Below are 137,681 nucleotides of genomic sequence, written 5' to 3' on the forward strand. Positions count from 1 at the left end.
AAAGGGAGCAGATGGTGACCTAGGCAGGCTGCTTGCCGTCAGCTGCGTGGAGGCCTGGGGCCGGATCATGCTTTGATGCGGGGCTGCTCCGTGCATTTCTGGTCTCCACCCCCTAGATGGCCAGTGCATCCCCAGGCAAGGACAACTGTGGCAGGTGGATAGGAAGGTGCTAGATATATCGATAGATAGATCACGCGTGAAGGGATGGATGGATGGACGCATAGACACACAGATGGTTGTATAGGTACATAGATAGATATATACATAGATATATACATAGATACATACATAGATACATACATACATAGATACACACATACATAGATACAAAGATGCATACATAGATACATGCATACATAGATACATACATAGATACACACATACATAGATACATAGATAGACAGATACATACATGGATACATACATAGATAGATACATACATACATACATGCATAGATACATACATACATAGATAGATACATAGATAGACAGATACATACATAGATACATGCATGGATACATACATAGATACATAGATAGATAGATACATAGACACATAGATACATAGACACATAGATACATACATAGATACATAGATACATACATAGATAGATACATACATACATAGATACATAGATACATACATACATACATAGATACATAGATAGACAGGTACATACATAGATACATGCATGGATACATACATAGATACATAGATACATAGACACATAGATACATAGACACATAGATAGATACATAGATACATAGACACATAGATACATAGATAGATACATACATAGATACATGCATACATAGATACATACATAGACACATAGATACATAGATAGATAGATAGATACATACATAGATACATACATACATACATAGATAGATACATAGACACATAGATACATAGATACATAGACACATAGACACATAGACACATAGATAGATACATAGATAGATACATACATACATAGACACATAGAAGGAAAGAGAGAGAAAGAGGAAGAGAACCGTCTCTCCTGCTAAGCCAGCGTTGCTCACCCTCAGCCCTACGAACCTCTGGGGCTGGAAGCCTCTCGGATGAGGGGCGTCCTGTGCTCTGTCGGGCGGTGAGCAGCCTCCCGGGTCTGCCCCCCCCTCCCAGCGATGACAACCAAGACAGCTGCAGACATTGCCAAGGGTCCCTGGGGTGGTGGGGGGGGACAGTCATTGCCCGCCCCCCCCGTCGAAAGACCGTGAGCACCCCTCAGCCTGGTTACATGGCGTGAGCCGCCCCTCCTTGGATGAGCGCCCAGAGCTCTGAGGAATGCGGGGACGTCTTGTCGTTCTGGGGAACACCCGACTGTACCGGTCAGGAATCAGCCAACGTTGGCTGTGCTAAGTTCAGTCCGCTACCCCGGCCTTGGCTCTTCCCCCAGCCCACAGGGTGTCCGTGTGGGGCTCCATGCCGACACGGAAGCAGGCACACCCTCTGGGCCTGAGGGAGCTCAGGAGGTGGGGGAAGGGCCACGAGCCCACCCGCACGTCCTGGCGGGGGCCACCCACGCTCCGTCCCGCCGTGAGGAGGCGGGGGGACGCGGCGGGGCCCGTCGAACATGTTCCCCCCGACTGGTCCACCATCACTGCCCACATGTGTGACCGTAGCCGCGTTTGACCTACAGACTTAACCCCAATTTCCTCTTCTCTCAAATAAGAAAAAGGGGACTCTCCCTCCCCTCGTCGCAAACACGCTAAGACACGGGCTGTGGGAAGTACCGGGCGACATCAGTACGTGAGGTGTCCTCCCATAACGGACAAGACATGGGCAGCGGCCACAGCAGGGGCCAGAGCGGCACAGCTGGATGGCTGGGGACCTTCTCCCAGCTCCGGACGGGGTGCCCTCCCTCCTCCGTGCCTCAGCGTAGCAGCCTGTGCAGCAGGCATGTCATTGCGCCGGGACCTCACGCGTCCCGGCAGCTCCCTGCCTTCACCCGCGGGACACACAGAAAATGAGGAAACATGGATTCCTGGCCCGAGGGTGATTTTCCCCCCTTCAGATGTGGGGGGGCCCCCACGCAGCTCACAGGAGAACTGGGAGCTTATTTCCTTCCGGGCGCGGAGTGGAACTGAAAGAGGCGTCGAGGGGGACCTGCCGTGGCCTCTAGGATCTGCCCAGCACCCCATCCAGGATAACTGCCCCCCGTCTCCTCTCTCTAGACCCCCTGGCCATGCTGAGAGGCAAGGGGTGGGTTTCACGCAAGGAGGGGCCTCCAGTAGCCTCGCGGTCCTGGGATGGGAGCTCGTGGCCCAAACGGCCTGGGAGTCAGACATGGAGCGACCTGGTCCCTCCAATCCTGCCCGGGACTGAGCTCTCCCTCTCTTCCCCCGACCTTGCCCGGCTCCTGGGACTCCGCGTCTCCGCATCTCCACCGCCAGATGGCCTTGGCTGTCACGCCACACCCCAGCCAGAGCCCACGGCCCCACGGCCCGCCGGATGCTTCCTAGGGAGCTGATTCTGCCGTGGATGGAGGATCTCGTCAGTGAAGACCCAGGGGCCTGGTTGGAGGCTCATGGAGGTTTCCCACGTGCAGCAGGAGGAGTCAGGAACGACATCGGGATGTCACCTGTCCGACAGTCTGTGTCTTAGGGACGGGTCCTGCAAAGAAGCCAGCTGCTGGGTCACTGCGTGTGACCTTGGCCGAGTCCCAGGACCCCCAGCCAGCCGGGGAAGCATCTGCCGGGGGGCGTTCTGCGAGGGCCTTTCAAGAGGAGATGAGCACTGGGGCGAGTGGACCCCACCCTCCCAGCGACCGGAAGCTTGAATAGAACAAAAGGTGGGGTGAGGGGCGACGGGGTCGTCAGCCTGAAGGTCTTGGAATGGAGACCCCTGTCTCCTTCTGCCACCAGCGCTCCAAGGTCAACACACAGCAGACAGCAAGTCATGGGACTTCCCAGCCTTACCATCACGGGATCCAATGCCTTGTAATACATCTGGCATGAATCTATAGCTTCTGTGTGCTTTGGAGAATGCTAAAAATACAAGGACCCAGGGGGCTGGCCGACAGACAGACAGACAGATGGATACATGCATACATACACACATACAAACATGGGCGAGCAGAGATTTATTTGAAGCGACGCTCTCCCATGATGGCGTCAGCTGGGAAGTCGCCATTCTGCAGGGCAGGCCTGCCGACGGGAGACCCAGAGAGCGGCTGGAGTTGGAGTTCAAGTCCAAAGGCCTTCTGGGGATGGAGTTCCCACTCCCTCGGGAAACTCAGGCTGTTTTCTCTGAAGCCCGTCCGTGGATGGACTAGATGTCCACGTGATGGAGGACGACCTGTTTTACTCAAATCCACCACGGGAATGTTAATTCCACGTAACATAATACCTTCACGGCAGCATCTGGAATGCTGTGTGACCCCAGATGTGTATCCTGCGGCTGACCAAGGTGACACGTACCCGTCACCATCCCAGTTCGGTGGCCGTTCTCCTGGCTGAGCCCTGGTCCGAGAGCCTTGCTCAGGGCTGACCCTGACACTCTCTTGCCCGACTCCTGGTGGCCGCCCACCCTCTGAATCTCTTCTGTGTCCTCCACGAGGCTCCCCCAATCTGAGGTCCCCCTCGGTTCCTGGGACCAGCCCCTTGCTCCTCAGAGCGGCCCGTGGCTCTCCATTCAGGGGCCCACTCAACCTTAGTCTATGTCTAGGGGGGCACACAGGGCCCCCCTGTGCCCCAAAAACAGGCAAGTGCTCAAGAAATGGAAATGTTGAGGATCACTGGGATGTGGCCAGGCTTCTGGCCACCGTCACCACAGCGCCGATGGAGCTGGGTTCTCTCCAGGTTCCTAAGGGATTGGGGAGCTCAGGTGCTCCCCAAACTCACCCAACGGGCCTCTTCCTTTGCTGCGTCGGTGAGCTTATCTCTTCTCCCGCCTGAGCGATAATTCAGCTGGCCCCTCTCAGTGGCGGTCAAGGCAGGACCGCATGTGATTGTTCGGGACCGGTCTTCTTGTACAAGCCTCTGGGGGACGTTATCTTGTCTTCTTTTCTAGTTTTATTGAGATAGACTTGACCTGTAACGTTGGAGTCCCACATGGGCAGCATAAAGACATCCTATCGGCATTCATGGACGGGAACGCGTTTCTCGGAAAGGAAAGAAGATGCTTTGCTGGACACCCGTCTGCGTGGTTTTCCGTGGCCACGTTTAGAGCTAGGAAACCGTGAAAGCAAATACCCCCCGGACGGAGTTTTAGGAATCCCACAGTAAAACAAAGACGGATAACCACATTCCTCGCAAACTCTCTGTCCTTTTTTATTTCATTTTTTCTGTCTGAAGCTAACTGAACTTTGTGGTCAAAGGCCAGCGGAGACCTTGACCTCCGTCTGTGAAGATCTGCGCCAGGAGAGAGCCCGCCGGCGGTCCCATTTCCGCCACGGTGGACGCCAGGGAACGGAGCATGCCAAGCCGCGCATCTACGTGGCCACGGAGACCTCAAGGCCTCCAGGAAGGCCTGCGGTGGGCTGCTTCTCACGCGGTTCACATTCACGGAAAGATAAACATCTCCTTCATTGTAATCGCACGCACGCCCGTCACCCAGGAAACCCCGCCCTTCCCCACGACAGGCCCCCGGGGGCATGAGATTTTGTGTCTGCAGAAGCCCACGGCTGTGGTCCCCATTAAAGAAGAGAGCGACGTCACAGCCAGACGCCTCGTGAGGGACCATCACGGGATAACTCATGATGACTGATGTATGCAGGGGGATTTGTTACCCGCTCCACCGTGTGTTGACAAAATCCGGGCATTCAGGCCCTGATGCCCGAGACCCCAGAATGTGCCCTTATTGGGAAACAGGGTCACTAGCTCAAATGAGGTCCCCGGGGTGCGTCCCAGCTCCCACGGGACGGCGGTCCCTATAAGAAGAGGAGTTGGGGACACACACACACAGAGGGACGACCGTGTCAGGACACAGGGGTTGGGGCTGGGGACGGCTGTCTGTCCACACGCCCAGGAGAAAGGCCTCCAGAGGAGCCAGTCCTGCCCACCCCTGGGTCTCAGACTCCAGCCCCCAGGACGGGGAGAGAATGCATTTCTATGGGTTACTCTGTAAGAAAATACATTGCAGTCGGAGGTCCTTTCCGTTTCTGCCCAGTGTGAAGACGGATGCCTGCGGTTTCTGTTTGATTTTGGTTTTGGTTTTGCTCCCCGTCAGCCATTTCTCAATGACAGTGTCCTGTCTCCGTAGACAGACGGGCCCCAGAGGGACCGGAGACGCCCTCTGTCCACAACAAGTCCCACTTGCTTCTGTCATTAAACGTGGCTTGCAATTGAGACGCGGCTCTCCAAGGCCACGTTCAGCCAGCACTTTCTCTGGGACAAATGAGCACAAACGTCTCTGTCCGGTGAGCTGTTGAAGCTGGGGACCCCCCGGGACAGAGGCCACAGGGAAGATGTGCACCGAGTCCTCACCCTCAGGTGCCCCAAGACTTCCTTTTTGAGGCTCAGGCCCCTACAGGCGTGATGACTCTCTGCACAGTCACCAAACAGAACCGCATCTGCCGCAAGCCTCACCCATCCACAAGGTGCGCCCATTCAGCTCTCACTTCCTGACTTAGCAACGGGGAGAGGAGTAAAGACTCTTCTACAGCCAGACGCTTCCAAACAGCCCAAGGGCTGAAGAAGGGATGCCGAGGAAAACAGAGAAAAGGTTTACATGAAGGAAAAACAAAATGCACAAAAATGTACGGTCCCTCCCGAGGTGGCAGAACCTGTCACCGTGCACTTTTGAGCCCCTAAAAGTCAGGGCAAATCCGTTGGGAACTGGTTGTGCACTGTGCCCCTCCCCTGGGAGGTCCCCTCCGCCTCCTGGCTCAAAGGTTTGGGACAGAGGGAGTCTGCCCCCCAACGGGGCCATGAAGGGCAGCAAAGACCACTTGGGGGTCTCCGTCCACGCTTGGGGTTACACCCCTCCCCGTTCAGACCCCTACCTCCCCAAAGCCTCCTGTTTTCATAGTGACCCACGTGGAAAAGTCCCTCATTTATCCCCCGTCCAAGTCAGGACAAGAACAAACCTGTTTTCCGATCAACGGTTCAGATCAAGTCCCGTAAACGCTCCGATGTGGGGTGAACAGGAGAAAAGCAGGCCCTCCTCCGGGGTAAACCTTACGCCCCAGCGTCCCCAACCCACAGGAGTACCCACCTCCTGAATATTCAACCCGGGCTCCCCAAACCGGGATGGCCCCCCGTCTCCTCCCTGGGGACACCTGTGCCGATGGCTGGGGGCCGCGTACCGGGGGCGTGAGCTGGACCCACGCACCCGTTTCTTAAAGAAACTCCTAAGAAAACCTCGCTCGGGACGGGGCATCCAATAAACAGTATCGAAGGAGATCACGAATTTTCGCCGCTCAGACCAACCTTGACTCCCCAGGACCGATGGAAGCTGAAGAAGCAGGGGACCCCGAGCGTGTGCAGGAAGGGAAGTGAAACAGGGGTCCACGTGTGAAGGCACACCCCTATTTTTATTCTCCCCAACCGGTGAGGTTTCAAACCATCCAAACAAAAGTTTCAGACGGAAGGGCCCCCGGACGCTAGGACCCGAAGCCGAGACCCAGAGGGCAGATAACAGTGCGGGTTCTAGGGGACAAACAGACAATGAGAACCCGCCCCCCCATCTTTAAAGACAGTTGGCTCGCGGCTTATGGAAACCGGGACAGGCTCTCTGGGACCCACCTGGTCAAGGGTGGACCTAAAGCCTTCCAAAGGGTCGTGGCAGTTTTAAATAGTGATGTGCATGATGATAAATTGTTTGCGCCTCTTAAAACAGGGGTCCCAGGGCAGACCCCAGGGAGGGTCCTTCCCGCCTCTCCCAGATCCGGGGGCTCCAGGCGTCCCTGGGTGGGGGGCCACGTCCCTCCCGTCTCTGCCTCCATCCCCGCATGGCTTCCCCTCTGGGTCTGCGTCTCCTCTGCTGTCTCTTCTAAGGTCACCATCCCTGGACGTAGGGTCCCCCCTAATCCAGGACGGCTTCTTCTCAGATCCTTCACGAATCCCATCTGCAAAGACGCTGTTTCCAGGTCTTGCTCCCAGGTTCTGAGCATCTGGGCGTGGATGTACGCATTTGGGGGGCCACCGTGCAGCCCCGCACGCCATGGGAATCCATGGCAGGGTCCTCGGGGTTCAGGCTGGGCGTGTGGCGTTGTTCTGCAGGGTCGGCCGGGGGGAGAGAGGGCTGACCCTCCACGGGGCGCAGGCTGGGGCCGGGGGACACGTGTGGCCATCGGCACGGGGCCCCGCTGGAGGGCAAGTGTGGGGGAGGCAGTCAGGGTCCCCTGAGGACGCAGAGAAAGAGGAACTGCCCCCCCACACGCGGGGCTTGTCATTGTCACCAACACCAAGTTCATGTCCCAGTGGGGGGAGGGGCAGGAAGACAAAGAGAAGCGTCCGGCCATTTATTTTCTCAGTCCCTTGCACTCCCTGGTGCGGTTGCAACCGCCGCCGGCCTGGAAATGACTTTACAACGTTACGTCCCAGCGCGAAAATGAAAGCGCACCCCAAACCCAGAAGGCACCGGGAGGTCCGAAAGCTCCCTCCCAGCAGCCTGCAAATGTCTCCCACGCCTGGCAGTGCAGACACGTGCCACCACGCCAGCGGAGGGCAGGACCCTCGGCCCCCCCGCGGAGTTTTAGGACGGTCTCCCCCGCCCGTCACGCTGGGTCCGGCACAGCCCCTGTGACAGCTGAAAGGTCAGGGTTGAAAATCCCCGTGAGCCCCAGGACAGAGCAGCCTGCAGCCCAGCCTGGCTGGAGACCAGGATCACTTCCTCCCACGTCACCCAGAGGCATGACCGGCTGGTCCTGCTGCCGGGAAAAGTCCCTTCTCCTGGGAAGCCCCTGCTCCCTGCCGCCCCCCCCAAAACCTGTCCTTCTGAGAGCCCCTGAATGCAGGATGAGCCCACCTGCCCAGGTGTGTAGAGCTGATGTCACAAGAAAACCAGACACAGAACCAAGGGGGTCCTCACGTCACAGGGGCTGTGGGTACGTGGGGAGGGAGGGATCTGTGATGGGGAGTCAGAGGACCACGGGGAGCGGGCAGACCTCAGACCCACAAGCCACCTTCTGCTGCTAACCCAGCACAACCAAGCCACAGCTTCCTATGAGCCTGGTCAGATCTGAAAACTCGGGGTGCTCTTGAACTTAATCTGGCTGCCGCAGCATTGGGGTTCTCTCCCTTGTGCTTTTAGGAGCACGGGGAGCCTTGTGGTCACACGGGGCCACACGGACTGCCCAGCATGGTCCCCCGCCTCTCAGGCTGCCCCCGGTCAGAAAAACCTCCCACATCTGCGCACCCGGCGCCGGTTACCTCCGTGCATAGCAAGATGTTTGATGTATCTGTTTGTCAGATGATTCAAACCTGAGCTACTCTACGATCTGGGGAACCCGGTTCCCGGTACAGACTGACGGAGACACACCCTGTTTTCTCACAAAGGGCCAAGAGCTTCCTTTCATCCGGTTTTGCTTGGTTTTATTTTACGTCAGCAGGAACGACTTATCCTGAGATCTGCCTGCTTAGCGACGTGGACGGGCTCCATCTGGTTTTCCGAAGGCACCAGGCCGTGCCTTCGCTGACCAGGATGTTGCCACCGACCCGCGCTGAGACTCTGTGTCCGCGAAACCCCGAGTCCCCTCGCCCCTCCCCCGCCTCTGGCGCCCACACGTTGACTCTCTGTCTCTATGAATCTGACTCTAGGGACCTCACAGGAGGGCGATCCCACAGTTTTTATACTTTTCTGTCTGGTTTCGCTCATGGAGCATCCTGTGTTCAAAGCCCTTCCGCACGGTAGCCTGACTCTGAGCCTCGCTCCTGTTCAGGGCTGCGTAATATTCCACGGCCTGGATGAAACCCCATTTTATTTATCCGTTTGTCATATGATTAAAAGTGGAGCTACTGTATGAGCCGGGGAGCCCCGTTCCTGGTACAGACCCCAAATAATGGAAATGGGGACCCGGGAGAGCCGTCTGCACCCCCGGTTCACGGCAGCGCATGCCCGCCAAGGAGGAACCATGTAGAGATTCTGAGCGGCTGGAGGGAGGCCCAGCTGGGTTTCGTGCCCCTGCTGCCACCCGCGGCTGCGTGCAGAGACGCAACCCGGTTTCTGCCGCTACGGACTTTAGGGCAAGCAGACAGGCCGCGCGCGAGCCACCAGCCACGAGCGACCGCACCTGGCTGCCTCTGGGTCCACCTGCCTGTCCGCACGCAGGGTCACGGCCATACCCAGGCATCGGGCACCTGCCAGGAACCCAGCGCGGCCCCCCTTCTGGAAACAGAGCCATGAGCCGCCGCCAGGCGACCACACTTTAATGCCCGGGACCTGGGAGGGTGTGGCCTTAGCGGGCAAAGGCGTGTGGGGGTGGCTCGCGACCTTCCAGCGCCCCTGGAGAGGCCCCGTGACCTGGGTGTCCACGTATGAAATGGCCAAAGCAATAAGGATCTTTGTTCATTTATTGGAGCCCAACGGATGCCCGTGGCCGGGAAGCCAAACCTCTACGGAGTGAGAAAATGCTCCGGAAATTGGCAGTTTTGCTCCTTATTTTATCCCCTGCCATCAAAACAGGAGGCGGAAGGGGGTTCCCTAAAATCCACGGGTGATGGATTAGGGGGGCGGGACCAAGGAAAGTGGGGGAGCTCTGCGATTGGATAAGAAGTGAGATGACAGGCAGCTGCTCCTCTCACACAGGGGGCCCACATTTCACACGGAAACAATAACCACGAGGGTTTGTGGTCTCCCCCCGGTGCCGCGCCTGAGCTTGGAGGGGTCCGGGAAAAGGGAATTGGACCCTCCCCAGGTGTCTTATCCCAGATGCAGAAACGCCACAGAGTTCCATTAAGGCCAAGACGGGCCTGGGTCGGGCAGATGCCAGCCCAGCACAGGGCCGCCCGCCAGGAGCGGCTTTTGGTGACAAAGTTTCTAAGGTCAGAGCATCTGCGTGGCCCCTGGAGGTGTCTGGGTGTGTCAGGCCGCCACGCAGCAGCCCCTGAGCTGGTCAGCTTTTGTATGTGGCCTCTTTCTGTCCACAACGGCTATCCAGCTGGGGCACCCCATGCAATATCGGGGTCCTTCAAGGACGAAGAGAGAGGCAGGACCCAGAGAACCAGACAGAAGGAGCCGGCAGCTGGGTCTGCTGGCACACTGGCCAAGGCGTGCAGAAGCCGGCGAGAGGCAGGGACCCACCAAAGCCCCACCCCTACCCCGGGGAAGCGCCCGCCCATGCTGGACGCGTGCCAGGCAGCACCCCTGTGTCTACTGAGCTCCACAGAATCCGTGGATGCGGCCTGGAGTCCCAGCTGCTGCTCCCAGCTCGGGGCCCCCACGGAAACCAGCACCCTGGCCTCCCTCCCAGCTGGATTTCCCCTGTGTTGGGCAACAGAAATGTCACACTTTAAAAACAAGGCACGGCCCCACGGACGGCCAGTGTGTGAAAACATCTCTCTCCCTCCATGAGGCTTGAGTTTCCGTGACTTGGCTCCTAAAACCCTCCTGGGAAGCCCAGCCGGCGTGGCTGAACAGGTTGGAGTGTTGACAGGTTGCAGGTTCAATTCCCGGTCAGGGCACCTGCCTGGGCTGCAGGTTCGATTCCCAGTCAGGGCACCTGCCTGGGCTGCAGGTTCGATTCCCGGTCAGGGCACCTGCCTGGGCTGCAGGTTCGATTCCCGGTCAGGGCACCTGCTTGGGGCAACCGATGGAGGACCCCCTCCCTTTCCCTCTCGCAAATGAGAATAAAATCGATCTGTTAAAAACAAAATCATGATCAGGTCCGAGGAAGCCCGTCCCCGGGAAGCGAGGGAGTCCAAGGGCCGGCGCAGCCCCACCTGCCGTGCGCACCGCCCTGCAGAACCCAGCATTTCTGGGGTCCTGCGGATGAGGACTCCCACCCAGGAAGTTCAGCCGGTAACAGAGAAACATCTTAGCAGATACATAATAGTTTTCAGCTCCTTCTTTGAGAACAATTCTAAAGAGCAAGCATTTCAAGACTTAATAGGAACAGAGATTTTAAAAAATAACTGAAAAAGAATGACCGAATATCAAATATAGTCCTAGAGACCCCTGATTCCATGCATTATACGGTGTCATGCTAAACTAACCCTCAGGAAATGAACCCTGTGTATATTGAGGTGAAACTTATTTTTTTAACAATATGTTTTTTAAAATGCACTGTAAAGATATATGCAAATTCCCCTCCGGCTGCCCCGAGGGGCCCACGTGAAAAAGAGGAACCTCTTCATCCACGGTGCCTCTGGGTTTCGTAACCTTTGCGCATTTAATTAAATCTGCCGATGACAGGTTGCCGTTACAAGCAGCCCACTGGGTCCCTGGAGGGTTGGGGACTGTGTCACCTACCTGTCCGGTCGGGGGACAGACGGCGTGGTCCTCCGGGGAGCGAACACTGCCCTGCGCCTTGGCCGAGTCCCATCTGCAGCTTTCTCTGAAGGGGTTCCCTCCTCTGCCCCAGAGTGAGGGTCCCCCCTACCCGGATCGGACCCGCTCCAGGGGCCCCACGGGGCCGCCTCGCCCAGGACCTCGGCCGTAAGTCCCGGGACCGGAGGGGGGCAGGTTGGACAGAGTCCCCCCAGGAGGCAGGGCAGGGCTACCCCAGACCGGGGATACGTCTCGATTGCAAAGATGAAGTTTAATTAGGGGGGAGGCGGGGGGTGGAGCTCAGTTAGGTCTGCTCAGTTCGGCTCATGATCAGACTGTGTTGCTTTAAGCCAGGCGCCCCAAATTCCTGCAAAGTGTTTGTGGGGTACGCAGAGAAGACAGGGTCTGCACGGGGTGCCGGCGAGGGCTGAGGACGCTGTCGAAAGCCCCAATTCTTGCCCATTTCCCGACATTGGACCCGCCGAGAGCCCACGTTCAGGAATTTGCCCAAGATCCATACGCAGAGCGGAGCAGGGCTGGGGGCCCCTTGCACGCAGCTCTGAGGTGTGGGCCGTCTGGGGCCTCTGCTGCAGTCCGCCCCCTCTGGGACCGTGTCTGTCGCCCCGGGTCCCTGGCAGCTCCTCGTGGGGGTGTCATTACGCTTTTGCTGGCAAGCAGAGCCACGTTGAGTCATGCCAGCCTGGGTCGATGTGGGCGCTGCCAACGTGGATAATGAGGACTCTCGTGACAGCTTCAGGCACGGCTTGATCCAGCAGCTGCAGGGGTCGCCAGCCCCTGCTCTCTCTCTGTCCCTTGTCTGCTGGTCTAGCCGGTGTTGCTCTGTCTCCTGTAACTTCACTTGCTCTACCTGTAGGGAAAGAGGGTCCCCGGCAGCCCTCACCCCTCATTTTTGCAGAAAAAGGGAAACCCCCTGAGTCACACCTCCTCAAGGTTCTGTTTGGCTCCGCCAGGGTCCGATGAGCATCCCTTGGACCAATTGCTGTGGATGTGGAGAAGGAGCTCCGTGATTGGCAGGCTTGGGCCACTGCCCCTCCTGTGTGATTGACAGTCCTCTGGGCCACACAGCTCGGAGGGGGCGGACCCAGGGGAGGGATGAGTGCTAAACGCCACGTTCCGCTGCCGCAGGTGGGGGGCTGGGGGGCAGTTTGGGGGCCCGGCCAGGGGCGCAGTAAGGGGGCCGGATCCAAACGCACAGGCTCCCTCCTTCTGCTCGGCGTCTGAGCGCTCATTCAGTCATTCACTCACTCACTCGTCCACTCATTCATTCACTCATTCGTTCATTCATTCACTCATTCAGCCACTCATTCATTCATTCATGCGTGCATTCACTCATTCATATATTCCCTCGTTCCCTCATTCATGCATCCATTCATTCTCTCACTCATTCATTCACTCACTCGTTCATTCATTCACTCATTCGGCCACTCATTCATTCATGCATGCATGCACTCACTCATTCATCTATTTCCTCATTCCCTCATTCATGCATGCATTCATTCTCTCACTCAATCATTCACTCCCTCGTTCATTCATTCACTCATTCAGCCACTCATTCATGCATGCATGCATGCACTCACTCATTCATATATTCCCTCATTCCCTCATTCATGCATCCATTCATTCATTCACTCATTCACCCCCTCACTCATTCATTCATCCACTCACTTTTCACCTGTGGTGATCGTCTGGGGTATCATTCATTTATTCCTTCATGTATTCCTTCATGTACCCATTCAGTCGTTCCCTCCCTCTACACTGACCGGACACGTCTGGCATGTCCCCCATGCGTCTGCTCTGCATTTACAGAGAACATCCCGTGTGTCCAGCTCCAAACGCGGGACCGCGGTGTGCGTGACCCCTCGTGGCTAGAGCCGAGCGTCCTCAGCGGCGATCCATGAGCGGTGCTGCACGCATGTGCACGCAGGCTCGTCCAGGGCCGGCTGAGTGCTGCCTTGGCAGGAAGGGGCAGGCGGGAGGGCGCGCAGGCATCCCCCAGCAGGGCACAGACGCAGAGGGCTGAGGGCTTCATTGTGCAGGAGAACAGCAGACGTCAGGTGGGCTCACCTCTCTGATCAAGACGCATGGCGCGCAGGGAAGACAGCTCCCCTCTTTAGGGAAAAGCAACGTCTCACTAGGCAGGGCGGCCACAGAAATCCCCGCCGGGAGGGACAGGGCCCGTGGGGCGCAGAGCGGCCCCCGGCTCAGCGAGCAGGTAGGAGACAAGAAGGCGTGCGGGGCTCTGCGGGGACTGACTGCCATGGGGGGTGTGGGCTGCGGCATTTTCTACTCCTGGTCCAAACACGTGGGCCTCTCACTCACCGCGCACCTTGCTGCGGCCCCGCGTGCCTCAGTTTCCCCACTTGTAAGGCATGTCTTACGAGGACGCTTCTAGGCGATCAGCGTTTGCAGACGTTGACCATGACGGCTAAGGACTTGGGGACAACATGGCCCGAGGCCTCCATGTCCGGTCCGGGTCTTCCCGCCAGGAAGGCAGGGGCCTGTGGCCTTGGACATGGGAACAATAACAGTCCCCTGGCGACCTTGACTCGGTCCACACTGGCTTCCGGGATGACAGCCTGATGCAATCTGTGGGGACAGTGGGTGGGGACGGCAGATCCACCCCTTCCTCTTGACCTGCCTGAGATTATAAGGAGCGGCACTTGACCACAGACCAGAAGCATGGGCAGCTAAGGACCCAAGCGATGAGGTCGCCGGAGCCCAGGGGCGGCAGCGTCACGACGGAAGCCAGGGAGCCGGCAGCTCACGGGAGAGAGGGCCCTCGAGGACACGGAGAAGGAAAGCAGACACACGTTTGGGCTTTTTCTTGCCCTTCAAGGCATTTTTTAAGTTGAGATATAATTCCCACAACCTACAGGAAACCCTCATGAAGGGTGCTCTTCGGGGGCATTTAGACATTTGAAATGTTGTGCAACAGAGATCTCTATCTGGTTCCAGAACATTTTAATGTCCCCCCAAGGAGCCCTGCCCTTCTTAAGTAATCTCCAACCCACTTTGTCAGTGGATTTGCCTCTTCTGGACGTTGCACAAAAATAGAATCACATGCTGTGTTCAGGGTCCATCCACGTTGTAGTCTGAGTCAGAGCCTCGCTCTTGTTCAGGGCTGCGTAGTATTCCACGACATGACTGGAATTTTGTGGGGATTAATGGACATTTGGGGTGCTCCCACTATTGGGAGATTGTGAACACTGCTGCTCTGAACTTCCATGGACATGTTTCTGTGTGGACGTACGCTTTCGTTTCTTTTGGGCTGTACCTAGGAGCAGAATTTCTGGGTCGTGTAAGAACTCGGTTGAATTGTGGAATTTCCAAGATGGTTTTTATGGGGCAATTTGCAAAGAGTGAAGCGTTGAAGGGGACAGGGATGATTCTGGTCCTTGCTCAGAGAGTGCCCAAAAGGTTCCCCCGTCCCCTGTAGCCACGACTTCATACCTGGACTGGTGGAGCCTGCCCTAGGCCTAACCTGGCTCATAGCCCAACGCCCAGACTTTTATTAAAGAGATAAGCAAGGTATTAAGAACTCACTCCTGTGAGGGACCACACCAAATGTGTTGATAATCTCCTTGAAGTCTTCCAACAGGCTTTTGGATTACCAGCATCCCTGTTTGGGGTTACAAGGATGTCCCCCCAAATTTATGTTCACCTAGAACCTCAGAATGAGATCTTATTTGTACATAGGGTCTTTGAAGAGATAACAAAGTTAAATATCTGGAGATGAGACCGTCCTAGATCAGGAGGGCCCTCTTCTATTCAATGACAGTGTCCTTAGAGGAGACAGAAGAGGGGACCCAGACCCAGAGGAGAAGCCCAGATGGAAAAGTCTAGAGAGAAGATAAGATTACACAGGTAGCTAAAACAGGTGATGGACAGATGACAGAATAGGTAATTATAGGGATCGATAATAGAGAGGGATATAGATAATAGATATGTTGATAGATGACTCATAGATAACTATCAAGTACTAGAGAGAGAGAAAACATCTATATAGAGACAGGTAATAGCTATTTGGATAGATGAGAATAAGACACAGGTATATAGGTATAGAGATATAAACAGAAATATTGATAGGTAATAGGTAGATGATAGATGGGTAGACCATCGATAATCCATAGATAAATGAATGGAAAAGTTAAGCACATTTGCCCCCAAAGTTTCTTCTCCGATGGTCTCATTTCAATGCACCATTTGTCATCCTATTAAGAAAGACCTCGCTGTCTCCTTGTGCGCTGACGCTTCCCGCCTAAGGACTGAGGTGACCCCTTGATTTGGGGTTTGTGGACGTCAGAACTGTGAGAGAATACTGTGTTCCAGCAGCCCTAGAAAACAAACAGAATCCCCGCCTTTCAAGGTGGGGGCTGGGCTCGCAGAGGGGGAGTTCTGCCCGAGGCCTCCCAGCTCGCGTGGACAGAGCTGAAACTTGGACCCCTGAGGCCAGGCTGGCCACCCCCGCGCCCCCCTCCCCGCGTCCGTGCACACTCGGGGGCCACCCGTGGGTTTTCCACATCCCTGCCCCCCCCCGGGGTGATGCCCTCTGTGTTCAGTCCGTTCACAGGATGGAAACAGTAAACATCCTCGTTCACGTGACTCTTAACGGCTGATGGGGAGAAGGCTGGGTACCGTTCACAGGGGGCACCTTTCTTAGGTGGGCTGATGAACTGGACCCTGACATGCTCTCATCGGCGAGGAAACGGTTGGGGCCCACGGGCTTAACTTTTCCATTTATCGGTCCGGGCTCTTGGTCTATCCCCTGTCCATCTGTCTGTCCACCTGTCTGTGTGTGTATCCATCCATCACACTTCTGACTATATCTATCATCTATCTATAATTACTTATCTATCTATCCATCTATGTATCATGTATCAGGTATTTATCTATCTGCCTATGTACCTACATATTTCTCTTTCTCTCTCCCACATGTGCACACACACACACACACACACACACACACACACCTCAATCTGTAGCAAATCTGTGCAACTTAGGAGCACAGTTGGTGTTCTGTCTGGGTCCTGGGAACACGTGCTTGAATCTCACAGAACGGGGTCCTTGCCAAGTCCTGTTTCCCCCTCCCCGGGCGTGGGGGCAGCCCCCACCATGGCTGGGGTTGGCTTTGTTTTTGCAAAGAGTAGCCTCACATTGATTGATGCATCCACGTCGAGCGGCTTCCTGCCCCGCCCGCGGAGGCTGGTTTTGCAGCTGCAGGTCGGATGCTAGCGCCGGGAGCAGCCTGCGTGCAGGGCGTGCCCCCCCAAACACGGGAAACGGCCACTGCGCTGCAGCCAGCCGGCAGGGCGCCTTGCGCTTTGCAGAGTCCGGGCCCTGGCTGTCAGGAAGCCCTTGGCCCGTGCCCTGCACGGCACAGACAGGCAGAAGCAAGAACGGGGAGCGGGGTTCCGATCTCGCAGGAGGCACCGATGAACCCCCACGTGCGCGGTCCCAGACAGCAGCAGGCAGAGCCGCTGTCACCAGCCCTGGGCTCGGGTTGCGCAATCCGGAGGAAAATCACCGAGGAGGCAGATAACGTGCGCCTGTGCTCAGCGCGGAGCGGGGTCTCGCCCTTTGATCTGAGGGTTCCGGGGAGCAGGCAGGCGGGCCCACCCCCCGTTCCCCGGGCTCCTCGCTCCCCACCTGCCGGCTCGCCGCTGCTCTGCCTTTATTTTCCAACGCGTAGGACGCAGCGTTCGCTCGGGGACGAGGCAGTTCCAGGGGCCTCACTTCCGCAGAGATAGGAAACGGAGCGCGAGAGGCGTGGGCGGGTCCGGAGCGTTACGGGGCTGTTCACCCCGCCCCCGCCCCCCGCCAGCATTCAGGGGTCCCGAGATGTTCGAGGCCAATCCTGCTGATGCGTGTCGGGCGGTATTGCATTGTGGGGAATCACCCATTTCCCCCCAAACAAGGGCGCATCTGCTGTCCGTCCACCTGCCTTCTCGGGTGTGACATCTCCTCCGGTCCATGGGCTCATCTCTAAGGCTGGGTTTTCTGAACGCTGAGTTTGAAGAGCTGTCTGCATAGGGAGGGGTCTTTCAGAGCTATTTCCCCCCCACTCTGTGGCTTGTCCCGCCTTCTCTTGACCATGCCATTCCCAGGGCGCTGTGGATGAAGTCAAGAGTGTCCGTTCTTTCCTTCCCGGCTCCTGTCTTTGGGGCTGCAGCTAAGACGTCCCCGCCAACCTCACGGCACCGGAGCGCGCGTCCTGCGTTCTCTTGCTCGGAGGCGCTTCGTGGTTTCGCGTTGGACATGATTCAGGGCTGTGGTCCCTCTCGGGTTGGTTTTTATGAAGGGAGGAGGGCCCAAGTGTGAATTCGTTTTACTTTCTACCTGGCACGTGGGCGTCCAGTGTTCCCGGGACCCCCTGTTGAAGACCATGGCTCTGCTCCATGGGGTTCCTCGTGCTTCTTGGTCAAAGATGAGGTGCCTGTTTTTCTGGGGTCTCTGTCTGGGCGCTCTGTTCCGCACCATTGATCTGTTTGTCTGCTGTTTGTTGGTTCGTTTGCACCAATGCCTCCCCGTCTGGATGCCTGTGGCTTCATAGACACTGTTGAAGTCAGGTAGCCTCAGTCCTGAGCCTTTGTTCTCAGCTGTTCTGGGTCTTTCTTTCTCTGTTCTAATCCTCCCTCAGGATATGTTTATTAATTTTAGAGACAGAGGAAAGGGGAGAGAGAGAGAGAGAGAGAGAGAGAGAGAGATTCACTGGTTGTCTCCTGTACGCACCCTGACCAGGGATCACACCCACAGCCTTTAGGGGCAGGGACAATGGGCCAGCCCCCTGAGATACCCAGCCGGCACCATTCTGGGTCTTCTGGGTCCCTGTGAGCTCTACAGTTAATGGGTTGATAGCCACATCTTGTAAGGACATGTTGGGGGGGAGGTGTCCCCTCTGCACCCCACCCAAGCCTTAGCACCGTTGGGGGACACAGGACAGCCCCAGCTCAGGGACATTCAGGCTCTTGTTGGGCAAGCGTGGGCATCTCGAGTCCTGTTGCTTTCTGAGGGTCTGTGACTTGACGTTGGGTTTCCCTGGGTCCCGTCATGCATTTGCTATGGGTACACGGAGGCTCGGGAGGAGCAGGTGCGAGGACGGTCCCTGTGTGGGATGCAGGAACCAGGACAATGCGGCTGAGGTGGGAGCCACACGGTGACGATTGGAAACTAAACACCGCGAGGGCACTCAGGGAACGGGGGGCACATACTTACAGGGTGGAGAAGGTGTTGCTAGGAAAGGTGGAAGGTGCAGGAGATGGGGCCAAGACAGTGTGACACTGGGGGACCGAATCACCCCCAGTGGGCAATCACTAAGGTAGATACATAGAGAGGTAGGTAGGTAGGTAGGTGATACGTGGGTGGACAAATGGATGGATGGTTGGATGGATGGTGGATGGATGGATGGACGAATGAATGCATGATGGGTGGATGGGTGGATGGACGGATGGATGGTTGGATGGATGGATGGTGGATGGGTGGATGGACAGATGGATGGGTGGATGGACGGATGATGGGTGGATGGATGGATGGATGGTTGGATGGTTGGATGGATGGATGGTTGGATGGGTGGATGGATGGATGGATGAATTAATAGGTGGATGGACAGGTGGATGGATGATAGACAAAGGGATGGATGGATGGATGGATGGTGGATGGGTGGATGGACAGATGATAGGTGGATGGATGGTTGGATGATGGATGGATGGACGGATGGATAGATGGATGGATGGATGGATGGATGAATAGGTGGATGGATGAATAGGTAGATGGACGATAGACAGATGGCTGAGGCCGAAAGCCAGAGACTCACCTACTAGGTCAGCAGGTCTCAGCCTCACGCACTGACCTTGGGGCTGGATGCCTCTCTGATGCGGGGCGCCCTGGGCACTGGAGCGTGTTGAGCAGCCTCCCTGGTCTGCACCCACAAAGTGCCAGGACCAAGCCCCCTCCAGTTGGGACAAGATTGTACCCAGACATTGTTCAGCGTCCCCAGATGGGGACGGTGACGTGGCCAGGGCAAGGACCATTGGAATTCTCTGGGGTCAGCAGGGTTCCCAAGGAGGCACCTTTGTGACGTTCGGGGTGCCTGGTCTCTCAGGGCTCCCATGACAACACACTGCAAACGGGGGTGCAAATCTGACAAACCCAGAAGGGAGACCCGCCCACACTGTCCGGGGCTGGCTCATGGCTTCCTGCAGACAGGACCCTCTCGTCCCTGCCCTGAACGCAGCCCCCAGCTCTCAGGAAACGCAGGTGGTTATTGTGCAAGGAACGCCACAGGGATCCCCAAGGAGGACTCATGTGATTGACGGTGAGATGCTGCTGGGTGGCACCCTTTCACCAGACCACCTAACCCCCACCTCAGCCAAGACCACGGGAGCCCCACACTCAGCACCCTGGGCCTTCAGACAGCCTGTCTGGGAGCTGGAGGCAAGACATAAGCACTGTTATTCACAGTAGCCAAAACCCAGAAACAAACTCTCCATCCAGCGACGAACGGAGACGCAAGAGGAAAGCCATGCACACCGTGGAATAGTACGCAGCCCCGAACAAGAGCGAGGCTCTGACTCAGGCGACAGCGTGGATGGACTGTGGGCACAGCATGCTCCGTGAGAGAACCCAGACATACAAGCTCCTGTGGCGTGGGATTCCATGTGTGTGAAACATCCAGAAGAGACAAATCCACGGAGAGAGGCGGAAGGTTAGCACTTGCCAGCAGCGGGAGGAGGGGGATGAGGATTACTGCTCACGGGGATGGGTCTCCTTTTGTGGGGATAAAACTTTTGTACAAACACAAGGGACGGTTACAAACGCCACTGAACGGCCAACTTAAAAGATGTCTACGTTTATGATACGTGACTCTTAGCTGTGCACACTAAATATTTATCAAAACGGTCTGAGGAGGGGGACTTCGGGGCGACGGCTCTGCAGGATTTGTTTCGGGGGTGATGCAACCCTGCGGGACCGCGCTGTGGCCACGGTTGCCTGTCTGGGGTGGTTCAAAACCGCTGAGTCGCACACTTGACACGGGGGAACGTTTGGGTATGTAAATGACACCTCAATAAAGCCGTTGAGAGAAACTAGCGAGAGATGGTGGGCAGATAGGCAGCCTGTCTTGACAGGTGACAAACGGCCTGGCCAGACTCTCAGACGTGCGTGGGGTCACAGAACACAAGGTCCCGCCGGCCCCCGGCGAGCCGCAACGGTGGCTGGTCCCCTGCCCGGGCCGCCCCGTGCCCCTGCCTTTTGCAAGAGACGCCTCTGCCTGCCCAGCGGCCCGCGGCCCCCAGAGCAGCTGGTTTGGTCCCGGTCGTAAAATTTCCATCCTGACGCCTGAGCGTCGGCTGGGCCCAGACCACAGGCGCCGTGTGTGGGGGCCCTGCCTGGTCAGGTGATCTCCTTATGAATCACCTCCCGCTTGGGCCCAGACCCCGGGCAGCCGGTGCTCAGTCACAGAGGACACTGCCTGTCCTGGGGTCAATCACACAGAGGCAAACACGGGAGGGCTCCGCCAAGCTGCAGTGTGGGCCTTCAAGGCCCACACGTTTTCCGCCACCACGACTTTCCTCGCCTGGCTGGGCCCCTGTCCCAAGACTTTCAGCCGTGGGTGGCATGCAGATTTGCTGCCCTCAGGAGGTCCCAGCGGGACGGGATGGTCGCAGATCCGAGGGTGGTCCCGGTCTTGCCGGCAGAAAAGGGGAGAACCCACCACCACCACGCTCGCCGCCAATGGGGGGACCGTTCCCCTGGCTCTGGGTCTGTCCCCAATGCCACCTTTTCAGACCCCCACATCCCTGAAGCCGACGGCAGCCTCCCACCTGGCTCACTGTGTCCCCGGGAACGGCAACTGTCTGTCCCATCGGTGTGTCCGTCCGAACCACCAAGGGGACCCTGAGAAACACACGTGCTGTTTGCTCCTGCATGCAAGGGCATCCCAGGTGGCCGGGGCACCCGCGGATCATGGCAGCGTGGCTCCTGGCCGGGCAAGGGTGCGCACACTCAGAGCGAAACTCCGAGGGCGGCGGGGGGGCCGCTTTGTAAAGCGGTTTGAGGAAGCTCCCTGGGCAGAAGCTGGCAGCACCCGGGCGCATTCCCTGCAGGAAGAAACCCCACGTCTGGACGCGCCGAAATGTGAGTGGAAATCTGTCCCTGCGTTGCAAGCGGCGTGGGGGCCTCTCCGGTGCACGGACCCTGTGTCTCCAGCTGACACGGCGTCAGGAAGCCCCTCCCGGCTGGCTGTCCTTGCCGTCATTGGGGTGGCAGCAGGGGGCAGCGCCCAGAACACAGGGCAGCGGCGTTGGGCCTCCGCCCGTGCTGGACAAGGATGAGCAAGACATGAGGCCGGGGCTGCCACGAAGCACCCCAGGCGAGGGTGTCAGGAGCCCCAAGCTTGCCCGCACCTGCAGACAAAATGGCGGGACCTCAGGCGTGAAGCGACGTGTGACAGACAGAGCTCAGCACCGCAGCTCGAGACCCCGAGGGTTGTTTTTATTATTGTTTTTCTTATGTGAGGTGTTAAGGCTCTTTTTTCCCCCCAATATTCAAAGAGAGACAGATCTGGCTCTAGGGGAGCTGGGCAAGCAGGTGGCCCCGACTTTTTAAACCGAAGGAGAACATTTGCAGAACAGACCGTAAGGAATGTGACCCTGGAGCTCTTCCAGGGAAGACACAGCCCGGATCCCTTCCTGCAGGGTAGGCCCCAGCACACGCGTGTGTGTGTGTTCAGGGGATATCTGTACACGTCACCATGCCAGACATGAGGCTCCCCGTGCACGGGGCGTGTCCAGGTTTCACTCTGAATCTGTGACATGTCCCCTCCCAAGTGAACATTGACTTTGATGCCTTGGGGTATCCCAGGGGCACAGGAGAGACGGAGGGCAAGGGAGGATGCCTCAGGGGACTGAAAACGTGCCCCCACCCCTCATGAGCAGCCCCAGTGGGTGCTCTGGGATTGGGGTCCCAGGTGTAGCTGGGGTGCCGGGCGAGGAGCAGACCCTGGGAACAGTGGAAGAGGGGAAGCCTGGCCCAAGGTTCCGAGGTCAGGGACCCCCTGGGACGGTCATGCTGACGAGGCTCCAGGCAGATGAGGAAACTGAGCTCCCAGCAAAATCCCAGAGAAACGCTGTTACAAGACCACATGGAATCATTTGCAGAATGAGCCCCTAGGTGAACTTGTCCCCTTGTAACTGTGGCACTGCCAGCGTCCTCGTGGCCCCAATGGCGCTGCCACAGCTCCGTGCCTCGCGGCACGCTCCCTGGGCTTCCAAGAAGGAAGGAAAGAACGCGCCAGGCGTGCAGCGACCGCGTGGTGGGCAGTTACAGGAATTGTCCCGTGTCCTCTGGCCCCGGTGGAGAGGGTCGTTACCTGCCCCGGGAGAGAAGGAGGAGGAAGGGGGACAGGGGAGGGGGGGCCCTCTGCTGCCTGAGCAGCCCTCACAGAGCAGGCCGGCCCCCTTGTTCCGGGGACCCCCTCTGCGCCCCTCTCAGCCCGTGCGCCTTGCCTTGCAGACTGGCCCCGAGCCCCCGCCGGGCGCCCGCCAGGATGGACATCAACAGGACGCGCCCCGACAACGCCACGATCCTCATGCTGCGCAACCCGGCCATCGCGGCGGTGCTGCCGGTGGTGTACTCGCTGGTGGCGCTGGTCAGCATCCCCGGCAACGCCTTCTCGCTGTGGGTGCTCTGCCGGCACATCGGGCCCAAGTCCCCCTCGGTCATCTTCATGATCAACCTCAGCGTCACCGACCTGACGCTGGCCGGGGTGCTGCCCTTCCAGATCGCCTACCACTGCAATGGGAACCACTGGGTGTTCGGCGCGCGCCTCTGCACGCTGGTCACCCTGGTCTTCTACGCCAACATGTACTCGTCCATCCTGACCATGGCCTGCATCAGCGTGGACCGCTTCCTGGGCGTGGTGTACCCGCTGGCGTCCGCGCACTGGCGGCGGCGCCGCTACGCCGTGGCCGCGTGCGCCGGCATGTGGGCGCTGCTGCTGGCTGCGCTGTCCCCGCTGGCGCGCACCGACCTCACCTACGCGGTGGACGAGCTGGGCATCGTCACCTGCTTCGACGTCCTGCCGTCCACCATGCTGCCCAGCGTGGCCATGTGGGCGCTCTTCCTCTTCACGCTCTTCATCGGGCTCTTCCTGCTGCCCTTCCTGGTCACCGTGGCCTGCTACACGGCCACCATCCTGACGCTGCTGCGCGCGCGGGACCCGCAGGGCCGCGGCCGGAGGCGCCGGGCCGTGGCGCTGGCCGCGCTCGTGCTCCTGGCCTTCGTCACCTGCTTCGCGCCCAATAACTTCGTGCTCCTGGCGCACATGGTGGGCCGGCTCTTCCTGGGCACCAGCTACTACCACGTGTACAAGCTCACGCTCTGCCTCAGCTGCCTCAACAACTGCCTGGACCCCTTCGTGTACTACTTCGCGTCCCGGGAGTTCCAGCTCAGGCTGCGGGGCTACCTGCGCGCCCGGCCCCCGCCGCTGCCCGGCCCCGCGGACGCGCGCCGTGACAGCCTCTTCTCCGCCCGCACGCTGTCCAGCGGGCCCGTGGACGGGCTGGAGGCGGCCGCCCGGCCCTTCCTCCTGAGACAGGAGAGCGTGTTCTGAGCTGGGCTCCCGCCGGGACGGCGGGGAGGACGCTGGGTCCTGCTCTGGCGCGGCTGCCTCCGTCCCGAGGCTGCGGGGGACGGTCCCCGGGCGGTCACAGAAGCCGGCCTGACTCCCAGCACCGAAACATCGCCCTGGGCTCCTGGATGGAGCAGAGGGACAGACAGATGCCGTGTCTTTTCTGGATGACAGTGGCAGCAGGCCAGGCAGACCAGTTCCCGCTTCCCAAGGGGGGCGACCCCGCCTGTCCCCTGCGGACGGTGACTGAGGGCTCAGCCAGCCCCACTGGGTCCCCGATGGCCCCCCATGTCCTGCCAGACCACCCACCTGCCTCACGGGAGACTCCGCCGTCCCAGCCTCACATCCGCGGACGTTACACACCTGCCCCTGCCGTCACTCAGGAGCCGGGATTCAGCCGGATGCCCGTGGACGGGGTCTCCCATCCCCTGACGCCCGTGTGACCCACCGCGGGGTCTTCAGAGCTGTCTGGCCTCGTGTTTTACCTACACGTCCCCGGCAGGAAGGAAGGACGGCCAGCAGGTGGGGGTCAGGCCCCCGGCGCCTGAGCGTCTCCGGCTGGATGAGCCGCGGCTGAGGTCGCCATGGGAGGACAGCGAGTGTCCACGGCCTGAGTGTGAACCCCGGGGACACTTGGGGTGCAGCATCCCTTGTGGGTTCCCTCTGTCTGTGTTCTGGCTCCTGGTCCCGGCTGACAGCCCTGGGCCGCGGCGAGACCCCCGCCCCCCAGGTCCGAGGTGTTTTCTCCACAAGGCTGCACCTTGTAGGATCCACGACATTTGGGCGCGGGGCAGGCTCCTGACCACCCAAGCGCCCAGGAGCGGCATCGGCCAAGCCCCTCGCTGCCCGCTGGCCACACCCACGCGGCGCTCCCTGCGCAGGAATGGATGTGAACCAGCCCCAGCACCCGGGCTGCTTTGGGAAGACCAGGGGCCTCCACCCCTGGGGTTTCCAGGATGCCCTCGGGAGCCAGGGCTTTGCCGGAAACCGCAGAGTTCAGGAAATGCACAGCAGAGGGGCAGCCTGAGCCTGCCAGGCGACAGCTGGGAGGGGCCGTTGGGTGGCAGAATCGGGGGCCACCGGCGGGACGGACATCTGCAGACAGAGCGGGCGGCCTCCCTGCTGCCGGGCGCCAGAGGCAGGTGGAGTTTGAGCCCGACGTCCCACTAGCTCTGCTTTGGAAGAAAAGAGTCACACCTCTAGTGAGTAAATACTGTCCCCCGCAAAATCCATGTCCACCCGGGACCTCAGAATGTGACCTGGTGGGTCAGGGGGGCGCACGCTGAGGACCCTGATTCCCGCCCCGTGAAGGCTCCAGACTCAAGCATGTTGCTGCCTTGGTTTTCAGCCCACGTGTGGCCTTTGGGGACAGAGGCACATGAAGGTGGAGAGCTTGCCTTTGTGGCCTGGGAGGTGGCCTCGGGGACCCCTCAGCCCCGTCCTCCGCAGGCCATGGTGCACACGGCCGTTGCTCACACCATTTGTGGAGTCTGGGACAGCCGCACAGGGGACAGTGCCTGGACCCATCGGCCCTGAACGTCCCCGTGTCTGCAGGGAGTTGACAGCCACCTCGGTGGCCTTGGTGAGGCAGCCCGAGACTAACCCAAGAAAGAGCTGCACCCGACAGATGGAGGAGGAGCCTCCAAAAAGGCTGGGACCCAAGCCCTCCATGAGGGGGACTGTCTGAATGCAACCCCTAGAAAGCACGGTGGGCTCAGCCACCCCCGGTCAGAACCCCTGAGCTGGCATCACACCGATGCCCACGCTCTGGGCTGGGCGCTCACACGTGGGGCGCAAAGACGGGAAGAAAAAAAAACAGTGAGAAACCTCAAACCGCCTGCCTCAGTGGGACTATTATGACTTCATTCCACAGCCCCACGGCCAGGGAGGGCGGCCAGCACCCCCGATGCCGCTGAAGTCCCCCAGAGACCCTCAGGGTGTCTGGGATTTTCCATGGAGATGCTGCAGCGTCCGTGCACGGCTGCTCCGTCCGTGGGAGTCTGACCTCTAACCTGAGATGCTCTGTGGGTGTTTTCCTGTCTGCTCACAGGAAAACCAGAAGACACATTTGCGTGCACATAACAGAAGCGGCGGCGGTCCCATTTGGCTTTTGGGGACCCGGGGAGCCCTGGGAGAAGCCAGACCCGGATGACATTCTGCATTTTTCCCAGCGCTCAGGTGAACGCGTCTCTCTCTGGCGCCTGAGACTCCCCGCCTCCTCCCGGGACCCTCTGGGCAGCCCCCGGGGCCTTCCGTGGCGAGACCCTCCCTGTACGGCACGATCAGCTCACTCCTGGGCACCCAGCGGGAATCGGGGCGCACACACAGATGGGGCGTGCAGAGAGATCAAGCCCTCTCCGGTGGGCTGCCCGTGCTGCGGCTTCGTTTAGAAAATAAAAGTCTGTGTCTGTGAAAGGCGTGTTTGCAAACAGTCAAGGGCGGAGTGCTGGGATGTATAACATCTGCTTTAAAAGAGCAGGCGGCCCAGGCCGGTCGCTCCTTTGGTGGGAGCGTCGTCCTGTGAACTGAAAGATCATGGGTCCGATCCCCAGTCGGGGCGTGTATGGGAGGCAACAGATGGATGTTTGTCTCTGATGTCCATGTTTGTTTCCTTCTCTCTTTCCCTCTCTCTGAAATCAATAAGTATGTCCTCAGGTGAGGATTTACACAAAATCGAGGGCAAATACAAGTGTATATACACAAACGCATAACTATTCATGCATACAGGCATGCACACACACATGCACACATATACATGCCTATACAAGCACATACACACAGATGCTTACACTGTTTATGCATACATGCATGGACACACATGCACACACAAAATCACACCGTTCATGCATGCACACACACGACTACACACAAACCGCACATGTCCATGCACGCACGCACATGTGTGCATGCACGCACACGTGTGCACGCATGCAATTTCGCATACGCACATTTAGGAGACTTGAAAGGAAAACGGCAGCATGCTGGTGAGTGACAATGGTTGAACGTGGTAAAGGAACATGGAACGTCATTACGTGGTTATTTCCTTTAAAAAACCAAAATGTGGCATGTTGGTTAAATGTCCCACAAAGACGTTGCCAGACATGAACTGGGTCAGTGAACGCTCGTCCCCGCCTGCATTCAGAACCGCTGAGGATGGAAGACGCAAACATCCTCCAGACGGCCGGGGTTTTTTGTTTTTTTTTAAATTTCCTTCCAAGTTTTTTTGAATTGTGGTAAAATACACAGAACAGCACATTTGCCCTCTGAGCTATTTTTTTCAGGGGACCCACAGCACATTCACCGTGATGCGCAACCAGCCCCGCCACCGTCTTCTCCAGAACTTTCTCATCGTCCCCCACAGAACCTCTGTCCCCATCAGACGCTCCTCTCCCCGCCCTTCCCCCACCCCGGCTCCCACCATCTGTCCCTGTGAGTCTGACTCCTCTGGGGACCTCCTAGGAGGGAAATCCTCGAGGACTTGCCCGTGGGTGGCTGGCTTACGTCCCAGACGTACTGAGCCCTGAGCATGTCGTCATTCTGCCAAAGGAGAGAGAATTCCCGGCTCAGACTGGCTGTTCCAAAGCTTCACGCTTTGACCCCCAACTGCTGAAGGCTTTATTTTATCATCTGTGATTCTGTAATAAAAAAAAAAAAAGTCTCCTGTGCTATTAGAATACCTCTGTGGTGGAACTCTACGGGACTGAAGGCTCGGGAGGGACTTTCTTCCGAAAGGGACGTGTGTAAGGGACCCACAAATAAATCCCCCCGATGTGGCGAAGCATGGTAGGCCCTTGCTAATGGTGTGCATGCGGCTTTTCACATGGATGACCCCCTTTCCCCCGCTACGGTGGGATGGTATGGGGGCCATTTTTCAGAGGAGCAAACCGAGGCATAGAAAGGCAGAGACAGCCCCCAAAACACACACACACACTGGGGTCCCTGAGCTGGTGTCTGAGGCGGGACCGGAACCAGACCCGATCCCACGGCTGTGGGAGCCCAGGGTTGGTTTGCAATCTGTGCCTTGCGCCCTAATGTACGGCGTATGCTGGCCCATCACCGTTTCTCTCTTGCATTCACTCTGCACCCTGTGGGGTCCTTTTACGGCCAGGTACACCTTCCGGAACCTTGGCCACAGCGGTCCACCCTCGTCAGCCACCCCAAGAAGGAAAGAAGCGAGAACATTGAAGAAAAATGACCTGCCCACGAATCGGACCCTCAAAGGCAGGAGGTGGCAATGATATGCTTCTGCAAACCCTCTGTTTTACTTGGCAGTCTCCCGTCAATCTAAGCTGTCCCCAAATAAATCACTTTTTAAAAAAAGATGATTCGCTTGTGTGTAGAAATAGGAGTCTCTGCCGCTGCGCTGTGGGGTCTTGGCGGGAGGGGACCCCGTCGGTGGGTTCCCGAGTGTTTGCGAACAGGACAGGGAGCTGGATTCCCAAAGGGGTTGGCTTTCCGGTTTGGCTCTGACGTGTGTCCTCTGTTCTCTGCGTCCCGATGGCAATGCGGGGACAGCACCCATCGGTGGCCGTGGAGACATGAGAGGGGGGGTCTGCAGAGTCAGGGGACAAGGGGCCGCTGGACACCGTTCCTGCTGGGGGATTGGAAACCAGGGACTTAGCCCTTAACCTTGACCTTTGCAAAGCGCGGCGGGCGATACCCGGGGGGTGCTGCAAAGACTGCAGAAGGGGGCTTTCGGGGCCCCTCGAACGCGCGCACCGAGGCGCAACAGCGATTATTATTAAATGCGAATGACGAAAGCTCACGCCTGTTCATTCAATGTCGGCTCATCATGGATGATGATCGTCTCTGCCATTGCAGGAACCGACTCCCCAAATAGGTGGGCGCCCCCCCATCCCCCCAGGGAGGCCAAAAGGGGGATCAGAACCCGATGTGGAGAAACCGGTTGCTGGACGGTGGCCCCTTGGGGGGGGTCGCCAAGAGGGGGGTCCGCGTGGGGTCCTGGAGGGTGACCCACTGTGTGTCTGCGTGTCTGTCAGCGATCTGTGCTTCTCTCTCTTCTCGGCCGACCCATTGATCATCGATCCGCATACGGCGTGAATCGCCCTGTGTATCTCGCTCTCGTCCATCGGTCCGTCCCTCTACACGGGGTTCTCCGCGGACCGTGATCCTGTCCCCGAGGAGCAGGGGCACCGTCCGGAGACAGTTCTTGTCGCCACCCGCGGGGAAGGGGCTGCCACCTCGTGCACGGCCGCCAGGCGGCTCCCGCCCCTCCCCTCCCCTCCCCTCCCCCCGCCCTCGAAGGGGCGTGGCCGCGTCGGTAGTGGGCGGGGCCTAGCGTGCGCGGCTCCCCCCATGGTGGGCGGAGCCACGTTGGCGTGCCTACTGCGGTTGGGGCCGGCTCCGCTGCCGTGCTAAGCAGGCCCGGAAGCGGAGCTTTATTCGGGGCGGGGCTCCGGCGTCGTGGGCGGGGCCGAGGTCGGGGCGGGGCTCCGGCGGCGTGGGCGGGGCCGAGATGGGGCGGGGCTCCGGCGTCGTGGGCGGGGCCGAGGTCGGGGCGGGGCTCCGGCGGCGTGGGCGGGGCCGAGATCGGGGCGGGGTGTCCGGGTCTGCGCACCCGCTGGTGTCGCGCCGCGTGGACCGCCGGGCTCCGCACGCAGGGAGCCGGGCGCGGGGCCGTGCGCGATGGTCTTGTACCCGGTGCTCCGGAAGCTGCTGGATAAGCACGTGGTGTTGGCCAGCGCGTCCCCGCGCCGCCAGGAGATCCTCAGCAATGCGGTGACTGCCCCCCGCCCCCCCCGGGGCCTGGGTCGCGCTGCGGCGGGGACCCCGGGGCCCGGGCGCCTATAGGGACTGGGGGCGGGTGACCCTGGGGCCTGGTGGCAGGAGGGGGCCTGGTGACACTGGGGCCTGGTGGCAGGAGGGGGGCCTGGTGACCTCTGGCTGGATCCTAGTGACCTAGGAGCCTAGCGACTGGGGGGCCTAGTCACCGGGGAGCCGGGTGCCTGGGAAAGGGGGGCCTAGTGACTGGGGGCCGGGGCCCAGCAGCCAGGACCTAGGACTCAGGAGCCTCATCTCCCGGCAGCCCGGTGACTCTGGGGCCGGCTGACCCTGGCCGGGTGGTTGGGGGCCCGGCTTGGCAGGGGTGACAAGGGGTGAGGCCCAGGGCCTTCAGGCTGAGATCTAGGGACCCGGCTCTCGTGACGGGGGTGGGGTCTGCAGGCCCGCCCGCTGGTGACCAGGGTCCTTATCCGTGGCCCGCGGGAGGGGGGCGGGGGGGAAGCTGGAGTCTCCGGGACCTCGGGTCAGGATCTCCAGGCCAGGCCGGGCTGAGGTCAGTGTGTCCAGCCGCCTCTGTGCTGGGGCTGGTGGAGGAGGGGGAGGGACAGAGCCATGCTCGGGGCGTTGGGGGGCTGCCAGAGAGACGGGGACCGGGCCCGCGGTGGTGGTCAGGGTCTGCGTTCCGGACCCTCAGGAGAGCATGCCCATGACCGGCCTCCTACAGGACTCTCTGGCCTGGCCGGACGTTTTTTGCTTTTGCCATTCTTGCAGGAAGTATGTTTTCAGTGGCTTGACCCCTGTGGGGTGAAACACTGGCCTTTGGGACGTCCTGGGAGCCCTTTGACCCCCAGGATCCAGGTGCCCAGCACTTCAGTCAATACCGCTCCCGGCCTGTGTGTGAGCGACGTGTGCAGAGGTCTTCCCTATAGGGCCCCCGGCCCCCGGCCCGGCCGGGCGGTGGCCCTGCGTGACCGTTGAGTCACCGGGCAGAGGGACTGTGCACCCACGTGGACTGTAACCCTTACGCACCCCTCTCCGCCTCCTTGCGTTCTTCCAGCCCTCACAGCCCCTCTTCTGCCCCGGCAGGGTCTCCGGTTCGAAGTGGTTCCTTCCAGGTTTAAAGAGACGCTCAATAAAGCCTTGTTCCCCGCCCCGTACGCCTACGCCGTGGAGACAGCCAAGCAGAAGGCCCTGGAAGTGGCTCGCAGGATGCACCAGGCAAGGGCGCCGCTTCCACCACCTCGGGTTCTCGGGCTGGGGGTGGGGGTCGGGGCCGACACAGACGTGTTCTGACCAGTGTCCTTTACAGCGTGCCGTGCGTGCGGCTTGTTTATTGCTGCGTGTTGCAGTGGGGCCCACTTTTGTTCTCATAGAACATTTACACAATACAGCTTATCAGCAAAGAACTAACATCGCCTGTCTGCTACTTTGTTACGCTGTTCTATACACTCACAGTTAGCATGAGTTCCTTTACAGGAAAGAGTTAACGTAGCTTATCTATTCCCATGTGTTACTCTGACTCCAAAAAACCTCCGCTGCCTTGCGGCATACCTCTTCAGGGGAAAGGCTAAGGGAGTAAACCCCGACAGAAAATCCGGAGCCGGAGTCCCTAAGGCGGTTTGACGTTGTAGTCAACACCGGCAACTCCTGCGGCGCACCTGAAGCCAAGCTGTATTGACTCCGTCTTTCCCTTGGACCCTTCAGCTGCGAAGAGAGGGGGGGTCTGCTGCATGGGCAACAGCAGACCCTCCATATCACCCTGCCCAGGCTCTGTAGCTTCAGCTTCACTGGAGAGGACACTCCAGCGTCATCGCAAGATGTCGATTCAACACGGGAGGAGACAGATACCGTGTCACCCCCGAGTCGGACTGCACAGCCATTCTCGGCGGTGCAGATAGACTCTTAAGAAGCTACACCATCGTCTCTCGAGACGGACGGCTGCCGACGACGACGACGACGACGACTTTATCACCCACTATTGTAGCGAATAGTATCGTTTATATACCATCGATCATGAATTACTTTGTTGCTCTGTAACACAGCATTGTAATTAATGTAACGGTATCATTTATTTTAATGTATCTATTAGTCGCTGTTACTATCCAATACCCTATTATAATTCATAGACTCGTGTCTTTCACAGTATGGAATTAATGTAGTTTATTGCTCTGTGTTGTGATACTGTCCTGTTGCCATTGGTGTAATAATTGCATGGTCGTTGATACTGTAAGTAGTGGCATAAATAAATGACTATTGAGAGGTTGGTTTCTGGCGGCGGAAGGTTAGTGTTAAAGTGCCACCCAACGTTGTGGGTGAGCAGCTCAGGGTCACGTTCCCGTCCTTGCTCAGCACGAGAGGACAGTAGGTCTTCCCCTTCGAAGTAAGTCTGGCTTCCGGCCACTGAGGCTGTGTCCCGTGCACTGCGATGTCTAAAGCAGCATTTGGATTTCTTGCAGAAAGACCTCCGGGCCCCTGACATCGTCATCGGAGCGGACACAATTGTGGTGAGCCCCGTCTCTGGCCTCCAGCTTGGTGGGCACGTCCTGGGTGACGGACGCAGGGGAAACCGGGGGCGGGCACGCTGGCTGCTGTTGGGGGTTCTCGGGGAGCGTCTGTCCCGGGCCGCCTTCTCAGCCTCTGGCCACATCGCCCCAATCTCTGTCTCTGTCTTCACGTGGCTTCTCCCTCTACATGAGCCAAACTTCCCTTTTCTTAAAAGGACGCCAGTCATACTCAGGGTCCCAGTAGGACCCTCACCTTAAATTTTATTGCCTCTGCAGAAACCCTGTTACCGAACACTGTGCCACTCACAGGGCCGGGGTTCAGGTAGAACCTGGACATATTTTTTGGGGGGGGACACAGTTCCCCCAGAGGCAGAGATTTGGGCCTTGGAGACTTGTGTGCGTGGTGATGGGAGGTCACACAGTCCAGTCCTCACTGAAAATTTGGGGGTGACAACCCTCTGTTCCAGCCCCGACTGCCTGCTGGCCTCATGCCAAGGGGCCAGCACCGTCTCCAGGTGGGAAGTCCTGACCCCCAGAATCAGAGACAGGGGCTGCATTTGCAGACAGGTCTTCAAAGTGGGCATTGAGGTAAATGAGGGCACTAGGCTGGTCCTGGTCTAGTCTGACTAGTGTTCGTGTAAGCGGAGATGGGGGCACAGACACACCCAGAGGGACGGCCGTGTGAGGCCACAGGGGGAGACGGCCGCCCACACGCCCAGGATAGAGGCCTCGGGCGGAGCCGGCCTTGCCCACAGCTGCACCTCAGGCTCCAGGATGGGGAGACAATGTCTGGTGTTTCAGCCACCCCACCTGCAGTCATTCATGGTAACCCGAGCTGACTGATGCATCTACTCTTGGGTATGTGCCCCCCCAAAAGTGAACAGATGTTCAAAGAAAATCTTGTACATGAAGGTTCATAGCAGCAGTATTTACAGTAGCCCAAAGGTGGAAACAGCTCAAATGTCTGTTAACGGAGAAGCAGATGAGCACAACAGGATCTAGCCACCCGGTGGAATAGTATGCAGCCCTGAACAGGAGCGAGGCTCTGACTCACGCTGCAGTGTGGATGGACCTTGAACACAGGATGCTCCAGTGAGAGAAGCCACACACACAGGGTCACATGGGGCCTTACGCTATTTATAACAAACATCCAGAACAGGGAAACCCACAGAGAGGCAAAGTGGGTTCGTGGTCGTCCGGGGCTAGGGAAGGACTGTTCGTGGCAGTGACCGGGTTACTTTTTGGGGGAGCTGAGAACGTTCTGGAACAAAAGAGTGATGATAATAGTACAACTCGGTGACTGTACTGGATGCCGCAGAACCGTTCATCTTAAAATGCTGGGTTTTTATCTCCTGTGAACCTCACCTCAAATTTTTTTGGAAAAGCGCAGACCGACAGACAGGGCGGCCTTTGCAGGCCCGGCTCAGAGAGGGGACACGCGTTCTCTCTCTCTCTCCCATGTCCCTTGCAGGCGATCGGGGGGCTGATCTTGGAGAAGCCCGTGGACAAGCAGGACGCCTACAGCATGCTGTCCAGGTGGGGACCCACGCCCGCCTCCTGGGCACCGGCCGCGTCAGATTGGGCCCGGGGCTGGGGGCGGGGCCTCCTGGGTCCAAGCAGAGGTGGCCCCTGCTGCCTTGAACTTCAGCTGCGTTCATTCCCCTCTGGTCCCTCCTCTTCCTCCTACGCGGGCACCCTCCCCAGGCCGCCCCCCTCCCTCTGAGCGGCTCCCACCCCCAGGCCAGCAGATCTCAGCCTGTGCTCAGGCACGGGGCGCCGGGTCTGGGTCCGCCCTGCGGGGTCGCGAGGGCCAGCGTCTTCCTCCGTCCAGGGGTAGCAAACGGACCCCCAGATAGAGCCCGTTGAAAGCGGTCCGACCCGGGGCTTCCTGGCACGGCCTGCCGCTCCTGGGGGTCCGCGCGCTCCCCGATGACGTGGACGCCCTGGGGAGGCTCTGGAGACCTGGGGGCCGGTGAAGGCCTGCGCGCTGGGTCCCCCCCCCCCGCCCCCCCCCCGCTCCCGCCGGAGATGCGTCACGTGTGCACGGGGGGTGCCTTGTGTTGCAGGCTGAACGGGAAGGAGCACAGCGTGTTCACGGGGGTCAGCATTCTGCACTGCCGCAGCCAAGGTACCCGCAGCTCCGCCGCGGGGCGGGGACTCTCGGGGGGGCGGTGCTCCCACCGCAACCGCCTCTGCGATCCTCCCAGGGGCGTCGGGGGCATGCGGGGGTCCGGAGGTTTCCTCTGAGCATCTCCATGTGTCCGGGTGGCGGACACACTGCGCCCTGACGCAGCCCGTGCCACGTGATGCCCAAGGTCACGTCTGGAAGGAGGACGCGGTGGGCGCACGCGGGCGTGTGCATGTCCTGCCGCGGTGACAGGCAGTTCCTTACAAATGCACACAGACCCCGAGGGGTCATTGTTCCGGGGGCTTGGACGAGCTTTGCGGTCAGGGAAGGAACCCGGGACAGAGCCGGAGCTCTAGCCCCGGGCCCCTGACGCCGTCCCCGGTCAGGGGCGCCCATGTTTGCTCACAGCAATGGGGCACCTTACCCTGAGGTCCTTGTCTCGCTTCAGCGTGGGGCTTTTTGGGGACAAAGCTCACGTCCCACGGAGAGATTTCATGGGTCCCTTCTCCAGGGCCTTAAACTAAAAACATTCACCCTCCCACGTCCTCGAGACCAGGTGTCTGAGGTCCAGGGGTCCCGGGGCTGCTCTCCATCCCCAGGCCCAGGGAGGGTCCCTCCCAGGCCCAGGGAGGGTCCCTCCGGGAGGGTCCCTCCCGCCTCTCCCAGCTCCGGGGGCTCCAGGCGTCCCTGGGCGGGGGGCCGCGTCCCTCCCATCTCTGCCTCTGTCTCCACGTGGGTTCCCCTCCGGGTCTGCGTCTCCTCTGCTTATCCCTTCTAAGGACACTGTCCCCACGTGCGGGGCACCCCCTGGGGGGGACGTGGAGGCTTGTGTCCTCACGGCGGGCCCTGTCCTTGCAGACGGCCAGCTGGAAATGGACATGTCAGAGTTCTACGAGGAGACGCGGGTGCGGTTCTCACAGCTGTCGGAGGAGCTGCTGTGGGAGTACATCCACACCGGGGAGCCCATGTGAGTGACCCCTGTCCCGCCCACGTGAGCGGGGCCCCGGGGTCGACCGGCAGCCAGTCCCCACCCTGCAGGGCCCGGCCGAGGGTCTGCAGGTCACTCCTGCTGCTCGGCCCGCTTTCTGTCTCAGGGCAGGCCGGCCACAGGGACGGCTCCGGGAGGCCGCTGTGGCCTGCAGCTCAGGCAGCGGGGTCTTCCTGCCCTCCACAGAGGGTCCTGGCTTGTCATGGACGCGAGTCTGGGGACAGAGGGGAAGGGGCCAGGGTCCCCCAGCCCTGGGTGCTAAGTCACAATGGAGGAAGGAGCTTCGGGGACCCCTTGTCCCCCATAAAAGGGTGTCAGCAGAGGCACCAGGGAATACCAAGGCCCAGGACCCCCATAAAAGGGCCCCGAGTGGTGTGTGTGGCCAGGGACGTGGGGGCAGCAGATCCCAGGGGGCTGGGGACCTTCCTGCACCCCCTGGAGTGACCGTGTACCAGGGCTGGTGTGGGCAGGCAGCGCTAAGGGTGACGTGGGGCCGGACCCCGAGCAGGAACCCGCCCGGTGGGAGGCTGGGCGCAGGCTCCCCGGGTTCTGTCTGCTGTCGCGGCAGATTTCAATGACACTGGAGCCCTGCCCGCTTTGACCCGACGACCTCAGACATGCCCTCTGACCCTTGACCTCCTCTCCCCCGCTCTTTCCCTGGCACCTGCCGCCCCTGCCCAGGGACAAAGCCGGCGGGTACGGCATCCAGGCCCAGGGCGGGATGCTGGTGGAGTCCATCCACGGGGACTTCCTGAACGTGATGGGCTTCCCCCTGAACCGCTTCTGCAAGCGGCTGGCCCAGCTCTACCGCTCGCCGCGCCCCGAGGACCTGCAGCGGGTCAAGCACGGCTCCATCCCCTCCGTGGACACCTTCGACGTGCCCAGCGACGCGGAGCTGCAGGGCGGCCGGGACCGGGACCGACCACCGGCCCGGGGCACCAACGGCAGGACGGACGCAGATCATAAACCGACGGTGGAGACCCTGCCGCCCACCGCCCTTCTGGAGCTGAAAGACGGCTTCAAAGCATCCAAGGTACCCGATGGGGGTCCTGGGCCGGCCGTGGAATTCACCCTTCCCTGTCCTGGGGACCAGGAGTCTGAGGTTCCAGGGGTCCCGGGGCCGCGCTCCCTCCCCAGGCCCCAGGGAGGGTCCCTCCTGCCTCTCCCAGCTCCGGGGGCTCCAGGCATCCCTGGGTGGGGGGCCGCATCCCCCCGTCTCTGCCTCCATCTCCACGTGGCTTCTCCTCTGGGTCTGCGTCTCCTCTGCTGTCTCTTCTAAGGTCACTGTCCTTGGACATAAGAACCCCCTGACCCTGGACAGTCTCCTCTCAGACCCCTCACGAATCCCACCTGCAAAGACCCTGTGTGCAAGCGGGGTTCCCTATAATAACAGAACCTGCTTATTTCAGGGCCTGCGAGCATTAGCGCTGCTCGCTGTGACCTCCTCGTCAGGAGAATCTGTGGTCGTGGGAGAGAAAGGGGGTGCTGCTGAGTTTGACCTTAAATTCTCTCACTTGTCTAAAAACAGGCATTCCAGCAGCGCTTCTGCACACGTGTGACTGTTACATGTTTCAGCTGTGCTGGGGCTTCAGCCGGTGACTTCTTTCCATCCTCCGCCAGCCATTTAGGAGCTCTGCCCTTTTCCACCTGCCTGGCCACCCGCCATCCTATCCATCCATCAGTCCTTCCATCCATCAGTCCTTCCATCCATCATCCATGCATTCATCGATTCATCCATCCATCCACCTGTCCATCCACCCATCCATCCATCCATCCATCCATCCACCCATCCATCCATCCACCCATCTGCCCACCCATCCATCCACCTGTCCATCTGTCCATCCATCCATCCATCAGTTCTTCCATCCCTCCATGCTTCTGTTCAGCCATCCACCCCTCCATGTCTCTGTCCTATCAATGTAGCAATCTATCAATCATCTATGATGTACCTATGCCACCATCCATCTATTCACCCACCACTCATCCATATCTAGTTATCGATCATCTGTGTCTCCTCATCCGGGCACCCGCTCCCCCATTTACCTCCTCCACGTCACAGAGGCCTCCCAGTGGCCAGACCTCTGGCCAAGCAGCGATGGTGGGACGACTTGGAGCGTTGGTGACCTCATCAGGTCCATCCTGTTTGTTCACTGTCCATATGGCTCAGCACCCTGCCCTTGCTGGACACGCCTTGGCTGTCACGGAAGGGCGCCCATGGCCAGCTGAGAGCTTGAGTGACAGTCCTCAGGGTCCCATGAAGGCATGGGTCCTGAGCAGCGTCGGGAACCTGCGCACCTGGGCGCGGACCTCTGTCTCCAAGGACAGCCCCGTCCTGAGCCCCTGGGGCTGGAACTCTCTCTGCTCTGGAGGAGAGAGGTCCCCTGCTGGCTGGCATCGTCCTCCGCGTTTCAGCCTGCATCTGTGGCCTCCGTGGGAGCGCAGGGTATTCCCTACACCACGCGGCGCATGTGACGGCACCCGCCTTCCGTGCACAGGTCCTGTTCGTAGCTTGCAAGATGAAGGTGTTTGATGTCCTGAGAGACGAAGCGTCACTCAGTGCCGTGGAGGTGGCCGGGAAGATCGACGCCTCTGAGAGCGGAACCGGGCGGCTGCTGGACGCCTGTGTGGCCCTGGGCTTACTGGACAAGACAGAGGGAGGTGAGGAGGCTGGGGGCGCTTTGCCGAGAGTCTCAGACGGCTGAAGCAACTCATGGAGTGGGGGGTAGCCTCCGCGCCAGGCAGGGCGGGCCTGACCCACTGTTCGTCTGTCCTTGGAAACATGCCGCTCCCCGGAGGGTGATGCCCAGGGTGGACAGGAGAAAGGAAGCAGGCATGTGCATGTGTGTGTGTTTGCACACGCATGTGTGTGTTAGGAGAATGACTTCTTAGGGGCTGTGGTCTCAGAGGGGATGTTTCAGTCAGGGTCCCCAAGAAGCAGAGGCTATAGGACATTTACGGGTGCACCACACAGACACTGGTTTATTTAGATGCGCAGACGAGGTGGAGGGGAGGGGGCCTCATGGATGATGCATGGATGGAGGGATGGATGGATGGATGGGTGGATGGAGTGATGGATGGTGGACAGATGGAGTGGTGAATGGACGGATGGATGGGTGGATGGAGTGATGGATGGTGGACAGATGGAGTGGTGAATGGACGGATGGATGGGTGGATGGAGCGATGGATGGTGGACAGATGGAGTGGTGAATGGACGGATGGATGGGTGGATGGAGTGATGGATGGTGGACAGATGGAGTGGTGAATGGACGGATGGATGGGTGGATGGAGCGATGGATGGTGGACAGATGGAGTGGTGAATGGACGGATGGATGGGTGGATGGAGCGATGGATGGTGGACAGATGGAGTGGTGAATGGACGGATGGATGGAAGGTCGGACAGAGGGATGAATGAGTATATAGATGGAGGGATGGGTGCATGGAGTGATGGATGGTGGACAGATGGAGTGGTGAATGGACGGATGGATGGGTGGATGGAGCGATGGATGGTGGACAGATGGAGTGGTGAATGGACGGATGGATGGGTGGATGGAGCGATGGATGGTGGACAGATGGAGTGGTGAATGGACGGATGGATGGAAGGTCGGACAGAGGGATGAATGAGTATATAGATGGAGGGATGGGTGCATGGAGTGATGGATGGTGGACAGATGGAGTGGTGAATGGACGGATGGATGGGTGGATGGAGCGATGGATGGTGGACAGATGGAGTGGTGAATGGACGGATGGATGGGTGGATGGAGCGATGGATGGTGGACAGATGGAGTGGTGAATGGACGGATGGATGGAAGGTCGGACAGAGGGATGAATGAGTATATAGATGGAGGGATGGGTGCATGGATTGATGATGGATGGATGGATGGATGGATGGAGGGATGGATGTTGGCCATGGAGGGATGGAGGGATGGATGGGTGGACCACAACCCAGCCCAGTGACTGTCCCCGGGGCCTCCACGCTCGCTGTAGCTGCTGCCGGCCGGGCTGTCTGTGAGCAGACAGCTCACACTTGTCAGGTGGACGGTGTTCCTGGGCGTCCTGCTGTGGCACTTGGCCGTGGGTGTCCGCGGCCGGGTCAGCCCCGGCGTCACCGTGGGGGCCCCCCTGTCACCGCAGGCTACAGGAACTCGGAGCTCGCCAGCCTGTACCTGCTGTCGGACGGCGACTACTCCCTCCACGGCCTCATCGTGGTCGACAACGACCTCACCTGGCCCTTCTTTTCTCACCTGGAGCGCGCGGTGCGGGAGGGCGCCAGCCAGCACCACGGGGTGCTGGGGACCACGGGGGACGACCCATTTCAGGTGGGCTCGCTGAGGATGCTCCCTCGTGCGCGGGTTGGGGGAAGGGCCGTGGGCACAGGGACCCTTGGAAGCCGCGGAGCATCTGCCTTCCAGATGCTGGGAGTCCTGGTGGAGGCCAGCGTGGAGGGGGCGGTGGGGGGCCCTACGCAGGCCGGGCCTGGTCAGCAGGGCGGGATGGACCGGGGCTCCCTGGGGAACAGCCGGTGCCCAGAAGGGCCTGCTGGGGGCGGACCACACGGGAGCGAGGTGGTCCGTCGGAGTCTGTGTGTGACGTGGAAAGGCGTGTGATGGAGCGTGGGAGACGGGGACAGAGAGGGACAGACAGACAGACAGAGACAGACACGTGAGAGGGACAGACAGACCCAGGGACAAACAGACAGACAGAAAGAGACAGACACGTGAGACAGGAAGACAGCAGCAGAGAGAGACAGCGGCAGCAGCGGCAGGGATGAGGTTGGGGGGCCGCTGAGCAGAGAGATAGGAGGCGACTGAGAGACAGCCCCTGGTGTCACCCAGAGCAGGGTGAGGCTGTCTGTCACACGTGTGGCCACGGGGGACCGCAGAAAGGCCACCTCCGCCGGGGTCAGGCAGCATGCGCCAGCGGGCAGCGCCCCCACTCCAGTCAGTGCCACGGGGGTGGGGGAGGCTGGGGACAGAGGCCTGGGGGCGCAGTGGGGGCCGGGCTGGGGGTGGCTGAGCTGGGTGGGTTAGGGCTGCAGCAGCAGCGACCAAGGGGTACGGCTCAGACCCCCGCCGTGGGAGAGCGCAGGAGCCAGGCTGCTGCCTCCCTGTGACAGGCAGACAGACGGACAGACGGGGGCAGAGGATGGAAAGGCAGAGCTGTTCTGAGCCCCCAGAGGTGCTGAGGCTGGGGGCGCCCTGCCGCTCCATCCTGGCTGGGCCCCAGAAGCCCCCGTCCCCACTACACGCTGCCCCAGGCCTCAGGGACACTCAGCTGTGTCCCGTGGCTGATGTGGCTGGAACTGCCCTTGCTACGGGTCCCCACGGCGATGCTGCACACGGTCCAGCGCCCCCGCCCCAGCCCTGCCGAGCCCCCGGCCCACGGACAGGCCTGGGCACCTGCCTGCCGGCTCACACCCCGCTCCTCCTTTAGGGCTCCTTCTCCCAGAGCCGGGACGGGAAGCGGCAGTTCCTGCGGGCCACGCACGGCCTCATCAAGGTGGCTGCTCGCCAGGTGGCCGCGGCCTTCGACCTCTCTCCGTTCGCGTCCGCCTGCGACCTGGGCGGTGCGTACACCGCCCCCCCCCCCCCCGACCGGGAGTCGGGTGCCAGCAGCTCTGTGTATTCCCTTCCTCGTGCCTTCCCTGCAGGGTTCTCTCTTTACAAACCGCCTAAGGACCCCGATTTGGCCGGGTGGGTACTGGGTTTCGGGCAGACACTCCCAAGCGCTGGGAGGTCCTGCGGATGTCCCCAGCCTCCAGTGGAGGTTAGGGGACCCTTTCTGGTGGCTTCCGAGGTGGGTGAGAACTGGAGCCCTCTGCCCCCCCCTGTTCAGGTCAGATGCCCCCCCATGCTGGGCTCTGCCCCCCGGCCCAGTCTTTACCCGGCAGGGTCCCCAGAGGACTCCTGAGCTGCCCGCTTGGATTTCCCCCTTCTCTCTGCATGCCCTTCCTCCCGGTGGCCCAAAGTGGCTGCTGCGGAACCAGCCATCACACCTGCATCCCCACGGCGGCAAGGAGAGGGACAGCCTCATCCCCCACAACTGTGCCCTAGGGGTTCCCCCGGGAGGCGGTGCGCACCCTCTGGTCACCTGCTGCCCTGCGTGGTCTTGACCTTGGCTGGCCTCAGCCCCCGTCCTGGAACACGGCTCGGTTTTGCCAAGGTCGGACTTTGGAGACGGACCCAGGGACTCGTAAGCGCCAGGAAGGTGGGGCTCACGCGTGTGTTTGCCCCTGCAGGCTGCACAGGCGCCCTGGCCCACGAGTTCGCCCGGCAGTACCCGCGTCTGCAGGTGACCGTGTTCGACCTCCCCGACCTGATCGCGGAGGCCGCGTGTTTTCGACCCGACGGACCCCAGACGGAGCGGGTCACCTTCGTGCCAGGTGGGTGCTTCCGTGGTTTTATACCCAGACAGCGCTTGGCTGACGCCGGACACTGAGCTGCGTGCGTGTGTGCGCGTGTAAGTCTGGGCCGTGGCACGCGCGTGTGATGCTGTTTGTGCTCCTGTGTCCCTCCGGCGCGTCACCTCCGTCTGCACAGCTGCCCCTTTGCCGTTCAGCTGAGAGGCTGGCGCCTCCCCGTTCCTGTCCCGGGGCGGACAGGTTCCCGTGTCCCTGATGGGATGGTGACGTTTTGCATTCAAACCAGGTGACGTTTTCAGCGACGCCCTCCCGCAGGCGGACCTCTACGTCGTCTGCAGGATCCTCCAGGACTGGCCTGAGGAGCGGGTGCACCGGCTGCTGAGCCGGCTCTCGGGCCACTGCAGGCCAGGTGAGACCGTGCCTTCTCTGTAAACATAACGTCCGTGTTCACGTCCAAGAAGAAGGGACTGACTTATAACAGTCGGCTGCCGCCGTCCACCCTCCGGTGCTCCGTTAATTGTCCTCCCCGGGGACACGCTCGATTCGAGGGGGGTGGGGCCCCGTTTCTGCACGATTTGGCACCCCCACCCTGAGCGGCGGGCCACCAGCGTGTCCCTGTCCTGGCCCCAGAGCTGGGATGGTGTCTGGGTCTCCTGCCAGACCTCCCCCGCCTTGTCCCTCCACAGCCTAGCCCCTCTCGCTGGCTCATGCACCCTCTGCTCATCATCCAGTGATTGCCCCCCGGGGGGTGCAGAGGACCAGGCCCCCCTCCCCCCGCCTACTCAGCTCCCCATCCCCCCTTTCTGTCGCCCCTGCTCACTCCTCTGTCTCTCCCTGTCCCCTCCTGAGTCTCTGCCTCCCTACGCTACCCCTGTCTTCCTGTCTCTCTCCCTCTCTGTCCTTCCATGTCTGTCTGTCTGTCTGTCTGTCTGTCCCTCCGTCTCCCCCTCTGGCTCCCCAGCCTGGTGGGAACGGTCTGCAGCCTGTGGCCCATCAGGGCTGGGCTCCCCGGGGCCCCCTTCCCTCTGCCCTTGGGCAGGACCCCATTGGCCTCTCTTGTGCACACAGGGGGCTGCCTCCTGGTGGTGGGGCCGGCGCTGGACGAGGGGAAGCGTGGACCGCGGCTGGGCCCGCTGCAGGCGCTGAACACGCTGCTGCAGACGCCGGGCCGGGAGCGCACGCTGGGCGAGTACCGCCACCTGCTGCACGCCCACGGCTTCACAGACCTGCGGGTGGCGCGCACGGGGACCGGCCTGGACGCCATACTGGCCACCAGGGCCTGAGGATCCGCCCGCACGCCGGTCACGGGGACGTTCTCCCAGGCGGCTGCGGGCCCGCAGTCCCTGTGGTGGCCCGTCAGGTGGACAGTTGGCTGCAGGGGGCCGGTGTCACCGCGGAGGTTAATGACTGTGGCTTGCACCGGCTCCTGGCGCCAGTGAGTGCATCTGAGGTCCGTCCCGTGAGGATGCTGGGCCACCTGACCTCCGCGGAGGCCCCCGGTGTGCCCGGCAGGGCGGCCACCTGGCCAGCGTGTCTCCGTGGCAGGTGCTACGTCTACGGGGCCCTCTCTCCACCGGCCCCTGTGCTCATCTTTCACGTCAGCCTTCAGTGTCCCCACGAGGTCACCGCTGTCCTGTCCTGCTGGGTCTCTGCGGGCCACGGCCCCCCCCCCCTTCCGGCTGGTTCAGGGGCGTCTTGAGAAGGTCACCCAGAGGCTCTTCTTCCTTGAGGTTGCCTGGGTGATGGCACGGCAGCCGCCTGCATTCCCCAGCGGATGGTGTTTGGGACGGGAAGGAGCTCCGGGCACATCCCGGGGCCGGGCTGGGCTGGCAGAGGGGGGCAGGTGTATTCTCTGGGGGGGTCTAGAGGGGACAGGCTGTGAGGCGGAAGCCCGTCCTCCTTCTGGGATTGCGTAGCTTTTGTGTCTGATGTTGTTTTAGTTTGTACACTCAGCCTATAGGAATAAGATCATTAAAAACTTAACAGGGGAAAATGACGGAACTCAGGTGTGAGAGTTTAGCCTTAACTGATAGGCTTGAGTGATTAACGCTGTGACGAAAGCCGAAGCGTTTAGCCCTCACTGATAGTCTGTGACTGAGGTATGGGGAAGGCTGTGACCCCAAAACCTTTGTCAGTCAGCAAACCTCGGCCTCCAGAATTTTGCCTCGAGGGTGGCGGCGGGCCGGGGGACCCCACTTGCCGTTCGGTTAACCCTTCCACCAGAGATTCTGATCCAGAGGGTCGAAGGGAAGCCTTTCCCCACTTTCCCCAGGCCGTTCCAAACTCCGACTTCCAGACATATCTCCTGCGGCAGCCCTTCCCTTTGTAAGACAGAAGCGTATTCCGCAGAGATGCCCTCTTCCTGGTTTTAGGGTCTCCCCCTAGAGGAAGGTCACCCCATGCCGATGGCGCTTATCGGGGTGGGTCTGATGATCTGTTTGGTACCCACAGGTCATCAGAGAGACCCAGGTCCGTCCAAGCGCTCCGCAGCTCGCCTAGGTGAGACTTGGACCACCTTCCAGGTCGGGCTGCGGGGAGAGCCTGGTAAAGACAGGGTACAATTACCGAGTCATCTAGAAACGGAGAGTTGGAAGATCCTGAGCCTCCTGGATCTGCGGCCTGTCCCTGGGGCCTTTTACATGAGCGATGTCCCCAGACACAGAAGGCGACAGACGTACACTGCCTGGGACCCCATCTGGTGTCCTAAGAACAAAAATAACAGCACCAGCAGCTCATCCATCAGGCCGCTGAAGGCTGATTGGGTGAAGATGGCTGTTGACTGAAAATGTCCCCAAACTCCACTTGAGGCTCAGGGACTCACTGAAGTATCTGTTTACTTAAAACTGTGAGTGCACACAGTCTTCTGTGTTTGGGCAACAGAATGACAGGCTGTGCTGTTCAGACACACACGCTGTGCCTGGAACGGTCCCAGCTGTCACACACGCAGGGATACAGCCAGAGATGCCGCGCTGTGGGGGTTCAGTGTTCATTGCAGGGAAAGCCAGCGGAAGTTTGATACAGAACTTCGAGGCATGTAATTTTCTGTGCAAGAATGGGTTTTATGCAGAATCTGTAAATTGTTTTACTATATATGATTTATATAATTATACATAATTCTACACACCCACAAGTGTATATTTTTGATTTATATGATATATACATAATTCTACACACCCACAAGTGTATAGTTTTGATTTATATAATATATAGAGTTCTACACACCTACAAGTGTATAGTTTTGATTTATATAATATATACAGAATTCTACACACCCACAAGTGTATAGTTTTGATTTATATTATACAGAATTCTACACACCCACAAGTGTATAGTTTTGACTTATATTATACAGAATTCTACACACCTACAAGTGTATAGTTTTGATTTATATAATATATACAGAATTCTACACACCCACAAGTGTATAGTTTTGATTCATATTATACAGAATTCTACACACCCACAAGTATATAGTTCCAGAAGGACAACTTGGACCTCCCCACCCCACCCTGTACCCTCAAACCTGTGACCCCCCCCAAACCCACGGGACACCCCAGGCCAGAGTGTAACAGCCAGGTAAGGCTTGTGGGAAGCTGAGGAAGGGTCCCTTGCTGCCCTTTATTTACATCTGTTGGAAATTTTCTTCGTACACAGTGAAAACGGTCACAAGAGAAAATAAGATTTACAGCCCTTTTGGTTTTAAACACTGTGCAAAGGCTGGTTTTTTATTTTCTTTTTTCTTTTTTGGAGCATCTGCAAACGGATGCCAGGCGGCATGCACACGTGTCTGCCTTCAAGGGTTTTCTTCTTTGGGAATCCACGGGGAGCTCAGGGTGGGCGTCCTGCGCCTGACCCGAGCCGCGCCCCCAGGTGCAGTTCATTCATCCATTCGCACCCGGGGAGGTCTCCATGCGTCCCTGCGTGAAATCGCGGTATTGGCGGGGCGCGGTGGGGGGACAGGCTAGGGCGCCGGACCACAAAGGTATGGCCTAACCGGACGTCGGCTCGGCCCTCTGGCTGCCTGTCAGGGTCCCCGCGAGTCCCCACTGAGCAGACCGGGTGACCTGACGGCAGGGCCGGGCTCACAGCACCTGCGCCCCTCCCCCATCATGGCTTGGATGCCTCATCCAGGGCCTTCACCTGAGACCTGAGGGCGTTTAAAGCTTGCCCAGCCCCGGCTGCTGTGGCTCAGTGGGTTGAGCAACATCCTGCGAGCCAAGTGTTGCCGGTTCGATTCCCAGTCAGGGCACGTGACTAGGCTGCACATCAAGTCCCCAGTTGGGGGCGCGAGTGAGAGGCAACCACACAGTGAAAAAAATAAAAATAAAAAATAATAAAATAAAGCTTGCCCCGCCCCCCTTTTGAATTGAATCCATTCTCGCTGCAGCCGTGTTTCCAATACTCGGGGGGTGGGGGGTGGGGGGTGGGGGGTGGGGGCTGGGGGGCGGCCAGACTCGGTCACAGACCCCGCGGCCCCGCCGGCAGCGGCCCACCGCCAGCTCTGCGCAGGTTGGCATGAGACCTCGGGACAGTGCTGAGAAGTGGGGGGCAGGCCTCAGTCTCCCCGCTGGGGTCTTAGTGACCCCCTTGGGGCACCTGCCCCAGCCGCCCCTCTGCTCAGCATCGTCTGCCTTTCCCAGGTCCTTGTCCAGTGCGCGAGGCTGCCTGAGGCACAGCAGCGCGGGCTGGGTCGCCCCTGCTGGGCCGCGGCGGGGTGAACATCGGTCCCCAGAGCCGCGCCCCCCACTGCCCAGGCCGAGACAGGCTGGTCCTGGGGTCAAACCAAGGCGCATGGACGCTCTTCTCATCCCGGGTTCCAGCCTGCAGGGCAAACCCCGCCCCCGCCCAGGAGTCGCGACCTCCCGGTCCTCTCCCCGAGAACCCCACGCCGGCTGCGGGCACCCACCCACTTCCCCGCCCCAGGTGAAGCCACAGCGCTGCGCCAGCACCTCCGAGGCCGGCCGCAGCCCCGCCCACAGGGCCTCAGCCCCGCCCCCCGAGCCGCAGCCCCGCCCCCGCAGGGCCTGCTCCAGCGCAGCGCCGGCCTCTGCACTTGCAGCCTCAGGCCCCGCCCCCCGGCCCGACATATGCAGCCTCAGGCCCCGCCCCCAGGGCGGCGGCCCCGCCCCCGGAAGGCCTGCTTCAGCGCAGCGCCGGCCTCTGCTCTTGCAGCCTCAGGCCCCGCCCCCAGCCCGACACCTGCAGCCTCAGGCCCCGCCCCCCCGCCGCTCCCCAAGGTCAAGTGAGGACGCCGGAGACGGGCAAGCCGCAGACCTGGGTGCGCAGGGCGCCCCGTCCATCACCCCCTCAGGGCCCGCGGGGGTCACGGCTGGTGGGGACACACACACACAGCAAGGGAATGACAGGGACGGAGGGAAGGAGAAGAGGCACAGGAGCCCGGCTTCCGAGTCGCCAGCAAGCCGCTGCTCCCGGCCTCGGCGCGGCTGTCACCCCGGCCGGACTCCCTCCCGGGGACCGAGGGCGACCTGCGCGCCACTTCATTCCAGTCGGACAAAACGCTCCCAATGTTTCAAAGCAACAGGGTCTCCGGGGCCTCCCGGGGGGCGGGGGCGGGGCAGGTGCGGACGAGCGTGGCAGGCAGCGCGCGCCCTGCTGTGCCCCGTGTCGCAGCCCCTGGCCCGGCGCGCAGCCACCAGGGGTCACGGGGTCAGGGCTCGGGAACCCGCACCCGGACAGGCGGGGTTCGCACGGCACGTGCCGGGCGACTCCAGCAGCCTCCCCGCTGCCGGCCGCCTCTCGCATCTCTTCCGGGCCCCGACGTGACCTTGACAAGGTCACGGCGGCCTGTCAGCCCGCAGGGGCGCAGCGCGCGCAGGCGGGGCCCCACCCTCGATCTACCCCGGGGCACGGCGGGCGGAAGAGGGCGGGAAGAGGTCGGCGGCGCAGCCAATGACTGAAGCGCACGGGGCCGCGGGGCGGGGCGCGTCGGCGCTCCCGGCAACCAGCGGGGGCGCGGCGCTCTGGGAGGGGCGGGGCACCGGCGCGCGACGCAGCCAATAGCGTTGGCGCGCGGGGGCGCGGGGCGGGGTGTCGGCGCCTTAGCGGCTGCGCGCTGGCTTCCCCGTCCTTTCGGTCCCGGCGGCCGCAACAGCGCTGAGCCCGCGGCACCTCCCCTCCGGCTCCCCGCGCTTCCACTCCGCTCCGCGCCCGCTGCGCCGCCCGCTGCGCCACCATGACGGAACAGGCCATCTCCTTCGCCAAGGACTTCCTGGCCGGAGGCATCGCCGCCGCCATCTCTAAGACGGCCGTGGCCCCGATCGAGCGGGTGAAGCTGCTGCTGCAGGTGGGGCGCTGCGCGCACGCGCGGGCTCGGGGAGCCGGGGTGCGGGGCCGGGGGCGGGGGTTGCAGCAGGCCAGCCCGGGCGCTTGCACCGGTGCCGGCGGGCGGGAGGGCGCCGGAAGTGCGAGGCAGCGCGGCTTTGTCCGCGCGGCCCACTTCCGGGGGCGCCTCGCGTGAGCGGTGCGCCTGCGCAGAGGCGGGGCCGTGGCGCGCACGCGTGTTTTCCGGGCCCGGGCGGGTGACGTGTGCCGGGCGGTCGTGCGTGGCCGCGGGCCCCGCGGTATGGGCCCTGCCTGTGCCTTGGCTGGCGTTGGGGTGCTTTGCACCCTTTTATTATGGTGGCCCGTGCAGGTGCAAATGGCAATTGCTTGCCAAGGTCGCGCGCTTGTTGCCACGTTGCTGCAACGAGGTCGCTTGCACCGGGAGGACAGGTCCGCGGCCCCGTGCACGAGCTGGTTTCCTAAAGGCGCCTCCCGCTGGGTTCTTTCGGGTCCGGGGGCGGCGGGGCGGGGAGCACCCTCGCGAGAGCCCTCTGCGTCCGCCCCCAGGTGCAGCACGCCAGCAAGCAGATCGCGGCCGACAAGCAGTACAAGGGCATCGTGGACTGCATCGTGCGCATCCCCAAGGAGCAGGGCATGCTCTCCTTCTGGCGCGGCAACCTGGCCAACGTGATCCGCTACTTCCCCACGCAAGCGCTCAACTTCGCCTTTAAGGACAAGTACAAGCAGGTCTTCCTGGGCGGCGTGGACAAGCACACGCAGTTCTGGCGCTACTTCGCCGGCAACCTGGCCTCGGGGGGCGCCGCCGGAGCCACGTCCCTCTGCTTCGTGTACCCGCTGGATTTCGCCAGAACGCGCCTGGCGGCCGACGTGGGGAAGACGGGCACCGAGCGGGAGTTCAAGGGCCTGGGAGACTGTCTGGTGAAGATCAGCAAGTCTGACGGCATCCGGGGGCTGTACCAGGGCTTCAACGTGTCGGTGCAGGGCATCATCATCTACCGCGCCGCGTACTTCGGCATCTACGACACGGCCAAAGGTGGGTGCGTGCGCGCGCTCTTGCCGCGGAGGCCGAGGCCACGGGGTGGGCAGCGCCTCTCTTACAGGGACCCCCGTCCTGTGGGATCAGGATCCCCCCCTAGTGACCTCAGGGACCCTGTCTTCGGGTAGTCACATCCTGAGGTTTGCAACTCTCTGAATTTCCGGAGGACACGGGCATCCTCCGCGGTGTGGCTTGTGTGCGCCCCCTGGGCTGGAGGGGCCCCTCCCGGGCACGAAGCTGTGCTCTGTGACGGTGCCCTGTGCCCTGCAGGTGCGTCCCCAGCCCAGGTCGCATAGCTGACCTTGGCCTGGGCTCTGCAGTGTCACCTGGTGCTGGGGGGAGGAGGGAGTGCTGGCCCCTGACCGCGCTGTGACCCCGCAGGCATGCTCCCTGACCCCAAGAACACGCACATCGTGGTGAGCTGGATGATCGCGCAGTCGGTGACGGCCGTGGCGGGCGTGGTCTCCTACCCCTTCGACACGGTGCGGAGGCGCATGATGATGCAGTCGGGGCGCAAAGGAGGTACCGTCTCTTGGTTCTCGGGTGGGGGGGTGGGTGGGTGGCCCGCTTTCAGGCTCCAGGGTCACTTACGGGCCGTGGGAGGCCTGGAGCCACCAGATGGCCCTTGCCTGCGAGGTTGGGGCCACGGCGTGCTGTGGCTTTGGCGGGGAGGCCTGGCTGCTGACTGTCCGTTCCACGTGGAGCGGTCTGGCCCCGCCCCCCTCGGTGTTGACCTTCTGTCTGGGGTCACAGGCCTCCTGGGGGGAGTGGGCTGGGTCTGCAGGCCTTGTTTCCTGGCACCTCGAAAAACAGGCCCGGTAGGGCCCCTGGGGGCCCAGAGCTCCCACTGGCCCAGGGGTGGCGCCCGGGGCGCAGGGCATGGCGCGCGGCCGGCGTCTTGTGCTCCATGCTGACCCGCCCCCGCCCCGCGCAGCCGACATCATGTACAAGGGCACCGTGGACTGCTGGCGCAAGATCATGCAGGACGAGGGCGGCAAGGCCTTCTTCAAGGGCGCCTGGTCCAACGTGCTGCGCGGCATGGGCGGCGCCTTCGTGCTGGTGTTGTACGACGAGCTGAAGAAGGTCATCTAGCGCGCGCGCGGGGACGCGGCACCCGGGGGACCCGGCGCTGGGCGGGCCGCCAGCGCCCTCCGCCCTACGGACCATTGCTCTTCCGGAAATTCCACCGCTCCCGCTGGCAGGGCTCGGGGACGCTCCTGGGACCGGAGCGCGCGCCCTGATTCCACGCGCGGATGGGGGGAGGGGGCCCCGGCGGCCTGGGCCGCTCCTTTACGCGCGCCCCCGGGGCGGGCCGTTCGTGTGTGTTTCACGGGCCTCACGTCGCCCACCCGCACCCACGGAGCGCTCTGCCCTGCACAGCTGACCATCCGCGACCATGTCCTACGCTGGGCGTTCTGCTGCAAACGATTAAACCAGACACACAAGTGCGGGGCTTCCTTTCCTCCCAGGGCGCCCACCTTCCCCGCTGTGGCAGGGTCTCCGCAGGGGTCTCAGCCGCCCTGGGCTCCGCGACTCCCTCCTGCGGAGCGCGCAGGTCCCCGGCCCCCGGGCGGTTGGGGGGCGGTCCCTGCAGGGGCCAGAGGGACGGGCTGTCGGCAGTCACACCCCCAGGGGTCCCGCTACCTCCTAGAGCAACCGGTTCTCGACCCACGGGGCCCTCCGTGCTGGAGAAGTGGGGGCCTGGTCCCCGCCTGGCCGTCCTGCCTGCGGCTCGTGCGAGGGACAGTTCATGTGCGCATCACAGCTGCCCTCGGCTTCCCAGGACGCCCAGCGGGGGGCATGTTCCGCCATCCCAGGGGCTGATTTTCTGGTGCGAACACAGTCACGTAGGGTGACTTCTGCCCCCCCACGCTTGTATTGTGAGGCATGGGACTGACGGGGACAGGAGGGGTCACCTAAGTCATGCCAGGCCCTGCGGAGTCACACGCCCAGCTCCCGGGGGCGGGGGTGTGGCTTCCCCGTCCTTTCTTGGGGGCTTTGCGGGAGGGTCTGCTGTGTTAGGAATGGAGGGGGGTTCCCAGTGCCCCCTGCTCCCCAGATATCTCCTGCGGCCCCACAGGAGGGGTGCAGGCACGTGAGCCCCTCCGTTTCATAAGCCATCGTGTGGAAATACAGGTAGATGCCGGATGCGATTAAAGGCGCAGAATCCACACAGACCCCCGGACGCCTCGGGAAGGAGCGAGGCCTCCAGCCTCGGGGTGACGGGCGGGGGCCAGTGAGTGGGTTACGAAAGCACTTTATTGAGGCTCTTCCTCCCCCGGCCCCCGTGACACACGCCCACTCATCCGTGGGCCACCCGGCCGTCCAAGGACCGCGTCCAGCTTCACGTGTCGCGCAGAACCTGCACCTCGGACACCGGGCAGTCCTGGGCGGGTCTGCCGGCCTTCCAGGCCACCTGCGGGGGCGGGGAGGTCCGCGTGGGTCACGAGGCTCCCGACCTGGCGCAAGTGCAGCGCGGGGGGCCTGTCCCACCCAGCACCTGTGGCGCCGCTGCTCCGTGGCCCGTCTGGGAGCCCGCTGCCACCCACTGGGGACCACCCGCAGAAGCCACGCCTACCATCTCCTCCTGGAAGGAGGTCCCGATGGGGTCTTTCATGTGCGGGATGGGAGGGAAGAGCTTCTTCCACAGCGAAAACCTGGGACAGAATCGCGTGAGCGGAGGCCGGCTCCCGCCACCCACCCCCTGGAGCCTCCAGGTCCCCCGGGGGGGTGGGGGGGGTGGCGTCAGGACCCAGGGACGTCTCAGCCCACCGGGTTCCAGCATCTTGTCCAAGAGAGGCCACCAAGCAGCCTGTCCCCGTGGTGTCGCCTCCGGGAAGCAGCCTGGGGCGGTGGCCGGGCCACCGCGCAAACCCAGCCCCTCATCAGGGGCGCTGAGGGCAAAGTCCGCAGAGACGCGGGGCAGGAGCCCGAGCCCACAGGACGGACCCCAAGGCCGGGGCAGGGCTCCCCAAGGAGCGCGTGGACACGACCCAGCGCAGGGGGCCCGGGCAGGCGGCAGCGGCCTTGGCATCACCGTCGCTGGCCTACCGCCCGCACGGTGGGGAGGGGTCCCCGAGCCCCGCGCGGAGGGCGTTAAGGGCGCGGCAGTCCGGGCCAGGGTTAAAGGAGCAATACCGGGGGGCACACAAGGGAGCCTGGCTGCAGCCCGCGCTCCCCGACTGTAAGGAGGGTCGTGGAGGAAGCGGCCCCAAGGATGCTGCACTGCGGACCGGGCGCCCATGGGCGGCAGGGACCGGACGGCCAAAAGCGCAAACAGTTGTCGGGGCGTCTGCAGGCCGTGCTCTCCCGGGACGGGGGCGCGCCTCCCGGGGGCGGAGACCCGCAGGCGCGGGGCCCGAGGGGGGCGGAGGCGGCCGGGGACGTGCTCTGGGCCTGGGGTTCCCAGGACTCACCTTTTGCACAGAAGCACCGCGGCGCTCACCAGCAGCAGCGTGCCCAGCACGGCCAGCAGCGAGGTCAGCCAGACCGCGAGGGGCGCGTCCTCCCCGGCGTCACACACTGGGGGGCAGAGACAGAGGGGGTCCCTGGGGCGGGCCCGCGGGTTCCCCAGGCCCCGGGAGGGGGTGGCGGGCACACAGGGCACGCACGGCCCGTTGGGACAGCGGCCACGTGCGCTCGGGGGCCCACGGGAATCCCTCCGACCGGGCGGGGTCCTCGCTGGTAACCTGCGGCCCCCATTTCGCACGTTAATTTTGGTTTTAAAAAATTACTGCATCAAAAGGTTTATCTTGAAGACTGAGACTTCTGGAGCCCAGCAGCCAGGGACTGGGTAACCAGCGGAGGGGGCGCGGGGGCGGGCTGAGTCCGGCAAGGGAACGCAGTCCCGAAGTGGGGGGCAGCTGGTCAGAAACGGCACCCAGCTCGGACAGCGTCTGCGCCCCGTGGGGGAGACCAGCTGCGTGTCCACGAAGCCTGGACGCAGGCCCGAGAGGGAGGGTAGAGAGCCGGCCAGCGGACCCGTGTCTCCGCCCGCCGAGACCCCCAGGCCCCAGGAGCCGGCTGCGCAGGGCTCCCTGGACAAGGGCCTCGCTCCTGCCTCTTGGAGCCTCTCCGTAAGGATCCCTTGTACGGAGCAGATCTGGGCTTGGGGTACTGCAGACCAAGCTTGCGGGGGGCCCCGGAGCCGGAAGACCTCCAGGAAACCGCTAAGGGCCGTGAGCCACACAAGTGACAGGTAACCCAGGAAGTGGGGAGGCCTAGGAAAGACTGTCCCCACGGTGTCCAGAAGGAAACCAGCTCAGAGGACACCTTCCTCTTGCCTGTCCACGCCCAGGACCAGGGGGCAACAACCCATGTGGTCTGAGCGGCCCGTGTGTGGGACTCTGCCCCGCCAGCCCTGCCATCAAAGCCAGGGCTTGTGATGGTGAGTTTTACGTGTCAACATGGCTGAGCCACAGGACGGAGACATTTTGCTCAAACGCCGGTCTAGATGTCCCTGGGGAAGCCTTTTCTTTTTGTAATCCTCACCCCGGGCTGTGTTTATTGACTTCAGAAAGGCAGGAATGCACGGGGAAGAGAGAGAATCACTGGTGAGAGAGGCATAGAGCGGCTGCCGCCCCTACACGCCCTGACTGGGGCTCGAACCCACAACCTAGGTATATGCCTGGAGCGGGACTTGAACCCACAGCTTTTTGGTGTACGGGACGGCGCTCCAACCAATGAGCGACACGGCCAGGGCAGGGAAGGTGTTTTTGAAAGATGAGATTAATCTCGGAATCAGTAGATAGTGAGCAAAGCCGATTGCCGTCCAGGCTGTGGGTGGGCCTGACCTAATCCGCTGGTGGTCTGAGGGGAAATGTCCTGCCGTCCCATCTGCGAAACGGGACGGTTCTGGGGCCTGGGAAGGGGGTCTGGCTGCAGGGCAGGTCAGCGAGACGGGGCAGCCCTCCTCCTGCGGGAATCTGTCTCATCAGGCAGGGATGCTGTCCCCGGGGGGACCCCGTTGTCAGTGACAGCTGCTATCATGGCCCTGGTGGCACTTAGTGGGACAGTCTCCACCCTCTGCCTTCCCCAGGGGTGAGCGTGAGATGCAGAATCACCAGCTGTCCTCAGAGCCCTTCTATTGGGGGACACAGAAGCAGGTGGGGGTGACACCCCTCTGCTTTGGTGCAGACCTCCCAGGAGGTTTCAGGGGCTCCGAGCCTCTGTGAGGAGGGTGGGTGCTTCCAACCATTCCTGCTCCCCTGGGGGTGGGGGAGGAAGGGCACCCCACTCACCAAAGCTCTGGGGGGCACTCCACGGCCCTATGTCGCTCACGGCTCGGATGGCCACCGTGAAGTTTCCAGGGTTGGCCAGCATCCAGGAGTTTCTCCGGGAGGTCTGTCATCGGAAGGAACAGGGAAGACGGGGCCGTTGTCCTCTGTGCGGAGGGAGAGGCCGGGGCCCTGCCGTGGGTGCGGAGGGTCTTCCCCAAAGTCCCGTGCGTGCGTGTGAGGGGACCCTGATGAGATGGGTCAAGAGCAGCCCGCTGGGCGTAGAGGGGCCGTGATCCCCACAGAACCCAGAAACCAGGGCCCGGACGCGCACGCATGGGTTGGATATGGGATGGATGCGGCCACAAGCCTGGGATCCCCAGGACCTGGGAGACGAACCCGGGACAGACCGGTCCCTGGGGTCTCCGGAGGGAGTGTGGCCCTGGGACACTTGGATCCCGGACTCTGGCCTCCAGGACGGAGGGACGATGAACTGTGTTTCTTTTAAGACACCCAGTTGGTGCTATTTGCTGCGGCTGCCCCAGGACCCTACATCAGGCTCCCAGAGAGAACCCAACCAGCCCGTCAGGACAGCAGGCAGACCGCTGTGCTCAGGGGGATGCCCTGGAGCCCCTGTTCTTGTCTCAGCCCAGGCTCTTGGCGTCCAAACCAAAATGCTCTTCATCGTCCCCGGGGAGAGACGGAAACAGTGGGGTCCTCAGTGTGGGGGCGTGCAGTCAGCCCCAGAGAGGGTTTAATACTTCCCCCCCTCCCCCACCCAGAGGTTGCGTCCCCTGGCACCTGGCAGCGGGACCGTATTTGGAGACGGGATTCGTGAAGGGTCTGAGAGGAGGCTGTCCTGGGTCGGGGGGCCCTGTGTCCTTAGAAGAGACAGCAGAGGAGACACAGACCCAGAGGGGAAGAGAAGCCATGTGCAGATGGAGGCCAAGAACAGGACAGAAACAGGACTAAAGGGAAAATGAGAGAAAGAAGGAGAGACAGAGAGAGACTGAGGGTCCCGTGGCCGAACTGGAGGATCACTTGTGACACGCATGGGTCACCCGTGTGTGCTCACAGCTGACCAGCTGCCCGGAGCTCACGGTTAGGGGACCCCCTGCGTTCCGTGCTGGGCCCGGGCTCAGGAATTCGGGGGTGCCTGCGGGCCTCTATGGGCAGCGCCAGGCAGCCCCTCTTCCTCCGCAGGGACATTGACGGGGCGGCAGCTGGCCGCGGGGGAGAGGGCCGTGGAACCAGACGGGGGCACTTGGCGGAGCGCCAGGGCAGGAGGGCCGGGGACGCGGGGACCCAGTGACACAGCACGCTCACCTTCTGTATGTAGGGTTGCTCCGAGCCCTGCAAGACAAGAAAGAGCCGTGAGTACCAGCCAGTCCCCTGTAGAGCCTGTCATGGCTTCAGCTCTCACTGAACATGGACGATCAGCGGCGGAGGGAAGGCCACGTGTAAATCAACACACAGGGGCGCTGAGTGCACGCGTGGGCACACGGTGACCGGGCACGCAGGGTAAAGCATCAATATCGTCACAAAATCAGTACATGGAAATCATGAGTGTAAACAGATAACTGCGTATGAGTGAGCGGCGGTGCATAAATAACAACACAACCTGTAAATAAATGAAACTACTAAATACAAACGGATAGTGGAGGATAAAATCACCAGTGGAGTATCGGTAATATCGTATGTAAGTCAGTAATAGAGATCCCAAACAGGTGGGTAGGAAGTGCTCCGTAGCAGAGGATAATTAATAAATGTCATCAGTAAGTCAGTACATAAAAGTAATACATTTACACAGAGAATTGAGTCTAAAATGACCCCTAATAAAGGTTAAAAAAATAAGTGGAATAAAAATAACTATAAAGAGAACATTGAGTATAAAGTATTGATGAACTAAAATTAAAAAACAGGCTTTTCATAAGTAGTTTTCGGTTTACAGAAACATTGTACTCACTTTTGAGTATCAATAATAATAAATAAATGTAAAAAAATTGGAACTATTGTAACAACATAATCAAACCTATAATTATATAATTAATTGAGGACAATCCGCCAATTAGCTACTTGGTCAATTTCCTCTAGAGTTTAATTTTTTTTTAATATTAAAAATTTTTGTTTTTTATTTCTTTGATTGATTCCAAAGAGAGAAGGAGAGAAATCTCCATGTGTGGTTGCCTCTCGCGCACCCCCAACTGGGGACCTGACGTGCAGCCCAGCCATGTGCCCTGACTGGGATTCGAACCAGCGACCCTTTGGTTTGCAGGTTGGTGCTCAGTCCACGAAGCCACATCAGCCAGGGCTTTTCAAGCTACTTAAAAAATATAAGGCTGCCTGTCTTCCTAGGCTAGACCTGTTAAGACTTCCCTATCTTTCCCGACTATCATTCCTTTGACAAATACACGCACCAAGATCTTCTTACATGCTATAACTTGCTTTTTCCTTTCTTCTTCTTTTCTTTTTTTTTACTTTTTATATTTGTTACATGACTTGCCTGTTTCAGTATTCGCTGTATCTTTTGAAGAGCCGACCTTATTTTAGCCTCGCCAAAGGTAACTTCTTTCCTGGCGCCTCCCTTTTGTGGGTGGGCGTTCCGGACCCCAGGGGACAGACAAGAACCACAGGAACGCGCTGGGGCGAGCGCTTACCTTTTGTATTTGGAGATCAAACTGACGGAATCTTTGGAAGTGGCTGGACATTTCCCATTCCATGACGGCCAGAGAGCTGTTGCAGTGCACAGTCAGACGGGGCGTCATTGATTTCTCTAAGGAAAAGAAGAAGAAAAAAAAAAAAACCCACGGATGAGTAAAACAAATCAAAAGATTTTCCTGGAGATACTTGGAAATAGGTGCCCTACAAATTTAGGACGCGGGGAGGGGAAGAGAGGAAGAATTCCTCCAAGGGCTGCAGAAAGCGGGGAAATCGCAAAGGGACGGAGACGTGGGATAAAAGGGCCCCCATCCTGCTCTGGGGCTGGCCCTCCTCAATGACCTTGACCGGCCACGTGTGTCCAGAGAACTTCAGCCTCGGGCCTGGGACCGGGACGTGGCCGGACTTGCTCTGCACCCCCACATCCCACAGACCCCGCCTTCTGGGGCCGGTTGCTCCCAAGACCCTCCTGCACCCCCCCCCACTTCTGGTGAGGTTTCTAGGAGTCTCTGTGAGACCCTGTCCCAGTCTGTACTCTGCTGAGTAGACACTTGGGGGCTGCACCCCACCAGGAGCCCAGCCCTGGGCCCCCCCCACCCTGTCTGCTGGGGTGGCACCTACGGGGTGATCCCAGCTCTGGGCACCCCCTGCACCGGTGCCCACCGCTGACCTTCTCAGGTGCGATGGACACATGGCAGCTGGGAGTGTGTGTTCCCCCCGGAACGTCGCTTGGCTAGGGGATGAGGCAGCAGGGCCCCTTGACCGACATGGGAGCGCACAGCCAGAAGGTGGCCGTCCACAAAGCCAGGAAGTGAGCCCTCCCCAGAAGCCCCCATCCTGGGGCTTTGACCGTGAACTTCCAGCCTCCGGCCGCACGGAGCGAACACGGCGGCGCCGGAGCCCCTTGGAAACGGCACCGGATCCTCACTCACCCAAGTATGATAAAAATCGGAGGAATTCCGAGCAGGGTATCGGGGCGTGTTTGCTGGTGCCGTTCACCAAGAAATGATATTGGCGGTCCTCGCCGTTGAGAAACTTGGAGAAGTTGTCAAAATGGCACTGGGTGTACGTCCCCCGCTCTGTCGCTGTGTATCGTGGACAGGGCCACTTGGCATCCGAGCTGTGGCAGATTGGGGCAGGACGGAGAATGGCCCCCGGGACCCCCGTCTCCCACCCGGTGCCCAGGAGACCCCGGCCACAGCCAAGGCCACACCTACCTCGCATCCACCAAGTAGAAACTGTACTGCACGTCCTCGGGGGCCTCCCTCCCCACCTCCCAGCTGCAGGTCAGTGCGCCCCCGTATTGCAGCTGACATTTCAGGTGCTGGGCGGCCGCCGCACGGTTCCCTTCTGGAAACAGCAATAACCAAAAACAATCGGGGACCTTTTCAGAGTCACGGGAGGGTTTTGAGATCCTGGTGAATTCCCAAGACGTGGGAAGAAATGGGACAGAGGCCTTCTGCGCGGGTTTAAACCCCCCCACGGAAGTAGCAAAACGCTCCTAAGAGAAATGTCAGCTGGGGTGGTGATGTCGCTGCATTCAACAGAGAGCGCACTTCCACCCCCGCGAGGGTCCCCGATGGGGTCCTTCTCTAACGCCCCCTGACTCCCTGCAGCGCCCACCTCTGCCCACTACCGGTCCCTTCTCCCTTGCTCCAAGAGCATCATTTTGGTTTTTTTTTCTCAGCCTACATCCCTGGAGGTCCGTCCAAGGTCAAAGGAACCGACTTTGACCTTCGGAAGACCCCGCTCATCACTGACGGCCAAGAAGCAGCAACCAGAAGCCCTCTGCCCTCACCTGTCTTGGGATACTGAATCCACGTGGCAAACTGCTCCCCGTCGGCCCCGGTGACCTTGACCGTGTAGTTGACGGCTTCGCATTTCTCCAGGACGTGAAACTGGCAGTAACTGTTACTTGTTGCCTAAGAGAGAGAGAGGGGATTTATCGTTTAGAGGACATGCTTAGTCTGGTACTGATGCTAGTTAGATTTTCTTTTTTTTTAATTATTTGTTTATTTATTTTTACTTTTAGAGACAGGGGAAAGGAGGAAGAGGGGGAGAGAAACATCGCTGTGTGGTTGCCTCTCACGCGTGCCCCCAGCTGGGGACCTGACGTGCAACCTAGTCACGTGCCCTGACTGGGAATCGAACCGGCGACCCTTGGCTCGCAGGGCGACGCTCAATCCACTGAGCCACAGCAGCCAGGGCCCTATTTAGATTTTTAATGAACATTGTAGAGCTTCCCGGTTGGATCTGGAGGCTTGATGCCAGCCCAGTTGACTTCCGGGAAGTCATTTTGTAGCTATTGGCAAGGCGAAGACAGGAAGTACATCGGTCCGTGCCAGGGCTTAGGTAGGAGGCAAAGGGGGATGGATAGGCAGAGCACAGATATTTTTTCTTTTTTCGGAGAGAAGAAAATGGTATGATCCACGCCGTTACACGTTTGTGCAAATCCACAGATCAGACAACGCCAACAGGAAACTCAAACGGAAGCCGAGGACTCTGGGACGGGATGACGTGGCAAGGCAGCTTCACCCACGGTGACAATTGTCCCATCGGGTGGGGATGTGGGTCGTCGGGGGAGCACGTGCGGCGGAGGCAGGGGGCAGGGTACCGACAATTCCTGCATCTTCCCCTCCACTTTGCTGGGAACCCGAAACACCCTAAAAATAACTTTATTAATTTAGGAAGCGAGGAAGAGTTGCGTCAAAGAATCCCACTTACACATAAATACAGGCAGATGACACCTTTCTAAGGATAAAATAAGAAATTGCAAAGGGAAAGACAGATAAAATAAAAACATACATGACGTGAAGAAGAACGGAAAATACAATAGGAATGAAAATCATGATGGGTTCCAACTTGCTACCTTCCTACATAATAGATTCAGATGAGTATATAAAACGTTTGTAGATCATGCCTATTAAGAGTCCTGAACACATTTGCTCTTTTTTTTTGATCCAGTAATCCAGGTGCTAAACATGTATCTAGAAGAACATTTTGAATGAAAAAAGAAAAAATGGGATGGACAGGTGTCCTCCCTCCTGCCTTACCTGTGCTGAGTGCTGCTTCTAAGGACCAACGCTCAGCCCACGGACAGGGTCTGCATGCCCTGAACGCGTGGGAAAAAGGGGACGCGGAGATCTTATCGTCAGGAAGAGAACCGGGCATCATTAAGAGCCCAGGCCCCTGCTGGCTCCCTGTCTCCTGCCCACGGGCACCAGCGTGCTAATGGTTGAGTCTTTTCTGCCCGCGAAGGACGTTGCAAGTGGCATTTCTGGCAAATCTGATCCGCCCCTGAGGAAACTCCCCAATAGTCTGTTCTCGGGCCTTCTTCCCTCACTGCTCAGCTGGAAAACCTACCTGGGAAGCTCCCAGACCTCACACCTGCCCTCTCCCTCGGGCCCTTTCATTAGATGGTCCGTCCCGGACTCTTAAACGTGAGCAGGCAACCAGAGGTTATCAGATTTCTGGGAAAAACCTGGAACCCCAGGAGAGAAACAAAAATAAATGACCTAAAAAAATCTAAAAGAAGGAACTAGAGGTAAGCCAGGGAGAAGAAAACTTAAAAAATATATATGACCCATGATATTCTAAGAGCAGAAGGAACAGATACTTCATCTGCAAAACAAGAACATAAAAAACACACAGAAAACACCCCTAAAAGGAGCTTGTGGACCTTACAGAGCTGGAATGAAATATGCGTGGATCCACGCAAAGACGGGAGGATAGACTTTGGGGTAAAGCTTTCGGTGAAAACGGAGAAAAACAGAATGTTGGTACTTTTGCGAACCTCTAGGGCGATCCAAGGAGAAAGAATCGTGTGAAGTATGGAGCTTTTAGATGAAAGAAGGAAGACAATGAGAGGACCCCGTTCACCAAGACCAGCACCAGGAAGACAATGTTCATGTGAGAGAGGGAGAGAGAGGGATGGAAGTAAGAACATCACTCGCAAAAAAGTTATAAAATAGCCTAGAACTGAAGGATACAAGTCTTTGGGTAGGAAAGGCTCCCTGAATAAATAGTAGCCCAGACAAAACTGGACGGATACTGAGGACTTCAGAACACAAGGCGGGGGAGGGGAGCAGACGCTTTGAAAAGTTTCTAGAGATAAAGAAACATTTTCCTATTCAAAGGATAAAACGTCGTAAGGCTAACGGAACATCTGAACATCCACGTTGGTCCACAGCATGCAAGACAGCAGTGCCTTGAAAATTCTAAGGGAAAAATTCTCTGGTTCCTGTTCTATACCCAGCCAAACTATCAATCAATCAACGGTCCAAGTAGAATACAGAGATTTTCAGACACTCCAGGTTTAAAAATAGTCACGTCCCATGCACGGTTTCTCCTCCGGCTCCTAGAGGATGTGACCCTTTGCAAAACAAAAACAGAAAAACCAAAAAAAAAAAAAAAAAAAAGCCACACGTGTGTCAACCAAGAAGGCAGAAGGAAGAGGATTCCGGATAGAAGATTCTTCGTAGGAGAGACAGAAAGGAAACATCCCCGTGGATGGGGTCTGAAGATTCTAGAATGACAGCGTTTTACCCGGCATGCGGGACAGCGGCCCAAGTTACAGACCGTGGACAGGTTTCTAGGACAGACTTTGCTGGCTGTCCTTGTGTTTTGAGAGGATATTTAGTCACAGGACCCCAGCGTGGGACGTGAAAAATTTTGGAATCTTAACCCCAGCATGGCTGTGCTTGGAGACGGGTCTCTCCAGAGGTGATGAAGGTAAAATGGGGTCACTAGGGTGGCTGAACCCACAGGATGGGGCGCCTTCTAAGAAGAAGAGATGGGGACACAGTCACGCACGGAGGGACGACCATGTGACGATACAGGTGGGAGACGGCCACCCACGCACCCAGGAGAGAGTCCTCGGGAGGAGCCCGCCTGCCCACCCCTGGGCCTCAGCCCCCAGCCCCCAGGACGGGGAGACAGAACTGTGTCATTTGGGCACCAAGGCTCTGGTCCTTGGTGATGGCAGCGGAGCAGACTCCTATAGGGGTGCGACCTGCTGGACTCTATTACATCAAGAAAGATTTGGGGATACCAAGTTTGTCCTCACGGGAGCGGATGGGTTCCTTTTCCTCGCGAGACACACTGAATGGCGAACAGATTGGTGTCTCCTGTGGTTGCCTGTGAGCCCTGTCCCCGTCCTCAAGGCCTCCTAAGGCGGCCACCGGGGACCATGACCGCGTACGGGACGTGCGTGGGGTGGGCATTGGGGGCCCCCGTGATTCCTGCCCACTCACTTGTGTCTACAAGATCTCAGCCCATCCTCTTAGCGGCACCATCTTGGGCCCCTTCCGGACAACACCCCCCGAGCCCCAAGCCTGCAAAGGCTGCACCCCATGTGCCACGGCCGAGCCCACAATCCAACTTGGGTCTCTGCGGCACCAGAGATGGGCGCCGGCTTCGCAGAAAGAGCCGGGGAGGTCTAGGGGGCTAACTCCCGGGACGGCGGTTTACCCCGATGTTCGAGCCCAAACTTCTGTAGCAGCGGATGGCAGACACATTTGCATGGAGGTCCCACATCAGTCTTTTGCTGCCTGGATCCATCCTTATGTTCTTGATGGGAGGCTGGAGATCTGAAATGCGTATGGGTTACGGTTAGAAGAGAGACCCATGCTGGGAGCTGGCCCTCGAGGGGACCTTGGTTCTCCCACCGAATCAGCCGAGATTCTGGGGAAGTAGAGCTTTACGTGGACAAGGGACGGCCAGCGCTGTGAGGGGACACTCGCCAATAGGACATCATTCAAGTCATGTGCTCATGCCCCCTCCCCCGCCCCAGGATGGGGAGAACATGCAGAAGAGCCGATCACGTCTGCCATCCCAGGTCCAAGGGGAGACCCCTCGAAAAAAAAACCCAGAATTATCTTCTGGAGGGCAGGTGCCTTGGAGTCCAGGCTTCCCCCGCTAGGTGAGTGTTCTAGGAGCCCATCTGGATCCGTGTGCCAACTGGCGTCGTTGTGAGAGGCTGCATTCGGCTTCAGCGAATTTTGTTTGAAGGCTTTCAAAACATTTGCCCATCTCACGGGGGGTGATTTATGAGCGCACCTGCCCACACCGTGGTGCGTGTTCAGCCGTTTTTGACCCAACATGGCCTGACTCACATGCCCCGCCCTCCCTAGTCACCACAGCTCTCCCCAAGTGACTTTGTTTGGTTGGTTTGTTTCCCCGGATGAAGAAAGTCCTCAGAGGGGAACACTTTGCTGATGTGGAAGAGGTGAAAGGAAAAATGGCAGAACCACTGACAGGCATCAAAATCGAGAAGTTCAAAAACTGTTTTTGCGCCGTGGGGAAAAACGTCTCAATAGGTGTATTCCACCCAAGGGAGAAGATTTTGAAGGTGATAAAAGCTTAAACGTGTAAGAATACATACCCAATTTTTCATAAATAAATTCTCTGCCCTGGCTGGTGTGGCTCAGCAGACTGAGCACCAGCCTGTGAACCAAAGGGTCGCCGGTTCGATTCCCAGTCACGGCACATGCCTGGGTTGTGGGCCTGGTCCGCAGTTGGGGTGCATGAGAGGTCACCCCGCATTCCTGTTTCTCTGCCTCCCTTCCCCTCTGTCTACAAAGAAATCAATAAAATCTTTAAAAAGAGAAACGAATAGAATCTTACAAAAAGTAATCAATTCCATTTGGGTGGGTGATCCCTGGAATGTGAAATTCCTAACGAGGCATCTTCCAGGGTGTTATTTTCCCTGAGAACAGAGAACAAATCCTGGCGGAGATTTCAACCCAAAGGCTCCCACAGAAAATGTGCTTCCGGAACGGTTTGCACATTGCAATAGAATATATGCGTCTATGTATATTTTTGCTCTATTTCCTAAACTAGGAGGCATGATAGTTACTCCGTGCTATCCACATTATATAGTTCACACATGCAGCAATGGTTGGTATTACTAGAATACCTCTCAGGGTTCTTTCCATGCAGTGTAACATAACAGAAGCGTACTTTATAAAAAAAACTCCAACCACCTAAAACCTGAAATAAGTGTTGCTACATTTAAAAAAGATGTAACGCATCCCCAGTCTCTTTTCTGACTGTAAAAGGGAATTTATAACTTAACGTTTTCACGTTAGGAAAGACGGGCTTCAATTCAATCACCTACGTGTTCACGGTCAGAAGCTGAAGAAGGAAGAAGAAATGAAACTTAAAAGATTTACACCCAGCGCCAAAGCCCTATAACAATACAGGGTATATATACTCAGGAGAACCCAGAGCTGTTTCTACGTAATGATTACTATCACGGATCATCCTTCGCTTAGAATGATAGAGAGAAAAAAAAAAAATAGAGGAAGACGCTGGGAAAAGGATACGTATTTCCCCGGGGGGTGGGGGGCTAGACTTATCAGGGGAATGAGTTCATATGTTACATGATCACACTATTGCCCGAGAGCCATGTACCGCGACCTGCCAAGTACACTTGAAAATTAAGAGAGAAAGAAAGACAAGCCGTCCGTGGGAACGCATCCATGCCAACGCGCTCAAAAATAGATGCCATCCACCCACTTCTCCAAAGACACAGACTCACATGATGTAAGAAATAGAAACCCTGAAAAGGAGTCACCCCGAGGACACGTGCCGCACCCCCCACCCCCGCGCCCCTGGGAGGACAGAAGGTTGTGAAACCCTGCGGCTGGAAGCTCTCTCTGCCCCTGCCATCCGGGCTGAAGCCACCGCCCCGAGCTGCTGGGCTGGGGCCTCATGGGTTTAAAAATATCTCCTTTGTTCTCACGTTCTCGGGCGGGAGAATCATGCCCCTGCGTCCTGAGAAAAATAACATCCACGGAGCTGGCTTCTTTCAAACGGAGCGGCCAGCCCGCCGGGGGCCTCAGGTCTGCGGATGTTCCATCAGGACAAAGGGAGGCCTCGCACGTCCTTCGTCACGCTGGGCACCGATGTGGTTCCAGCCATAGTCACGGACAGGGCGCCTCCGCCCACGCAGGCGATGCCTCTGGTGGCCCAAGACGCGGCCACCCGAAAACACAGTGGCTTTCGTGAGTGACGCTGATCCCAGACGTCCAGGCTTCGGGCCGAAGCCCCATTTCGTTGGTAAACAACACCTGAGATCCTCAGGGTTCTGGGCACCTGGGGGGGCTCCACAGACTTCACCCCCAGCTTCTCGGGGCCACCCCACCGTCTTGGCATGCGCCGGTTTGCAGCTGCCTGGCCCCCAGATCGGCCCCCGCGGCGACATGGGTCTGGAGTGCGCAGGTGGCAAAGCTTCTCCTTTTTCTAAGAACCCCGACCTAGCGAGCCCGTCTTCCTTCCTGGCAGCTGTAGGCACTCTGCTCCCAAATGCGTCCCGGCCACAGCTCTGCAGGCCGGCGTTCCAGCCTGTGCGTGGGGCGGAGGCAGAATTCCGCCCCTGGCCTTGGCTCTCCCCCGGCCACGTCCCTTCCCAGGAGTAGGACGCAGCCTCTGCAGGTGGCCAGCGACCGGGTCTAGCCTTGGGACCATGACAAAGCCCCGTGCCTTGGCCGTATGGGGCTCCCCGTCCCGGCTGGGATGCGTGCCGGGGCTGCAGGGTGGTCCCCTGGCGGGGACGGGCTGAGGGCGCAGGGAGCCCCGTGTTGCCTCTGAGAACCGCACGGGACCCCAGCGTTTCCCTAACAGCAGAACGCGGAGGGGCCCGGGGCCCTGCCGGCGGCGCGCCTACCTTGCTCCGTGGGCAGCACACAGCTGACGAGCATCAGCGAGACGAGGAGCCGCGGCGCGGCCATGGTGGGGGCGGGGGCGCGAGCTGCAGGAGAAGACACAGCACGTGGGGGCGGGGCCTCCAGATGGGGGGGCGTGAGGGGCTGAGGCTCCCCAGGGAATCCTGTGCTTGGAGAGCAGGCAGCTCGGAGCAGGAGAAAAGGCTGTGAGGCATGTGCATGTGTGTGCAGGGACAGCAGTCGTGTCTGGGTGCACGCAGGTATGTGCATGCGTGTGAGTGCCCACAGGCATGTGAATATGTGTTGATGCACGCAGGCTTGTGCCTACATACACGCGTGCACATTAGTGTGCATTATGCACATGCGTCTGCAGGTATGCATGCATGCACAGGTATATGTGGGTGTGCCTGCATGTGTGTGCACACATGAAACACAGATTGTGCATGTCTGTGTCTTTATGTGTGTGCACAGGGTATATGCATGCATGTGCATGCCTGAGCATCACTGTGTGCCCATGTACAGTGTGTGTGCATGCCTGCACCTCATGTGTGTGCATGTGTGTGTGCACACATGCCTGTATCCACATGTGGGGGGCAGTCTGTCTTCCAGGAGCACCCGCCCTGGCCTGTTACCCCTCTTGCCTTCCGCCCCCCCCCGGCCCCAGAAAGCATGCGCCAGGAAAAGCTCCAGGAAACGCCGTGATGACTGAGCCATGGAAGGAAGCCTCGTTAAGCCCCTGAAATCAAGGCAGACGGGGCTTCCTGCAGACACCCAGTTACAGTAACAGCACCCGTGCCATCCAGGACTCTCCTGGACTGTCGCCCGGTGGCCAGCCTCCTGCACCCCCTGGGTTGGCGTCTCCCCTCCCGCCTCTCCGAAGGACCCCGCCATGGGACGTAGGGCCGTGCGCATCATTACCGCCCTGGTGGCAGAGCCAAGGGACCCGTTTCCAGGAAAGGGGAGTGGCCCTGAGAGGACCACCTGGGGACAGCAGTCTCCCCCTCACAGCTGTGGCTACTGTTCCCCAAATGGCAAGCCTGGAGCTCCGCAAGCCCCCGAGGCTGCCCGTCAGACAGAGGAGGGGTGAGATGAGGGGGACGGGGTTCAGGACCCTCCCACCCCGCCTGCCTGGAGGGAGGGAACATAAGCCCATCCCTATGGCAGCCGGAGCGGGGGAAAGCCGGGGTTATCGGGGCGCTTGGTCCAAGGCTGGCCCTCGTGGAGGGGTCTCTGCCGGCTCACTCACGGGTCACTAGTCGCGAGTAGGGCTCTAAGGATCAACGTGGCAGAGAGCCCCCGGGGGGGCTGTGCTGGAGCAGGGGCCGGTCTGGGCGTCTGCGCCCCCCTTTCTGAAGGAGCCCATGAGTACCCAGTGCAGAGGGACTGGGGTGGGCGGTGGCCGTCCTGCCGTGGGGCTGCCCCAGCGGCGGCCCTGCACACCTGCAGGACCCCCTGAGTGGGAATCCGGGGTGGCACCCCGATCGTGGCCCACGGACGCCACCTCCCCGCGACCCGCGCCCCTTTCACGTGCCGCGTGGGGTTTCGGGGAGCAGCGTCGAAGGTCCCCTCCTGCTCCCCATCACCCTGCCCTGCTCTGGGCGTCTTACCTGGGGTGCAGAGCAGAGGCCGGCGTGAGTGAGGCCACCCCCCGTGCCGGCGTCCGGGTGGCCTGGGTGTCCCCACGGCAGGCCCCTCACTCTTCTGTCTCCTGTCCCTGCCCGGGCGGCAGGAACCAGAGGGAAGGCAGAGCTTGTTTACCCGACCGATCCGGCTTTTTATAGCCTCTGGGCGGGGCCTCCGCCTGACCACCGAGCCCACCGCAGACGGGAGCGCTCCGTCGCCCTGAGGGCTGGGGTTTCAGCACAGGGGCGAGAGCTCGTATGTCCCCTGAAACGCAGCGCCTTTCAGAGGTTCTCGTTTCGCTGTGACGGTCCCTCTTTGTCCTGATCCCAAGGCCCGCGGACCGGCCCCTTCCTGCAGTCGGGGGCAGAGGCCGGCAGCAGGCCCTTCGGAGAGGGTCCCGCGTGCCCTTGGGGACAGGGCATGACCCCGCGCCCCCGGCTGCTCCCTTTCCAAGGAGTTTCTTGGGTCACGTCCCAGGGTTGCTGTGACCCTCACGGAGCCGCCCCGGCTTCCTTTCCGGCGGCAGCCTGGCTTTCCCTTCGCTCAGCAGAGACGCCGTGGACGTCTGTCCCTCCTGCGTCCCTCCGGCCATCGTCCGCACCTCTCAGCACCCGCCCCAGCCCCACACCCATCCCTGAAGCCCTCTGCCACGATCCTGGCTCCTTGGTTGAATGGCACCCCCACCTGACCCCCCATTTATATCCGCCTGGGACCCCGCCAGGACGTGCGTGGCTTTGGGAACAGGGTCCCTCTTGGTCTGGGGCCCACGGTGCATGGGGACGGTCTGGGTGCACAGTGGGGCGGGCGATGGGGGTACTGCTGGGCTCATGGGGGGATCCCTGGCCTGCCTCCCCTCTCCTCCTTCCTCCTTCCTCCTTCCTCCTCCTCCTCCTACTCCCTCCTTCCTTTCTTCCTTCCTTCCTTCCTTCCTTCCTTTTTCTTTTCCCTCCGAAAGCCCAGGGTGCACACACCGCAGAGCAGACACCCTTGTTTGAGTCTCATTAACCACGCTCTGCAGGGCTGGATCCACGCGCCGCGTTCTGCGAGCCTCGCCTGCACACGGCCGCGTGTGTCCTGGCCCGAGTGTGACCCCATGATACCAGCGACCTGGCTCCTGCCCTTCCCGAGACACGCACGCCGTCCGTGCCGGTGCGGGCTGCCCCCCGCAGGAAGGAACGGATGCTCCCCCTGACCCCCGCGGGGCGGCCGCCGGACCGGTCCCTCCGAGCGATGACGAAACAGGAGTTTTCGCAAGGGACCGCGCCTGCTGATAAGACAGATTTCTAGTTCCAGAAATCGAGGCTCGCGGGCGGGGTGGGGCTGAGATCATCCCCAGCCCAGCCTTTGAAACGCTTCCCCGTGCACCACACGCAGAACACAAGCCGCGTTTCCCGGGAAGGGAGGCCGCTATCGCCGCGGCCAGCTGGCGCGGAGACCCACGAGGCCGCGTGTTGCAATGCCACTGAGGCCGCTCCCCAGCGCGGCTGTCGCTGATAAACAGGCAGGTGGCCACCCCGAGAGCTCGGCCAACACGCCACAGGTTCGGTTGTGACACCGTCTGGGAGGGAAAGATAAGTTTCTCGTGGAAACAGGGGCTACGGCTTCGTGCCTTGGACTCCCCCCCGCGGAGCCTCTGCCGGACGGGCGTGGGTGGAAACTCAAAATCGGATCCTGGGACTGCGGTGCGAGGTCCCGTGCGTGGCCGGCAGGTTCTGAAATGGATGGGCAATGGTGTGGCTGCGGTCGGGGACCCCACGAGGTGGCCCCGTCCTGTTCTCTGCAGTTGGGGACATGAGCTGTGGTCCTGCAGGCTGGAAGAGGGGCAGGGGAGGGCGTTTGAAGAAGGAAAAGAGGCCCAGGTTTCCGGGGGGTGGATTTGGGGCCCCCGCTTTCCAGCACAGCCCCTGGCACCTGTAGGAAGGACCCCCGTCCCCAAACCGTTGCTGCTGATGAGCAAACACCTGGTTCCCAAAAGCAGCAGGAGCTCAGGCTGGGGCGCCTCTGGGTGGGCACGTCAGCTGGGTCCCTCAGAGAGCAGAGTCTGGGGGCCTTTGAGCCAGGAACGCCTGCCCCCTGAGGTCGGGGATAGGCACAGCGGTAGCTGGATGTGTTTGGGGTTTGGGGAAATTCTGCCGGGGAGCCCCTGTCTTGGGGAACTCCACCGGAGGAGCTGAGGCCCATGTCGCGCACATGGACATATATTTTGATGGTACCCTAGTGTCTTAAATACGTGCGTCTGAGTGCTCTGTTGGATAAACAGGCTCTCCCACCACTTCCTCGCCTCCCAGAGACGGCCCTCATTTTTTCCAGCGTTTTATGAGACCGTTGCGTAGAGGACGTGCAGAAGGAAAATGCATTGGGAGAACCGGACGTGAGCGCCTCTCCAGGGACCCACGTGCGTGCCGGTCCCCTCGGAGCTGCCGCGACGTGATTCGGTGTTCATTCTGATCTTTAGTTCTCTGGCGTGGGGTCCTCTCTGCGTGTCTGTGGGATGACGCCGGTGGCCGGGAAGTGCATGGGAAGCAGGTGTGGACAAGAGCCACGAAGGATGGGAGGTGGAGCCTCCAGGATCATGGAGGATGAGTTCTCAGCCCCAATGCCAAGTGTGGTCTTGTCGGCTGGCTCTGGACGTGGGTCCCATGTCCCCGTGCCCGCGTTCCCCCAGCAGACTGCCCTTGCGGGTCCCACCCTCACCCCAGAGCCGCACGCCCGGGTCTGCGCCACCGACCCTGGGCTTACGTGGCTACGTCTCCGCCTCTTTGCGCGGCGGAGCCTGCATGCTGTCCTCCGTGATACGTGTCACGGGGAGCAAAAAACAAATAGGAAACATGAGGGACTCTGCAAGGACGGTGGTCGTTCTTGTCCCTTGTTTATGATCCTGGGGGTGTCTGATATCTGCCACCTCGGGGGACTGTTTGGTATCTTTTTCCTCAGTTGCTTTGCTCACTTTTAAAGCTGTCACACATAGTCATAGATAGAAATGAGAGAGAGAGAGAGAGAGAGAGAGAGAGAGAGAGAGAGAGAGAGAGAGGAGAAAGTGGACGCATAAATGAATAAGCAGAATGCGGTCAATACACACAGTGGAATAGTATGCAGCCCTGAACAGGAGCGAGGCTCTGGCTCAGGCTACAGCGTGGATGGACCGTGAGCCCAGGATGCTCCGTGAGAGAACCCACACACACGAGGTCCCGTGGTGTGTGATTCCATGCATGTGAAAGGCGCAGAACAGACAAGTCCACAGGGACAGTTAGTGGTCACCAGGGCCTGGAGGAGGGGAGTGGGGGTGACTGCTCATGGGCATGGGGTCTGTTTGGGGTGATGAGAGTGTACCTGAATGAGATGGTGGTCATGGTCGCACAACATTGTGAATTTACTACATGTCACTGACGGTAAACGTCATCCTGTCTAGATTTTTCCTAGAGAGAGAGAGAGACAAAGACAGACAGACGTGGATGGACATCTGGCCCTTCTCTCCAGACAAGAAGTTCTGGGGACAACATTGAGACCGTCCCCCAGGGTTACCTGACACCTTCATGGACTCCGATAGCTGCCGGCACCTTTCCGGCCCACCCACGTCTGGGAATAGCACCACGTTGGCCCGTCCCTGCCGCAAACAAGAGGACCCCACCGGACGAGGCTGGGAACACTGTCTGTTCTCGGGGTCCAGACCAGAGGCAACCACTCGGAGCTCTGAGGGGCTGCAGGGCCAGAGCTGGGACCTGGGACCCTGGGGGGGTCCGTGGACACTGATCCACCTCATTTTTCATCGCTGCGTAGTATTCCATTCTGTGCTGTGCCATTATTTACAGGGCGGGCACTAAATGTTTTGCAATGAATGCAGTGTGGTGGCTCTTTCATGGTTGAGGTTCCAAATGACCCAGCAGCGGTGCATCTGTGAGAGTGTCCCCACCCAGGGTGGCCACGCCTCAAGCTGGGGTTCCTAGCCTGGGCCACCCAGAGCAGCGAGAGCTCAAGGGATCTCGGTCTGCCCAGGTGACGCCGCGAAGACAGCCAGATGGACGCAGCGGAGGCCAGACTAGAGGCTCCCGGGCCTCTGCAGGCCACAGTGCATAAATGCGGGGTGGCGGGTCCCCACCTGCATGTCCCCAGGACCGACCTGGCCCCCACCCCTCACTGACATGCGGACGGTGGGGTCCAGCATAGGACACCCTCCTTCCCGCCCCCACCCCTTGCCAGGTGAGAGGATCTGAGCAAAGCCCTCGGTGTTTGAAGGTTGGGCTTCTGCCTCCGACACAGGATGCTCCCACCTGTTTTTGGGGTGGAGTTCTCCCTCCAGCCCCGGGGCCCTGACATCTAGCTGCCAAGTTGCGATGAGCAGACACGAAGAGCCAGAGCCCCTCCGCTCCCTGCGGCCCACCGGGCAGGTGTCTTCCCGGTCTGGGGCGCCCACATCCCCACTTTTGTCTGCTTCTAAAAACGACGTCTGTTCCTGTGACCACGACGCTGTCCGTGGGGATGGCGGGTGCTGCAGAATCTCCCCAGGGAGAAACGCGTGTGTGAGAAGACTCTACTGAATGGCAAGGAGTCCCCCAAACTCAGCAACAAAGAGAGGAACATGTGTGTGCTTCCGGCAACTCGGGGGGTCGGGGAGCACAGAGAAGATGTGGCACCCCGGAATGTGCCGACTCCGGTGGCCATGCATGTGTCACTGCGCCCTCAATTGTGGGCACTTTCCACCATTAGAGCTCGCTGTGGACACCTGTTTTTTTTTTAGTGCATGAGTTTATTTTCATTGTAAAATGGGCTTTTTTTAAAAAGTCACAAATATAAGCATAGAAGAATAAAAGTTTGCTGAAGTTTGATAATAACCACCATTGATTTCTGGTGTTGATTCTCATTGGTACATGTATGTAAACAGGCATGCACACGTGTGCCCACACATGCAGGCATGCTCACATGCTACACAGATGCAAACAGCAAGCACACACATGCATGCACACACAATGCGCTTGTGCACCCATGCAGCACAGCAGCACACAAACACATGTGCATATGTGCACACGTGCACAAGTACACATGTGTGCGCATATGCACACGGGCCACAGCGCCCTGCATGCTGTGCCACGTACTCTCCTGCTTTGCAGAAGCTACATGTGACTATTTCCCTGCAGGCAAACACACACCAATGCCACCTTTCCCGACGCCCACACAGCCGCACCGTGCTTCTAAAACAAATGTGTTCGTAAACATTCAGGGACCTCTCTGCATATCGGAAACGGTGCTCCGTCACACAGGGCCGCCTGTCCCCTTGCTGCGTGTTGCACCAGCTTATCACTTATCAGAAGCCCGTGGGCGCCAGCCGTGCGGCAGTGTCAAGCTCTGGGGGAGCCGCTGACCTGCCTGAAGCGGCTGGTCCTGCAGATGGAGCCCCCGGCCGTGGGGATAAAGAGCCATCAGCCGGCGTGACTCCCACGCAGGTGGGGACTGCAGCTCTCTCCCCCCTGAACCTGCCCTGACGCTTTCATGCCAACAAAGACTGCGCCTTCCACCCCAAAAGCAAGAACAGAACACACTGAGACACCCCAAGGGTGTCAGCACGCAGAGGGTGGTACATCAGGAACCAAGCTTTCTGCATGCCAGCCCCCCACCCTCCGTTACCCCGGCACGGACAGGCACTTCTCACCCATCCCCCCATCCCCGGAAAATGGCTCTGACATTGTTGCAAAGTCACGTCCATGGCCTGCATCTCTCGTCGCTTTGAGCTTTGCCGCTGCGTAGCGGGGTGGGCGATCAGGGGCTGTCTCCATTTCCAAATCGGAGCAATGGGCTGGGCCCGCTGCTATGGGCGCGTGCGGGAGCGGGCGTGGCTGGGCTGGGAGAGAGCAGCTGGAAAAGACCCCCTGGCCGGGATCACGGGGCGGCCTTTCGGGTCCCGTCAGAAATCTTCCACCTTCGGGGGGCGACGCTCAGAACCGATGCTTTCAGAACCGTGCCGGGGAGATGCTGGGGCCGCGGTTTCCGCTCGCCCACCCGTGAAGGGTTGCGTCTCCTCCACCGTGACGATGTCCTCGGGGTCCTGCAGGCTTGGTGGTGGGTTGTCCCCATCCCAAGGGATCTAAAAGAGAAGACACCACAGTGTCCATCAACAGGGGAACAGATAAACAGCACACAGTCCACCCACACAGTGGAATAGTACGCAGCCCTGAACAGGAGTGAGACTCAGACTCAGGCTACAGCGTGGGTGCACCCTGAACAGAGGATGCTCCGTGAGAGAACCCAGACACACGAGGTCCCGTGGGGTGTGAAGCATCCAGGTCTCCTTTTGGGGTGCCAAAAGGTGCCAAATGCTACTGAGCAGGACATTCACATCTGCCATGTTGAAGGGAGATAACAGCTGACAGCCACCGTGTCCAGCAGACAGACACACAGCCGCTGATTGAGCACAGAGGGCCCATCCTCACTACCAGGGTGCACCCCGTAGACCCTGGAATGGCCTCTGCGTCCACACCAGCACTCCTTGGCCACCCCCGCTGGGACCCACGCGGGCCACCCAGCTCCCAGGAGGCAAAGGCAAAGATGCTTCTTGGGGAGAGCAGACACCTCCTCCAGCCTGCATGGTGGTGGCCTCAGGGACCCGGGCAGGTGGCTGCTCCACAAGTCGGGGAGGCTGCCCTAAATGTCCGAGGGGGTCACCCTGGCCTGCCTGAGGCTGAGAACCAGGTCTGGGGCTGGTATGTCCATGTGTCCACGTGGGACTTCACCAATGTCCCCGGTGAGGTAAGGACCCTCGTGTCCGCCCGCCGAATACTCCTGGATCCAACGGGCATGGCACGTCCTGGGCCGGGGGCGGGGGGCCAGGAGGGAATGTGGGGAAACCCACGTGTGCAGACCCTCGGAAGCCTGCCTGGTCTGTGTTTTTGTGTTTTCTACTGAAAAAGCCTCCCAGGTCAAACCCCAAGACATACTAAGCAACCCCAGAAAACCAGAGCTGCACCCCAGTGGTACTCAGGGCCCCTGAACTCTGCTGTGAGGGCGGACAGGCTTCTCAGAAACCCTGGGGGGCTCTCGGGGGGTCTGGGGACAGCTGCCCTAGGAAATGGCTTCAAACCCCAAACTGGAGACTGCTTTGGGGGTGTCTAAGTTTCCTCGCTGGGCAGTGTGGGTGGCTGATGGACAAGGAGAGGTCAGGACGGTGGGGTGAATGACGCCCCCCCCAGAGGCGGGGCTGGGCCTGGGTGCCACCGTGTTGGGTGGAAGGACGTCCTCCCTCCCCCAATTCACATCCACTTACAACCTGGGAATGCGACCTTGTGTACAAACAGGGTCTTTGCAGATGTTTTCGTTAAGGACGTGGGGACAGGGAAACGTGGTCTCCAAGGTGATTCCCCGACACAGAGAAAAACCAGGGACCAGGGAGAAACTTCCCCGCCGCGGCCCGATGCTCTCAGAGTGGTTTCTGCCCAACGCGACACTAGATGCCTTTTGCTGATACCGAGATGGGAGGGCGTTTGCCGGGGTGGCAGCTGGACGGCCGCGGTCCGCTCCCCATCCGTCTGTCCCCGGCCAGCGCGCCTCAGCTCTACCCGTGGGGGTGGCTGCGAGGTGGGGAGCGCAGGGGACCCTGCCCATGGGCACCGCGCCCCCAAGCCAGCGCGCTCCACGCAGACAGCGGCCTCGGAGGGGCAGCCGGTGGGGAGCTCACCTCTGGGGAGGGCGCAAAGGTGCCCACGAGCTCCGCCTTCACCTGCGGCACTGGAGGGAGGAGCATCCGTCTCAGGCGGCACCTGCGGAGGCAAGAGCACGCGTGGAGGCCTCGCGTGCTCAAGGCCTGCCCGAGTCGGGGCGCCGTTCCCCTCCTCGCGGCCAAGCGGAGCGCGCAAGGACCGGCCGCCCGCGCGGATGCGCTTGGACGCGCTTGGACACGCTTGGACCAGGACGCACAGGGCTGGGCGCAGACACGGAGAACCCCGGCGGGGCACGCTGGCTGGGCGTCTTGGGGGCCTCAGCGCCAGAGGGAGGGGACTATGCAGCCAGCTTGGCTGGACAGCCGCGGGGTCACCGCTCGGGACGCGACCCCAATCTGGGGGGACCTCAGACGCTGCAGCCTGGAAATCAGCCTCGGGGGCTGCCCCCTGGTGGCTGCCGGGAGCAACGACAGGCTCAGCGCTGTCCCCGTTTGCTGGGAGCTCAGGGGACCCGCGTGACGTGAGTGTGGACGCGGAGGGGGGCGGGGGCCTGACTGGTGCGGGGACCTCAGGTCCACCTTCGGGGTGCGGGGTACTCTGTGCAGGCTCCTGACTTTGCCTGTTTGCTAAAAACCCTCGTGTGCGTCGTGGCTTTTCTCCAAGTGTGAGGTCATGTGTGTGTTTGCCTGTATTTGGGATCCATAGGAACAGCTAGTGGGGAAGCAGGGATCTGGGCAGGAGCCCATGCAGGGTCCCCATGAGGAGACACGGAGTGGCGTTTACGAGGAAGGAAAGGGACCGTCACCCCCGCAGCAGGAAGGCGGAGCTGTGGGCACAGATACCAGGACGTCATGATGCTGCTTCTAAACACGTGTCCTGCTCAGTCCTGGGCTCCTCTGTCCCGTCGTCACCACGTCTGCTTACTCGTCCCCTGTGCAGGCAGCTCTTTGGGACCCAGGGCAGCTTCGGGGCCCAGGCAGAAATCACTTTGTTCCGTGTTCACACCCGCAGGTTTGAGGCACCCGGCGGGCACCGCAGCCCCTCAGGGCCGGCAGCTCCGGCTCCCTGCATGATATCACCTCATGCTTTCCGGCCCTCACATGCTACCTGCAGATGGGGGTCTGCTCAGAATTCCTGGGCGCAGCCTGACAGCGTCCTCTGTAACGTGGCTGGGTTTGGTCGGCGTGTACGAATGTGTGTTTCAGAAACCGTGCAGCCCCCGGTACGCAGGGGGCTGAGACCCAGGTCCCGGGGGAGAACCGGGCGGGTGTGCGGCCCGCACAGGGGCAGCTGGAGCCACGACGGGAGGACCCGCACCTGCGACGGTCCCCGCGTGGTTCCCTGCCCCAGCTCGCCGCGTTTCGATCCGCTCCCTTCCTGCCTATGGATGCACCTGTTCCGATGACTGCGCCCAGCTTGGGTCGTACGCTGGGAGGCCTCTGGGGCCTGCCCGCCTTCCTTCACGGAGCGTCACGTGTTCGAGTCCTGCCGGGGCTTACCTCGCGCAGACGAGCATGAGGAACGTGGTCATGACAGCCACTGTGACGACCAGCAGACCCACCAGGGCCACCAGGGTGCTGCTGACGTCCTGCTCTGGGAGGCCTGGGGGGTGGCAGGAGCAGCACATCACCCCTCTCCCCGGCGCATGCCCGGACCGTGGGGTCAGTGTGGTCCGGGGAGGCAGGGCAGGAGCACAGCTGGACAGGACTTCCGGACACCGGGACCCGAGGGAGCCGGCGGCATTGGCCTTGAGGAGGAATCTGTCCTTCCTCGGACCCTGCCCCCGCCCCGCCTCTCTGTGTCTCTGCTCACGAGAGAGAAGCCAGCAGACACATTTTCACGAGGGCACAACGCCGCGCGATACTGTCCTTCTCGGTGGGCATTTACGTTCAGCGCTGCACGGACGTAGCCAAAGGCATGGGTGCCTAACGGTGAGATGTGGAGGATGGGGGAAGGGCTATGTGCGTGTGCATGTGCGTGTGCGTGTGTGTGTGTGTGTGTGTGGCCTGGACCACTTCTCTGAGCTGTGAACCTGCTGCCTAGAAAGAAAAAGCCTCGCATGTGGATGTGGCACAGCTCCTTTTTGGGGGGGGAGGTATTGATGGGGGGAGTTTGGGGGGCTCCAGCCTGGGTGACTTCTCTGCATGCAGCAGGTGCATATACTTAGAGCTCACGCCCCGTTGGCCCCTGAATGGATCCTGAGGGGCCCCTCGGCCGAGGCAACGGTGAACCCCGGCCGTGGGGGTTTTCTGCCGCTTCACTGGGGCAGCAAGGCTCACCGCGGCCTTGCCCTGCGGTTGTGGGACCAGCCGCCGCACTTCCGTGGCCCGTCTGTGCAAGGGGAGCTGTCGCCTTCGCAGGCCAGTCACTTTGTCCCCAAGCAGGAGGGCAGGGGAGGGCCCCCGGCGGGACCCGCGGAGCAGAAGTGAGGAAGAGAGAGCACTAGGCTGAGCCCCGGCTGTGACATCTGGGGTGGGTGCGGTGGCCGGCAGCTGGTCCCCGAGGGAGTCGTCCCTGCGTGGTTGACGCAGCGGTGACAAAGAGGGACTTGTGCGCCTGTGGTTGAGTCTGGGGGGGACCTCATTGTTAGGAGGCCCCAGACACAAGGAAGGAGGTGCAGAGGATCAGGACCGGACGCAGGGGTGTGTTCAGGCAGAGAGACAGCAAGAGATGCCTGGGTCCCTCATGCAGGAAGGGGTTCTGTAGTGGGTTTGACGGGCACCCCAAAACACAGCCTGTGTACGTCATAAACCCCAAACCCTGTGGCCAGGAGCTTATGGGGAAACAGGGTCTTTGATGGTGGGGTTGAGGGAAGAAGCTGAGAGGGGACCGTCCTGGGTCAGGGGGGCCCTACGTCCAGGGACAGTGACCTCAGAAGAGACAGCAGAGGAGACGCAGACCCAGAGGGGAAGCCACAGGGAGACGGAGGCAGAGACGGGAGGGACGCGGCCCCCGGGCCGGGGACGGCTCTCACCGAAACGCAGCTCGGGGCTCCAGTCGCTCCACACGCGGCTGCGCAGGGACTTGCCTCTCACCCGGACTGTGTGCTGGCCTCTGGCCGCCGCGCTGGGCATCAGGTACACGTTTTCCTCACGTCCTCTTTGGAAAACCTTGGAAAGAAAGAGGACCTGCCGTGTCCGGCGTGGGACACAGACCCCAACGGGGAGAAGGCGGGAGCCGGGCAGGCCCTGGGCGGCCGCTGACGTCCTGGCTCCAACCAGACCTGAGCTGGCGTGCCCGCCGGTCCTGCCCCCTTTGTCCCATGTCTCCGGCGCAAAGGGGAGGGACGTGAGGGTCCCCGCCGCACGCCTGGGTCCCACGGCTCCCTGCGAGTTGCGTCCACGTGGGGTGAGTCCCCGGCGCCGGTGGCAGGGCAGGTTACAAAAGTCGGGGACAGGGGCCCCGCTGGAAGTTCCACCACCACAGCTGAGCTCGGAACGAGACTTGGCCCAAGGCCCCTCACACGGACTCTCCTCTCACCCAGCCATGTCCCCCGACGCCTCTGGGGGTCTGGCCCTTCCCCGGGCGGCAGGGCTGAGCAGGACAGACAGACGTAGCTGCTCTCCTTCAGGCTCCTCCAGAGGCCGCGCTGCTTCTTCAAAGTCGTGTTAGGAAGATGGACGGCGGCCACGGTGAGCATGGCCCCGAAGCCCGTGGACACCCTCCGGGCTGTGCCTCTCGGCTCCGAGAACCGAGTGTGATATTCCAGCCTCTGCGTGGTGCGTGCCTGAAGGCTGTGGCTGTCCTCGCGGCCATCTGTACGCTCAGGGGCTCTCGCGCTGCCCCCCATCCGTCCTGCTCACAGCAGCTCCGGGGCAGCTGGACTCCGACCCGGAGAGGTGCCGGGACACCCCAGGAAGACAGATGGCGAGTCCCCCGATCACCGAGGAGCGCCCGGGCAGGGCAAAGCCACACATGATGGTTGCATGATGCCAGCACTGTGCTGGGCTTCACACGACACCTGAGCAGCAGATGATGTACAGACACCAAACGTATGTCCCCAAAGGTAACCTCCACTGTGGTGAGGTGGACTTCAGATGGCTCCCCTTTCCGCGTCCCCAGGCCAGTCCGAGGATGGTCCACAGGGCAGATGAGATGCATAGGATCCAGGTGATGAATCAGAGACCAGCTAGCAGGGGGCCGCGCTCCGTCCACGGGCCCCAGGGAGGGTCCTTCCTGCCTCTCCCAGCGCCGGGGGCTACAGGCGTCCCTGGGCGGGGGGTCGCGTCCCTCCGTCTCCACACGGCTTCTCCTCTGGGTCTGCGTCTCCTCTGCTGTCCCTTCTAAGGTCACTGGATGTAGGCCCCCCCGACCCAGGACGGCCCCCTCTCAGCCCCAGACCCAACCCTGGGGAGCACTGAGGGGCTCGCTGGGACCCCCGCGAGAAGCTGAGCAGGGCCGTGGGGTGAGCGCTGAACTCCGAGTGCCGGCGACCCCCGCACGGATGTCCCAGAGGAGAAAAGAGCTACTTACGGGGTCTCTCCTGGGAGGGTCACCCTGGAAAACAGAGCCAAACAAAGATGGTGAGAATCTGTGTTTTCCATGTTGGATTGAAACCCGGGACCCCACCCCGAACCGCAGAGTCCATGCAAACATGATGTGAGGTTAAAAATATTGGGGATTCAACAGATGCAGAGAAATCTTTTCAGGGCCAGACATGGAGGGCGGGTTCTTGGAGGCCACACCCAGGGCCCCGACGGGAGCCCCAGACCCAAAGCCAACCTCTCGGAAGACTGTGATCTAAGCAGGAGCCCCGCGGCGCCGTCATCCGAGAGAGGAAAATACTGAGAAAGGCCTTTCACAGAAGAAGGGCGAGACTTGTCTGCTGAAGACCACAAAACGCGGCCAAAAGACAGAGACATCCGTGGAAAGGCCCCATCGATGTATCGATGCAATGCACCCTATCCAAACTGCAGTGGCCTATTTTATTTTATTTTATTTTATTTGCAGAATTGCACCAGGACCTCCAAACATTCACGCAGGATGGCAAAGACCCCCGGAGGAGCCCCAAACATCTTAACTGGGAGGCGTCCCCCTTCCCGACTGCAATACTGGTCACAAAGCTGCCGTTTTCAAAATGGTGTTGTTTTCTTGGCGTACAGACAGACAGACACGCAGACACACGGACCGGCAGACTAAAGCAGATGGCCCAGACACGAAGCCTCGGTGGGCGGTCAGATTGGACCAGGCTGCCGAGGCCTCTCCAGGCGGGAAGAACCGTTTCCGAGAAACTGGATCTTTTTCTACAAAACCGTGACCTTGGATCTCCACCGCACGCCGCATAGAAAAGTCACCTCCAAACGGCTCACGGATGCAAACGTACGAGCTCAGACGGTGCCACTCTGAGAATCTGGTGTCGGGATGATCCTCCCCTGGGCTAAGCCGAGCGGTCTCCCAGCCCAGACGCCGAAAGCGTAAGAAGCAAAAGGAAAAGAGAGACTCGGACTGGGTCCGAAAGCCGTAGATGGAACTTGCGGGGCACAGACGGCGTGAAGGACGAGCGCAGAGCGGCTTTCCGGCATCGGGCGGAGACCCCAAACGGGCGGAAGGGAGGGCTCCCCGCAGAGCGGCCGACCTCACCTCCCGCCGGATGTCCACTTCGTAACTCAAGGCGCCCCAGGAGATGTCAAACCGCATCTTGGGATTGTCCCACCGGATCACGTGGTGGGATCCGTTGTGGCGAGCCGTGACGTTGGCGGGGGCGTTCAGCTTTTCTAAGAAAACACACACGCGCGCAAAGAACTCAACGGCTGATACCCGGCAGGGGCACGCGGCGTCGGGAAAGGAGTCTTCCCAGTCCCCTGTCCGGTTGTACGTTCCTTGCATAAGAGGGAGCAGCCGCCATCCCGGGAAGCAAGACGTGAAGGTCACGGTGCACGGAACCCCCGCAGGCCACGGCCGCTGCGTCTCCCCGGTGCTGGGTCCGCCGCCAGGGGCACCAGCAGCTGCCGGCTTCCTCCTTCTCCACCTCGACCCTCCTCTTCCTCTCCTCCCGCTCCAGAGCGTCCTTCCGCTGCTGTCCGCATGACACCCCCACAGCGGCCGACTCCCTGTCACCCCAAACACCAACCTGGGCTCCGCGGTCTCGCCCCAAGGCCGAGAGGCATGGTCGCCTTGCCTTGCATTGTGCATATTTCACAGACCCCAGATCCAGACCCCAGGGTGGCGCTGAGGCCGGTCTGGGACCCGCAGAGTCTCCCAACACAGCCCCGGTGCCCGCCACCCCTTAGGGACGCTAGAGGCATCCCCCGCCGCGGACCAGATGGACAGAAAGGCTCTTACCCAGCTGAATGCCTCGAAACGGAGCAAAATCCACAAACTGGACGGCCTTCTGTTCTCGGCTGGTTCCGTTCACCAGGAAGAAGTACTCCTCCGTCCGCTGCGGCTCCGGGAGTTCAGGAAAATGGCAGCCCACGTGCGTCCCCGTCCGGTCAACGAGGTAGTGGGGGCATTCAGCTTCCTCATCGTCGCTGTGATTTCCAGGAAAGAGCGAGAAATAGGCAGCGTGTGTGTCTCCTGGTGGAGACGTATCATCAGCCACAGCACCTCCCCATCCCCGGCAGCCCGAAAACCCTCCCAAAAGGGACGAGAAAAGGGAGAGAATTTTATCGCCAAATAGGCACGAAACCAGAACAGGATGCGCGTCCCAGGCGAGCGCAAAGCGCAGACAGAAGCAGGAAGACACGCCCCCGTTCAGAGGGCAGAATGGGTACCATCTATCCCAGCTCCATCCTCGGGGAAGCAGGAAAACATCGCTCATTTCCCGGCGCCTTGAGGATGGAAGAAGGATTTGCGCTTTGCAGACAGAAAACAGCAGAAGCTGAATGTAAACCCTTCCCACTTTTCAACAGTCTTCCTCGGGGTTTGGGCATTTCAGGTCCTGGCAGAAGCAGCCGTGGGATCCGGAATGGGCTGGAAGCTCCTGTAGACTTCGGGGCCCCCGGGTCGGTCCCGGCTGCCTGGCCGGCATCCCACTCACCTGGACGTCCAGCCGTACAGCCGATACTGGACGTCCGAGGGGGCGGCGCGGCCCGGCGTCCAGCTGCAGTTCATCCGCTGCCGGTCGTAGATGACGCAGGAGAAGTTGGTGGCCGCGGAGCCTTCCAGGCCTGGGGAGACACCCGAACGCGTCAGCGGAGGCTCACAGCCTCCCCGGCACCTGCGCGCGGAGGCCAACCGACGCCGGCGCCGGGCAGAGACGTGGGCATCCAGCAACGGCGACGTCACCTGGGTTGCGAAACTCCAGGACGCGTGTGAACGCCACCCCGCTGGCGGTCCCGTTCACGGTGAGCGTGGCGCCTCTGTGCAGCACGACCTTGGGAAATCGGCAGGAGTAGGTGTCGTCCTCTTGGAGCTGAAACGAGCACAGTCGGGGACAGATATACAACCCGCGCTTCCAGCTCCCTCAGACCCGCTTCTGTCCCGTGACCGTGGCACGCGGGGTCTGACAGGCGCAGCCGCGTCTCTGGGTCCTGACGCCTTTCCTAGGAAGGCCCCTGGGCGCACGTAAAAGCGGGCATCAATTAAAAATTATACGCGTTTTCTCTTCTGAATCTGCCTCTTGTCGGTTTGATGTGCAGGCCCCCGGCACAGAACCGGACAGGGTTCATCATCCCCTTCCTGTCCTAATTGGCTTCCAGAGGCCCCGCCTGCTGGCACCATCCCCCTCGGGTTTTAGGGCTTCAATGTACAGATTTGGGGGGGCAGAAATATTTAGTCGACAGCAGCTCCCCTCTGCACCCCGGGAGCAGAGCTAGACGGAGAAGCTTCAATCAAGCCCCCACTATTTCCCCACCCCACCCCCCAACGTGCCTTGGTTGACATGGTAACACAGGGCGTCAGACCAAATGCTGACCCAGCCTCTGTCCGGTCCCCAACCTCGGGCGTGTTTCCTCCAGGCCTTGGGGTCATCTCTGCACGGTGACCCCAGGAAGGTCTCACGCCACCTCCCGGCAGACGTCCCTGCCTCCTCGCATGGCAGAACACCGCTTCGGTCATAAAGATACAGGAAACGGGGGGCAGCTTGGTCTCCGGGACAGGAGTACAGTACGTAGCCGCACAAGCAGACAACGGCTGGACCACGTGTAAGAACAGAACTCCCCCCTCCCCCCACCTCACCCCCACCGCCCGCCCCGCAGCCCCCAGGCCGGGAAGCAGGAAGGAAGACTGTGCGCTCTGCCCGGCCTTCAGGAAGCCAGACGAATGCTGTTATAATTACGATGAACAACTGGGGGTTTCCTTAAATTTGTCTCCGCTTTTGTAGCAGAGAACCCCTCCGAAACAAGGCCATCGGCACCCCTCCCCAGCCACAGGGGCGCCCCTCTTCCCATCCGCTGGCTACGTCGGCTCCGGACCCCCCTCCACCAGGGCACAGCGGGCCACCCCTTTGCAAGGGGACCAAGAAGCCTGGGTGGGGGGGGTCCTGCCTCCCCGAGTCCGCGAGGAGGGGCCCGTTTTATTTCAACGTGCGATCGGGACAGTCACATGCGTGCAAAGCCCTGTCGCCTGCGGAGCGTCTCAAAGATGTCTCAACGGCTCGCTTCTTTCCGGCCAAAATTCCAGAGGCACCCGCGTGGCACGGAGGGGCTCCGCGCGGCACCCACGGAACAGCGTCTCTCTTCTCTCAGAGGGTCCGCGAGGCTCACACCCCCTCCTGCTCCCCTCCTTGCTCCGCAATAACGCAGCTCGCGGTGCGGCCGGCAGAACGGACGTATTTATATTTCGTGCTCTGCTTTCCCTTTTCTAAAAAACATTATTTCGTTTTTCTCCGACGGTGGTCCATGAGGCAGAGCATCTACCAGCGCGCGCATCTGAGTCCTTCAAGAAAGTGTGCCGCTCTGTGGCATTTTGCAGAAAACGTGGCCTTGCCGGCAGCTCAGCTTCTGCACCATTTCCCCCGCCCCCGAGAAGCCCGGCACCATATCCTGTTATGGAAATCTCAGATTACGGGCCCCAAGGTCGGCTGGAGGGGGTAAGGTGGGAGCCCGGGGACGGCAGCCCGGATCTGCACCCCGACTTCTTCGGAACGAACAGAGATCTCGGCGGTGTGAGCATTCATGGTGCGTGTGCCGAAGCCCTGGGGGAACAAAGAACCGCCCCCCACAAACAAAGGCCATGCAGCGACTCACCTGTGGGCTCTTCCTGGTGGACGTGCCGGGCAGGACGTCTATCTGGCATTGTTGCTCCGTCACGTTCACCCGGGAACGCCAGGTCAGCAGCTTCTTCCTCGGATCCAGCTTCAGGTGTAGAACGGGAGAAGCATTCTCCTCTGCCGTCGCTTCAAAAACAAACCAAAAAATCCAAAAAATAAGAAACGCTTGCAGAGGAGGACGCCTCCCTCCGCTCCGTGGACAGACTGACAGCCGCGCGGAGGGGGTTTCAGAGCATCAGGGATGGACCGTAATGTTTTGGTTTTTTTTTTTTTTTTTTTTTAAATGAAGGCCCCATTCTTATAAGATAAAATGAATCATTTAAAAATTTTTAATATGTTTGTTTATTTTATTGATTTATTTTTAGAACGAGGGAGACAGTGACGTCTGTCCCCTCACAGACGCGCAGAATGTTTTCTCTTGCGATGAGGACGTGTACGATCTACGGTCCCAGGTTCTCTCGCCGGGGCAGGACGGTGCTGTCCCCGCTCTGAGTCAGCTGCCACGAGGCTGACGGGACCTGCCCCGGACTCTCTTACGTGATATGGGACGTCCGTACCGTGCGTCCTCAGCTGCCTGTGTTTTGAGGTGAGTGGGCATTCAGGATGGGGGAGGGGCAGGACCACGGCCCCGCGGAGCAGGGGTCCCATGTGCAAGGGCCCGTGGGCCACGACAGGCTTTTCACAGGCAAACACACTCCTCATGACGGCCAGTGTCAGGGCGACACTGGAAATACCAGTACGGGGGACCCTGGGTCACCTACACGATGGTCTAACCGCCACTCTGGGCACCAGAAACGAATACAAACTCACCCTGAGTGTCCGCGGGAATGGAAAAATAAAATTAAAAAAATAAATAGGCTTCCGAGCAAATAAAAAACACTCAAAATTAAAAAAAAAAAAAAAAAAAGATGCTTCATTCTCCCTGTTGAAAATTTGGGGAGAAACCTCCCCTACCTTCGCTCTCTTCTCTCGGGTTTCCTCTCTGCCCTTTTTGGAATGGATACGAATTTTTGAAAAGGTTCGCGACACCCGTGGACAGGCAGATGGGACCGCCCCGGTCACGGGATCCAAGACGCGAGGGCCCGTCTCCCGCGAGGAAAAGCTGCAGGGCCTTTATTTTCAGGAGGGAGGGTAATGCATCCCCGTCCAGCCTGAGGGGCTCCGGAACAGGGAGCGTGGCCCCATTCACGTGCGAGGGGCCGGGCAGCCCCTCACGTCACACGGCTCTTGCGTGCACCTACCCAGTTGGGGGTCCCCCCAGCAGGCTGAGCTCAGCAGCAGCAGGAGGCTTGCAAAACCCAGCAGAAGCGCCATGTTCTCCCCATCAGCTGGACCTGCACATCCAAAGAGGAAACACCGGGTCAGAGGTGATATTCCCACAGAGGCGGGAGCCCCCACTTCTCAGCACCCCCCCGGGGGCAACGGCAGGGCTCTCGGGCGCCCCATGGCACGCAGTCCTTACCGTGTGGTGCCAACACCCCTAAATTCTGCCTGAAACTCTCTCCAAAGCACCAATACATGCAATGCACATCTAGGATGGAGACTTTCAGCACCCTGGGCTGGAAGAAGCATTTCTTGGGTCCTGCCTTGGGCTCTGTCCCTAGGCCACCATCCCCGGCCATCACGGCTCCGCAGTCCCCCCCCCCCCCCACGCAGAATCTCAGTTGGGAAAGAGATGGGATGTGTGATGAGGAGGCAGGTCCGCAGCAGCCACTTTGCGGCACGAGGCACCCATGCCGGGTCCTGCCCAGTGCCCCCGTGTGCTGTCATTTTTTCGGTACTCACAAAGGGCCCAGCGTGCTATCATAACATGGCCTACGGAGATCACCAGCCTCTCTGGCCACGTGGTGAGTTGTGTGGCCTGGAAGCGATGTGGGGGAGACCTGGAGGAGCCAGGGGCCGGCTGTGCTGAGAAAGCTGAGCGGATGCAGCCACGGGAGGCCGGGTTGCCGTGGAAGCCGAGAAGCCCTGAGCTGGAGGGAGCTTTGCAGGGAGCTTGGTGCAGAGGGGGCTGCGGGAAGGGCCCTCGGGGGCCAGGCTGCCGTGCGGGCAGAGCTGGCACGGCGGGAGGCGGGAGGGGCGCAGACACCCCTGTGAGTTTCCGCAGTAGGTGCCGCCCAGGGACTAACGAAGCCTCTCCAGGCTTGGCGACGGCAAGGGGCAGGGTTTTGCTCCTCCGAATGGTTGTTCCTACTCATCGCTCCAGAATTAGCAAGGGCTGAGCGCAACGCGTTGGGGCTGACGTTGCTGGCTGCGCAGATGTCACCAGGGCGTGAGGCGGCAGGGGACGTGGCCGGGGATGGCATCGCTTGGCAGAAAGAGCCCATCCCAGCCAGGAGGCCCCCAGCAATGCGGGGTTCACAGAACCTCAGGACGTTGAATCTGTGCTCCTGCGGGAGACAGCTGCCAGGCTCATGCAACGGGAGACAAATCTATCCCCTCACCTGGGGGGGACAGGTGAGCTCCTTTCTGCTCTGCGCCTTATTAGCGAGTGACACGTCTTTCTAGATAGGACGGAGCCAGGCAGGAGGTTGGGCAAAGGGGCGACGTTTGGGAGGAAACAGCTTTCCCTCCACCCTCTTGGGCTCTGGTACCCGCAGATTAAACTGACAACAGATGAACACAGGAAAGCCAGCTTTCATGACGCAGCGCTCCCGGGAGTGCGCACCCACAAACAAGCCTCACGCCGAGGCCCCGGGGAGGGAGGCCTCGATTTCTTCCGGTCTGACAGAAGGAAAAGAGTTTGGGGGTTCGGGGCGGGGCAGGGAGGGGCGGAAATGCGAGGGAAGGCTGGGCTGTCTGGAGGCATAGATAACAGTCCCTGGGGTGATAACTTCTGTCTGAGGGAAGTCCCCCTCCTGGGACCGAGACAGCGTCACACACGACAACCTCCTTTACAAAGGGGAGATTCGGACACTCTTTTCAGGCAGCTGGGGACAGGGAAGGAGCAGGTGCTCCGTCACCCATCTTCCAAAGATGCCTATGTTGGGGTGGCACATTCCCGTGCCTTTGAAGGCTGAGGGAGCCGGGTGGCCGGGGAGGGGAAGAACTCCCCTCTTAGGAGCCCCGGGATCCCCTCGGCGGGAGGAGAGGGGCTGTGAGTCCCGCTCTGCATGCTGGGTGCCCACAACAAGCGAGGAAGATGAGGGGGGGATGTCCCCCCAGCCCCACTGCACCCAACCTCCTGGATGATAGTATTTCCAGATGCAGCCCCCAGGAGTTGCAGGCCCACGGCAGGGGCACCCACCGCTGCCTCCACCTGACTTTCCGGTGCAGCTCCCTCCTCCAGGCAGTCTGCCAGCATCCACTCAGCTCTCATGGCGCTCCTCCTCCTCCAGGCAGGCCTCCGTCCTGCTCTGGCTACCAGCTCCCCAGCAGAACGGCATGTGGGTTACATGGGGACCCGCTTGCTGGCAGGATGGAGCCAGGGAAGGGCGGACCACCCGACCCTCATCACCTGGGGGCCCCCAGCTCTGTAGATGAATCATCATCGCGCCTGGGAATGAGCTGCCACCCCTGCAAAGCCCTGACCCCCCCAGTCCCTCTCATTCTGACGTCTCTGTGTCTGTCAACATCTCCTCCTGCCGTTCCTCCGCGCAGACAGACAGACAGACGGACAGCTGCCCGTGGAATCAATGGGGCTGAGTCACGGGCAATAAACCCTTGTGTCTCTGTGTTTCCATGTTGGACATCCGGGCAGGGTGCAGTGGGGTCCGGGGAAATGTGCGGACACCCGTGGGTGAGACACCCACACCAGCCCCCCCCCGCCCCCCCCCATCTCTACCCACTTTCCTCCCCCGAGGGCCCCGTTGAGGCAAATCCTCAGCTCATGGGTCATTCCCAACCGGCTCAACATGTCTTCCAAAGCCGTACGGGGAGGCTTCAGAAAGTAATGCCGGTCCCCGCAGCACCCGGAAGGTATTTAAACCTCATTAAAGGGGGTTCTGTTTACTGACTTCTAATTCTGGCCCCAGTCTCTGGTTCTCCTGTGGGTCTCCCCCCAGTTCGTGTCCCCATGCTTCAGGGACCTGTCCCCGCTCCCCGGCCGCCGAGGACGGATCAGAGTCTACGCCGTCCGGCCCAGGAGCGAGACGTTTTCTGCTGGATGTAACTTTGCTTTGCAAAATCCGGTCCCTGGATTTTCTGACGGGTCCCCTTTTCCGTTTGGTTCCATGGGTCAAGGCCACAGCGCTGACGGTGTGGAGGGGAAGGTGGAATTCGGAGCCCTGCGGGGCTGGCCCGTGGCTGCGGGCTGCAGGCCACGCCTGCCTTAGCTCGGGGTGCAGAGGACGTGGTATCGGTTCTCCCCGTCCCAGGTGAGGGCACCTGGGGCCTCGCGGGCAGCTGGGGTGAAGGACAGTGTCTGCACCCACAAACACCTGCAGGTCGGAGCCTGCGTCCCCACCGGGCCCTGGGCAATCCGGTCAGATCTGTGTGCACGTCCCAGACCAACCCTCCCCGACTTCCGTGCTTACAAAGACCCCAAAGGCGCTTCTTCATGGACAGATGAGGGTACACAGGTTCCAGACCCCCGACACCCGGCCGCCTCCGCGGAGCGTCGCTTTCGGCCCTGTCCCCAAAGCCCCAGCCATGTTGGGGACAGACCCCGTGTCTGTCTGTCCTGCGTCCCACAAGTGGCCCACGGAGCAGCCTTTCCCTTCTCGCCGTGACCAGCACACCGCCCCCCATCCCCGCCCGACACGTGGCGAGAAGCCCACTTACTGGCCGGCCAATGTCGTGGGTCCCTCTTGGACCGTTTTGGGGGCTTCGGGACGCTGCTCTTTTCCTGGCCTCGTGCTAACACGCGTGTGCCGTGACCCCCTGAACAGAGGTCCCCAAGGGTTCAGGAGGCAGCCGGCAGGAAGAAGCAGCAGGAAGAGCCCCCAGAGGCCCTCTTATTTATTTCTTCTTCAGTTCCCTCCCAGGCGGGCCTGGCCAGCGTTATCGCCGCGACGGACGGAAGTGCCGTGACCCAGCCGGCTGTCCCTCTCCAGCCCCTTCTCTTTATCTCCGCCGCGGCTTCCCGTTTCTGCAGCCCCGTCTGCCGCAGCTTTCTGTCCACTCGGGGGGGTTGGGGGCGCGCTTTCTGCTTTGACCTGGAAGAGGGTGCATGTCATGAGCCTCATCCACCGACATCCGGGGGGTTTGGGAAGCAAGACCCCCATCCCCTCCTCCCAGCAGACGGCCACACAGCTGAGGCGGGACTCCCACGCCAGACTGGGCGGTGGGGCTGGAGATTCCTGGTCGGGGAGTTAATTTCTAAGTTCCATCAACGGTGACGGACTCCGCCAGGTCTGTGTCTCGTGTTGGACCAAGGCAAGATTTCGGGGACCCCAATGTCACCCTGTGTGACCCCATGGATGGACCTTGAGGGTGTCACGCTCCGTGAAATACGCCAGACACAGGAAGACAAAAGTTAAACAATGAGAAAAAAAGCCAAAGCAGAAACACACGCACAGACACAGAACAGACTGAGGTTTGCCCGACAGATGGGAGGGGGTGATGAACTGGTTGAAAAAGGGGAGGGATTGAGCAGTCCAGGCTGCAATGACAGAAGAGTCCCGGGACATATATCGAATAATATTGTCATAACCATGGGACGCGCCACGTGGGTGCTGGGAATATCAGGAGGGACACTTTGGAAGGGATATACCTGTCTAACCACGAGGCCGGACACCTGAAACTCATATTAAAAAAATGGCGTGAAAACTGTAGTTGGAAATTCTTTTAAAAAACAAATTAAAAAAAAAAAAAAAAGAAAAGAAATTACGTCTCAGAGCAAAGAGCGTTTTATCTCCCAGATGCACGTTAGATTCATTTGAAGAGCATCAACCGGGACACGTCATCGTCATCATGGGGTAAACAGGGACATGCACATGATTCCAGCCATAGACACAGAGGGCATTGGCCCAAATTCCACCTCCCTTTCTGGTAAAAATGCTCAGTACCTAGGAATAGCTGTGAAGCACCTCACCATGCAGAAGCCATCTGCACATGTCTGCAGGTAGCATGACCCCTTTGGCTCACATGCCAAAGCGTGAATGAATCTCCGAGATGGAGCGAGCTCACAGAGCTGCTGAACAGACCCCGTGCCGTGGGGTTGCCTCTCTGAGCCCCCCAAGATCCTGCCCCTGGTACCCGAGGGCAGCAGCCCCCCGTGGGGGCCGGGTTGAGGGCAGGGCGGGACCCACAGGGAGGTCTCACATGATGGACGTGAAGGACTCACCGAAGCCACACGTGTGCATCAGCTCCCGGGGCCATGCAATCAGAGCGGGTGGATTTCCCGGTGTGCACACGATACGTCCACCTAGGATGTCTTCCAAAGGTTGGGAGGAACGCAGCCCCGCCCTGAAGCAATGAGGGGGCCACACGAGGTGGGGGTGACCCGCCGGACAAGGAACGGAGGGCGCTGGAGGCGTACGCCCGGTGACTCACAGTTTCCACATTCTGCGTCACCCTCGGACTTGGCCCAGCCACCCCCGGAAGCCCTGGGGTCCCCAGCATGACCCCTGAAGGCAGCAGCTGCCGCTGACTCAGCGGGGGGCTCTCCCTGCTTCAGGAGGCTCAGGATGGGGGTGTCACAGGGAGGAAAGGGCCCCGAGACCCTTGGGCCAAATAGGTCAGCTGGCTGTGGTCACATCATGGGGGAGAGAGAGGAGAGAGAAGGAGAGAGAGGGAGGGAGACAGGAGGAGAGTCATGGGGAGAGGGAGGGAGAGGAAGAAAGAGAGAGATTACATGGATAGATTCTGGATAAAATAGATACATAGATACATACATAAATAGATACATACACACATAGATACACACATGCATAGATATACACATGGATACATACATGGACACACAGAGACACATATACATAGATACACATAGACACACACACATAGATACATACATAGATACACATAGATACTATAAATACACATAGATACACAGATACATAGATACACACATAGAAACACATACATGCATAGATACATGCACAGATACATAGATACACATAGACACACACATAGATACATAGATACACACATAGATACACACTTAGATACATACAGAGACACATAGATACATAGATATATAGATTCAGACACATAGATACATAGCTAGATACATAGATACACAGATACATAAATACATACATAGATACATAGACATATAGACACATAGACACAGATACATACATAGATACACACATGCATAGATATACACATGGATACATACATGGACACACAGAGATACATATACATAGATACACACATGCATAGATATACACATGGATACATACATGGACAGAGATACATATACATAGATACACATAGACACATACATACATAGATACATACATAGATACACATAGATACTATAAATACACATAGATACAGATACATACACACATAGGAACACATACATGCATAGATACATGCACAGATACATAGATACACATAGACATGCACATAGATACATAGATACACACATGGATACACACTTAGATACATACAGACACATAGATACATAGATATATAGATTCATAGATATATAGATTCATAGACACATAGATACATAGCTAGATACATAGATACACAGATACATAAATACATACATAGATACATAGACATATAGACACATAGACACAGATACATACACAGATACATGATACATAGATACATGCACGCATGCATGCATACATACATGGTAGATAGGTGGATAGATACAGGATGGATAAACAGATGAACGGATGGACGATGGATGGATGGACAGATGGTCGTGTAGATGAGGATGAGCAGACAACACATGAAGAGACAGAGGACAGATGGATGGAGGGACAGAGAGCTACGGGCAGACAGAGTGCACGCATGCACAGAAATGCGTGCAGGGCAAGTCAGAGGCGGGGAGGGGCCCCACTACCCGGTGGCCTCAGGCCTCGTGACACCCCCGCGCCCTTGTAAGAGGGAGACGGGAAACTATCCACCAGACGAGGCAGGTCTGTGCCGTGAAGCGGCGAAGCTTCGCTCACGGGTCCAACAACCACCGGACACTCACAGATCGGAAGCCACGGCCGGCAGAGAAACCGAGAAGGAACATTATTCTCCCCGGGTGTGTTGACGCGTCCCAGCCACCAGGGCGGCGGCGGTGAGCAGGGGCGTCACCTGAGCAGGAAGCGTTAGCTGCTCCCCGGGGAGGCTGGACGACGTCATTCCAAGGCCATCCCACCATCGCGCCCACGACGAGCATCTTCGGAGAAGCTCCCTTTGCTGACCAGCCATGTTATAGAAAAGCTCCCCCCCATCCTCGGTTATTTTTTCGTAATTAAACAAAGAGAATGAAACCGTCTAAATACGCGGCACTAGACTTTATTTATACAAAAATGAAAGTTGGCGCGTGCCTTCTCCGTAACGTTCCCTAACTTTTTTCGGCACGATAAACCCTAGAGCATTCGCCTGGCGTGCAATGGGACACCACCGTTCTCCTCTCCAATAATTAATTCTTCGGCAGACACGCTTTTATAGCAATTATACACAGGATGCCACGAATACAGATCCGGCCCTAAGACGCAGAATAGCGTGTCCTGCTGTTCCTTTCACCCGAACAGATTTCGCAGGTGCCCATGGAGCTGGTCTCCGTTTCACAAAACACTCTCACGGAAATCCCGTAACCTGTTACCTTGGCCAGGTGATACGTCCTGCAGCGGATGCCTGTCTGGCGCTGCGGCTTCCTCCGGGGGTGACTCCAGTTTAGGTCTCTACCAAGCCTGAGATTTGGGGGATAAAACGATCCCAAAGAGCCCTGATTTTGGAAAGTCTGTCTTCCTTCAACGTCGCTTGAGAATTAGCACGCGGGAAAAAAAAGTAAGGATTTGCGCGAACCTCATTCTGCACATAGTTTTAGGAAATATCACAGACAGAGGTCCCCACGCCTGGTCCCTGATCACTCCCTTCTCATGCAAATGAAGGCTCCAAATCCTCAAAGTTTGATTGGCCCAAAAGGCCCTGCCCTGATTCGTCATAAATGCGCCGCTCTGATTGGTCGGTGAAGATGCAAATGAGGGTAGAGCTGTGCAGCTCTGATTGTCACGGGGAAGCCTCCGTCCTATTGGCTGAAATAGGATTCCAGGGGCTCCTTTATAAGGAAGGCTCAGCGTGCAAGACTCAGTGCAGGACCCAGCTCTGTGCAGGGTGGCAGCTCCGTGCAGGGACCCGGCTCAGTGCAGGGTGGGAGCTCAGTGCAGGGACCCAGCTCAGTGCAGGGTGGCAGCTCCGTGCAGGGACCCGGCTCAGTGCAGGGACCCAGCTCAGTGCAGGGTGGCAGCTCAGTGCAGTGACCCAGCTCAGTGCAGGGTGGCAGCTCAGTGCAGGGACCCAGCTCAGTGCAGGGTGGCAGCTCAGTGCAGGGACCCAGCTCAGTGCAGGGTGGCAGCTCAGTGCAGGGACCCAGCTCCGTGCAGGGACCCAGCTCAGTGCAGGGACCCAAGTCAGTGCAGGATGGGAGCTCAGTGCAGGGACCCAACTCAGTGCAGGGACCCAACTCAGTGCAGGGTGGCAGGAACCAGTCATGGTGGCAGCTCAGTGCAGGGTTCTCTCTGGTGTGCAGTTTGCAGGAGAGGCCCCTGTGCAGAAATGGCTGCCAGCCTCTGGTTTTAGATGGAGCCCAGGGAGCCACCAGGCATCCTGGTTGATAGGTTTGTTCTTTCTTTTTGCTTAAGGTTGACATAATAAAAAATAAAATTAAATGAAAAAGACTACTTTTGTGCCCCAAACAGGCACCCACACTGCTGGAGGGCCTGGAGTTCACATGCTCCCTGCGGCGTCTCTGATCTCTTCTATGGTTAAGATGTCTTCATGGTCCCATTTCCCCGGGGCTGGTGGAATTTTCTCCCAGGTGAACTGCGGAGGAGAGAAAGAGGGGGAGCGCCAGGTGTTGGGGCTGCAGATAGAAACCCCAGAGACATCTGTGCGGGGGTGCTTGCTGCTGACAGCTGAGCAGGACTCCCGTGCGAAGGGCATGCAAACAGGACCGGTGAGGTATGATGCGGTGCGTGCAAAGGTCCTGGGGCAGGATGGGGCTGGGAGAGGGAAGCCAGAGCCACCAGCGAGGGAAAGATCAGGTCTCACTGATCTTTGTCCTTCTTCACTGACCCCCCAACCCCGGGCACTTCCTTCAGAACACCAGGCAGACACCCTTCTCTCTGTCCGTCTGTCTGTCCATCTGCACAGACTTAGCTCACAGAGAAGACATAACCCGTGACCCCAGGCCCCTGAGCAGGACACAGGCGTCCAGCCACACCCTGGTGGTCCCCTTCAGGGGGTGCAGAAGTTGGAGGGGACGGGACATTTGCGGGCTCCATGGGCCCCTCTCGACCCCGGCTCAGCGCCCACCCCCCAATACCAACCTCATCATCTTCCTGGTTCAGCTTATCTTTGATCTGCGGAATGGGCGTCCCCACAAACCTAGCAGGACAAACAATGAGGTGAGGAAGGAACGGGGGTGACGGAGTTGTTCCTCGCTGCCCGGGGTGGGGGTGGGGGACCCTGTCATCCCTGAGAGAAGCAATGTCACTCAGGACGGAGCCTGAGAAAACAGAGACTCGGAGACGCTTCAGGAACACAGAGCGGTGGCAGGGAGGGCCTTTCTGGGACGTTCACCCTGTCCCTCGGACGCAGGGATGGGTGTGGGGACGTGCCCAGTCCCGGTGACGATAGGGTGTCCAGAGCCTCCACTGAAAATCTGGAGGCTTATCCCGCCAACCCCCCTCTTCTGCCCAAACTTTTTTTAAACCAGCACATTTCAAGTTGGCAAAGCGTCAGGGGTGGGGGGGGGGCTTGCTGCCTCTCCAAAGGGACATGGATTCACTTTTCACGGCAGAGAAGCGCCTTCGATGCTGGGCCCTGAAGGGGTGTCGGTGCCCCATTCTCTGCAGCCCGCCAGCAGCTCAGGGCAAACGACGCTCCGTGGGAGGGCTTCCCTGCAAAGCCCCCCCGCGGGGCTGAGGCCATGTTGCAAACAAGAGACGTGGGAACTGCCCAGAGTTGGGGGGAGGGGGACGCATGAGGACAGACAGGGGGACCCTGGGGAGCTCCACGCTGCCTTAGGCGCGATGGCACTGTTAGGAGCGGCCCAGGCAATGACAGACGTCTCAGGACGTGTGTCCAGGGGTCCCCAGCAGGGACCAGAATGAGACCCCCTTGGGCCGGCTGGCTGTCCAGACCCCCTCGGGTCAACAGCACAGGAGGGGACTTGCGGAGCTCCCTCTGGGCCCCCCCCCGACGAGGGTGCTTCTGTCACACTTCCCGAGGACCCTCGCCGGTCAGCCTGGCGTCCCCGCAGGTGGCCTTTCTATTTGCGGCAGGAGTGGGCAGAGTTTGGCACACGCGTCGCGGTCCTGCCCAGCGGCGAGGGTGTTACCGGGGTTACCTTTTAAAGAGGTAGCCCAGCGTCAGGCCACCGACGACGGTCCCCAAGACCAGCAAGAGGTACACGTGCACCAGGCTGGGTGCCGGTTCTCCGGAGCCTGGGGACAGACAAGGACACACAGGGATGCTTTGGGGTGAGCACCTCCTTCCCTGACTCAGTGACAGCGCCCGGAGCTAGAGGGTCGTCTACAGAAAAGCACCCACCTAACACCATCAGGGAAAGACGCTCACGCGCGACGGAAGGACCCCGTGAACGTGAGCACCCGACACGTGAAATTCTGCTGAGGGTGCTGCCACCCCGACAGCCAGAAAGGGACTTCGAACTGGACCCAAAAGGTAGGACTACAGATTTCCAGACAAGCAGCAGCTAAAACGGGGCTGGTCCGCCTGCATCAGGAGGATTACGTCCCGCTCACTGCAGATCAGCACCTCCTCACCCTGGATGAGCTTTTGATCACGGTCCATTCGTGTCTACCTCGTTATGATTATTTTTATTTTGATCCTGCTCCGTGGGTACACTTATGCATTTGCAGGAGAGGGAGAGGGACAGAGAGAGAGACATCCGTCCGTTGCCTCCCGTCCGCGCCGTGACCGGGAATCGAACCCGCAACGCTGTGGTGCTCGGGAGGACGCTCCCACCCACACAGCCATCCAGCCAGAGCTCACGTGCTGATATTTAAAAACCCAATGAAAAAAGCCCACTCTCAAAACCCGTGGTGACATCCAAGATGGCAAATAGGCTCCCCCCTTCCCTAACGGGCGGCGGATTACGAACTGACGATATATTTTCTACCCCTTTTCCGCGGCCAGGGATCAAACTCATGGGCCTGGGGTCAGAAGAAACACCAAACCACCTCTCTCGGTCACGGTGCCGGCGAATCGCGGAACACGCTTCAAACTTTCCAGGCCCTGGGAGACTAGAACCCTCTTACGGACCCGATGGGCGCTGGGTCCCAACCCCTACATTCTTGCCACGTAAGAAAGGCTCAGGGGTCCTGGCCCGATTCTGGGAGGGAGCCGGGTTGCCCGCAGCGCGCGGCGAGGCTCTGGGGATACGTACCGAACTCAGCGGCCGGGCTCCACGGCCCCCACTGAAGCAGCCGGCTCTCCGCCGTCCGTATCCGCACCGTGTGCTTGGCTCTGGGCTCCGGGCTCTGGAACCTGTATGTGTTCCCCGAGTCCCAAGACACCTCCACCTTCGGAGAGAACGGGGAGTTAGAGAGGGCGGCCCCGCTGTCTCCAGCGCAGCCGGGAAACGGGCCAGAAACGAAAAGCTGCGCCGTCCCGATCGGGGCTTCCAAGGCGTACAAGGAAAGTCGCATTTCGCTGCCGGAGCAACGCCATTCTCTGCAGAAATACGTGCTGTACAAAATGCCGGCAGGTCTCCACGGCCCCTGAAGACGTGGAAGGAGAGCGTGGGCCAAGAATTACAAAGCGTGAGTCATTCTTCGGCGGCTGGCAGAAGGGCCAGCGTCCGTGCAGAGGCTTTGCAGCAGCTAAAGAAATGGGAACGACCCGCTGACGGATTCCCGTCCCTGTGAGGGGAACCTTCTGAGGCTCAAGATCAAGGTCCTCCTTGAGCAGAGGACGGCGCAGCCGTCAGAGAGGGAGTGAACTCAGACAGCGTCCCCAAGACGTGGATTGGAGAGGGATGTGCAGGTCTGTTTTGCGGGGGGAAGAATCTCTTAACACCCCAAGGAATATTTTCTCCCGGAGCGGCGCGGCTGGACGAAGAATAGGTTGTGAGTGTGAGCAGGGTGGGAGGTCACGGTCAGCCGTGACTAGATGGTACTTTGGGGAGCTGGGACCCCGTGTGCCCAATGTCCAGCCCCGCCCCATCCTGGCCGCCGCTGGGCCCGGTCTGCCTTTTTCTGGGGGGTGCTCATGGGACCAATAGGATTAAAAACGATCAGGGTGATATCGGTGGGGTCAGAGCAGTCACTCACCTCTTGTTTGTCACCGTCAGACCCCTCGTTCTAGAAAAACAAAGACAGGAAAGGTTTACGTTGCTCCGCGTCTGAGGTTTTGGGGGGGCTACTGGCGGGGGTTGCCGGACGGCCAGGGCGGAGCGCGGGGCTGCCCCTCGGTTCATCACGTGAGCGCGGGTGGACGGCGGGCGGTGGTCTGGAGGAACGGAGCCCACCTTTTCCTCAGACCTCACGGGGACGCAGGGGGACACAGGGCAGAGGGGCTTCTGTGTCTATACGGGGTCTGCACCCCCAGGACTGCCTCATGGGAGCTGCTGCCGTGGTGATGCTCAGTCAACATCGCTGGGCCCCACCCCAGCCCCGTCCTGCATGCGTCACGGACAGGTCTCCACCCTCCAGACGTCGCCCCGAGTCCCTGGCCGGCCGTCCAGCCCCCCGAGGCTCTAGGCCACGCGTGTGCGGAGCCGCGGTCACGCACCGGCCTCTGGATGAGCAGCTGGTACTGGAAATCCCAGTCAGACGTGCTGAAATGCGCCTTCGGCCTTTCCCAGCGGATGAGGCACTGCGACGCGTTGCAGCTGACGGTGATATTGCTGGGGGGGTCGCATATTTCTGCAAGGAGAACCGGGGTGCTCGGTCACCGATGGGTCAAGAGGGATGTGGGCACCTCCCGGTGCTGGTGCTCGGGGGAGGTTTCGGCCCCCGGGGCCCAGGCACAGAGGCAGGGGGTCCTTGTGGGGGCCGGGACGCAGGCTCTTGAGGCGGCTGAAAGCTTCAGAGGCCCGGGAAAAACTGTGGGGTCAGGGAGCCCGCGGGTAGGAAGAGGGGGTGCTTTGCATGAGACAACCGTGTCAGGCCTATGGGAGAGTCCCCAAGAGGCCCTCCTGGGACAGAGCTTCACACGCCTGTCAGCAGTTGGGGGGTGACCCAAAGCGAGGGGCAGGGGAGACCCTGGGTCCACACGGGGCGTAGTTTCCAATGGGGACTGGGGGGCAGGAGACACCCCGTCTGACCGGACCGTGCAGTGCACTTCAGCATACGTAGGCGCTCAGTTAGCGGGGACCCACGGCCGTGGTGCCGGCAGGAAACAGCCTGGGGTCCCTGCATCCGAGTCCTTCTTGAAAACTAGGCTTTATTTTTAATTTTTTCATGTATAGTTATCGATTTATTTTTCACTTTCGAGAGAGAGAAAGGGAAAGAGAGAGAGAAACAGGCATCCGTGGCCTCCCCGTACGCGCCCCGACTGGGAATGGAACCTGCCACCGGCGGGTCTCCGCGGCTGCCAGCCACTGAGAGACCCGGCCACGATCCTTTGTTCCTGTAACTGACAACGCAAGGCCCCCGATAAATCTGCTGCCAGAGCAGAAACAGACTCACAGACGCAGAGAGCAGAGGGAATGGGGGGTCTTGGGGGGCCGGTGAACAAAGCAAAGGGATTCAGCATCCTCGATGGGTACTCATCGGATTCCGTTTTAAGGGGCGGCCGTTCCGTTCCAAACGGGGAGACCCGATTCCTCATGGGAACCTTTGAAGGTTATGTCTGGGCACCGTGGCCCATGGACAGCGCTCTTGGGACCGAGCACAGACCCCACGGAATGCATCTACGTCTGCACGGAGCTGCTCTGAGGATGCCCCCCCCGCTAGACGCTGTCACGAAAAGCTGGATTTCTACGCTCAGAACCAACACCGCTCCCACTGTCCCCACGCCCGCCGGGGCTGACCCACCCAGAGCCTCCGTGGCCATCATCCGTCTGGGACTGGATGAAACTTTGATGCCTTGGCAACTCTGGCTAAACAGGTGATGGAATTCAGCCTGCGGCCCCTCCTGCCTCCCCGGAGGTCAGCGCTGAAAGTCCCGACCTTGTAAGGACACGGATCCCGCCCCTGCACCCCTAGAATCCAGCCCGGGCCCCGAGGGGCTTTGCAAAACTCCCGGCACCCACGCAGCTACACACATCTTGGTCGCTTGCCCAGAAACTCCAAGTGTTTCAGGAACTCCGGGCCCACGCCCGAGGGCTTATCCTAGATCGCCAAGCGGCAGCGGGATAGTTTCGATGGCTCTTGGGGCGTCTGGGCTTAGAGAAAAACGTCAGAAACGTGGACAAAGAGTGGACGGGTCTCTTTCGGAAGGAGGGGGCCGCGCAGGTCCGGCCCCAGGAGACATCTTTCTGCAGCGAGGAGCCGGCAGAACGGAGGCAGGAGAAAATATATCTGCTGGCCCGTGGGGACTTGCCACGCAGGGGACAGCATTCTTCACCGCCTGCCCACCCGTTTGTCCTGGGGGGTGTAGGGGGCTTTGCTGTTCACTGCAGGCAAAACCCCCAAGTGTCCTGATTGCGCCCAGGGCTACAGGGACCCTGGAAGGGCCTCTGCGTCCTCCGTGAGGCACTGGAAGCGTCTTCGGTCACGGGGTTCACTTCAGAATAAAAGCAGAGTGGACACCCTGTCCTTGCCACCTGTCCTGAGTAGGAGGACCCGTTGTTCCATAGAATCCAAGAGCACAGAAAAAAAAGGAAGCAGCCATCATGGTAGCAAGCTCTAAAATAAGCAGGTTCTGTTATTATAGGGAACCCTGTTTGCACACAGGGTCTTTGCAGGTGGGATTCGTGAAAGGTCTGAGGGGGGGCTGTCCTGAGTCAGGGGGGGCCCACGTCCAAGGACAGTGACCTTAGAAGGGACAGCAGAGGAGACGCAGACGCAGAGGAGAAGCCACGCAGAGATGGAGGCAGAGACGGGAGGGACATGGCCCCCCACCCAGGGACGCCTGACGCCCCCGGAGCTGGGAGAGGCGGGAAGGACCCTCCCCGGGGCCCATGGAGGGAGCGCGGCCCCGGGACCCCTGGACCTCAGCCACCTGGTCTCCAGGACGGGGCAGAAAAATTGTCACCACCTTAAGTGTTCCGTCCCTGGCCATTTGCCGCCCACGGCCACCCCAGGAAACCAGATGTCCATCCCCGTTCTGTCTGACTTAGACACATTAACAATCTCAGACCCTCCGTCTTACCTATTTCCTTTAAGGACAAAATGGTATCAAAGAACTGGATCCCCGCTTTTTGACTGGTGCCGTTCACCAGGACGTAAATGCGCTGACGTAATTCTGAGACACCGCGTAGGTGACATCCGACGTGGGTGCCTGACGCTTTCATATAATGAGGACATTCTTTTTCGCTTCTGGTCCTGTAAGAAGCCCAGGTGTGGAGACTACAATCAGGACTTTTCTTTCTTTCTTTCCTTTTTTTTCTTCTTCTGTCTTCCCCGCATTTTTACGGGCGTCTCCGTAGAAGGAACACTTACGTTAAGTCTTGGAGGTACAGGAAATATTGGACGTCCTCGGGGGCGTTTGGTCCCTTCCCCCACGTGCAGTTCATGAAATTCGCGTGGTAGATAAAGCAGGAGACGTTGGTGGCCGCTGTGTCCCTCCTGCCTGGGAAGGGACAGAAACAAAGTCACGGGCGCCCGAAGCGCACACCGCGGTCGACCAGTTGGCTCTGGGATGGGCCCGTCCAACCAGATCATCAGGGCAGCAGTAACACAAGTCCTGAAACTCCTCCGGAAACTAGGAGAGAGACCACGTCCAACGTCATCTTATATAAGCACAGCATCACCCTAATATCAAAGCCAACCAGAGACACGAGAGAAGAAATACGCCTATAAACTCAGATGGAAAAATCATCAGCAAGGTATCCACCTCGCGAAAGCCATCTGTGAAATGGGATAAATATTTGCACAGCACGTATATGAGATAAAGGGGTTCACATTCAAGGGGCATAAGCTCTTTTCACCACTCAGCAGCAGAAAACAATTAAAAAAAAAAAAATCAACTGATTGGATTTACTAAAATGGGCAGACGCACTGAAGAGACATTTTTTCCAAAGAAGACAGACAGAGGGTCCACAGGGAGGGCTGGCCAAAAAGCCCATCTGATTTGTGTGTGCGTGTGCGTGTGCGTGTGCGTGTGTGTGTGTGTGTGTGCGCGATGGCCCGGGTAAAGTTTCGGTGCCTTGAAGGGCACGGGATACCATCTTGTGAGACTGTGTTTTTAAAAGAAACGTCAGCCCTGGCGGATGTTTGCGCAGCGGTTTTCATATTGAAGATGGATGAACAGACGCCACATTTCCGGCACATCTCACTTAATATTTTTTTCAAGGGAGGTAAGAAGGCAGCTGGAACGCAAAACGAGACACGCGCAGTGAGCGGAGAAGGCGCCGTGATGGACGGAACGTGTCAGAGGCGGTTTGCGGAGTTTCTGGGGACTGTTCGCATGTTGGCCAGGTAATTCCCTGCGGTGGGGCTGTCTGATGCGTGGGAAGACGTGTAGCCGCCCCCCTGGGTGCTCCCCCCTAGACGCCAATAGCGGGAGACAGCCACCTACTCAAAACCCCCAAATCAATCAAGTTTTGGGTGCCCGTGAAAAACGTGTGTTTTCTTTGACAGCCGAAACTAGGCAGGCCTTTTGGCGCAGCGGAGGCGTGAACAAGGTGCTCAGCATCGCTGCTCCTCGTCCGGGAAAGGCAAATCAACAGCACAGTGAGATATTTTCCCCTGGGAGAACGGCCGTCCTCATAAAGAGACCAGAGATCCTACATGTCAGCGAGGAAAAAGGGAACCTCATGGGTGGAAGTGCTGTGGGGAACAACAGACTTCCTCAAAGTATTGAAAACAGAACTCCCATATGACCTGGGATAGTCCCTTCTGGATAGTTATTTATGGAAATCAATGCACTGTCCGGTGGATAAACAGGCAAAGAAACTGGTAGATTCCTGGCCGGTGGGATCACAGGTTGCGTTCTGTCCTGTTCACCGAAAGGTGGTGGATGTGATTCCCAGCCCAGGGCGCGTAGGAGAGGCAACCAATCATGTTTCTCTCTTTCACTGACGGGTCTGTCCCCGCCGACCCCACGGCCTCTCTCTCTCTGAAATCAATAAACCTATCCTGGGGTGAAGATTAAAAAAAAAAAAAAAACGGGGTAGATATCTATAATGGAATATTATGCAGCCCTGAAAAAGGAAATCCTGCCATTTGCAACAGCATGGATGGGCTTGGAAAGCAGAAAGCATGATGCTGCATGAAGTAAGTCCAAGGTTCCGTGTTGCAAGAATCAATATGTTCCGGATCTCTCACAGGAGGACCTGGTTAATAAATAGCATGTGGTTCGCTTGAAATTCACTAGGAGATAGATCTCCAGTGTTCTCCCCACAAAAAAAAAAAAAAAAAGAAAGAAAAGAAAATCTATCCAAGTAAGGAAATCGTTACATGAACAGCTTGAATGTGGAAATCATTTCCCAAGGCATCTTTGGGCCAAGGCAGCACACTGTACACAATTCCCATGTTTCAGTTGCATCTCTAAAAAGCTGAAAAAAAAAGGGGGTGTCTGCTTTGCTGCTAGCGGGATGGAGAAGAACCCCTGAGATGATTTCCTACCTGGGTTCACGTAGAGCACTCTTTCCTCCACCTGCCTCTGGTCGATCAGGACTGTGACCGTCAGGGTGGCTCCGTTGTGGAGCACAAAGCGTCTAAATGTGCAATGACATCTCTCCTTGGGCTGCAAAGAGGCAACCGGCCGGTGAATTAGGAAGAAAGCGCCTCTCCTCGCACCGGGACCTGGCTTTCTCCCTGCGTGACATCCCCGCCCGCCCCTCCGTGCCTTCTCTGGGTGGATGAGCACAGACCGCCTTGCGGGCGGGACCTCAGCCGGACCCAAGTCAGCCTGGTCCTTGGTTTCTATGGAAGCCTCGGGGTGTGTGCGCTATTTCTTCCTCAGCATTAAGTCTGGAGGATCTTTGATGGATCAACCCGACAAAAGTTGACTATTCCATGAGGGCGGGGAGCCCATTTCTCGAAACAATTCAAGTCACGGAAATCAACCCCCTGCCCCGTGGCTGCAGAACTTTGTCCCTCCCTGAAAGTCACCCCTGGAAATTCTGGGGGCATCCGAAGGCCCATCTGGGATGTTCCCCTGCCGCCCTGGGTCCCCTCCCTTGCTAGCCAATCCCGTTTCCCTTTCTTTGGGTGGCCAAGTGTCCCAAGGGTGGCACCCCCTCTGCCAGGTCCGACCTCCTGAAGCAGCAGCAGGACCAGTACAATCAGCATCAGACGTTTTCCAGGGAGTCCTTCCGTCTCCCTCTCAGACATGGGTGACAGTTCCCGGGGCGCAGCTCCCCACGGCGCCCCAAGGCGGTGCCCGCATCTGTCCCCCCTGCCCGTGTGGCGTCTCCGCCCCGTCTCACCGTTATTTTCCCCAGTGCCGTGTCCCCGGTGACGAAGCTACACTCCACGGCCGTGACATTCTCTCTGCAGTCCCACGTCAGGGTCGTTCTCCTCGGGTCAAACTTCACGTGCACACTCGGGGTCATGTCCTCGGGGGGCTGATCTGAAAGACGTGGCCGCCCGGTTCAGAAACAACGCTTTCCGAGTCTCCAGGCCCCACCACGGACACATCCCACGTCCCGAAGGGGGGCCTCGCTGTCCGGATGGCTTTCAGCTCCAAACGTGGTGGCGTCTGAGCCTCACCGTCCTTGTCAGCAGCGCACTGCAGGGTAGGGTCCGTCCCATACGGGGTCCGTCATACACGTGAGGGACCCGCGCAATGGGACCCACTGCCTGGACGTGTCCCCAGACGCCAGGCTCCCACCTCCGAGGGGCAGAGACAGATGAAGCCGCTGCGCGGTCACGCACTTACCCGGCGGGGTCAGGAGGCATGCCGGGCCAAACAGCAGCGCCGCCAGGACGGCCTTTGCCAGGGGACACATGGGGCCGCCTGAGGGACACAGCGGTGCTGCGCAGAGACAGAGCGTCACCCTCAGAGGACACCTGCCCTCGCGGGGACTCTGGGCAGAAGGACCCGGCGGTGCGAGTCCATCAGCCAGACCCTCCCACGGGTCAGCACCCTCCCTTGGCTCCATCCTGTCCACACAGTGCCTTGGCCCGCGTGAGGGACAGACCGTTCCGTGACGCGGTGGCCGGGCGTCCCCCGAGCTGGACAGGCCGGACGCACGGTGTTTCCCGCCCGCCCCCCAACTAGAGACAAGCTGCTGGGAACAGACGGACGTTCATTCTGACCCAAATCCCACCCCCGCCTCCTGCGACGGCCGCGGGCTGGTTCCTAGAACAGGTTACTCTCGCGACCGCAACAAACATGTGCGTTCATATCCATACCTGGGAGCTTTCACGCCACCCGAGATGAACCCCTTTATCCTTCCCAATTCTGGGGTGCCTGCTCGTTTGGCAGACGCCCACCATGCACGTCCTTCGTGAGTTTCCCCTCACGTACACCCGGGTCATCCCCAGCCCGGAGCGCCCTGCCTCTGTTTTGGGAAGGCAGGTTTGCGTTTTGGGTTTCTCTCTGGCTGGGCGCGTACGCGCACCGCGGGAGGCCATGCAGCCTCAGGTGCTGGGATTAGGATGTGGACGTCTTTGGGGGGCACCCTCCGGCCCCGCACGGGCCCCAGACCGCGTCCCTGGGGCTCGGGGCGGAGGGAAGAATGGGCGTCGGGAAGAATGGGCGTCCGCGCGCACGCACGAGGCGCAGCCGAGCGCGGAGGCGCATGACGCCGCTCTACCTGCCCACACCTGGAGCCCAGGACAGGCCTTCGCTCTGTGCCGCAGCCCAGGGGCGCAGCACCGGCACCCCTCCGCCCCCGCGCTGAGGTTTCATTTCTCCAAAGCACCTCCTACTCCGGAGGCAGTCAACTGATATTCAGAGACCCCCCACCCACGGGCTTCTGCTTTCAACTTCCCTCAGGGAGGCCGCTGCGCCCCACCCAGCGGGGGAGGGACTGACCAGACAGGGCCGCCCCCACACCCACCTTGAGCGAAGCGTCACTGCCGGGAGGTGCCCGGGAACCGAGAGGTCACTGCGGTCTTTAGGTGCTTTGGGGACAAATCATCACCATCTTGATTCGTTCCTCCCGGCTCCCAATGTCTCTCTCTTTTTAAAAGGATTTTTTACATTTATTTTTAGAGAAGAGGAAGGGAGAATGGGAGGGAGAGAAACACTGATGGGTGGCCTCTCACATGTCTTCAACTGGGGACCTGGCCCACAACCCAGGCAGGTGCCCTGACTGGGAATCGAACTGGCGACCTTTCGGTTCACAGGCTGAATCCACCGAGCCCCACCAGCCAGGGCGTCTCTCTCTTTTTAATCCTCACGCCAGGATATGTTGATGGAGTTTCAGACAGAGAGGAAGGGAAGGGGAGAGACAGACAGACAGACAGACAGAGGGACACACAGAAGCACCGATGTAAGAGAGAAACGCCTGTCACACGCACGGTGACCGGGGACGGAACCCACAGCCTTTTGGTTCATGGGGATGATGCTCCAACCAAGCAACCACCCCACCTCCACTGACCAGAATGAGAAAAAAAAAAAAAAAAGAAAAGATGGGGGGCAAGGGGAGAGAGAGAGAAAATAAGGGGGGTCAGTCTGTGCACCCCACTGAGGAAGCTTAAATGATGTGACTCAGTGGGAGGAGTCCCCCCCAAAAGCCTCCCCACTGGGTGACTCCCACTCAAGGATGCTGTGGAAAAGGCAAATCTATGGGGACAGTGAAAGGGCCCTGGTTACTGGATTTGGGGGGAGGGATGAAGAGGGGGCCAGCAGATTTTAGGGCCCAGAAGCTGCTCTGGGGGACCCTCTCTGGGTAGACACACATGATCATATATGTAGGCCAACCCAGAAAGTGTCCACCAGCAAGAGGGACCCCTAACGTCAGCTGTGGCTGTCAGTCCATCCCGAGGTGTCCCTACGGGCTGATTAATGACCACGGAGTCACCACAGGGACCCCGGACGCTAAGTACTAACGGGGAGGGGGGCATGTGTGCACGGGACATGCTGCGTCGGTCTGTCTGCAGGTCTCGGTCCGTGCGTCTGTCACGAAAGGTGTCGCACAGAAAGCAGAGCCGGTGTGACCGCGCTGATACATGGCATTTACCGGGGCATGGGAGTGGGGCTGGCGCAAAGGGGATGGGACTGAGGAGGACACACTAGGGGTCACAGCATAGTCATGGGACGTAAAGTCCCGCATGGACACCAGGGTGGATAATATGGTCATAACTCTGTATGGTGGCAGGTGGGATGACAAATATCAGGCGGGGTCCCTTGAGACCGTCTGTGACTGCGTAGCCATAACGCTGCGCGCCAGACGCTGTATGTGAGCTGCGTCTGCCCCCCCCCGATGGTGCCCATGGGGGGTGAGGCAGGTTCCTCGGTGGCGGTTCCACCGTGGAGCACGGTTCTGCGTCCTGAGCGAGCCCGCCCTCGCCTTCCGTTCAGGACGTGGCTTTTCCCGGAGGTTCCTGTCTCTCTTGGAGGGTCCACGACCCATGTTTTCCGTGATTTCTTTGGGTTGATGGACTCTTATCGGTCTCAACAGTGGACCCACTTCCCCGGGGATGTGAGTTTCCGGGGGTTGCCGGAATAGAACCACAGATTTTCTTCCTCCTTCCTCTCCCCGCTCCCCGCTCCCCTGCATGCAGGTCCAGGTCAATTCCTCTCCCGTCCGGTCCTGTTCAGCACCTGCTTCTTGGGGTCCCAGACCCTGCGCCCACCCGCTGCCCTTGCTGCTGCGTCTCCTTATCCTCAGCCCTGATGCCTGACCTCCCAGACACCCCTTCCTCTCTGCGGAGCTCCCCCCGGGCGCCAAGTCCCCCCTGAGGACACAGCTCTGCCTCTCCATCCGACGTCTGGGCTGCAGCCTCCTCACGGGGCTGCCCGCCGCCTCTCAAGACCCCCCATCCACCTACAAGACCGGCCACCCACGGAAGGCTGCCCCCCGCCCCGCCACCTCTCAGCCACGGTGCCTGTCCTTCCCGGGGTTCCACTCCTGGCTGAAAGCCCTCTGTCTGTGTCACCTGGGCGGGGGGGGACATTGATTCCCAGAGGGGGCTTCCCTGCACCCCGCGCCTCCTCTTCTCAGTCCCGCCCCCCACCCCGGCGTCTGCCACGCAAACACCGAGCATCGTGCCCCCGGCTGAACAGGTCCGCGGCCCCCGAGTCCCCAGCGACGCGCCTCCCTCCCAGCTTCTGCGTCTCCCGTCGGCTCCACCCAGGCTCTTCTAGACCCGAAAGCCCTTGCTGGCTCCGGCTCTGGAGCATCGCCTCCCGGGGGGGCAGCCCACCTTGGACAACCCCGCGCCTCCCGAGCTCGGGCGTGTGCCCCTGCGGGACAGGGAAGCACCTGCTTCCTCCACGGGCAGCGGACCCCGCCCCCCAGCCTTCCTCCAGGTGTTCGGGGGGTGGGGCGTCTCTGCTCCCGCGGGGGGTGTGGGGCGGACCTCACTGCACAGCAGACGCTCTAGAGGGGGACCCCTCCGTGGTGCAGGCGACCATCGGGGTCCCCTTTCTAGGAGCCCTGAACGTCTCCACTTTCCGTGGCTGTTGCCCCGCCTCCACTCCGTGCCCCTCATCTTTGCATCTCCCCGCTGGGTTCTGGGGGCCTGGTTCCCCCTTCTGCACGCCCGCCGCGCTCACACAGGCTCTCCGGCAGCTGGGCGCAGCGAAAGTGGGGCTCCTGCGCGTCCCCACCCAGTTCTTGTAAACCGAGCTCCCTTGAACCCGGGTTGGGCAACAGTGGCAACTTCTCCAAACGGCTTACAAGAAAACAAAACCCCCAAGTGATGCAACCGCCCCCCAGGAATCTGCGCGAGGGGGCTGGCCAGCCCCCCGTGAGCTATCAGGCAGGGCTCTTGGGCAGCAACCGTGGGGCCCCCCCGCTGGGGAGAATTCCGACACGGCGAAAAGTAAGAGCATCGCGCTTCAGTGGACGGCCAGAGGCGGGAGTTTCGGATCAACAGAAACTCAGGCCGCCTTGGGGGGTTCCGTCGTCACCCTCTCTTCTCCCAGCTCTCAGCACGTCACAGTGCCTTTGTCCCCCACATAGACCTCGGCGTTCTGCAGGGGGGCGGCTGGCAGGCATGGCTCCCGACCGCCACCTGGCAGGACAGCGCTCCGAGTTCCAGGCGCGGCCAGGGAGCCCCAGGGGAGGCTCTGAGTCCGCTCGGGGACCCCAGGGCTGCCGTGGGTGGCGACTCCCAGACAAGATGGGGTTTGGGGCTCCCTGCAGCCCGCGGGATGTGTTCAGAGCAGCGATAACACGCAACACCATGGTCCCCAGGGACCCTGTCCGCTCTGCCTGGCCACCGGCTTCGGGAGGAAGGCACTCTCTGCAAAGCGGCTGCGTGCCAGGCGACGTCCCACTGTCGATGACCTCAGGGCCGCCTGCTCCCAGGTGTGTCCCAGCATCCGGGACGCATCCTGTCCCCCCCTCTGCCACCCCCCACCGGGGGACGCCAGCCTTCTCCCAGCGCACACCGGCTAACTCCCGCCGCTAGCTGAGACCTCACCACGGAGCAGCTACCTGCCACCAGAGTCCTTGCCTGCTTATCCTTCTGCGACGGGCACCCTTCATCCAACGGCCTTGGTCTCCCACCCCGAGGTCCCTGCGGACCCGGAGCACCACCCCCTGCCAGCAGAAACGCAGGAGGCCGCGAGGACGCATTGCAAGACCCCAGCGGGAGGCCTCGGCTTACCCCGCTACGCCAGGCTCTCCTCCATCCACGCGCCTTTGTTCACGGTGCCCCCTGACCCACCAGCCTCTGTCGTCCCTTTGAGCAACGTCGTAATGGCCACAAAGTGCACAGACTGCCTGTGTCAGGAAACACCAAGCCAAGACTTCTCTTTCTCCAAAAAAAAACCTCCCCCTTTCACGCCAAACTTCCTCTTGCTGTTTTCTCCACAGCCCCACGGCTTTGCGCAGAAGGCAGGCATGGGCGCAAGCCGCGGGGGCGTGCGGGCGGGACACGCGTGCCCACGCTGTGGACACACACGTGAAAATAGTAATGACAGCCACGGGGGACGGGGGCAGAGCAGAGCGCCTGCAGCTGGCTGCCCGTTCACGGAAGGGAGGCCTGCCCCGAGGAGCCACGGAGGGAAGGCGAAGTTCCAAAGAAGTTCTGCTCCAAGGGGGCGCCCTGGGGGGTGTGTGTGTGTGTTGGGGGGTCTCCGGACTTCAGCGATGCATTCCTGTTCCCTCATGTTTGAAAGTGGCCCCGTTCCCTGCCGTTCCCTTCATCGGGTCTTTCCTGAGCCCCGTGGGGCTTGGCAGCCGCAGCAAGAGATGGCTGAGCAGAGGAACCCTAGGGGTGACCAACCCAGACCCGGGTGTCCCCGCAGATGACAACCATGGGCCAGGGTTGGGCTCGAAGGCCCCACGGAGGGTGGCTCCAGCCAGGCACGTCATCGCTCCCAGAGACCCCCTGTGCGCCCCTCCCCCACTCTTAAAGCTTAGGAGCAGAAGGACACCTAGAGAGGGGGGAGACCACTGTGAGCAGGCAGGTGCAGGCAGATGACCAGGTGGCCACTGTCACCGATTGCAAAGGGGACGGGCATCGGCACTAAGCTGGGTATCAGGGTCAGAATCAAGGGAGAGGCTCGCACTGGGCGGAGGACGTGCCCCTGGCTTCCTTTCCTGGCTGGGCAGATATTTCCGATGCTTACGCGCTGGGAGTCGCTGCAGCATGAAAACCCCCACAGCGAAGAAAGAGGCCCTGCAGCGGGCACCCCTGGGTCGTCCCCACTCTGTGCGGCAGAGCTGCGCCGGCCCCATCGAGGCGGCGGATGGGGTTGGGGACGGAACCGCTCCGGCCCGCCGAGCTCCTCTGTGAAGGCCGCCGATGACGAGCCGGCACGTCAGAGCAGGGTGGATTTCTCCGGGGGGCCGCCATGGTGCCCCCACCGCTGGTCACTGCTGGAAGACGTACCCGCTGTCCCTACAAGGGACAAGACCCCAGAGCGCGCACTCCTCAGCTCCCCTGGGCCGCGCGCCTGCACTGCTGCCTGTCTGCTGACGCTCCTCGGAGCGTTTTTACCGTTTTAGCCCAGAACCGGGAGTATCACAGCGTTTCTGGGGCTGCGAGCCCTCCTAGTGAGCCGGGGGCCTGGGACATCCATCCAGAAGATCTGCTTGTTTTCGTGATGGCCACCATGCGGGGCCTCGCACCCCACCCAGAGGGAAAGGTCAGGAAGTGATGGTCCGCGCTAATGACAGCTTGTTGTTTGGGGGGAACCCTGGTTCCATCTTTTCTTCATTGCTTTTCCTTTGATCTTTTCAGAGCTGGTCACAGTTTCCACCGGACAGGGGAGAGGAAGGGGGACCCTGCTCCCCATTGTTATGGAGTAAGTGCGAGAACCAAACGGTCGGAGACAATCAAATTAGAATTTAAAGAGCCTTTATTAGCTGGCCAGCGACTGCCCACCTGTCCACAAGCTGGACTTAGGTGGACAGCCCCGACCTTAGGGATTGGGGGTTTATAAAGCATTTCAGGTGCATTCATGTTCCTGCAGGTTTGAAAACTTGAACAGAAATACAGCTTGTGTAAGCAAAAAAAATTTCCCACTATTCCCAGGTCATTGCTCAAAGGAATCGGTCACTGCTCAAAGGAGGAACAGTTAGGTCAAGTTCCTTGTTCTGCTTGGTTTAAGCATACAACCGTGGGGGTCTGGTTCCCGGGACCCAAGTTCAGCTGATTATCCTACTGGCTAGACATCTAAGAAATACCCTTTAACATCCATCACCATCATCACCATCATCACCATCATCATCGCCACATGTATACAAGGCCTGCCCAGAAAAAGTCCAGCCGTTGTGAATGTAACAAGAATGGTTTGTGCAACACTGATGGAACCTGGCAGCCAAGGACAGGGGACGGGAATGCGTCAGCATGAACGATGGCGACCTCACTGTACTGGTCAGTGGGGGTGGTAGACACTGTTGAGTGAGCAGGTGTCCTGTGTGGCTGTCTCATTCAAAGTGACTGACCAACAAATGTGAATCAAATTTTGGGTCAATCTTGAACATTCCTTGGTGGAAACTATTTGGTGACTCAGAGGCCGCAGCTGTGGGCATCTGGTGGTTGGCAGCTTCATCACGACCACACACCCACTCAGGCATCATGTCTTGTGCAGAGTTTTTTGGCAAAACATCAAATCGCCCAGGTGACTTAGTCCCACCTACAGCCCAGATTTGGTGCCCTGGGACTTCTGGCTTTTCCCCAAACTAGAATCACCTTTGAAAGGGAAGAGATTTTAGACCATTGATGAGATTCAGGAGAGTATGGTGGGGCAGCTGATGGCAATTGGGGGAACTGTGTGAGGTCCCCAGGGGCCTCCATCAAAGGGGACTGAGGCGTCCTTGTCCTGTGTACAGTGTTTCTTGTATCTTCTTCCATAAATGTCTCTATTTTCCATAGTACATGGCTGGACACCTTCTGGGCAGACCCTGTATACACATATACATCCACACACACATCTGTGTATACACACCCAGAACAGACCTGTATTTTCTTAGAATTAAAAAAAGATTTGAACATCTCGGTAAAGGCGGGACAGCCCACGCTTGGACAAACTCACGCCGCCCGCAGACGCGCCGTAAGGGGCGCACGATTTCCGGGGCCAACTTTGGCAACCATATCATGATGTTAATCTCCCACAAGCTGCCCCTGAGGTATCCACGAGGTTCTGTGCTTAGAGACGTGGTCTGCTTCTTGCTGTGAGAACAGAAAACCAAGCAAACAAGCAGGCAAAGGCAAGCCGCCATTGGAAACTCTACAAGGAAATGGAACGTTAACAATTAATTCATTGCCATTCTTACAATGTTTCGGATGCAACTGTTAAAAGCCATGAACGCTTGCTCTGCAGGGCGCAAAGGCAGCTCCACCTGGTTTTTAAGAAGGAAGAGAAGACAACAAGAAGAGGACAGAGTGAAAGGCGTGACCGCACGGGCGTACAAGGACATTACACACTTATGACAGGATTTGCTCAGACTCCGTCTTATAAAAGCGCAGCCACCGCTGAGCACAGAAGGAGACCAGAGGGCAGCCCCTCCTGAGTGGATACCCTGCCCCCCACTATTCCTGAGAAGTTACTGAGGCAGGGTCAACCCTGGGAGGTCCCTCAGCATCCCTCTGAGCGCCTGGGTCTTGGCCACGGCTGAGTCCCCCCTCCCAGCCGTTCTGTGGCGCGGCACACGCTGCGGCTTGGGCTGAATGGTTCCGTCCAGAAAACTTCCCCACTTCAGACTCCACGGGAGGAACGGCCTTCCCCTGGGGACCCGCCGGGGTGCCCAGAAACCGCAGCCGCGGGCGCAGAGGCCTGGGTTCTCGCTTTCACACACAACCCTTCCCTGGCAACCGGTCGGGAAGGTCACGTTTCAGAACAACAGTTCCTCCAGCAGCAGGTGCTTTCTCCAGACCGGGCAGGGAATTCCCGAGCGTTTCCAAGGAGATGGCCCTCCTCCGTTTGTCCTCTGGTCGGCCGGGGACACGCCTCCCCTGAGGCCCCAGGGGACAGGGGCAGCTGCTTACCCACCCCGTCCATCAGCAGCGGGGTGGCTGGGTGTGGCCTACAACTCACACGATTGCTCCGTTCCACCGGTACCACAGGACACACCTGTTCCCTTGATTTGCAAATCGGCCGCGCATCACGCTTCTGGCTTAAAAAGCCCTTTTGCAATATTTAGGAACGCTTTATCCCAAACAGGCTCGGACCCGAAAGGCGGATTCTGTCTCCCGTCCTGGACGGGCCCCCAGCTCTGCCTGTTCGGGGAAATGGGCACCTGCATCTCTCATCCCAGCCCAGAGGGCACGTGGGCTCACGTGGGATTCGTACGCACGCACGGTCAGGACTGCGATTTCCACGGGAGAGGGCGGGCCCCGGGCTCGCCCAGGAGCTCTGCGGGATATTGCGTGCATGGAGCCGCGTCCGCAGGGGGGTCAGCAGGGCCGAGCGCCTGGAGGAGGGTCTGTGTCTAGGAGCAGGAAGTAGGATGTTTGTGGGGTCTGCAGGCGGAGCTGTGGACCCTCCTTGACCCCCCCCCCCACTGCCCCACCCCACACACTGGAGTTTGCAGGTGGCATTGGGACGGTAATGAACGTGGAAATGCCAGCTCAGGAACTTCCGGATTTCTATTTCTTCTGTCTCCATGACCCTCAGCGAGGCGGCTTCTTAACCAGCAAGACACTTAAGCCTCAGCCCCCCCAGGATGGACGGATGGACGTGGTGATGTCAGCTGACGAGAGGCCCACTCTGACCTTCTGTCTCTTCCTCGGTGAACGGAAGATGCCCCTTGTTACCGCAAGGTAAGGGGGGGGGTGCCCATTCCGTCAAAACAGCCACGGCGGCTGCTTTGCCAAGTGGGGGGGCTCTACGAGACGTAATGACATCCGTGACCTGTACACATGAAAAGCATGTAATTGGCAAGGTTGGGACATGTGTGTTTACGTGGGAAAACAACTCCACTCTCCATTCTGCGCCCTCTCTCCCCCTCGAAGCTGCCCCCACAAGGCAAACTCTCCAAGTTCCCTTTCACCTGAGCGCCCCGGCCGGATTTTTCAGAGGGAGCTACTGACCCCTCGTGGCCAAAACTTCTCTTCACACAAAACAGGAAGCGGGAGCATCCCAAGCCCTGCCCGGCAGGACCTTCCACCCCGAGGCAGGGCAGGCTGAGCGCGCAGGCGGACCGCACAGTTGGATGCGGTGAGTCCCGGCACCGTGCGCCCCAGCTGCTGGGGCCAGCGTCCCCGCGTGGGTCGGAGGGTGTGCCCTCCCCCCCCCAAAAAGCGCTGACATGGGAACCCTCCTCCTGTGAAGGAGCCCTGCCTTCTTTGGAAACAGGATTTTGCAGGTGTGATGCATGAAAGGCAGCAGCAGGAGGGGCTGCCCCTCATCCGGGGTCCCTGTAAGAAAGAACTTGTCTGCCAGGCTGCAGCCTCAGACTTTCTGATCCAGAGGGAAAATCTTGGGGCTCCCTGCACCCTTCACCCCAAATGTTGTGCAGCTCCGATGCTTAAAGCAGCTGGTTCATCCCCGCCCCCCTCATTTTCTCTTTGCTGTCACTGGTTGCTCCTTCTGCCACATCCTGAACACGGTCACTGGGGAATGATGCCTGAGCACCCCTTAACCTTTGTTGACGGGGCGGGGGAGGGGGCACCATGAAGCTCACGCGGGGCCATTGGCCAGGGCTGTGGGGACCCTCTGCCCGGCCACAGAGCGCCCAGGTGCAGCAGGCTCAGGGGCTCTTGTCCCTGGTCCTGTGGGCGGGACGTAGGGGCACAGCCGTACGCAGGCGTCCTGTGCCCTCCTTGTGCCTCCAATGGAACTTCTAACTTCTGGTCACTAGGGGTCCTCAGTAGCTGCCTCTGACCCTCCGGCTGGGGCGCTGGGCACCGTGGTCTTGAAAGGGACAGGGGCCTCGTCACCGAGCTCCATGTCTGCTTCCTTGTCTGAGTCTGCGTCCTCTGAATCTCTCCCAACTCCTTTGGAATCCTGCATCCTCATCCTTGCATGCATTTGTTTGTTCCCTGACTCCTTGGCCCCGTTCACGCCAGGGAGCCGAAGGATTTCAGGCTGTCCCCTCCCAGCAAGGAGAGTGTGCTCAGCCAGATGTCACAGCTGGTTTCATAGTTCAGCCTGGGGGTTGGGTCCCCCCACCTCCGTTCCCTGCCCCCCCACCCTCCGCAGGGCAGTTTCTTGGGGGAAAAGATCCATTTCTAAGGCCTGTTATTTGCATCGCTTCTATACATGAAGATGAAAAGGTCTTTCAAAGTGTGTTCCGGGATGTTTTTTAAAATTAAAAAATATATGTGTTTATTGGTTTGAGAGGGAGAGGAAGGAAGAGGGACAGAGGCAGAAACATGGATGTGACAGAGAGAAATGTCGATCGGTTGTCTTCTGTTCAGGCCGGGACTGAGCCTTGAACCCAGAACGCAGACCTGCACCCCGACGGGGGGGTGGGGGGGGGCGGCGGGCAAACCTGTCAGCTTCTGGTGTGCAGGACGGGGCTCCGACGGAGCCACCGCCACCACGGCCGTCATCGGGGGCCTGGCTCCCGTCTGCTCCAAACTCGGCGATGCCCTTGTCGGGGAGACTCCGCTGGGGTCCCCGTGACATCTCAGACGATGAGCACACGGGAGCTCGGTTTAAAAACACATAACCACTCTTGTGCCTTTTAGATGACAGAATCCTATTCGAGGCTTCCAAAAAACTAACTAAATAAAAATAATCCCCCCAAAAACCTATGAAGTGAACAGTAAAAGGAACCAGGCGGCTGTGAGCTCTAAGGCCGTCTGCAAAAGGCCAAATCACGCTGAAAACAGGAAAATCCATGGTCCCCAAAAGTCCAGCTGGGGCACGAGGCTGTCAGGGAGCACAGAGCTGTGTACGGCAGTGAAACCAGCCTGTGGGATCCTCTAAAGGACGCAGTCACGGCATGATTCACGCGCCCCAGCCCACAGAACGCAGGGCGCCCGCAGGGAGCCTCTCATGAGGCATCAATGTATCAGCAGCCTCGCGGTCACGCGCCCTGCTGGGTCGTCAGTAATCTGCATGGTGGCAACAATGTATCCGTATGCGTCACAATGTATCCGTATCCGTCACAATGTATCCATACCCGTCACAATGTATCCATACCCGTCACAATGTATCCATACCCGTTGTTGCTTGTAAGCAGCAGAAAACACAGCCCTGCGCCCTGCAGGGGGGAGCCGCGTCCGCGCGCGTGTGCGTGTGGGCGGAGAGCAGGCTGTGCTGGGACCCCCCATGCTTCCCCTCCGCGCGCAGCTGTAAACCCTAACTCTGCTCTAAAAATAACGTTCACTTGCTTTTTTTTTTTCCCTAAGGCCACTTCTGCAGGTTCTATCCACAACTCAGGGAACGTGGAGGCTGTGACCACACTAAGCCGTCTCGGTTCCTCGTTTGAGTCACGGCCTGAGGTGTCAGCTGAGGATGGGGGGGTGTGTGCCGGGGAAAGGGCAGAGGGGGGCCGGCACGAACTGACAGAATGACGCTCCTTTCCCATGATGTTTGCAGAGAGCCTTCCAGTGCGGTGTGGGACTGACCTTTGGTTGCCGACACCGTGGTTTCCAAGGACGCCCCCGCCCCCCAAGACAAGCGCTTCCAGACCACGAGGTGACCCAATGACTCAGGACAGGGACAGGCACTTGGAGCTCCTGACTGCACTCTCTGTTTTCCCTGGGACAGTTTTTCCAGCTCTTTCCTTAAGACGTGGCCCCTTCCCTGTGGGCATGTCCGCAATGGGACCTTTTAAAAAAATGACTAAAGTAGAATTCTCTCCACCAAGTGTTCACCCTTTTAAAGGCTATGATTCACCGTGGCCGAGTGCATTCCTGAAAGTCAAGCATCGCCCATCCCAGGACATTTTATATCTCCCCTACCCGAGGTACCCCCATCCCCGGGACAAGACACTCCCCATTTCTTCCTCCCCTGCCCCTCGGCAGCCATGCCTCTGCTTTTGGATTCTGTGGGTTTGTCCCTTCTGCACGTCTCAGGTCCAGTGACGTCACCCGGTATTTGTCGTCCGGTGTCTAAGGCTTGTCCTGGGGCATCTCGTCCTTAAGGTCCATCCACGTTGGAGCCCGAGCCGAGACTCACTCCTTTTTCCTTTTCAGTCTTTACCAGAAGATATTGCTCTTGATCTTGATCTTGAGGGAGAGAGGGAGAAAGAGAGAGAGAAGGATCCATCCATTGCCTCGCATACCCGCCCTGACTGGGGATCAACCCTGCAACCTAGGTATCAAATTTATCTTCAGCTGACGTTCTGGGGAAGATTTCTGCTCTAAATCCCCTTTTAGGGTGGGCGCCGTCCCAGAACTCAGGATGCAATGCAAGCCTCCCCCGATCTCCTGCCCAGGGGTCACAGCCCGGAGGGGGACGGTACCCTCTGTCCCGTCTGTGCCAACAAACACCATCCTGCGCCTTTGAGTTCCTCGCCCCTGAGTCTCCCCACCTGCGTGCATGCCACGCAGGTAAACTCCGTGCTCCTCCTGACCGCCGGGTGGCTGTTCCCCAGTTCACGTTGCCCACCCCAGGCCCAGAACCGCAGAGGATGGAGGAGCAGGTGTTTTGTTTTATTTCTATTTCCCTGGTTTCCTCTGCCTTCCGTGAGAGCTGTGTATTTCCTTCCGTGGGAATCCCGTTCCTTTGTCCAAAAACCTGCAGAACTCTGTCCTCCATCAGTGACTGTCCTCCGCTTCCTCACCTGGTGGGTTCATCCGCCTTCCATTCTACCTCCTGAATCAGGTCTTTGGAGGGGGGGCCCCTTCATGGGGCTCAGGGCGTCTTGACCAGAGACAGACCGGGCGGCTGAAGGGTCTTTGAGACACAATGAGCCCGGAAAACAGGGATAGGGCGGTCATTTCTATCTGCCTGGAAAAGTTCCCCGGAAGGTGGATGCTCTGTGGGGTCTGAGGGCAGGTCTGGGCAAAAGGAGCAAATGCGGTTTCCATCCGCGGCGGCCACGTAGGCATGGGAGGGGCTGGGAGGCCACCGCTGGCGTGTGGCTCTGTGTGAGAGCCAGGACGGCTCCGCCACCATGTCCCTGGGGAGGGTGGCAGGACAAAGCCCGGGAGGCTGGGTGCTTAAAGAAACAGACATTTCTTGTCTCCAAGTTCTGGGGGCCCAGAACGCACTGACTTAGAACTTGGGTCTTCCCAGGGCCTTCCCTCCGCATGCGTCTGTCTGAGGGTCCACGTTCCCCCTGTTGTGAGCACAGCATTCAGATCGCCTGACAGTCCCTCCAAGAACCTCATGTTACCTGGATCCTCGGAAGAGACCCTGTTTCAAACTTAGGTCAGAGTCGTGGGGAATGAGGGTTAGGGTCTCAACATCTTGTTTCTGAAGGAAGAGGGGGAACTCAACACACAACAAGATCTTCCAAAGCCAGGAATGTATAATTCCTTTGTCATCCCATCTGTTCGTCCATCCATCCACACATCCATCCATCCATCCACCCATTCATCCATCCATTCACTCTTCTGCCAGCTTTGGGGATCACACATCTCTGTGTCAGATGCAGGACAAATCCCTGCTGCCGGGCGGTGTAACATGCAAATGCACGCAGCCCTGGTGTGTGCATGCCCCATCATGACACCTTTTGTGCCTTGATTCAGACCTCCACCAGGTTCCGGGTCAGACTCTGCAGCACCACATACCTTCACGTCTCTCCCAAAACCAATGAGATGCAGGAGTGAATGCTTTGTTCTGAGCTGTGAGAACACTGCTGGGCTGTATTTGCCACCTCCAGGCAGTCCTCCATGCTGCAGTGGGAAGCTCTTTCTGTTAAGTGGGAGGCAAGTCCGATAGGCTTTGCTCAGAGACAGCCGCCACACACACATGACACCCAGCGGTCCCCAAGCCTCTGCACAGAGACAGGATACACATTTAGAAGTCGTCATGGCCGGAGCAGAGATAAGAGACAATGTCACCGTGTTCACAGACTCAGCGCTACAGAAGGAGCGTGACATTTATGGTGGCAGAGCCGGGCCCACCTCTGAGGGCGTCTGCGTGGGGAACACCTCATCGCTGCGGTTAACATAAGAGTGACGGGTCTCTTCTGCCAAAGAAAAGAGGGTGCTGTTGAGGACACATGAAGGAGGGGGTGAATTCAGCCGTACACCCCACTGATTAGATGTCCGCATCCTCCTCCCTGTGTGGAGACAGAATAAATGTCCTTATCCTGGAAACCTATGGAAACAGGACCTTCGAGGAAAAAAGAGCTTTTTTGATGAGGTCAAAGCTCTTGCAAGGGGGTGATGCTCCTGCCTCATCCCTTTGGGCACAGGGTCTGTACGTCTACAAGGGACCCTGGTCGGGAAGGACGTGTGATGTGCTGGGTTATATTGTTATTATTATTCACAGTCCTTGTCCCACGTCCTCAGACCCTCGGCTCCGCTGGCCCCCGTCCTGCGTCCCCCCGGGCTTCCCTCTCTCTTGGTTGCAGACAGACGGGGACTCGACCTCCCGGTGCCCAGCCCACCTTCCCTGACCTGGAGACCTTGGGGACCTGGGGACACCGCTGGGCCCTTTCCGTGACATCACCCACCCCGATGTCAGAACCTGGTCACCTGGGAGGCCGGCCTGGCAGCCTGAAATAATGCAAACATTTCCTTCTTCTTCCTTTTTTTTAAGGCAGGAGTTCTCTCGTTGCATAAGGCATGAGTGTGTTTCCTCTCGTCATTTCCCTCCTCTGCGGCTGCCTTTTAAAAACGCGGTGACCTCCGCGTGGGAGTCACGAAGTGAGCCCGCCGGCAGCCAAGGGTGCCTGGCCAACTCCTCAGGGTCGGGGCATGGGCACCGCGTGGGGGCCCCGGGCGGTCCCCGCTATCTTCCTGCTCGGCTGCTGCTTCTCCGCCTCCGGGGACTCGGGAACCGGTGAGGCCCCCTGTGTGGCTAACACAGCTTTCAAGGTCACAGCCATCTTTTGGGGAGCAGGCGGGCAGGTAGGCGGGCGGGCGGGTCTCTTTGGCAACCTCCCTGTTTTCTGCGTAGCAGTCACCACGCTCTGGCGGGTGTATTCTTGACTCATTTCAGGATTCGCTTTGAATGGAAAAGTAATCGTAACAGTAATTACATGTGCCTTGTCTGCTGGGATGGGAATCTGGGCGGCTTTCTTGTTCTTTCTGCGTCCGGAGAGGCTCATGGTTCGGTCTGGGTGAATATCCACCTCCCCGGGGCCCGTGAGAAGCGAGGCTTTCTCTCTGAGGGTCCCCGGGGACACCTGTGCATCGCCGGCATCCCCCGTGGGTCCCCTCGCTGTGCTTCTTGAGAATGACAATAAGAATCACTGCGGTGTGTGTCTGTCCCCAGCACAGGGCTCCGGGGCATGTTCCGGAAAACTGTCCCAGGCTCATGCTGTCAACTTTGGGGAAGGCGCCCCTGGGAGCAGCAGAGGGGAGGGACCCCGGCTGGGCGCAGACGGCTCGGGGTTGACGGACGTGCCAGCTGGGACGGCAGCCCCCAAGCGGCCCCTCGCCTCAGCTGAGACATAACATGTGACTTGTCTCCAGTGGAGAATTACGCATCTTGCCCCCTGCTTTGGCAGCGTGCTCCCCGGGGACCTCTGCGGCTCACGCCTCAGCCCTGCAAATGGGACAGACAGTGAGGGACCCTGGGGTGGGGTGGGTCCCCCAGAGCTGCCGCCCCCAGAATTCTGCAACTCTGCGCTTCGCCAATTTCCCGGTTTTCAGGAGGTCCGATCCGGTCCTATGTCCGCAGAGACTTGAACTCTGGTGTAGCACGCGCTTCCTTCAGACCCCCTCCTTTCCCCCGGGGACCCCCAGACTGGCAGTTTGGCTGAGGAGCGCAGAGCGTTGGCACGTTGAGGGTCCTAACCCGCAGAAACACCCCCGCACCCAGCAGAAGCGAGTTCCAGATCAGGGTCTGCGTGTGTTCCCCAGCACGGCTTCCAGCTGCCCACGGCCCCAAGTCACAGCCTCTCTAGTAACGTCTTCGAAAGTGGGGCGGCGCGTCTCAGGGGAACACCCTGCGGTGGGCTCGCTTTGCCCGACTTCTCGTCCCAGGTCGCTCCAGGTCTGCTGCTTTGTGGGATCACGGTGCCACGGGGCACGGCCGGAGGAAAGGGTCCCCGGCCCCCGGTCACTCATCTGTGGGACTTGGCTAGCTGTCATGGCCATGGGCCCATCGGGGTGGACGCTGGGCTGCCCTAGGGATGCAGGCCCCCACCCCCCAGCGCTTGAGGTCGTATCCAAGTGTCTCAGGCATCTGGACTCTGTCTGGCTTCGGAAAAGATTTCCATCGGAGGTGGCTTTGTGTTTCTGGCGGGTCTGTGAACCCGCAGGGCTGGTGCCCAACTTGGGAAAAGGGGTTGTCCGGATGACGGTGGGTGTGTGAGTCTTTGCAGCTGAGGCGTATTGGGGTGAACGCTGTCCCCCAGCTGCACAGACCGGCTGCGTCTTTTGCCTCCAGGGCGTCCACAGGCTGTCTGCCTGCCCAGCAGCTGCAGAAATTGTGTTTCATGGACCATGGCGGACAGAGAGGCTAGTGAGGTGGGATAGCAAGGGGGGTCCCGGCAGCAGTGGGGACCCTGGACAGTCACAGGTGGAGAGAGACAGAGGGGACCCAACAGCCACCCCCCGCCCCAATGGGACCCAGATGGGAGAAATGGGACGGAAGGAGCCCCTCATGCCGGCTGACACCCCATCAGCAAACACACACAGGGGTCTGCCCCTCAGAATGCACGACCCCCCCGCCCCCCGACAGGCTGCTGGCAGGTGCCCAGACCCTCTCCCACCTGCACCTGCTTTCACTGGAGACGGGAGGGGCATGGGCTACTTGGCTGACACGGGGTGTACCGTGCAGGGGGCTGTGGGGACCCCAACACAGAAAGGGACCCAGAGCCCCCCCCCCCAGTTCTACTACTTTTATCAACCTGACTTGCACCCTCATCGCGAGGTCACATCAGCCAGGCACAGGGCGGCTTTGGGTGCTGTCCCGATTCCCTGGTGACTCACCCACACTCCTCTTGTGGCTTCTACCACGTTCCTTCCCCAAGACGTGGTGAATTCCTGGTACCAGTGAACGGGAACTTATCCAGAAACAGGGTCTTCCCAGGTGGGGTTGAGGGAAGGACCTGAGAGGGGGCCGTTCTGGGTCAGGACAGTGACCTTAGAAGGGACAGCAGAGGACATGCAGATCCAGAGGGGAAGCCACGTGGGGACAGAGGCAGAGATGGGAGGGACACGGCCCCCCGCCCAGGGACGCCTGGAGCCCCCGGAGCTGGGAGAGGCGGGAGGGACCCTCCCTGGGGCCCGTGGAGGGAGCGCAGCCCCGGGACCCCTGGACCTCAGACGCCTGCTCTGTGACAGGGGAGGGTCTGTAGTTTTAATCCACTCCGTGCACCCAGGGTGGCTTTGGAGTTTTCAGGGAGGTCTTGAGACAGTCAGTTAGCTGGCACCAGCAGCTCCGAAGGTACTGGGGTGGCAGCAATGGCGGAGGGACCCCAGACCCCGCCTCGTGGTCGCCGGCCACCACGTCCCGCTGAGGTTCCTCAGTGGATGTCAGGGAGCTGCCCAGGAAGCCACCCTCCCTGCTGATGACATGCAGCGAGTCTCAGTGGTGGCCCCGTCTGCTCAGAACCAAGGACAGTGGAGGTGGTGTGTGCCGGAGCCGGACACTGGGGACCGCGGTGGGCTGAGCATGTGGATGGGCGTGAGCTGAACTCTGGAGGGGGGCTGGGTGAGGACGGGCTGGGGAGTTATTGCTGTTCTTAATGTTTCAGTGACATAATAAATAAATGAGGAAGGAAGGAAGGAAGGAAGGAAGGAAGAAAGAAAGAAAGAAAGAAAGAAAGAAAGAAAGAAAGAAAGAAAGAAAGAAAGGAAGGAAGGAAGGAAGGAAGGAAGGAAGAAAGAAAGAAAGAAAGAAAGAAAGAAAGAAAGGAAGGAAGGAAGGAAGGAAGGAAGGAAGGAAGGAAGGAAGGAAGGAAGGAAGGAAGGAAGGAAGAAAGGAAGAAAGAAAGAAAGAAAGAAAGAAAGAAAGAAAGAAAGAAAGAAAGAAAGAAAGAAAGAAAGAAAGAAAGAAAAGAAAACGAAAGGAAGAGAGAGGGGAGGACCCCCTCTAAAATCTGCAACAGGATTTGGATGCAATGACTCTGGCTGTCCCCAAGTTCAGGAAAGCACATTCTTCCGGCTCATCGCCCACCTTCTTCTGGGCAAACGCATTTAATTCTGAGGAGTGCTCTCAATGTAGCGCGAGATTCTTGGTATTTCCACCCTGAGCCATGGTTTGCAAACGTGTTCCTCTGCACACGCTCTGCCACTGTTGTGTTTTGGGGGAGCAAAGAAAAAAGAGAGAAGAAGAGGGAGTTACAGGGGGGTTTTCCCCAAGCCCTGAGGGGTCCCCCCGTGCTGGGGTCCGTGAGGCGCAGAGGTGAGGGCGGTAGCAGCCTTCTGGGGTCTCCGCTTCTCCGGGTCGAGGAGAAAGTCTCCATCGGAAACAAGGAGACATGAACGGAGGTGAAATCAGGCAAGAAAGGGGTCTTTGGGTGAAAATCCTAAGTGATTCTCAAATGCCACAATTCATCCGTTTAAAGCTGGGCGTTCGGTGCTTTTTGGTCCGTTCCCAGATGTAGGACGTCATCTCTGAAGTCAACTCTGCAACTCGTCAGCAGCCTCCAAGGACACCCTCTGCCCGGGGAACCATCGTGCCCCCGCCCCCAGGCCCCGGCAGTCACTAACCCGCTCTCTGACTCTGTGGGTTTGCCTGCCCTGGACATTTCTTATAAATAGAATAAGACACCATGGGACCGTGTGCGCCTGGCTTCTCTCACGGAGCGTCCTGTGCTCCAGGTCAGAGCCTCGCTCTTGTTCGGGGCTGCGTAATATTCCACCGTGTGGCTGGACCTCCTGTATTCATTCTGACACATGATTTTTTGAATTTTTCCCAGAGAGCCTTAGTTCAGAAAGGGGAATCAGGCAGGAAAACTCATTCCAGCCTTTTCCTCATGCTGATGTCCTCCCAACTACGTTCATGGTTAAGAAAAAAAAATTCTTTAACCAAAATGACGTTGCTAATTTTTTAGAAAAAAAAATCACAGTAAAATACCCACGACCTAACATGTGTCCTTTTCACTGTTTTTAAGGGCACGGCTCCCTGGCATCACCACCTTCACATTCTTGTAGAATTGGCACCACCGTCTTCTCCAGAACTTTCTCATCGTCCCCAATGGAAGCTCGGTCCCCATCAAATGCTCCCTCTGCCCCTCCCCCACCGCTGCCTCCCACCATCTGTCTCTGTGTCTCTGACTCTCAGGTGACCTCATATAAGCGCCATTCCTCAGTTCTTTGTCTTTTCAGTTGCTTTTCTTGTTAATGGTATAACCATCCCACGGCATTCCTGGAGGGGGGGGGTGTGGGGGTCCCCAGGAAAGTGGGGATTTTCAGTACAAATGCGAGGTGGAAATTAGTACCCGCCCCCCTTGATTCCTCACGGACAACGTTTCTGATGTTTATCCCGGATCCCGACTTAGGACCCACCAGAGAAAGCCAAACATGTCTTCTATCCAATCACACAGGACACCCTGTGTCTCATGACCCCCCTCCACCTGGCACCCCGAAACTTGCTCTCGGTCCCACGTGAGACTGTCCGACTCCCCTGCTGCTTTAGGGTCCCTGCCAAATGCCAGGGACGGGGACCGAGTTTCTTGTCACCGTGGGTTCTGAACTGACAGCCTCTGCGTGGTCTCTCCTGGGGAGTCTTTGCATGTCATGGGTCACGGCGGTCACAAAAGGGAATGTTGGTTGGAGGTCTGGAGAGAGACCTTCGTGACATCCTGGGGGGGTTTGGGAAAATGGGTAGAATGTGGCTGATGGAGAGGCCGTGTTGGGGGAGACGTGGTTGATTCTGGACTGTAAAATTGGGTGTGATCCCGGGAATTCCCTGCAGGGGACGCGCTGAGAGCCACAGTGGGGAAGAACGGACCCCGCCGGGGCCATGATGGGTGCTTGCCTCCTGCCCCAGGGGCCCCCCTGCACCCCCAGTCCCAGAACTGATGCACGTCTGTCTGGCTGCCCACCTGCCTGTCACCCCCATCCTGCTGGGTGCTAGAACTGTGTCCGTCCATCCATGCACCCAGATCTCCATCCCTAGCTCTATACCTACCATCTCTCTATCATCTGTCTTTATATTTTCTCTTCTGATCCGGCACCACGGGGTTGGGTACTCCCTCCCACCTTTCCAAACCTGTAACCCCCTCTCTGACAGGTAAACACCGCCTCCCGTTATCCGCAATATCCTCCCATCTTTGCTCCACCCGTTACTGCACCTGTTTACGATCTCCCGAGTGAGCGATCAGATCACGGCCAACGTCCCACGTCACATTTCCTTCTTTCTTTTTGTTTCAAACCATCCCATTCTTGATTTGGTTTATTATTTCCTTTTAGAGAGAGAAAAAGAGGGAGCGAAACCTGCATGTGTGGCTGCCTCTCACGCGCCCGTAACTGGGGACGTGACCTGCAGCCCGGGCAGGTGCCGTGACTGGGAATCGAACCGGCGACCGTTTGGTTCGCAGGCTGGAGCTCAATGCACGGAGCCGCGCCCGACGGGGCCTAAATAACTTTTCAAAGGCTGAGGGACTCACATGTCCTCTTCAACTTGTCACACATGGTGTTCTCAGTGAGGCCGTCAGCTTGGTGGATGGGGGACACTGTTCAATGTTTCTGTTTGCGCCTGCAAAGGACAGTGTCACGGGGAACCCAGCTGGCACCCGGTGTCTGCCCTTGACAGTAGCAGCAGATCTCGGGAACGTGCGGAGCAGGACCCCTGCATGCGTTCATTGGCCTGAGCGGCCTCTCTATCAAGACACCCTTCACCTCTTCACTAATGGACCTACCCCGAGACTGGCTCGTTGGGGACCCTCTCGGTTCCATGCGTCCCTGGAAGGCCCTCTATCATTTAATTTTTTTGACGTGGCAGATGGGAAACTCTTCCCCACAGCTTCTCAAGGTCTCCCCTCTCTGCCTCCTTCTACCCAGGAGACGCGGTGCCGTTCCAGATCGTGAACTTCAATTTCGAAACCGTGCAGGTGACATGGAATGGAAATGAGCGCCCAGGGCCTAACCTGACTTTTCACTACAGGTAAGTGCCCTCGGGAGCAACAGAAAGCCGTGGCACCTCGGCAACCGGGAGGGCCAGGAGAGGAAGATGTGGATCGTCAGGCTGTGTCAGGGGGAAGGGGTGTGTTTATTCCTCCCTGTCACCTAACCGAGTGATGACTGAGTTGCACGCGAAACTACCTAGATTCTCAGGCCGAGCTTCCCAGGGCCCTCTGTTCTTCCAGGGCCCCTTGCTCTCTCCCAGCACATCCATCTTCCTTTCCAGGCGCCCCTTGGTCTTGACATAGGACCTGCGGCATCGCGTTAGCAAAGATGAACTTTCCAAGCCATTTTCCACCTGGGGGCCCCTTGCAAAACGGTCTGTTTTTTTCCCACAGCCTTATTCATTTTGCCTCCCACACTTAACGACTGAGTTCAGATGCCGGAGGAAGGGTTTTTCCCACGGGGCTCAGTCCCCGGGCTACGCACAGGGGTGTGCAGTGTAGGTTCCTCGCTGCTGGAGAGCCTGTGAGATTCCTGGAAAACGGCCCCGAAGAGGGACATTTGGAGATGGATTGATGTGAAAACTAAACCTCCCGGGGTGGGGGGGGAGTGGGGGGCTGGCTTTTTCAGGGGCTTGCACAGAGGCAACCCTGGAGTTTTCTGAGCATCAAGTTTTTTTGTTTTTTGTTTTTCCTTGATTAAGGGGGTGCTTTTCATCTACACATGGCCTGGGTTGGGGGCCTTGAGGATGAAGCGTAGGCTGATCACTGCGCCCCTTCTGATATTGCAGGCAGACTCAAAGTGATACCCCATCTCGGGATATTCATATAAGAGTGCCTTTCAAATCAAGGGGATCAGATGTTCTGCAGGTCAGATTGTACCTGTCTTAGCCCGTGGGGCAGACATGGCAAACCACCATAAACTGAACATCTTCAAACCACATATGTTCACCCTTCCCCCGTCCTGGGGAGCAAGCGGCTGAGGTCCAGCGGTCCCGGGGCCGTGCTCCCTCCGCAGGTCCCAGGGAGGGTCCCTCCCACTTCTCCCAGCTCTGGGGGCTCCAGGCGTCCCTGGGCGGGGGGCCGCGACTCTCCCGTCTCTGCCTCCATCCCCATGTGGCTTCCCCTCTGGGTCTGCGTCTCCTCTGCTGTCCCTTCTAAGGTCACTGTCCCTGGACATAGGGCCCCCTTGACCCCGGATGACCTCCTCTCAGCTTCTTCCCTCAACCCCACCTGCCAAGACCCTGTTGGCAGATAAGATCCTATTCCCAGGGTCCTGGCAGTAGTCCATGGACGTGTTTAAATGCTCACCACCCAAACCATCACAAAAGCCACTCAAGATGCTTCCGCATTTGGGGGAGGGGACACTTTTCTGTTTGGCCGGGTCTTGCGGTCGTTGCCAGGGAGGATGGTTGCCATGAACAAAAAAGGTGTCCGTGGCCAGCAGACACGCTACGCTGTCTTTCTCAAAGACCATCTGTGGCTCCCCGGTTCCCTCTTTTCACTGCAGATTCCGCTCTGACCCTGAGGCCGAATGCTCCAACTATATTCTTCAACACGGTCGCACGGCTGGGTGCCTACTCCGGGTGGAAGGAGACGCGGTGATGTATTTTTCCATCTGGAACGGGACCCATCCTCTCTTCTCCGGGAGCTCATGGATCAGTGACTACTGTAAGTGCCCGGAAGGCGCAGCCTTGCCCACCCCCCTCTAGAGTGGAGGGGCCATTCCGACCCCCACCCAGAAGACACCAGCCTTCTAGAAACTCCATCTTCACATGCACAGGGGACAGGCACGTGCGCCCCAGGTGGAGAGCTGGCGTAGCCTGTGGTTGGAGAGGGTGCGTCTTTGGTGCTTTTCCCTCCAAACACAAGGGGAGAAACACACCCACCCTCCATGCGTGACACCCGCCCCATTCCTTGTCCTTAGGCGCTGGGGGTTCATCGTTCATCTCAGATTAGAAAATACCGCCCAAATGTAGACACCCTCTCTCCAAAATACGTCTTCTTTATTCTCTGCCTGTAAAACAGTGGGGTGTTTTTAGGGATGGATGTCAAAGGCGCATCTCAGACTCTGGTGCCAGCTACGGGCTCCCTACTGACAAAATCCCTCACAGACGCTGTCCGAGCTTCCTCAGTGGCTGTCACATTGCCCCCACCTGGGTGACTTCAAGGAAGCATGCAGTGTCTCCTTGCTTGGGGGCCCCAACCCCAAAATCCAGGGGCCGACCTGGCTGGGTCCCCCCCAGGGGCTCAGAGGGAAAATCTGTCCCGTGCCTGAGTGGTCACTTCTGGGGGTTCTGGACACGCTTGGCTTGAAGCCACACCACCCCAATCTCCGCCTGTACGGTCACATGACCCTCTCCACGCGTAGCTGGGTCTCTTCTCTTCTTACTGGGTTTAGCGGCCCCCCTAACGCAAGGACAACCTCGCTGTGCCTTAAATAGTCACATCTGTGCTGATCCGATTTCCATACGCCATCCTGTCTTGAGCTACTAGGAGTTGGGGCAGTCAACATGTTTTTTTTTGGGGGGGTGAGTGGGCATGATCCATCGCACCACAGAAACACACGTGCTGCATGCAATGGCATGAAGCTGCTTCAGGACACGGCTGCTGGTCCTGGGAATGCAGCTTATAAGCTTCTTGATAAACATGATAAGGACCAGGGACCTGCCTGTCCCTGAAGGACTCAGAGGCAGAGCTGGCCCAGGCGGAAGAGAGGGAATCCAAGCCACCGGACCGCTGCCACTGCAGGCACATGGGGACGTCCCCTCGCGCAGAGCTGACGAGGACCGCATTCTCCCCCCTCCTTAGTGAAGCCCCGCTCCCCGAGGGACCTCCAGTTCCGCTGGCACCAGGATGCCGTGACAGTGACGTGCCCGGATCTGCCCTACCGGGGCCTCCTGTATGAAGTTCAGCACAAGAGCGCTTTTGACAAAGAGTGGCAGGTGAGGGGCAGGATCTTCTCGGGGCCGGTGTGTCGAAACATCCCCAAGATGCTGACCCTCAAGACATGGAGGGCGGGAAGTGAAAGAGAAACATTGATCGGTTGCCTCACGTACACAACCGGCCCGGGGATTGAACCCACAACCTCCTGGTGCCCAGGATGATGCTCCACCCGCCTGAGCACCCCCCAGCCATGGCTGTCTTACTCTTTGGCACACATTGACCTCCTGACCCGCAAACAACCCACATTTTGCTGACGTCCTTCGCGTCTCTGCGAGTGGCGTGACTTAGGGCAAAAATGGGGGCTCCGGCCACGGGAATGGGTTACTAGGGAGGACTGGTGGGAGACCGGGGGTGTCATCTGTGTAGGAAACTTGATGTAAAAGGAGGTAGGAGTTTTGGTAAAACTTTGGTCAAGAGCAAGGTGGCTGGAAGAACAGTGAGGAGTGGGTCCCTTCCATGTGACACACCCCGAAATCTGGAAACATGGCGAAAAAATGCAGCCATCGTGGTAAAAATGAGGGGGAAACCCTCTCGTCCAGGAAATGTGAATAAAAGTCACAGCAGGGACACGGTTTGCCTGGATCTCATGCCAAAGGCAACACGGGAGGGTATTCAAGGACTTCCAGCCTCAACGAGCTTTGAGTGCTGATCCGGGGTCCGGCTTCTGGTTTAGAAATGGGGCCTCAGAAACAAATTCAAAATGTGGTCGAGGTTTGAGGCCCCAAGACGTCTCTCGGAGCGCCATCTAAAATAAATACAAAAGGTTCGGACCACCTCGATGTCATGCCAGAGAGATGGGGCGGGGCTGCTCCGCTGGTTGGAATGCCTCCCATACATGGAAAGGTTGTGAGTTCGATTCCCAGTCCGGGCACATACCTGGGTTGCGGGTTCAATCCTTGCTTGGGGCGCACGTGGGAAGAAACGGTTGGATGTCTCTCTCTCACACCCATGTTTTTTCTCTCTCTCTCAAATCAATACTCATATCCTTACGTGAGGATTCAAAAAATCCACATCATAATCTATTTATATAATAAAAAATTAGAGAGCCATCCAGAGACACGTTCAAGAATATTTCGTGGTAAGAAGCAATGGGTACAGTAAAACACACGTTCTATCAGTGTTTTTTGTGGAGGGAAAAAAACGATATGCATTTGTTTTGGGGGGCTATCTTTTAGAATATTAAGTTTCTTATGTTGCCCTGGTGTGCGTGTGTTTTCTGAAGTCGCCAAAGGCAGCATGAGTTACGTTTATATTCGTAAGACAATCGTTCCTTTTGCCAAAGGAGGACCGTGCCCCCACGGAGCAATTCCTCACAAACATCAGAAGCAGTTTTTGCTGTTAGGGATTATTTTTCTGTTGGGGCGCAGGGGAGGGACATGGAGGTGCTGACGCACCCGTTTTCTTGCTGTGTGTTGAGAATGCAGAACTGGGAAGGAAGAGAAAGTCTCCCAAACGCCCGAGAGAGGGAAGCTTGGGTCCCCGGCGCCAAGGGAACACATTGAGGTCACGACACCGATCGCGTGTTTGGTTTTCCCCTCTGCAGTCCACAGAGGGAGACACCTGCAATGTCACAATCGAGGCCCTGGACGCGGACAAGTGCTACTTCTTCCGGGCCAGAGTGAAGCCCACGGAGTCCAGCTACAGCCCTGAGACCTACCCCAGCGACTGGTCAGAGGTGGCCCACCGGCAGGGGGCTGAGCCACGAGGTGAGGCCGTTACCCACTGCGCAGCTCCCGGCTGGGCGGGCGGTGGGAACCGGGGGTGGGGGGCAGCATGGGGAGCCTGGAAACACACATGACCCCAGGCCTTGTCCAGATGTCGGTTTCAAGGCCACCCCTCCGCTTTTTTTTTTTTCTTTTTTCCCCTCTCCAGCTGGACTTTTTTTCACTGGGGCTGATTTTTTCATTTTTGCTTCTATTCCCTGGGGAACAGAAATAACAGGTACCATTTGTGAATGCCGTTACGTCGATGCCGGTATAGATGTGCAGGTAGATGTACAGAGGCATCGAGGAAAACTAACAGGGCCCCATCTGTCTGGCTTCAGATTCGTGCCAGGAGAAGACACGTCTCTCAAAAGCTGTTCTAATTTACGGCATGGTCGCCTTGCTGATCCTCCTCCTCCTGCCCCTGTCTTTCTGGAAACTGCAGAGGTAAGGACGGTTCTCGCCAGCCCGTCCGGGACGCAGAAGAAAACGAGGGCCGTCCAATACGGCCACTTGGCTGAGCACAATTCAGTTTTTAAATCCAGTCGTAGACAGAGAAAACAATCTCTGAGACCAAACACAGCTTTTCAAAACCATTACGTATATTCATCCCTTTTCTCCCTCCACCTTCCACACCATTTCATCCCTGTTCTTTCTACCTTTTCTTAACTCACCTGCGGGCAGGTGTTTCATGGTTACCACATGGGAAGGCGCTGGAGCCCAGGGTTCTGGGCTCCATCTTTGTTTCCCAGGCTACAGTTTCCATAGCAACGGGGGGGGGGGGCTGTGCCACGGAAAGAGTGACAGGGCACCCTTGTGGACCATTATTCTCCGTGGTGCTGGGTCTGAGCTCTGCCGAGGGAGATCAGCTCCAAGGGGCCCCGGGATAGGACGAGACCCCCCCCTGAGGGTGCTTCATTTAATTCTTGCAAAGCGTTGACTGTCTCCACCCATTCTTACCTGTTGGACTGGATCCCATAGGTGCCACCAATATGCCAGCAGATGGTCAGAGAATGCAGTCGATAGGCTGACCTGTCTGGTGTCTTTCATACAGAATTGCAGTGCCCCCGAGAGAAACGGAGGGGTCACCTTCTTGGAACAATCGAACATGTGCCCCGTCTGCAGGGAAGCCCCCTTTTTCCCCAGGAGGGTGAAACCAAATCAGTTGCGTTCCCTCATTCTGGTCCCCAGAACAAAGGGCCCCACGCTGGGGCCTCACGTGGCCTTTCCTCTAAGTGCACAGACATGCGTGGCATTCCTGTCCCTTCTCATAGAGACGCCGGCCCGACGAAACGCGGAGCCTATGAAGTACAACCTCTTAGGTTCTGTCCCCGAGGGCCAGTGAATTAAAGCAACCACAGACAGACGACAGCAGCAAAGGCCTCGGTCTCTTTGTGAATGTAACATTTTCACAGGCACGAGGGCAGCAGAGAAAAGACACAAACCTCCCCGCACCCCCCCGTCAATCAGTCTGGGGGGAGTTATATGTAACTAGGGGAAAGGACCTGGTTTTTGAAGCTATGGGGGTTCATTGCAGGAAATGGACTAGGAACTGCACAAAGGAAGCCCTTAGCAGATAAAGCTTGTCAGTGCAGAGTTATCTGGGTATCATCTCCGGTGATAAGACTGGTTCTTTCTTCTCCGTTTCCTGGTAGGGAACAGGGGGTGCCTTTAGAAAAGGCAGCTGGTTTTGCAAAAGGGGAACTGGATGGCTGGCTTTCAGGCCGGCAGGGGGGGGGAGGGGGCAGAGAGCTCCTCTCAACGGTCTTCAGCTCCGAATACTCAAGGTGCTCCAAGGTGGGGTCCGCAGGCCCATCTTTGTGACCTCCTTTGACCCTTCAGTGCCTTGTCAAGGGCTCACCTCCCAATGCAGTCACCGGGTGGGTTAGGGCTTCCACCTATGGATTTGTGGGGGGAAAGGGGGGCATATTTCAGTTGAACATGACCATGAATTAGAAAGATGAGATCATCCGCTTTGCCTTCTGGTGGGCTTCGCATGGGCGGTGGGGGCAGGGTGCCTGTGGAATCTCAGGGGGGCGGGTGGGCACGGGCCCTGGGACCCAGACGCAGCTCCATCTGGGCGCCGAGTCTCTGAGGTTGAGACCGGCCGTCCCCCTCAGCCCTGCCTGGGCTGTGTGCCCCTTCAAGAGCTGAACCCCCTTTGTCTCCGTTTCAGAGTCAAGAAGCTCCTGGTGCCCAGCGTGCCGGACCCCAAGTTCACCTTCCCGGGGCTCTTTGAATATCACCACGGAAACTTCCAGGTGAGCGCCACACCGTGCGGGCGGCGCTGGCAGACCTGCCCAGGCCCTGATGTCTGCCCCGGGGACACCGTGTTTAAAGCCACGCACCCCCAGCCTCCTCAGTCAGCGCCCTGCATGCCACTTTCCCTTTCAGTCAGACAGAGAAAGTCCCCCAAGGATCCCTGAACGCGGATTCTCTGGAAATCAGCCCGAGAGATCAGCGCCCTGTCTGATGGCCTCTTATGTCATCAGGAAGTTGGGTGTGTGAGCGTCCCCGGGCTGCACACGGGCCTTTCCAACGACCATGGCTGTGGTTTCGTTCGCTGGGGAAATGCATCCGAGGGCTGAGGACCAGGTGGCGGAGGATTAAGGGGCAGGGGACTGGCTCCCTGCACGGGCCCCAGGGAGGGTCCTTCCCGCCTCTCCCAGCTCCGGGGACTCCAGGCGTCCCTGGGCGGGGGGCCGTGTCCCTCCCGTCTCTGCCTCTGTCCCCACGTGGCTTCTCCTCTGGGTCTGCGTCTCCTCTGCTGTCCCTTCTAAGGTCACTGTCCTTGGATTTAGGCTCCCCCTGACCCAGGATGACCTCATTACCGATCCTTCATGAATTCCACCTGCAAAGACCCTGTTTCCAGATAAAAATCAAGTTCACAAATACTCAGGGTCAGGACTTGGGCGTATCTTAATTTTTGAAAAGGGGTTTGTCCCACCCCTTCAGCTTTCTACAGGAGCAAGGTGAATCCAAGCTACTTAGGTATTGGAGGCCGCCCCCCAAAAAGCAAAACATCAAGGGGAAAAATAGACCTCTCCTCTCTTAAGGTCTGTGCCTGAGGACTGTAAATTAAATGGACAAACGACTAAAAACAGATGAACGGGAGAAAAGGTTTATTTCGTATGCCCGTGAGGCTCCCAGAAGTGAAGGGGGGAAGGGAGACACCCCTTGCCAGGGGAAGTTTTATTGCCAGAGGGGAGATTCTCGGCTTGCTTTTAGGCAGAGCGCTCCGGCTCTGTGCTGTTTGGTTTTTAAATTGCTTTCGGCTCCAAATAATTCTCGTGCCCCGCAGCCCATGAGAGGGTGGCGTGTCCCTACGTCCTTTGAGGGAGGCCCCAGAAAGCCCTGTGTTGGGGTCTTTGTGCTGAGGCCGCTGGTTCTAGACCTGCCTCCTGCCACCGGCCCGGCAGGCCTATCCGCGTGGAGCGCCGATGTGACAGCTTCTCTCCTCCGTGGGGACAGCGGCCCCTCCCACCCCGCACCCTGTGGGAGCCCACTGACCTTGGGTTGTTTGCATTGCGCTCACAGGGTTCTGTCCCCGCAGGAATGGATCAGGGACACCCAGAACGTGACCCGCGCCAGTAAGGTGGAAGACGGGGAGCAAGACCCTGTCTTGGAAGAAGCTCTGGTAGTCCAGCTGCCCAAAGCCAAGGCCGAGACGCGGGCGGCGACCCTCCCAGACCCGTCGTGCCTGCACGCGCCGCAGACAGAAGCCGCGGGGGACCCCCGTCTGCCGCCCAGCCAGCCCCCAGCGGGAGAAGAGCATGTCTCCCTCGGGGGCTTCACGTTTGCCATCAGCAATAACTGCTACATGACGCTCTGAGGGGCTGCCCACTCAGAGCCAGCAGCGGGAAGACCGAGGGGACCTTCCCGGGGACTCAACACCCTCCCCCCAGGATGGGGACACCCCGGGCCAGCGATGCTGATGTCTGGGGGTTGCTGAAGACCCCGACTGCCCACCCAGTGCTGTTCCTGGGTCCGTGTTTACACCACGAGTTCACTGCTCCCGGGGTGACGGCAGACCCCTTGCAGGTGGCAGACACGGGTCTTTGCTTTTAGCTCCTCTGTCTGGAGGGTTGACCATTTCCCCCCCGGTCCTCACCCAAGGATATTTTTCATTGATTTTAGGGGGAGGGGGAGGGGACAGGAGAGAGAGAGAGAAAGATACCGTGTTTCCCCAAAATAAGACAGTGTCTTATATTAATTTTTGCTCCTAAAGACGCGCCAGGCCTTATTTTCAGGGGCTGTCTTCTTCTTCCGTGAACAAGAATTCACATTTATGGTTGAACAAGAAAATCAACATGTATTCATATACTTTAGCCACATCCTCACAGACATCAGCATAACCAGCCAAACTGTGAGTGCCATCAGGAATCTGGGGGGAGCTGTCGCCATGGCTAGCTCATTATTGTCAGGGCAGGCCTTGTATTTCTAAGCTCGAAAAAAATTGCACTAGGTCTTCTTTTGGGGGGAATGTCTTGTTTTCAGGGAAACAGGGCACGAGGCAGAAACATCATACCGTTGCCTCCCGGATGCACCGTGACTGGGGATCGAACCTGCAACCTTTGGGTGTGGGGGACGGCGCTGCAACCCACTGAGCGACCCAGCCAGGGCGTGGCGGAAGCCCAGGTTGCCCTGCCACCCCCTTTTTGACCCACGCCTCACGTCCCCCCTGTTCTGCATCAACTCTTGGGAGCCATTTCGCGGATCTTTTCTTTCTTGGAACACGTGCCTGGAAACCAGGCCACGGAACGCACCGGGGCCTCCCCTCCCCCACTCGTGCTATGGAAGGAAAACAGCCGCTTGGCAAAAAAAACCAAAAAACGTGTGTGGGGGCCTTTCCTCTGGACACTTGGTTCCTCTTCCAGACTCCACGCGCGTGACTGGAGTCTGCGTGCGGGACACGTTTGAATTCAGGAAGCTTCTGCGCGGTTGCCAGGAAGCATCCGCCGTGGCGCGCCCCTCGGGGCTTTTCCGTTCTCCCAGAAATAAAGAGAAAAAGAACCCCTTTTCATGAGAACTGTCGTGGGAGGGACCGGGGTGGCCGATGTCTCTGCAGATAGCGGAGGCGGCTCAAAGCTTTATTTCCGCGGGTCTGCGATGGCTCAGATCTCGGCGGGCTGAGCCGGCCCGGGGTTTCCTCGCGTCTCTCCGCACCGTGCGCTGAAGACTCTGTGTGTGCTGCTGGGGACACACCATCAGAAAGAAAACAAAAAAGTTTTCACGACCCCCGGTAGCCCGTCTGCCAAGTCCCCCAGGGAGGAAACCGTGGCGGACTGAACTAGCCCCGCGCGGAAACGCGGTGCGCTCCTCCGACCGCCCCGAAGCCGTGGCAGGGCCCCAGAGAATGTCAGCGCTTGGTAGTGCGGTGCAGCCCCTTCCACGCGTGGTCTCCGGGAAAAATGGCTCATGTCCTGACTAGGGATCTGCCATCGGAGGCAGGCGTGAGCCGGGAGCGCGCCCTCGTCTCCCAGGAAGGGGAGAAAGGGGTGTATCTTCCCCGGCGCACCCGGAGGTGGGTCTGGGTCAGCGTGTGGTCTGGGGTCACACGGTGGAGAAGGGAGACCCCCCCCAAAGCAGAGGCTCGGGGCACAGCCCCCCACTGGACCCACACCTTGTTCCGACGCCTCGTGGGGCCTTGTCCCCATCACGTTGCGGTGCAACCGCCCTCTGTCCTGTGAGCCACTCTGGCTGCCTTTGAACTTGGCCACACCCTGCGCTCCTGGCCAGGCCGCCCCAGACGGTCGTCCTGGGTCAGGGGGGCCCTATGTCCAGGGACAGTGACCTTAGAAGAGACAGCAGAGGAGACACAGACCCAGAGGAGATGCCACGTGCAGACGGAGGCAGAGATGGGGGGATGTGGCCCCCCGCCCAGGGACGCCCAGAGCCCCCGGAGCTGGGAGAGGCGGGAGGGACCCTCCCCAGGGACCTCAAATTCTGGTGACACCCCCAATTCCACATCCACTCCCCCTGCTCCAAGCCCCGGGGGGTAATTTCTTTCCCCAGCAGTGAGAAACAGGACTCCCTCATCCTTGTTTGAGACGCCCTCACGGGAACCCCGGAGCGCAGAGAAAGCCGCTCCAGCTCGCGTGAATGATGATAGGGCAGCATCCACGTGTGTGTGTCCCGAACTGGGTCACGCAAGCGTGGGCTCACACATCCCCCCAGACCCACCAGTCCCCGTTGGCGTGAAAAGTTCCACCATCATTGCAAAGCACCGGTCATCAAATTCCATCACCCGGGAGACGAGGAGTGGCCGATGTCCTCGTGGACGCTGAAATCACGCAGGACCATCCCTCCGGTTTCTAGTAGGAAAAGAAACTCAAAAATAAAAAACTCTTCCAGATGTCAGCCAGGCACCTCTGGTTCTTTCGGAAAAATACGTCGTAAAAATGTCTACCTGGTGTTCACATCCCTGCTTCCTCTATTTCCCCCTTATTGTTATTTTCCAGTTAAAAAAATATATATATATATCCCCTCAGATGCATACGGAAAGGCTACCCGTGGGGCCTCGGTACACGCCTGGCCATGAACACCAGCCACGTAGGACGCGCTGAGCTTCCCCGGGTGAGAGGCGACCCGTCTTCAGTCAAACGTAGCTTTTTCCGCACGCGGTTCTTAGACGCAAAATCAAGTCCAGCACCTTCCCACGCTCCCCTCTCCCCCAGCTCTCTGCGTTCATAGTCTCCCAAATAGTTACATTTTTTAAACCAAGAAGCCGCCGATTGCCTGCTCTGGCCTTCTCTGGGCCCTGCGTGACCCGTCCCGTGGCGGGTGAGATATTAATATTAAAAAAAAAAAAAAAAATGCTGTCCAAGAGGGAATGTTCCGTGTTCCAACCGCCCGGATTGCACACCTGGGTGGTCCCTGCCGCCCAGGCTGGAAGCAGGAGATGTCAGCCGGCAGGAAAGGGCTTTTTAAGTTTCAGCATCCTTTGCGTGCAGGCGGAGACAGGGTTTTGCAGAGAGCGAGGCCCCCGGCCTCTCCCGGGGCTCCCCGTGATCTCCACCGTCCGGGCGGCCGCAGACGGCCGGGATCCTTTCGGGCGTAAACCAGGAACGGCGTTGATGTTCCACTTCCATGGACAGCCGTCTGCGGGCTCACGTGGAAGGGAGCTCTCCGGACAGATCGGTGACGGCCCATCGGCACGGACGGGTGGCTTTGCCTTCTCGGCCCCAGACAGTCTCCATTGGCACCGGGATCTGTTTCTGTCCCGTGGC

The 137,681-nt window shown here is 59.2% G+C and overlaps 7 protein-coding genes and 1 long non-coding RNA gene across 8 annotated transcripts; 5 read left to right on the plus strand and 3 right to left on the minus strand.

Moving 5' to 3' along the window:
• Positions 1-11,285: 11,285 nt before the first annotated feature.
• Positions 11,286-24,746, plus strand: P2RY8 (P2Y receptor family member 8). Its single transcript, XM_090264617.1, has 2 exons — positions 11,286-11,566; positions 22,928-24,746. Exon 2 carries the CDS (start codon positions 22,962-22,964, stop codon positions 24,024-24,026), a length of 1,065 nt encoding a protein of 354 aa, XP_090120743.1. The 5' UTR covers positions 11,286-11,566; positions 22,928-22,961; the 3' UTR covers positions 24,027-24,746.
• A 4,858-nt stretch (positions 24,747-29,604) lies between these two features.
• Positions 29,605-43,765, plus strand: ASMTL (acetylserotonin O-methyltransferase like). Its single transcript, XM_090264757.1, has 13 exons — positions 29,605-29,783; positions 30,873-31,004; positions 32,243-32,290; positions 33,762-33,826; positions 34,357-34,418; positions 35,277-35,385; positions 36,088-36,439; positions 37,902-38,064; positions 39,538-39,722; positions 40,837-40,969; positions 41,642-41,785; positions 42,051-42,173; positions 42,833-43,765. Exons 1-13 carry the CDS (start codon positions 29,691-29,693, stop codon positions 43,045-43,047), a joined length of 1,824 nt encoding a protein of 607 aa, XP_090120883.1. The 5' UTR covers positions 29,605-29,690; the 3' UTR covers positions 43,048-43,765.
• Positions 43,766-47,836: 4,071 nt separating this feature from the next.
• On the plus strand, positions 47,837-50,548 carry SLC25A6 (solute carrier family 25 member 6). The gene is made up of 4 exons (XM_090264640.1): positions 47,837-48,068; positions 48,614-49,100; positions 49,485-49,625; positions 50,038-50,548. Exons 1-4 carry the CDS (start codon positions 47,958-47,960, stop codon positions 50,193-50,195), a joined length of 897 nt encoding a protein of 298 aa, XP_090120766.1. The 5' UTR covers positions 47,837-47,957; the 3' UTR covers positions 50,196-50,548.
• A 757-nt stretch (positions 50,549-51,305) lies between these two features.
• Positions 51,306-65,709, minus strand: IL3RA (interleukin 3 receptor subunit alpha). Its single transcript, XM_090265250.1, has 11 exons — positions 65,646-65,709; positions 62,447-62,565; positions 58,776-58,899; positions 58,195-58,327; positions 57,910-58,097; positions 56,977-57,092; positions 55,646-55,672; positions 54,344-54,446; positions 52,520-52,625; positions 51,682-51,760; positions 51,306-51,519 (listed from the first exon to the last, which is right to left on the minus strand). The coding sequence occupies exons 1-11, from the start codon at positions 65,707-65,709 to the stop codon at positions 51,448-51,450; spliced, it is 1,131 nt and encodes a 376-aa protein (XP_090121376.1). The 3' UTR covers positions 51,306-51,447.
• A 4,108-nt stretch (positions 65,710-69,817) lies between these two features.
• On the plus strand, positions 69,818-70,829 carry LOC149991926 (uncharacterized). The gene is made up of 3 exons (XR_016508688.1): positions 69,818-69,896; positions 70,348-70,512; positions 70,676-70,829. It is a non-coding gene; the product is annotated as an uncharacterized LOC149991926 (long non-coding RNA).
• Positions 70,830-72,600: 1,771 nt separating this feature from the next.
• On the minus strand, positions 72,601-85,392 carry LOC149991927 (uncharacterized). The gene is made up of 11 exons (XM_090264182.1): positions 85,305-85,392; positions 84,041-84,189; positions 82,140-82,266; positions 81,892-82,021; positions 81,195-81,382; positions 79,980-80,626; positions 79,386-79,409; positions 77,887-78,022; positions 76,412-76,514; positions 74,930-75,011; positions 72,601-73,342 (listed from the first exon to the last, which is right to left on the minus strand). The coding sequence occupies exons 1-11, from the start codon at positions 85,375-85,377 to the stop codon at positions 73,163-73,165; spliced, it is 1,839 nt and encodes a 612-aa protein (XP_090120308.1). The 5' UTR covers positions 85,378-85,392; the 3' UTR covers positions 72,601-73,162.
• An 8,344-nt stretch (positions 85,393-93,736) lies between these two features.
• Positions 93,737-102,940, minus strand: CSF2RA (colony stimulating factor 2 receptor subunit alpha). Its single transcript, XM_090265249.1, has 9 exons — positions 102,825-102,940; positions 100,698-100,827; positions 100,408-100,580; positions 97,882-98,015; positions 97,422-97,451; positions 96,536-96,671; positions 95,477-95,573; positions 94,455-94,512; positions 93,737-93,948 (listed from the first exon to the last, which is right to left on the minus strand). The coding sequence occupies exons 2-9, from the start codon at positions 100,769-100,771 to the stop codon at positions 93,853-93,855; spliced, it is 798 nt and encodes a 265-aa protein (XP_090121375.1). The 5' UTR covers positions 100,772-100,827; positions 102,825-102,940; the 3' UTR covers positions 93,737-93,852.
• Positions 102,941-119,499: 16,559 nt separating this feature from the next.
• Positions 119,500-134,380, plus strand: CRLF2 (cytokine receptor like factor 2). The gene is made up of 8 exons (XM_090264729.1): positions 119,500-119,622; positions 125,742-125,844; positions 127,314-127,474; positions 128,615-128,748; positions 130,293-130,455; positions 130,794-130,899; positions 132,629-132,713; positions 134,006-134,380. The coding sequence occupies exons 1-8, from the start codon at positions 119,538-119,540 to the stop codon at positions 134,282-134,284; spliced, it is 1,116 nt and encodes a 371-aa protein (XP_090120855.1). The 5' UTR covers positions 119,500-119,537; the 3' UTR covers positions 134,285-134,380.
• The last annotated feature ends 3,301 nt before the right edge of the window (positions 134,381-137,681 follow it).

The sequence above is a fragment of the Furipterus horrens genome, unplaced genomic scaffold (genome assembly GCF_987537825.1).
Source record: "Furipterus horrens unplaced genomic scaffold, mFurHor1.1.pri manual_scaffold_17, whole genome shotgun sequence".
Taxonomy (NCBI): Eukaryota; Metazoa; Chordata; class Mammalia; order Chiroptera; family Furipteridae; genus Furipterus; species Furipterus horrens.

Bases quoted from the DNA above. Each gene is read 5' to 3' on its own strand.
- P2RY8 (XM_090264617.1), top strand. From the start codon at position 22,962: ATGGACATCAACAGGACGCGCCCCGACAACGCCACGATCCTCATGCTG.
- ASMTL (XM_090264757.1), top strand. From the start codon at position 29,691: ATGGTCTTGTACCCGGTGCTCCGGAAGCTGCTGGATAAGCACGTGGTG. The intron at 32,291-33,761 runs GTGAGCCCCGTC...TGTCCCTTGCAG, and splicing joins TCGGAGCGGACACAATTGTG to GCGATCGGGGGGCTGATCTT. The intron at 40,970-41,641 runs GTGCGTACACCG...TTGCCCCTGCAG, and splicing joins GTCCGCCTGCGACCTGGGCG to GCTGCACAGGCGCCCTGGCC.
- SLC25A6 (XM_090264640.1), top strand. From the start codon at position 47,958: ATGACGGAACAGGCCATCTCCTTCGCCAAGGACTTCCTGGCCGGAGGC. The intron at 49,101-49,484 runs GTGGGTGCGTGC...GTGACCCCGCAG, and splicing joins CATCTACGACACGGCCAAAG to GCATGCTCCCTGACCCCAAG. The intron at 49,626-50,037 runs GTACCGTCTCTT...CGCCCCGCGCAG, and splicing joins GCAGTCGGGGCGCAAAGGAG to CCGACATCATGTACAAGGGC.
- IL3RA (XM_090265250.1), bottom strand. From the start codon at position 65,709: ATGGCCGCGCCGCGGCTCCTCGTCTCGCTGATGCTCGTCAGCTGTGTG. The intron at 58,098-58,194 runs GTAGGTGTGGCC...AATCTGCCACAG, and splicing joins TTCTACTTGGTGGATGCGAG to CTCGGATGCCAAGTGGCCCT. The intron at 54,447-55,645 runs GTGAGCGTGCTG...TTCCGATGACAG, and splicing joins AGCAACCCTACATACAGAAG to ACCTCCCGGAGAAACTCCTG.
- LOC149991927 (XM_090264182.1), bottom strand. From the start codon at position 85,377: ATGGCGCTTCTGCTGGGTTTTGCAAGCCTCCTGCTGCTGCTGAGCTCA. The intron at 84,190-85,304 runs GTAGGTGCACGC...TTGTTTTTGAAG, and splicing joins CTGGGGGGACCCCCAACTGG to CGACGGCAGAGGAGAATGCT. The intron at 80,627-81,194 runs GTAAGAGCCTTT...GTGTTTTCTTAG, and splicing joins GTTTCGAGGCATTCAGCTGG to AAAAGCTGAACGCCCCCGCC.
- CSF2RA (XM_090265249.1), bottom strand. From the start codon at position 100,771: ATGAACTGCACGTGGGGGAAGGGACCAAACGCCCCCGAGGACGTCCAA. The intron at 98,016-100,407 runs GTAAGACGGAGG...TTCTCCTTGCAG, and splicing joins TTTGTCCTTAAAGGAAATAG to AAATATGCGACCCCCCCAGC. The intron at 94,513-95,476 runs GTAACCCCGGTA...TTGTCCTGCTAG, and splicing joins CTGGGCTACCTCTTTAAAAG to GTTTGTGGGGACGCCCATTC.
- CRLF2 (XM_090264729.1), top strand. From the start codon at position 119,538: ATGGGCACCGCGTGGGGGCCCCGGGCGGTCCCCGCTATCTTCCTGCTC. The intron at 130,456-130,793 runs GTGAGGCCGTTA...GTCTGGCTTCAG, and splicing joins GCAGGGGGCTGAGCCACGAG to ATTCGTGCCAGGAGAAGACA. The intron at 132,714-134,005 runs GTGAGCGCCACA...CTGTCCCCGCAG, and splicing joins ATCACCACGGAAACTTCCAG to GAATGGATCAGGGACACCCA.